Source organism: Carcharodon carcharias, chromosome 2 (assembly GCF_017639515.1).
Source record: "Carcharodon carcharias isolate sCarCar2 chromosome 2, sCarCar2.pri, whole genome shotgun sequence".
Lineage (NCBI taxonomy): Eukaryota > Metazoa > Chordata > Chondrichthyes > Lamniformes > Lamnidae > Carcharodon > Carcharodon carcharias.
In genome coordinates, this window is record NC_054468.1 from 203,392,248 (window position 1) to 203,536,426 (window position 144,179).

The 144,179-nt window shown below is 42.2% G+C and overlaps 1 protein-coding gene across 1 annotated transcript; it reads right to left on the reverse strand.

The window, feature by feature from the left end:
* Window positions 1-19,775: 19,775 nt before the first annotated feature.
* On the reverse strand, window positions 19,776-22,486 carry six3a (SIX homeobox 3a). Its single transcript, XM_041180092.1, has 2 exons — window positions 21,804-22,486; window positions 19,776-19,968 (listed from the first exon to the last, which is right to left on the reverse strand). Exons 1-2 carry the CDS (start codon window positions 22,484-22,486, stop codon window positions 19,776-19,778), a joined length of 876 nt encoding a protein of 291 aa, XP_041036026.1.
* Between the last annotated feature and the right edge of the window lie 121,693 nt (window positions 22,487-144,179).

Here is a 144,179-nt window from a genome sequence, read left to right on the forward strand (position 1 = left end):
CTCCGCTTCTGCCCTTGGGTGCTGGATTGGTGTCACCTTTTCAAAGGAAAGCCTTTGTCACCCAGGAGCCAGCCATCCAACCAAGCTGGAGCCACAAACAGCCTTGGCACCTGGGAGTGCCACAGGATGGTAGGCATTGTGGGTGCTGCCAGGGTACAGACTTGCAGAACCTCCATCTTGTGATCACCGACAATCTACACGTTCATGGAGTGGAAGCCCTTTCTGTTCATGAAGGCACCCGGCTCACTGCTGGCACATTGATGGCCATATGAGTACAGTCGATGACACCCTGGATGCAGGTAACCCTGCAATTGCTGTGAAGCCTCTGGCTCACTCAGTCTAGTTGGCCTTGTCCATCTGAAAGTGAATGAATATCACGACCATTCTGAAGAGAACGTCACTAACTAGCTTGACGCAGCTGTGAGCAGCTGATTGAGAAACACCACATAGATCCCCCAGTGACCCCTGGAAAGAGCCAAAGGCATCGAAGCTGAGGGCCACTGTGACCTTCAGAGCCACAGGCATAGAGTGGCCACACAGTTGGAGGCAATCTCTGGTCCAATCATCTGACATATAGAGGTTATATTCCGCCTAGAGAGGTGGGACCTCCTTCGTCACTGGACCTCAGACATGTTGAGGTAACTGGAGCGCTGCCTGTGGACTCTGGCTGAAGGATAGTGGTGTCTTCTGCGGACCCTTCCGCCTTGCACCTCCTGATGGCCCTGCACCCACCATGCCGGTGCCTCTCCTCCCACAGGTCTCTCCCTTCTGCTCCTCTCATCTTCTTCAGAAGAGGTCACATCAGCAGGACTCTGCTGTACCCATATGCAGCAATGAGAGTGGCACTGTCTCGTACACTGAAGTGTGCACTCGGTAGAAAGCCTACAAGGAAGTTTGTGTGACAAAAAAGTTCTCAAAAAAAAGCTAGCAATGCCAAGAATGTAGCAGGAAACAGAGGAAAAAGCTATGAACCATCAGAAACAAACCAGCAGCAAATCCTCACCTAAACTCCAAACTATTCACCCTGCCCAGGGCCCTGGTCCCCTTTAATCCCACCCTGGAATGAGAAATCCATCAAAGCAGTCTGATTTACACTGAGCTCTCTCACATACAAAATTACACTGACTTTGCACATTCAAACTCACAGTTACACTGAGCTCCCTCACACACTCAAAGTTGCACTGAGCTTACACACTCACACACATAGTTACACTGAGGTCACCCACGCACACTCACACTAGACCAAACTCACTCACCCACATTCAATCACACTGAAGTCATTCACTGATAGTGACTCTGAGCTTACTCTCAGTCGCAGTTACACTGAGTTTACACACCCACACATGGTTACAATGAGCTAACTCGCCACACTCACTGTTGCACTGAGGTCAAGCATCCTGAACCAGAATCGCGCGAGAAGTCATCGGGTGCGCATCCCGATATCATTCTGCTCACACACGACATTATGGTCAGCGGGTGCGCACAGGAGTCGGAAGCATGTCCACCGACAATCAAGCGGGCAGTTAATCCCATTAAATAACCACGTCAGCGATTTTACACAGCCCGTCCACTTTTACGATTGGTGGGATGGGCCAACAGCTAGCTAGCCTTCCTGTTTTCACTACAAACTGCATCCAGGCCAGGATGAAATGTCCGGGGTTAAATAAAGTAAAAGAAGATGTTTGAGGGATGATCTGCTATGTAATCTGCTGCCAGGCGTTTGCATTTACAGTATTGTCACAGTTTGCCGCAGTTTATTGATCTCATCTCATTTTTAAATTACTACAGCTCCCTGAGACAGCTTCAGAGCAGCCGTCAGCCTTCAGGGAAGGCGAGTCCACACCCTCCCTCCCCTCAGTGCCCGCTCTCTTCCTGCACACCGCCGGCAGAGCTGAGCCTTTCTCATTGTGTTCGGGGTCCAATTGCGGGAGTAAGCACATTTCGCGGCTGCTTCTGGGCATGCACACGACAAACGTAACATTCAGGCCATAGTGAAATTCAGCCCACTCACACTTTAAGCTCACTCCTTCACACACTTTCACAAAGCTCAGTTACTCACACTCAGTTACGCTGAGCTCACTCACACAATACACTGTGCTCACTCACACAATACACTGTGCTCACTCACTCACAGTCGCAGTAACACTGAGCTCACTCACTCACAGTCACAGTTACACTGAGCTCCCTCAATCACACTCAGTTACACTGAGCTCACTCACACAATACACTGTGCTCACTCACACAATACACTGTGCTCACTCACTCATAGTCGCAGTTACACTGAGCTCACTCACTCACAGTCACAGTTACACTGAGCTCCCTCAATCACACTCAGTTACACTGAGCTCACTCACACAATACACTGAGCTCACTCACTCACAGTCACAGTTACACTGAGCTCACTCACAGTCACAGTTACACTGAGCTCCCTCAATCACACTCAGTTACACTGAGCTCACTCACACAATACACTGTGGTCACTCACTCACACAATATATTGTGTTCACTCACTCACACAATACACTGTGCTCACTCACTCACACAATACACTGTGCTCACTCACTCACACAATACACTGTGCTCACTCATACACAATACACTGTGCTCACTCACTCACAGTCACAGTTACACTGAGCTCCCTCAATCACACTCAGTTATGCTGAGCTCACTCGCACAATACACTGCTCACTCACTCACAGTCGCAGTTACACTGAGCTCACTCAAACGCAGACACACTGAGCTCATTCACATTCATTGTTACCCTGAGCTTACTCACTCACAGTCAGTTAGACTACTCTGGTCACTCACACCCACAGTTACATTGAGCTCTCTCACATACACTCACATTATACTAAACACACTCACACAGTTACACTAAGCTCACTCACTCATACAGTTACCCTGACCTCATTCTGTCACACTCACAGTCACATTGAGCTCACTCACACAGACAGATATGCTAAGTTCATTCACATTCATCATTACACTGAGTTCACTCACACACAAATTTACACTGAGTTCACTCACTCACACTCAGCTACATGAGCTCGGTCACTGACACTCACAGTTATACTAACCTCACTCTCACACACACAATTAAGCTGAATTCACTCACTCACACACAGTTACACTGACCTCACTCACACACACAATTAAACTGAATTCAATCAGACTCACTGTTACACTGAGCTCACTGAAACTAAGTTACACTTTTCTCACTCACATTCAGTTATACTCAACTCGCTCGCTCACCCTATACTTACACTGAGATCACCCACACACACTCAGTTACATTGAGCTTATTCCCTCACATGTTTACAATGAGCTCACTCACTCACTTACACTGAACTCACTGACTCACACTTACAGTTACACTGAGCTCACACACTCACACCCTCAGCTGCATTTTGCTCACTCACACTCATGGTCAGACTCAGCTGAGTCACTCACCCTCACAGTTACATTTGAACTGACTCACTCACATCCGCAGTTACAATGAGCTCACTCGCTTACACTCACAGGTACATTGAGCTCACTCATACATTCACATTTACACTGAGCTCACTCAAACTCACAATGACATTGAACTTTCTCACACTCACAGTTACAATGAGCTCACTCACACACTCACAGTTACACCAAGCTCACTCAGACTCTGAGTTACACTGAGCTCGCTCATACTGAGTTAGACTGAAATCACTCACAGTCACAGTTACACTGGGCTCACTTATAATCACAGTTACACTGAACTCATTCAAACTCACAGTTACACTGAGGTCACTCGCTCACTCACAGGGCATAATTTTCCATGCCCACAGGCATCAGGCGTGTTTGGTGGCATGAGCGGACAATATGGTGAGGAGGCCAGAAATATATTTAACAACATCGTGAAACCAGTTTGCGATCATCCACTCAGCCCGTCGATGGCAGGCAGCATTTCCCGAAGGTGTGGGGGGGGTCCCGAGGTTGTGGGGGGGTGGGGTGGGGGTGGGGGGGCGCGGCTCAAAGGTGGCGGGGTGTGAGACTGGGCAGAGGAAATAAAGTGTCGGTGGGAGGTTGGGAGTGGGGAGGAAAGAAGATGTCGGGGGGATGTTGGGAGCAGGGAGGGAGTATGGGAGGAGGAGGGATGACGACAACTGGGGAAGTAGGTGTAAGAGGGTTGGAAGGTGTAAGGGAAGGAGCTCAGAGGGGGGAAGGAGTGCGGAGAGGGAAGGGAGTCTGGGGGAGGAAGGAGTGCGGTGAGAAGAGGGAGTCTAGGGGGAGGGGGGAGTGGAGAGAGGGGAGGGAGTAAGGTTTGAGGAATAAGTAAGGCTGGAGGAAGCAGTTGGGAGGGTGGAAGGATGAAGGGTGGTAAAAGAAGGAAGGGTGTGTGAAGTAGTTAGGAAGGGGGAAGGATTAAGTTGGGGGGGGTGGTGGTATGTCCAGGAGTGGTGGGGGGAAGGAGTTCTAGGTGGGAAGGAGTCCAAAAAGGGGGATGGTTAGGTGAATTTGGAAGGGAGGGCTCTGCTGAGTACATGGTTGCCTCCAGGGGAGGGAACTGAGGGTGGATGTAGGATGAAGGAAGGGTGAGAATGACTGAGGGCAGAGTGAGGCAGTAGGGTGGGAGGGTGAGTGTTCGATGATAACGGTAGTGGTGAGGGTGCACCTCCCTCCTCCTGCTGCAGACAAGTGTCTGTGCGGTGACCACCAGGTTGTGAACCCAAACCTGCTCTATATTTAGGTCTCCCCAAGGTGTTTGTCTCTGCGCTGGTGGAAGGTGTGGGTAAGCGTTGTGACGGGTCTTCCAGGCTGCTTATTTCCAGCTCTTCAATGGAGGAGGTCTCCTCTTGGCTGGAGGTGAGGACATGGATGGAGCTGTGGGACTGGTTGGCTGAAGGTGTCGGTTGCTTGGCAGAGCTCCCTGTGAACCAAAGTAGAGATAATTAATGCTTGGCAGCAGAGTCAAAAGCAGGAGAGAGAGCAATCACATTTGCTTTGAGAGAGGGTTGATGTAGTATGGGATCCTCATGTGGGTGTTCACCACTGACCTCACCGTCACCACAGACAGTGTTCATGTCCTCACCATTCACTGCAATAGCACACTCTTAAAAGCGAATGAGTGGCCTAATGTGGGCCAGTCCACCCCCGGTCTGGATCCTCTCCCTGCTGTTGTAAGCCAGCTTCTCTTGCATTAAACCAGATGGAGGGAGTGTGAGCAGGACACCTGGCACTGCTTGGAATGTTTGTGAGGTGAGCAGAACAATGGACAGGATGAGGACACAAGCTCGAGAGGATATGAGCCTGATGGAGATGTGAGGGTGTGTGTGAGAGTTAGTAATGTTGTCCCTTGAGGTGTGAGATCCCTTGAGGTGTGATGGGTTTGTGAGTGTGTGAGGTGAGAGTGATGAGAAGAGTGAGTTACCCTGGCAGAGTGGATAAGACCATTCATCCTGTAGCAGCACTGGGTGGCTGTCTGCTTTTGCAGAGCATTGTCACTTACCACTGTTGCCACTGCCTCCCAAGCTGGATTGGTGATGCAGCTGCCCATCCTGCGGCCAGAGCGGTGGTAGAGGACATCACGTTGGGCTGCCATGGCATCCAAAAGGCGCTTGAGGGACATGTCACTAAACCGGGGTGCAGGGGGTCGGTAGCAATCTTTTTGCCTTCCAGGACAATCCTGTCTTCTGTGCAGCTGTTGTGGGCTAGAAGCACTGAGAGGTGTGCGTGTGGGTGCACTTTAAATTTGGCATCCAGTGTGATGAAGCAGCGAGGTGATGGCCACCTGCACAGAGAGCACACCCACCATTGAAACGGCATGTCTCCCAGGAGTGCATAATTAATGCGGCGGGTTTGGGATGATACAGAGTGAAAAGCCACCATTGCAGCCGGAGGGTAAAACATTATTTCCCCGCGCACTATTGCACTTAGTGCAAATCTGGGATGATTCTATGCACAGGTACACTGTACTCACATGCTCACAGTTACAGTGACTCACTCACTCACACTCACAATTACACCGAGTTCAATCACTTGCACTCACAGTTACAGTGACTCACTCATTCACACTCACAATTACACTGATTTCAATCACTCACACTCACAGGTAAATTTTTCTCACACCCTTACACCCTCACAGTTACACCGAGCTCACTCACACTCACAGTTACACTAAGCTCACTCGCTCACACTGACAGTTACACTGAGCTCCCTCACTCACATTTACAGTTACACTAAGCTCATTCACTCACACACACAATAACACTGTGCTCACTCACACACTCACATTTCCACTGAGCATCCCCACACTCACAATTACACTGACTTTGCACACTCACACTCACAGTTACACTGAGCTCATTCACTCACATTCATAGTTACTCTGGGCTCACTCACACTCAGCTACACTGAGCTCAGTCACTCACAGTTAACTAAAAAAGTTAAAGGCAGTACCAAAGTTAAAAAAAGCATATAATTACACCAAGACGGGTGGCAGGTCAGAAGATTGTAAAGAATATAAAGAACAGCAAAGAATGACAAAATGATTAATAAGGAGAGAAAGATAGCTCATAATATAAAGACGGATAGTAAGAGTTTTTATAGATATTTAAATAAGAAAAGTTAAGTGTTGGTCCTATAAAGAATGCATCTGGGGAATTGAAAATGGAAAGTAGGGAGATGGCGGATGAAATTAAACAGGCATTTTGCTTTGATCTTCACTATAGAGGACACAAGTAACATCCTGGAAATAGCTGTAAATCAGGAAATGGAAGGGAGGGAGGAACTCAGGAAAATTACTATCACCAGGAAAGTGGTATTGAGCAAATTGTTGGGGCTGTGAGCTAACAAACCCTCAGATCCAGAGGGACTTCATCCTAAGGACTTGGAAGCAGTGGCTAGTGAGATAGTTGATGCACTGGTTTTAATTTTCCAAAATTCCATAGATTCGGGGAAGGTTCCATTAGATTGGAAAATAGCAAATATAACTCCTTTATTCAAAAAGGGAAGGAGACAGAAAGCAGGAAACTACAGGCCAGTTCACCTAACATCTGTCATACAGAAAATGTTAGAAGCTATTATGAAAGATGTTATAGCAGGGCACTTAGAAAAATTCAAGGCAATCAGGCAGAGTCAACATGCTTTTGTAAAAGGGAAATCATGTTTAAACAATTGGAGTTTTTTGAAGGAGTCACATGCTGTGGATAAAGGGGAACTGGTGTGTGCATTGTACTTCGTATAACTTAGATTTTCAGAAGGCATTTGATAAAGTGCCACATGAAAAGTTAGTAGGGGGTAACATATTGACATGGATAGAAGATTGGCTAGCTAACAGGAAGCAGAGAGTTGGCATAAATGGGTCTTTTTCTGTTTGGCAGGGTGTGATGAGTGTTGTGCCACAGGGATCAGTTCTGGGGCTTCAACTTCTTACAATTTACATAAATGACTTGGACGAAGCTATGATTGCTAAATTTGCTGGCAACACAAAGATAGGTAGGAAAGTAAATTGTGAAGAGGACGTAAGGAGGCTACAAAGTGACATAGATAGGTTAAACGAGTGGGCAAAGATCTGGCTAATGGAGTATAATGTGGGCAAATATGAAATCGTTAATTTTGTCAGGAAAAATAAAAAAGAAGCTTATTATCTAAATGGTGAGAGATTGAGAAGCTCTGAGATTCAGAGGGATCTGGATGTCTTAGTGCATAAATCACAAAAGGTTAGCATGCAGGTACAGAAGGTAATTAGGAAAGCTAATAGAATGTGATAATTTATTGTGAGGGGAATTGATTACAAAAGTAGGGAGGTACAGGGCATTGGTGAGACCACATCAGGAGCATTGTGTACAGTACTTATTTAAAGAAAGATGTAAATGTGTTAGAAGCAGTTCAGAGAAAGTTTACTGGACTAATACCAGGAATGGGCGGGTTGTCTTATGAGGAAAGGTTGGACAGGTTAGGCTTGTATCCATTGGAATTTAGAAGAGTAAGAGGTGACTTAATTGAAACCTTTAAGGTCCTGGGGGGTCGTGACAGGGTAAATGTGGAGAGGACACTTCCACTTGTGAGAGAACCTAGAACTAGGGGGTCACTGTTTAAAAATAAGGGGTCGCTCATTTAAGACAGGAACGAGGAGAAATTTCTCTCAGAGGTTGTGAGTTTTTGGAACTCTACCTTAAAAGGTGGTGGAAACAGAGTCTTTGGATATTTTTAAGGCAGAGCTAGATAGATCCTTTACTATTGGTGGTAGGCAGGAATGTAGGGTTAAGGTTACAGTCAGATCAGCCATGATCTTATTGAATAGTGGAGTGGCCTACTCCTGCTCCTAATTTGTATTTTTTAAAATTCATTCATGGGCATTGCTGGCTAGGCCTGCATTTATTGCCCTTGTTCAGAGGGCAGTTAAGAGTCAACTACATTGTTGTGGCTCTAGAGTCACATGTAGGATAGCAGATTCCCAGATGGGTTTATACAACAATCAACAATGGTTTCATGGTGATCATCAGACTTTTAATTCCAGATTTTTTATTGAATTCAAATTTCATCATCCGTGGTGGGATTCAAACCCGGGTTCCCAGAGCATTATCCTGGGTCTCTGGAATACCAGTTCAGTGGCAATACCACTATGCCACAGCCTCCCCGTGTACAGTTAAATTGAGCTCACTCACTCACACTCACAGTTATACTGAGCTTACTCACTCACAGGTAAAATACTCACACTCACCTTACACTGAGGTTACACATTCAAAGCACAGTTACACTGAGATCACTCATTCATGCTTACATTTGCACTGAGCTCACTCATACTCACAGTTATCCTGAACTCACTCACTCACAATCACAGTTATCCTGTGCTCATACACTCACATTCAGTTACACTGAGCTAACTCACTCACCCACAATTACATTAAGCTCACTCACTCACACTCACAGTGACATTGACCTCACTCAATCACACTCACAGTGGCACTGACCACACTCAATCACACTCACAGTGACACTGAGCTCACTCACTCACATTGACACAGAACTCACTCACTCACAGTCAGTTACACGGGGTGCTCACTCATTCATACTCATTGTTACAATGAGATCACTCACTCACACTCACAGTGACAATGAGCTCACTCACTCACTCCATTACACTGGGCTCACTCGCTCACACTCACTATTACAATGAGATCACTCTCACACTCAGTTACACTGAGCTCACTCATTCATAGACACAGTTATGCTGTGCTCACACACTCACAGTTACACTGAGCTAACTTACTCACCCACAATTACACTAAGCTCACTCACTCATTTACACTGGGCTCACTCACTCACATTCACTGTTACAATGAGATCACTCCATCACGCAGTTACACTGAGCATACTCAGTCACCTCACAGTTACACTGAGTTCAGACACCCAAACTCACAGTTACACTGAGCTCACTCTGTCAACTGACAGTTACACTGAGGTTATTCTCACTCACTGTCACACTGAGCTCACTCAGTCATACTCACAGTTATTCGGAGCTCACTCACACTCACAGTTAGTCTGAGCTCACTCACTCATACTCAGAGTTACGCTGAACTCAATCACTCGATTCACAGTGACACTGAGCTCACTCTGTCAACTGATGGTTACACCGAGGCTATTCTCACTCACCACACTGAGCTCACTCACACACTCAGTTACACTGTGCTCACACACCCAAACTGACAGTACACTGAGGTCACTCTCCTTGTCACACTACGCTCACTCACTCATATTCATAATTACAGTGCTGACTCACTCATTTTCACAGTTAGTCTGAGCTCAGTCATGCCCACAGTTACACTGAGCATGCACACTAACAATTACATTGAACTCACTCACACTTCATTACACTGAACTTGCACACTCACAGTTACACTCAGCTCACTCACACTTATAGTGACACTGAGCTCACTCCCTCTCACTCACAGTTACACTGAGCACACTTACCCTCACTCGCACTTACATTGACTCCACTCATACAGTTACACTGAGCTCACACACTCACAATTATACTGAGCTCGCTCACACACTTTCAGTGACACTGAACTCACTCACTCACTCACACACTCAGTTGCTCTGAGCTCACTGACATAGTTACACTGAGCTTACTCACTCAAGCTCAGTTACACTGAGCTGCCAAACATGCATTTACACTGAACTCATTGACAGTCACTCCGTTGCACTAAACACATTCACACACTCAATTAATCTGATACCATTCACTCAAATTCCACTGTACTGATTTATTTTCTACACATTCATAGCTAACTGAGTTAGTTCATATATATTTCTACTAAACTAATTTACTCTAAATTACACATAAATTTGCACCCAATTACTTCAACACTGAACTTGTTTGCACGCCAATATATTGAGTTTACTAACATATGTTCTGCTAACATAACACTCACAGCTACATTGATGTTAACGCGTTTGTAGTTATTCTTACCTTATACTTGCTGATCATATTGACCTATACATATAATGGTCACAAGTACACTGTGCTAATTCATACAAGCTTATCACTACATGGATGTGTCACATGCTTTCACAGTTAAAACCTAGTTTATTGTCATGAGCTTGACATTAGTGAAACTTCACAACACCACTAAAATTATAGTGTAACTGCAGCCATGGGGGAACTTACTTCCAGGATTAGTGGTTGAGGCAAAATCTATATCAGCATTCACGATTAGAATGGATGGGTGGGTGGAGAAATAGTTGATAGAGAGATATGAGAACAGGGCAGATGAGTGCATGCGTGGAGGGCAAATGTTGACGCTGACCGATTGTGGTGAACGGCCGTTTCCTCGTTGTAACTTTTCTGGGTTTCTATGAATCTAGAGTCAGGCCTGACCAGACAAAGCGAAGCGAAATTCTCTGGAGGAAATTTTCTGGCTTCGCCGTCAGGCGTTAGGTTGCGCCTTTGGCTTGATTTACACTCTGCAAGTTTAGTAGTCAAAACTACTTTGCAATAATGCTAAACTTGTTAAGATGCATAATGACACCGAGATGTGAACTGAGCTGCAGGTTTCTCACAGTTATAATCAGCTCACTGACAGTAACACAGATCTCCCTCACAACCTCTCAGTTAAGAACTAGCTTGTGTCAGTGAGATGTAAAGAGGCCCACAGGCTCACTGCAGCTGCATCCGTGGTCGGTTCAACGTCTGAGCCCCTTACATGACAAAGATTGGCGGCAGACGGATACCAGGATATCTTCTTTCACGCAGTCTAACCGGACCTATGGCGGCCGCGTCAAAAATGTAGGTCATCAAACTGGGAGATAATAAAACGCAAATGTTGCTGCTTAGTGACATGACAAATGTGCGAACAGGGGGAATATTGGGCGGTTGGACATTGCCCACCGGAGCCGTGGACTCCGGGGCGGGTGGTGCTTTCTGATGATTTCCGAAGCTGCTCAAGCTGCCGTTTCGGGTCAAGGCGGAGAACGGCCCACCGCAAAAGTCTTCCTGACCTCGGTGATGTGATCACTGACCCCCTGATTTGGGGTGAGTCAGAGCACTCTCGGTGTTTAATAGAACATGTGTGGGCGGGAGAAAGAGCTGGAGGGAACTTCTAAACGATGCTGGCCGGAAAGGAATGAGACTCGCAGGCACAGGCAGACAGCATAAACTGAAATACATCTCTCTCAGGCATATAACATAACGCACAAAATAGAGATCAAGCACGATATTCACAAAACATACGTGCCTTGCTGGCGGAAGCACTAGTAGTGTACATTTTGCATAAACACCCTAACAAAAAATCAGTGCTGCACAAAACTGACATTTGCCCAGCAAGTGGGCATATGCTTCTAGATAAATGAGCTGGTGCACACGATACACAAATACAGCTGGATCACTCTCCCAAACAACCTTATACTTGGAGTCAGAGGCAGGCCTTCCAGTTAAGTGATTAATCAGGTGGGGACATGCGGTGGTCGGATTGTCTAGAATATACGAGACATCCATGCAGCCAGATAGTGCAGTATTTAAACATAAGTCATAGAATTATAAGTTCACGCTGCATTAAAGACAGCCATTCGGCCCACCGTATCTATGAAAGAGCAATCCAAGTAGTTCCCCTCACCTGTTCTATTCCCACAGCTTTTGCAACGTTTTTCTCAGATAAAGACAAATAAAGAACACACACTGGTCCGTTCAGCGCACTCTGATAAACCCAGAAACAAATATGTGGTGTTACAACTCGAACACACGCATGTATATTATAAATATGTGTGTGTGTAATATGTACATTTATACACATACACACAGCCCACGCACATTCACACTCACACCTGATACACATGCTCGCTTACACCTGCAGGCAAATCTGGAGGAATCTAGGCAGCTGATCTTACAGCAGTGAATGAGACATTAGTATTTAGTTTGTAAATAACAGGAAATCGGAGAAGAAATAGGTGCAATCGTTAGAAATTCGCACGTTGAACCTTCCCAATTGTTTTGCCAAATGAACTGTATAAAGGCAAATAATGAGTGGCCCGGCCCAGCCGCCTTCATCCACAGGACAGAAAGTTCACGAACTGTGAATCTTCGCACATCCTTCTGCATCCCCAGCCACACACCGGCAGCTAACATGGAAAGAAGTTTGGTGTTGAGGCGCAAGAGCAGTTAAACAGTTAGGGCAAATGAATTCGAATTAGGACAGTGGAGATAACGAAATCACTTGTTCGTTATACGACAAACATTTGGAGCCTGTGCAGAGACTTTGCTAGATGTAAATAACTAGTTAAATGAATGACAAGTAGGGGGGTACACTTGTGGAGCTAAGAAGGCAAATTGACGAGGTTGTCCATACACTTAACAGACAGCGAGAGCACATAAATTGCACATACCTGCATACAGAAACATCCAAACATTTAATAGACGCGCACATTATTGGCAATCACAAGTGACTTGCCAAAATATGTACCATTTCAATAACGCTAAGGACATATATGTATGACATAATATGTACCTATCTGTCCACGTTATTATTCAGTAATGCATGTTTCTATTTACACATCCTAGTCGCTATCGAAATGACATACAGCTAATGTGTGCCTTAGACCTGCCTAAATAGGTACTATTTCAAAACACGACTACATAAAATGGAACTATTAGAGCCCTGAACCCAATGCACTGGCAGCGTAAGTGCTGAAATGTGCTGTAATGTTTAACACTTCAATTTGTTGATGTATTATGCATTATCTAACATGCCTTCTGCAATATGGACTTGGCCGTCACCGAACAGGCAGATCCGTGTTCCCATTTGAAAGCTGAATTAACTATCTAACTGATGTGAACTTGTTCTTCCAGTAAAGTGAAGCGCGTAACAGGACTAGAATTATTTCATTATTATTTTAAGGTCACTTACGGTCAGATCAGACGCGCCTTGTTGTTACATGTTGGACAATTGTCAGCACGTAGTTAAAACTCACCTAGGGAAACCGTTCACAATTTGTAATCGGGCCTATAGAAAATAGTCTGAACATATATTTATGCAGGCATGCCGACTGCATATCAAAGAAAATATTAAAGTTTTATTACTTAGCAATACATTGCATCAGGTTTTGTAAATATTTATAAAGTACTGTTCAGCTGGTAATGTGTAGACCTAGGCTAAAATTATGGAACACTGTTGTCTATATGTTAAGGTCACAAGAGGTCCTCATCCACGCCTCGCTACCTAACTAAGATCATATGGGGAATTTCAACAATCAAAGAATGTCTTACATTCGAAAACCCAGATACATTCACATTTTTTTACAAGCAACTTTGGTAGAAGTCCTATATAATTGTGTGCTCCTTCAGTTTAATTGATATCTTTGAGTTAATTATTATTTATGGAATTGAAATTAAAAATGGATAAATGGCACACGTTTCTTCTAATTATTTTTCTGCAACGGCCGATAGCTAATGTGTGTGTGATTCGCCTAAGATTACTACCAGGAGCCGAAGCTACAAGCAGCTAATCAAAACAATCAGGAAACTTGGCAATTAATGATGAACGAATGTACTAATCATTATATCACCCTGCTGAGAACCTCAATGTAATGATGATGATATATCGGTTATGACGGTAAATACGGATCTGACAATAACATTTATAGCCACCACTTGGAAATGGTCCAGTATTCACAAACTAATCTTCAATTACACACAAGCGAAATGAATTAAAAGAAAAACGGCCTGCCTTTGAGGAACAAGAGAAGTTACAGAAATATGAATCCCACAGTTTGAGCTACAATCTACAAAGACTTGTTTAATTCCATCTAATCCGCAAAAAGAATGGCAAGTTTAAAAACGTTCTGAGAATGTCTGGAAACTGAACGAATACTCTGTCAATGTTCTTCTTTTAAATGAAGATAAATTAATTAATCTGTTGTTGCAGCCTTTGCGTGTCTTGAACTCACAATCATCCCGGAAAGGCCATGATCCCATGTGCGTATGACAACAAATCAAAGTTCAAATGGGCGGCTTATGTGGCAGTTGATCCTGTATCATAGTCTTTCGTGATCCTTCAATTACTATTTAATAGAATTACAGTTTTAAATCCAAATAGTCTTAAAGAATGTTTTTTTATCAGGGAACAGTGAACATAAGAGCGAAACAAGAACCGAATACATCGTATAGTGCAGTCAGTGAAAGATATCTACTGATAGGCTTCTGACGTTCAATGCTCGAATTTATTACCACGCTTTGTTACACTAATTACTTACATTGAATCGACGCAAACTTTGCAAATATTCTAGATGTTTTTTCAAGACAGGTTGAATAGATATTTCTGCGATTTTCACAGAACAAGTGCAAGGCTGATATGCACGGAAGAAAAGTACGAGATTCCTTAAGTTGGATGTTTTTGGATGTCCTGTGTTTTCACTCAAAGAACCATGTCGTTCAAGAAATGTAACACTTTTCTAAAGCATTTGAAATGTGTAAGTATATATGAATATCCATTGAGGAATAGATCAGCCCCCTGGAAAGAACGGGATAAGATTGCAACATTACCCAAGTAAAAGTATACAGCGGCCTAGGCGCGAGAAGGAGGTGGGTTACATCTGCAAATGAGGAAGTGACATCTCTTTGAACAAGCTAAAGTTAATTTGATAACATTATATCACATCCTATTAAATAATATTTTCATTTTATTCAAAATCTGATATGGGGAAAGTTGCGGAGTCCTGATTTATTCATGAAATTTTATTATAATATAATACAGCATCAGCGTCCCACGGATTTTTAAATTAAATAACTGAAAGCCCAAAGTCACCGCGATGTAATGCAAATAGTAGATAAGATGGACAAATACCACCGATTATTGTGTTGTATGTAAAGCTATATTAAACATTTTGTGCTAATAACACATGGTAATCTATTTTTGAAGTGAAACAAATTAAATAAATAAAAACTCACTGGTAAATTAATTCCTTGGTCACTAAGGGAGATTCCATTCTCCATACCTGAATTCCTTAATGTGATGAACCCATATTTCAATTAAAAAAAAACCCAGACTATGTTGATTTCTGCCGAGGCACCCAGATAGATGCGCGACTTTCCTGGTCCCGTGTAATCCTCGCCTTTCAATAGCTGAGTGGTCTGACTCCCCTTACTGCTCTCGCCACAAACATATGCCAATGTTAACAAAACAATCGAATCCATGTACAGTCCCATTGTGACATTCTTTTATTAATTATTATTCATAAAAGAAAAAGCACCGATAATCATGTAAATATTACACTAGGGTGGGAAAAAATAGGTGGTTAATAGCAAGGTTGTTTGACTATATCCTACCTTTAGGATTCTCTCCGTTCTGCTAGGTTGGAGTGTCTCTGGCCGTCCCCCCCCCCCCCCCCCCCCCCCCCGCACACACACACACCCCCCACCCCCAAGTCTGTCCGAGTGCAGCACGGTACTGGCAAAAGAACTGCATGAATACACACGAATAATAAAAAAAAACTTCTGCTCTGCTAAACCGCCAAATTAGTGCAAGATCCGAACAGGCCACGTCCATAACTCAACTATTTTGTTTCTTTAAGAGCTTGCCTGAATTCCAGCTGAATTCATTTCAGTAAATAAATGATTCTCCCATTAATTGATGTGATCATGAAGGCCATTAGTTTCTGAACAGCGAAATAATGTGGGTGCGTATATCTGCTTGACATTAATTATGTTCCTATGTTGGTCTGTGTGCTTCTGTGTGTTACTTGGTGTGAACCAGAACTGGAGACGGTGCAAAGAGACCCAGAGTAAAGCGCACTCTCATCCACATAGAAAATGTCCACGTTGCAATCTTTATGAAACATACTTTTAATGGCATATCATATTTAACGATTTCATGGCCCAAACTATGTACTTGGATACAGATAGATAGCAGTTGTAAAACCCTCACTGTGCTTCTTGTGTGATTTGGTGCATTTGGCATATTAGCACCCGAGTGGAATATCAAAGTCAAATACAGCCCATGCCATCTGTTTGACTTGTATCTCACGCCGAAGGCTTGAGCATTGATGAATAAATGCTCACCGGCTTTAGATTAATTTCATCTTAATCAACAGCTAGGCTTGTCATGGATAATAAACTAATGGAGGTCTGAAGAAGACCCATCGATAATAATCGGGAATGGCGAACTAGAGGTAAGCTGCCTTGGCTTTTTGCTTGTGATAGGCCATATCTTTCCGGGGCAGAAGGATTTAGTGAGTCAGAAAGCTTCAATTCAGATTTTCATAGATTTGCGTCTCAATCCACTACCCAAGAACAAAACAATTCCCAAATCAGTAGTTTCCATCTATCAAAATGCCAATTTCTTTTTTTAAAAAAGCATCCTAAAATTCCTATTGAATTTTTTTTGTGTAAAAGACATATATTGCCAGCGCTGCCACTTTAAAGCTACAAACCATTATTTCAAGGAGATTTCACTAATAAGTGCATGTTATCTCTCCTTGCCTGACACGATTTGTTCTGGCAGCTGAGCTCAGCTCACTCTTTGAAAGTAACACGCTGAGAGCGCGCATGCTCGCGGCCTCTCCGCGGAGCCCCATCTTCCTTCCTTCCTGCAAAACCAGCTCCAGCAACTTTCCGGTTCCGCATTTACCTCCCTCTCCCTCTCTCTCTCTCTCTCAATCAACAAAATCTTTCGGCATTCGTGCAAACAGAAGATACAGTCATTTTTCTATGTCGTTTTTTCCCTGCCCCCACCTCCCCCCCCCCCCCCCACCCCCTCACCCACTTTCCCTCGGTGAGGTGCAGTGTATTGAATGTAAAAATAAAACTGCCGGCCGTTTAAACCTGAACCCATTGAAAACGTGTTTGTATAGATTTCTAAATCGCATTTGATCATGGATAGTGTCCCCATCCGCACATATGGAACAACTGCAACCTTTTCAAACATCAGTAGCTGACAATCGCAGTGGAACAACAGTTGAACTAATGCAGCTATCTAAACTCCTGCTATATCGCTTCGAGCTGTCAAAATGTGCTTAACTGGTTTGACTTAGAAATTAGTGGCTGCAACTCTTTGGTAATTACACCAAATTGTAAAACAATTCAGCCCACATAAGGAAGGTACAAGCTTTAAAAAAAACACAATGTAGCATTTTAATCATTTACTGGAAAATCGTTTCGCTTGTGAACTGTTTTGCTACTCAGGGAGGTTTCAATAGAAAATCCTGGAGAAATAGAAATGCGCTGTGGAAAGATTGTGTTCTTCGCACAAAAGCAACAGTTTAAAAAGATTCAATTATCACCAGGCAGCGCCGAGCGAAACACATTGCTGCCAAGTCTTTAAAAAAGGTTGGAGTGAACGCACTAACTTTACATGAAAAAGAAACAATCGCTTAGCAAGGCTAATAGCTCTTGTTTTCAGTCGCATTCATAATAGTAAAAGTAAATGTTAATTGCTATTATTGCAACATGAGAAAACAGGAATCTACTGCGGTCATGGTTTACGTAGCAAGAACATAAGAGCAGCGAGCTCGCCCCAAATAAAGGTTTATACCTTAGAAGTTTTGAAAGCATCTTGTAATACCTTCCATCTAAAATAGCTTTTATGTCTGTATTTTAATAAGATTTACTGAAATTTTGTCTATTTATAGAATGTAGATGCATGCATATATCTGTGTGTATAAAATATATATCAATGTCTAGACCCCAAAGAAAGTGCAAAACTTCCAATTGTGGTGTTTGTTGGTTTCTGCAGTTAGCGCTTGGGTCTCATTTAAATTTCGTTTTAGTTGCCAGAGAACCCGTCACGGATTTTCTCAAATCGTTATCCAAAGCACACAGGGATAGATTTCAAAAACTTCACAAGTGAAAACAAGTTCAGGGCTCAGTTCTATTTTTAATTCACGCCTGAATTAACAGCCCGGGGCAATGAACGACATTAGTGCAAAGGTGCTGGCGGTGGACTGTTAGTCATGCAAATAAAGGCTTCTTTCAACACTTCACAATGAACTTAAGATTCACGGGGAGGAGCTGTAATATGATTAGCTGATTAAATGGCGAGTCCTCGTATTTACTGTTTTCATTTGCCGCCATAAATAGGAGGAAGTTAGTGTCTCAAACCCAATTTCTTGTACAATTAGTCTATATCACTCACTGCAAACATATTCCTCGCAATGTGGTTACAGTGTGAAATAACCTGTTTAAGTAAAAGGCAAGTCACACTTTTTGTCTGATCATTGAATCCCCTTTCAAAATGTGTGATATATTTGGCTAACATTTTCAAATTATATTTTTTTCAAAATCCAGGATGAAAAGATAATAGACCTCAATACGTATTCCCTTTTTCACATGGGCATTTCCCGTGAACACCTCGTTTTATGGTTCCTGTGGACAAGTAGGTCGAACCATTCAAAGTAACTTTGCAGAGAAAGACACAGTAAGCCACCAGGTATAAGAAAACGGAATACTATATTTTGATTTAGAAAGGGTTTTTTTTTACATATAGATAAACACACAGTTGAAGAAACAGTGACTAGTAAGCGCCCTACATAAACTCGGGAGAAATAATAGAACTTCGTACTTGCTGAAGATACTCAAAATAGCACTTTGCATAAAATTACATCGCACTAGATTTACCTAGTTGGATATCACCCCCACCCTCCCCACTTTCTTAAGAACCTAGTACTTTCGTCAGACGTTTGACACAATATGCAAGAACACTGAGTCTGTGATCGAGATTGACAGAAAGAAAGAGAGAGAAAAAGAGCAAATATCATATACAGGCATTTCTACACATATATTACAAACTGGGAGAATGATCGCGTCATTAGATATACATAATTCATATAAAATTTTGAAATAAAAAATAAAAATCTGTTACAGTCATAACTATTCTTCCACATAACCAGTACCCACACAGGCAGTAACAGAAGTGTAGAAAAAGGTGCTTACGAAAAATGATTGTCTGCGGAACAGAAAAACGATTACAGCCTGGCTTCGGGGGTCTGACCAGCACTCGGACGAAAGAGAGCAACAAAGGCGACGAAGATTCATTCCCTCTTCATTGTAGTTCCTTGTAAAAAATATTAACGTAGATTATTATTTCCCCAGATATAAAATACATCATGCAAGTCGGGTGCCTCCATGGAAAGCGCTGGATCAGACGTGCTTGTCCTAGATTTTTTTTTGAATTGTCACTTTTTTTTTCCTTCTCGAATGTGTTGCTGTTTTTCTCCTTTTAAAAATTTTCATTAAATGTCTTTTTTGTTTTAAATCTCGGGTCCATATTCCTTTGTGAATGTATTAATAGTTTGTTTGTTTGTTTGTTTTTGTATCATACATCACATTCACTGTCGCTAGAGGTTACCGATAGGATGGATGTGGCCGTCTCGGCTCGCTCTGTCATGCTCGACACACTGGTAGTAGGGCTGGCGGCTGTGGACGGAGATTCCGCCGCGCTGTGAGCAGGGCAGCCCGGCTCCGATAGCGTACAAACCCCGCTCTGTCCCACTGCCTGATGTTGCAGCCTGTCCGTGACAAACAACAAGGAAGGGAGGGGGGAGGGGAGGGGAAGGGAGGGGGGTGGGGGTGCGGTGGTGGGTTGGAGGGCAAATATAAAGAACACAATCAGTATATATTCCTCATGGGTCCAAATTTTTGAAGAACAAGAAATCCAAAGCATAAAGTTATTGACAATCGCTTTAAACCTTGGGTTGTTAAAAAGCGACATATCTTTCAACACACGGTATCTCTGGAAAATGATATTGACTGGAAGTTCCACATGCTTGTTTGTTTTTGTTTTTGAAAACAAAATACAGTACACTAAAATGCAATTATTTTAAAGTTGGCAGAAGCTTTCAGATCAGATGCGACCATTGATTTGCTATGATGTTGCAATTTTTCAGTTTCCATTGGCATCATGTTCAAAAACTGACCAAAACGGAATTTATTTAGCTGAAAACAATTGCACTCCCGCGAGTGCTTAAGTTTAGCGTGTGCGTTTTATTATATTGCTGCTTGGGAAGGGGTTCCTCGAAAGATAAGTTTTAATGTGGCCTTATGGGTGTTTATTATTGCAAGTCGCTTTTTAAAATGTCGTTTCAAGTTATGCCCAAATTCTGTGTTTAAGCTGCACTCAGTCGATAATTAATATTTATAATGTCAACTTGAAATATTCAGAAGTACTTTGAATGTTAGCAAGTTAAACACAATGTGTTTATTTTGGATAAAGAGATATTGCTATAGCCTGAAAAGTAAATAACGTCCTGTATTGGTTTGAATGTCCGCCAAGTTCGCCTTCTTTGTCGCACTGGAAGAGTTAATATGTTTAAAATATTGAGGATGAGTTCCCAATAACTTCCCAAGAAGCAGAAAGTAGCATTAACGTCTCGTTGGCATGTATATTTCAGTCTAATTATCCAAAACAAGAACTCTCATTGTGCTGCATCGGGTTGGCAACATAGCTAGTATGGGGTTTCTCATTTCGCAGTGTCAAATGTATTGTGTTTTTATACTTTTCAACTAGTAAACGCCTGTTCATCCTTTCATTTATCCCAATTCAAATGTGTCTACTATAGTTTGGGAGTAAACAATCGTTGGTTTGTATATCTGTTTACTAAAGTTAGAAATTACCACATTCTCCCGAAAGTTACTATTCCACTTTCTTTGATAGTTTCATTTCTCCTGACTATAAATCCAACCACTTCATAAAACCATATGTAATGAGAGATTATTATCTGCCCATTGACATCAGTAAGAAACTTAAAACCTGTTTATGAATCAAAATAGCATTTAAATTATTTATGTTGAATTTTGTCCAAATATTTATACCATGTCATATTTCATTGTCAGAACATAAGCATCACTCGTTTTATTTGTTTACAGTAAATTTTACAATTAATTACGGACTGTTTTTAATAGCAGTCCTTAATCAAGTATCATTTTACAAAAGTTTTTAATTGATTTATTTTCATAAAATTGCAATTGCTCTTTTTTAAAATATTTTTGCTGTTAAACCGGGTCATCATTGCAGTTAGTTGTGACCCTGTTACACAACAGGTAAGAGCATTTTTTAAAACTAAAACCACCCAGAAACTTCTTCCCAATTCTGACGACTGCACTGTAATTTTGTTCATTGTTGGACTGCTTAAAAAGTTTGTCTCGAGATTTAATTTTGCTTCGGCTATTGCTCAGGATGAGCTGATGTTATTTTATTTATAAGAAAACAAATTCGCTGTGTGCTTTAAAATAAAACATTTCTCTGGTGACTTTATTTAATAAAGGCGCGGAGGGTCCCTGAAACGTTATTTAGTTGTTAATTTGGGTAGCTGGGGAAGCAGTAACCTGGGATAACACAACGAACCTGTTTTTGGCGGCTGCCGCTCTGTCTCTCTGCCTGCGGTTTTTAAACCAATTCCCCACTTGTGTCGGGGTCAGACCGGTTGCCTGGGCCAGTTCCCTTTTTTTGGAAGGGTTTGGGTATGGGTCCTGCAAGTACCACTCTCGCAACAAGCTGCGTGTCCTCTCCTTGAAACAGTGCGTTTTTTGCTCGCCGTCCCAGATGGTGCGGGGCAGGGGGAACTTCTTGCGGACGCGGTACTTATCGACCGGCCCCAGGGGGCGACCCCTTAACTTCTCGGCCTCCTGGTAGTGCGCTTCGAGCCACATCGCCTGCAGCTTGCCGTGGGACTCCTTGGTGAACTTGTGGTTCTCCAGGATGTGGTACAAGTCTCGGAAGTTGCCCGTGTGGAAGGCCACTACGGCCCGGGCTCTGAGGATCGACTCGTGCTTGTTGATCGCCTCGCATGCCCCCGGTGCCACAGGTAAAGACCAGAGAAAGCGTCCCAATCTCTCGATGTCGCCCGTCTCCTCCAGCGTCTCGCAAACGCTGGCTACTTGCTCCGGAGTGAAATTGATGGTCGGTAGCTGGAACATTGACAACTCTTCTTGGGGCCGGGAGTTGGCTAAGAGGAGAAAAGCGCGCTCGGCTGAGTTTGGCAGAAAGGGAAGGGCGCTGTACAGCTCTAACTGGGACCTGAACACCATGGACTGACTTGATAATTTTTTTTTCAAAAAAAAAACACAAAAACGTGTCAGATGCAACGAAATCGACTAATGTCACACTCCCTCATATTATATCCCCAAAATACTGTGTGGAGCGCTGATTTTTTTTTTTCGCTTTTTCTATTGGTCTTGGCGGTGTCGTTGTACCGTTGCCATGGCGCCGCTGTCAATCACTGTCAAGCGTGCCAATCAACCAGCAGAACGTAGAGGCTTTCACCACTTTTGGGCTGCATGGGGGTTATCTGAAATAAATCTCAGAATCGCCCACCTACCTCTCGAAAAGTTCAAATGTGAAAGCCTCGGCGCACATAGTTGCTGAATTGGATGAGTAATTAGAGGATGGGGATACTACCGCGATCTTAACGAACCTCGTTAAGGCTGGAAGATAGGGTGAAAGTAAATGGGACAGCCTATAATACACGTTGGAATCGAGGGCGCCTAACTGAGACAGTTTACACATGATTTGCACGTAGTTTCATTTCATTCTGCGGGTATGAGCATTAATAGGGCTGAGGAATAAAAGAAAAATGAGATCATTAGACCCATATTCATGTCATGGCTATGTTTGTATAAGGGGATTTTTAAATCTGCCTTCAGCACTGTGCTTTCTACGTGCTCATAACCCTTTTTAATTAATAGCATAATTGCCAACCCGAAGCCCGTTTTAAATGTAGCGTGCACCGATGAAACTGTACATTTTTATGGCACTGGGTGTAGATCATTACAGCTTGAGTCAAGGACTTCGCCCAGATAGGGCTATTTGGTAATCCATGGACCGGATGTGGTAGACTGCAGGTAGAAGTTATACACTGTATTAAAAAAAAAACTCTCATTTTGAATCATTGGCCTAAAGTTACTGGAATCTGCTTTGCGTTTTTAATGCTATTTATTCTATCGGTTCTGGTGCTAGGAGTTCTACTGGCCGTTGCTAACGTGCAATTATATTGTACGATTAGGTATGTTTGCCTTTAAGAAGGGTTTAATCAGCATCTTGAGCTGGTGGCTCTTTTGTTTGGCTTCTGTAACTATGGAAGTGTGATTTACAAAGATTTGTGCGGGTCATCGATGTCTTTCCAGCCTTACTGTGTATATTTAGACACGACTTTGCTTGGTGTTAAAAAGTGTATATTTTGAATGGGTTCACACACAGTAGCGAACAATACGGACATTGTACCGGATTGTACAACGCGTATTGAAACGCAGCATCCAGACTTCAACTAATCTGCCCTCAATAAAGCTGAAATAATTATCCTAAGCCGCACTTCTACGGGGGAAAAATCATTGAGGAATTCAAAACTTTTTTTTTGCTCTCTTTCACATTCCAATGCAGATTGAAAGAAACGCGAGGGGTACGGTTATGAGCCCAATCTGCTTTCCAAAGCCCGGTGAAAAAAGATATTGCAATTAAAAAGGGAAACAGAGAGCGAATTTGCCGTGCACAAAGATAATAACGCTAATGGGTGGTATGGGTTCTTTAGTGGACTGCAAACTGTTTGCGCTCCTGTCATAGCGCACTCCGCATGAAGTAATTCCAAGTGGCACATGAATAGGTCCAGTTGGGAAGGTTGTTCAACTGGAAACAGCGATGCTGTATTACACATTCGCTGTAGATTTCTATTAAAAAGTATCATCTACGCCCATTTAAAGACCCTAAATTGTTTCATTCAGGGAAAACACAAGAGAAGAGGCGAGCTTCTAGCAGCATAATCTCTACTTTTATAATCACTTTAATTTTCGTTCATTGCTTCACAAAACAAAGGGGAATAAAGAATGTTTAGGAAATGTTTCTAAAATGTTCAATTAATATCCCTATAGATTAACCCTGTGAGGTCCGCAGTAATCTGCATTTATCCATGCATTTGTATTTTCCAGGCATATGGGAAGCTTCAGATTTTCCACTCACTACAGAAGAACACCTTTAAAAAGAGGATTGGTTGTAAATTGTATTCTACAGTCTTACAGGCAACCATCATTGTATCTGAACAGAAATCGGTTTTAATGGTAGGTGGTTAAAATTTATTTTCTCTTCTGCGCAAAACCCGAAAAGGTGAAAATGTACCAATATAATTCGCTCTCTTTCTACATATATGTATATATATATGTCTGTGTGTATGTCTGTGTATGCATGTGATATATTTATTTGCCCGCATATGATGTACATATGCAGGTGCTAAGAATAAAAGCAACGATGTACGTGGTAGTCAGAGCCTATTCGAGCCACATTCACATAGTAAAGCTACAAGCACATAATTATTCGCCCAATCTTTGTGTGAAGAGTACAGGGTGTAAATGGCTTTTTAATGACGGCAGCTGGCCGCTGCTGTTTGCAGCAGTGACCGTCAATGAAACGGCTTAATTCAAAGCTCTGAGCCCTGTCCGGCTCACGTAACTGTATCCTCCCCCCCAAAAAAAGAAATCAACAACAACAAAAAAATCACAACTATTAAGAAATGCTGCCATTACACAAAAGTGACAAATCAGCATCCGGAAAGGTATACGGGCGGTTAGAAGGTCCAGCACTCTTTCCCCGGAGAAGCCTTTCATGCTCCTGTAAGTTTCAGTTTTATTGGAATTATTTCCGCTTTTGTTGCGGCCACTGTATCTTACTGCTTTGCACTTTGCATAACGTATGATTAACGTCCAATTGTTAAAACTCGCAAACCATTTTCAGAATTAACTGGTTTACGTGGAACGTTATCGTGCAGCGTTGCTTGATCCAGCGCGAAAGTTTACACAGCTAAAGGAACAGAAGTGTGGGTATTTCAACATAGTTTTGAACCCATATGTATAAAGTAAGAAGTTTACGAGTTAAATAGTTCAGTCGGGTGACATAATTTAGAATGTGGTGAATATTAATAAATCTGTGACAAAGATTGAACTTGTTCTATTTTGTTCTTTCTTTCTCTGATCCATTATACAACGTCTTGCCTTCGGGGACTTTTTAGTTACCTCTTGCAAGGTGGGGAATTGGCTTGTTCATTAGTTATTATTTTTGGTATTGTAACGTCGCCATTGTCGGTATTGATGTAGCAAATACGATTCGACCCTTTACTTTCGCCTTTGTTCAGTTTTGTTTGGCGTTACTTGTTAAATTTCCAATTTGTTTTGTATCCTCTGCTACTGTTTCCTCTACTCTTTCCTCCTGCGTTGACCTTGTCTCTTTAAGGTGCCTGGTTAAATGTGAGCTCCGCTGGGCCTCTGTTGCTTGACGCTATATTCATTGCCAAGACGGGGCGCAAACAGTTCAGATTTATCCATTGTCAGCACAGTGTGTCCTTCACCCTCAATGCTGAAGCGAATTACGTGTCTGGCTTTATTTAGTTTTGCTTGAAATATTAATTTTTATTGTACCTGTTCCATACGTATTAACGGCACGGCGGATTAACTGTTTGAATTAACTGAATGCGTAACATTTGGTTACAAGCAATAGTTTATATACGTTTACATTTAAAGCAATAGGGACCCGTTTAGTGCCATGGGTTTATGTATTTCACAGATAAATCAGAGTCGCTTTTGCACTTTAGATAGTTTAAAAACAAGCAGTCAAATACTAACTCGCTCAAAGACAATTACAATACTTGAAATGAAAATTGAAATATAAATGGAAAATTCTAATTCCTCTAAAAACCAATACTTGAAATATACTACATACAATTGTGCCTCAGCTTAAATATATGTTAAAGCTAAAAACTGGCCTTATTAAATATTTATTCGTAGAATATTCAAATATAGACTACTGCATTTTATTCATACTTGCTTTACGCAGCCAGAAAACATGTCATCTACCTGACAGTTGCTCTTTCATTCTGTGTTTCTTTCTATGCGTAAGATAGTAAACGTTAAACATTAGCCATGTCAATAGTACAGCGTTCAAAAGAGCGGGATCTATAAAATAGCGCAAGTTGCTTTAATGAAGCATAGGCAAATTCTCACCTCCCAACCCACTCTATACCAACATCACTGTGATTCCAGTAAGATTCAACAGATAATGGTTGAATATAACATTTAAGAGGCATTGACCTTAATTTATGACTCGAGTGCTTTAAGTTCCAAAGTGAAGTTGCGCTCGTCGATCTGGAGTGAGGGGAAAGGGTGCAAAGTTGTAACCCCAGAACTGCACAACTATTCAAACTTGACCAACCTTTTCCCTATCAACCCATCACAGTGAAGGACCTGGATGTGAACATCACAAATATTCTCTAAGTTTGTCATTGAAGAGTTTGGCAGAGTTGAAAAAATAATCGCGCCGATAAGCTAAGCGAACAGGTTGGAAAGGATAAGTCACTTGTTAGTAAAACGTAGAAAAAAAAAGAACATTTTATTGCGGAGACATTTAAGGCTTGAGTTTTAAATGGTGATAGTCGTTTCTTGACATTTAAGAATGTAAACAAGGAAATATTAGTTAGAAGGAACGATTTGCTCTTGCATTTTCAGCAATTTGTGTTTACAATAGACGAGTGGTTGCCCCATCTCAGCGTTGGATGTGGAACGTTTAGTGAGAAGACAGGTATCAGGCTGGATGTTGAAAAACTTCCTATTCTGTTAGTAGGGACATTTGGAATTTCTTGCCAGTCATTTTCCCTGTGGCCTTTATTCAGTGTACATCCTGCAAGGGACAGAGTGTTACAAGAGGACTGTCCAATCAGGAGATTTACACGCCTTGTTAGCGATATTTAATGAGGTCGCTCTATAGACAAGAAATAAAGGCGCTTTGCGTAGATTTACCTTATGTCAACTCGTTACTTCTAATGAATTGAACAAAGATGTGAGTTCAAGCCCAGCAAACCTAGCAGTTTTTGTTTTGTGCTGATGGTGGCGGGGTGGGGGGTGGGGGGTGGGGGGTGGGGGGGTGGGGGGGGGGGGTAGGGGGAGTGGGTGGGGGAGGCGGGGGTTGGGGGGTAGGGGTGGTGGCCGCAGTGATGGGGTGGGTGAAGTTGCTGGGAGGAGGAGGGGGTGAAAGGTGAATGCCGGGCTTCCTGCTACCGGGTTATGTGTGTATGTGTCAAAACGAATTAGTTACAGGAATAAAAGCACTGAATCCAGTTCAACACAATATAATATCATATGGTGCTATCATGGCTCATTGGTCAGTCGGCTTGACATTTCAATCTGCTTTAGTCAAAAAAAAGTTGACTTAACTGCCTCTATATAATCGGTCCCTCGAGCTGCCCAAAGCAGATGCCCATCGCCTTTCTCCCGAATAAAACGCTCGATTGCTATCAAATTCAGGTAACCTTTCGATTGCCAATTGCTTGCTTTTGGCGTATGGCATCGTGCCTTTACTCCTACTGGGTTAGCACTTAAAAATCAATTAGTCTTTTCAAATCTTAAAGTAAATTATTCGAAACAAATGTATAGTGCTCCCCCGAGGGAGAGCGGGACCAGGATAAAAGGTTTCTTTTTATGTTGTTTTATTCCAAAAGCCTCTGACAGATGATGAAAGAACAATTTGCCAAATCAGTTCCCGTTTCACTCGCTGAGCGCCTTCATTAATTGGTGCGTGTGAGAACTAGTTCCTTACAGTTAGAAAATAATGCTGCCGGAACTTTTCACACTGGCGATGATTACTTTATTTGGATTATGGACAGCTTGTTATAGATAAACGGGAGCTATACAAGCCCAGCTCAGCAATCACCATCCCCCATGCTATCGAACACTCTGCACTATAGACTAATTCTAATCCATTAGCCTGGCCTGCAGCAGATACATTGATTTCCATCGCCCGCATTGCACTCAATAGATGAATCAGTCAAGCGCAAGGTTTTAACGTTGGAGGATTATCACGCCACTTCAGTAAATACTAATACTAATAAACTAATGACAAAACAGGATCTCTTTACATGGAAGGCTTTTAATCTTATACTATTCTTCTCAAAAATAATCTTGTATTACTTTCAGAAGTTGTTCAAAGTAAATTCGCACGTTTTTGCTGAATTGGCATAATAATATATTTCATTTAACCATTAATTGACTTGAACCCTCAGCCAAACCCCTCCCACACTCAAGTGGTAAGGACATCCTATCACTTGAAAAATGCGAAGTTAACTTATTCAGTCGGAATACGCGGGCATTTATCTTACAATTTCCGATCACAGGCCCAAATCAGCTTGGTCACTAATTTTTTTTCATGATTTTTCCTTTACCAGTATTTATTATAACAGATATCTTCCTTAAAATTAAAGTGACTTATTTACTACAAAGAATTATTTGCGACTCTAATGGAAACCGTCTTTAACAAGAATGTAACTGTAGTTCTACATGCGTTTTTGAAAATATAAATTCCCTGGTAAACCAAACTTTTTGGCGCGCTCTTACTCTCGGTTCCACTTTAGAGGGAAAAGGCCTTTCTGAATAAAACTGAATCAGTTAGCTGTTGCTACTATTTGAACACGAGCAGATCGATGTCATAATGCTTTATTGTTATGGTTACAGCCATTGTTTAGTTACACATGCCATTTAGGAATCAAAAGTCTGGGTGACAGCATAGAATTAAAATCATAACAACACTCTTTTCCATTTCTTTTCCGATGCACGGACTGGATTACTTTCTCAAAGGGTAGTGGGACATGTCTGTAGCGTAAACGCGGGCGGAATGATTGGTTGGTTTTAACATAAAAGTCAAATAAAACATCTGTGAGGAGAGTTAGTTTCAGGAGTTTCCTCCAGTGGCTCTTGTTCACCTGAACTCAGGTAGAAGTGGTGTTAATCCATCGTAAATAATGCACGTGTGCAATTTGGAAAGAGTCATTAGGCCTGTAAAAAGTGACAGAAATTGAGAAAAATAGCCTCGCTTCTCATTGTTCTTTATGTCAATTTAAATGTGTTTTTTTTATAACACAACGGATTATTGAAACTGCGTGTTTCATTTACAATAGTTGGCAAGTATTTGTATGATGAATTATGACAAGTTTCGAGCTAATTACATTCTATTTTATACACCAACAGTATTTCAGCAAACTAATGTGCGTCACTTACCATTGCATTCTTGTGTAAATTAGTGCCTCTTATACCAATGTGCTAAAAGCTCAGGATAAACTGTTGATTTGTTCAACCGTCACTAAATACGCTGTATGATGGGGCAAACTGTTCCTGTCACACTGCAACCGTGATTTACCCACATATATGCGACATCGCCTGTGTTGCAATGGCCAAGCATAATCGTAGATGTGAATTGCAATCAGCTCAAACTGTTTACATGTTACTTGCAAAACAGCAATAGCTCCAGTCGCTATGTATAAATTCATGTCAAAAATATGTTGATGATTCTTTTTATCAGGTAATTGTTGGGATTGGGAAGGTTTGACTTTGAGAACTAATACGCAGTTGTGCACTCAGGATTCGGTGTGATTTCCATTTGTTTGGTTTGGTTTATTCAGTGAGCACACTCTGTCAACATGCTGCAGGAAAAAAAAATACTTTTCAAATCAGATAGAAACTACAGATGGCAGTGAAGCCATGTTTAGTAATCACCAACCTTAGCACTAGTGCTTGATAATGCTGATCCTGCATTCTGCTCTTCTTTCAGTTCAGGTTGTTTTCCATCGCCAGGGCACAAGCATAGACAATGGACTTGGGAGGGGGGAGGTGGGGGGGAGTTTGAGTGTGTACAGTTTTAGCGCAACCGCGAATATTTACTGAAAGCGCAACATTCTCAGTTACCTAACAACATGTGATGAGTATTATATACGAGTTTGGTGCCAAGTGCCTGTCGGACATGCTAAGTGTTGCGAGTTGCTACACGTTTGAAGTTTGAGTCTGTTCCATTAGAGTGAGAAACCATGCTTTGGCTAATTATTGGAGCAAGGAACCGGAATTTAGGAACCTCATCACCCGTTCCCCACTTTTCACACACAGGGAAATTGAATGTCAGCAACTCCTCTTGTTCATCTGTGTAGGGTCTACCGTTTAGGACTCTAATTTACAACAATTAAATAATAACTGAACATTTTGTTCATCTGCACAACGGGTGCACGACATTCTAACGGCCTTCAGCACGCCCACGCATTCGCCATGGATTTTATCTAAAGTCATTAGGATATAAAGTTAAATTTGTAACAAGAAGATAAATTAGCATAATGGTGAGGTGGGTAATCAACTTTCAGCTGAAATCAAATGGCGGAAACAGTTAATAGGCTAGTTTGTTCAAAAGTTGAGTGTACCCCTGCGACACCGAATGAACTTCATCCTGTTGCTGTTTAAATAAATTGCGTTTCTGCTCGTGTTTCCAGATTTATGCATACAATTATGCCACTCACTTGTCTTGCTATCTCTAACTTTCGACGACATGAACACAAATGATCTATTCTGTGCTAACGTGGATCGCAAAGTTATAATAAAGTATATTTAATAATGGTCACCATTTGCTGTATCATATTACGGAATTACAAAGCATGTAAAACACAGAAACCCCACCCACCTAATGTGCTGGTGTTTAAATTTCTGCTCTGTCGACCTCATCTCAGCCTTTCAGCATATTTTTCTATTGCTTTTTCTCTCTTGTACTCATCTAGTTTCATTTTGAAGGCATCTAAGCTATTTGCCTCGACCACTTGCTGTGGTAGTGAGATTCACATTCTAACCACCCAACGAACAAACAAATTTCTCTGTATTTCCCTACTGGAGTTTTGTACTAACTACTGTGTATTTGTGGTCCCTAGTTTTCAATTTTCCATAAGCAAAAACATTCCCCTGGTATCTATCCTGTCCATAATTTAAAATGCCTCTGTCAAGTCTCCTTTAAGTCTTTCCTGCAGAAAAAGCTCCGACCTGTTCAAGCTTCTCCAATAGTTGCAATCTCTGAGTTCTGGTACCATCCTTGTAAATCTTTTCTGCACTTTATCCAGTGCTTCTATGTCTTTTTTTTGGCATGGAGACCGGAACCGTACACGGTACTCTAAGTGTGGACTGGCAAGGGTTCGATACACGTTTGACACAATTTCAATATATTCGAATTCTATATCCCTAGAAATAAATCTCAATGCTCCTTTAGCATTTTTAATGATTTTTATCCCTCGATCCCATTGCTCTCCTCCCCCCCGCCCCCCGTTTCTTATTTTCTAAGGCGTAGGTGATATTTCCATTTACCTACCGAAGTGCATCACCTCACGTTTATCTATGTTAACGTTGATTTGCCACTTGTGGTATTGCATTATTCCCAGTTGCTACACTGCTCCCCCCACCCCCGACAATGTACTTTACAGAGCAAGGGGGCTCGCGGTAAGCCCAATTGCTTGCTGAGCAGTGAGGGACGAATTCAGTTACATTATTTGAAAATCCCAGATTTGCCCACAGACTATGATAAACTTAGTACTGGGCGCGTACTGGTGTCAGAACGTGTGCGTTAGTAAGAATTGTCCATTCTTTTGCATCGCCGACCTTATTGCTCAATACTGCAATCTGCACACTTATAGCATACGAGCATGTGTGAGTTTGTGAATGGTGAGTGTATGCGTGGGAGAGAGTTTGTGAGGGGGGGGGGGGGGGTGCTGTGTGTCAGTGAGTAAATGGGTGTGTTGTGATTGTGCGCGTAAGTGGGAATCTGTGCGCACCATTCCCAGCAATGGGATGCTGTGGTGCCCGTTGTCCTACTTTGATTTTTGGAATCGTATTTTGCTCCACTGGTAGCCTTACTGCTATTCTATACGTTACCCCCACATTCCCAATGGATTGTTTCCCGTTCACGTGTTTTGTGACAAAGGAGTAGCTATCCACTCTGTGATCCTGCGGTGAAATCTCCCTGTGTTTGCGTTTGTCCGTTTATCTATGCACCGTTCTTTATGACAAACTATCTTCGGACTATCTTTTTTTTAAAAGGGTGTATTTTTAATTAGATACGAAATCTCTAAATGTTAAGTCTTGTAAGCCCTATTCACGTTTAAAAATGCTTGTATGTATATAACCTCCAGGCGCCCCATAGGCTATACAGAGAAGTACATTGGAATCATAGAGACGGTTACAATGTAAGAAACGGGGCAGCAAACTCCCGCAGCAATGTAATAATGACCAGATCATCTGCTTTATGTATGGGTGACGCATATTGTCAGGAATAACTCTCCTGCTCTTTTCACGGGATCTTTTATGACCACCGCTTACCGTCTCATCCAAAAGATGGCACCTCCAACAGTGCGGCACTCCCTCAATACTGCACCGGAATGTCAGCCTTGTGTTCATAATGGAGTGGTACTTGAACCCACTACCTCTGATTGAGGGGAAAAGATGCTACCAACTGAGCCACGGCCAACCACTGAAAGTGGAATCATATTAAAAATGTTAACGCAAGGCATGGATAACGATTGGATAACTTCCAGTTATTTTATGTGGTGCCATAGAGTGCATTGTTCTGAAACTGGGCTTCGAAAAAATACGCTCTAATTGTAGTGGCACGCCAATGTTTAAGGCTGTTCAAAGTGAGTAATTCTAGGGACTAAGAATGACTCCCCAGATGTTTAAATTGTGAAGCAGTTTTATATGTTTGTTGCGTCACACGACTGGGCGAATCTTTTTAATCTCAGCATTAATTCACAAACATGCAATCTTTCAAAACATTTATCAACAAATGGAAATAAGAATTTGCACATGTTTAAACATCGCACCATCTGCTGATTATCATACAAAGTCGACCTTAAATGTGTACAAAACGTTAATTGCTGAAAGACAGGAAGGTTACCATAGATTTGCATGTGCGTTTACAATTGTAAGTGTGTCATTGATGCACATAATGGTTGGTTGGATACATTGGCCGGCAGATAAACAAAGAAGGATGGAGAGATAGATATTTAACTATATTTTGCGGTTTTTCATAGTTAGGCTATCTTGTCTTTTGCTCCAGCTATAGCTGTTGAGAAAGTGACATTTGGACAACCTTTGATTTGTCTTTCAGTTTGTTTGAATTGGCTGTGGGCAATGCACAGTAAGTGGGGGTCTTCTCTTCAGATATGTCTACAGCCATGATCCAAAACAACCACAGAAAACGTACAAAAACGTAGCAAACACAATACTTTGGGCTTTCCTGGTTAATTCGGAAGCGGGGTGAGGGGTGTGGGGTTGAAAGAGCTGGGATCGAGGGGTAGGGTTCTGTGATGGTGATAGGGTTGGGGAAGTTGCTGAAGGGCTGTGTTACAAATTCCTACCCTCATTGTTAATTCAAGACGTGTTGTATTGGTAATGCACGTGTATTGTATATTTATTGCGAAGACTTGTACTCCTTCAATAGAGCTTTGGTTCTCCTTTTACAACAGGAATCACTGAAGAAGGCATACGGCGCCTCCTTTCTTCCCTGCAAAGCGGAAAGCCTGGTATGAAGCAACACATATAATCATACATAAGCAGTCCATGTGACATTATTGTACAAATCAATCCAAATCCAGCATCTAGGCACAAAACAACACGTTTTGTTGAAACATTCGAATTATTTCTTGTGACTTAAAATATTTGTTGGGTGAATAGAAGTTGATTGTAATCCCTTATTATTTTGATTGTTCTTCCACAAAAAAACTGTTGGAACTAATTAAACATGGCTTCGTATGTTCACGTAAAAACGTCATATAAATACCCAATTTATGAACATTATTCTGTCATCCCCACAAGCTTGGCACTCCTGAAGCACAATGATAAAGCCGATAAGGATAAAGTACAAAACAGCACAAACAATATATAACATACAAATGCAATACTCAAATGCACAGAAACATGACGCATAAAACCTCCAAATATATATATAATACAAAGCAATAATGCACATTTACAAACAAAACATACACGTTGGCAAGAAGGATAATGCACACCCAAACAAAGCATGCAAACTGGAGACACAAGCATACAGTAATAGATAAACACCAAGAGAACAGAAACAGCAAAACATTCCACCATAAACATATACAAACGTACATGCATACACTCACAGCCCAAGCATATACAAAATTCATATATTCTCACAAAGCAGAATAAATGCAATGCACAAGCTTTCACAGGTAGACACAGAATACTCAAAAGGAACATGTAAACAGAATGCATGCCGGCACATATATGATGGACCGAGTGGTCTCTTTCCGTGTTGCATGATTCTGATTAACAATGCAACGTTCACAAATGCAACATACAAACTCATATAACCTATTAAAATATAAAACACGTAAATAGACTCAATGTCCGAGCATAATAAGCAGCTCTAAGTCACATTAACACAACGCTTAAATTCACAAATTCAAGTTGTACTCAAATACACAGAAATACACATAGACACAAAATATAGAGACGTTGGAAAGGAGATGCTAGGAGAAATGCTTTTATGCAGATGGTTGCTAGGGCATGTCTTACCAGAAACAGTGGCGGGAACAGTATCCATAATAGCTTTTAAAAGATAACTGGATAAATATTTAGAAAAGAAAGATGTGAACCGGTAAAGGGAGCGTATGAAGAAATGGGAGTAAATTGTTAGCTGCTTTAGAGAACTGGCGACAGCAAAGGGCCGAATGATCTCATTCTATGCTTAAAGTTCAGATCCTGTTAGACAACCATATTAGATACATAATACATGATCACAAATAATACAAACCCAGCATCAAACACTCAAATGCAAACACTGCATACAACAAACATGCACAACACATATAATGCACATGGAATACAAAGCACACAGGACGTACCAACGTAAACATACACATATCAAATATAAACAATGTCACCCTAAATACAACAACCATACACAGAAAATGTGATACTAACGTCATAATGACCCATAGCCACAGTGGATACAATTGGTCGGATAAATATAACACACACCCATAAATACAAGATATACAAATAAAACAAACATAACTCTTGACTGACTTACTGTGTCTCGCTAAATTGTTATCACTTTTGGAGCCAACGAAGCGTTAATAATACGATTTATTAGTCTTCCTAACAGCCTACTTTTTGTTTAATGCTGGTCTTGAAACAGTAGCGCATCTACTTACTGAATATCATCCAATAGCAATGCTCCACAAAAAGTAATTATGGGGAATATATTTTGCTTCCAAATCTTTATCCTAAAGTTATTTGTTAACGAATCATGTTAGCCAAACTATTAATGGTGTGGAAAACCTACACGGATATTTACTGGTGAGGTTATACTGGGCGATTTGTGTTACAGTTTCCCTCGCTACACCCATGTCAGAAGCTCAGCTCTGAATCTAAATAATGGTCAAAGATCGCGGAGAAGAATGCGAGCGACACTATTTGTTAGGCCAGCACAACAGCAGAGAATCCATCATTGGCTTTCAATCCAATCAAGGAGCTGCACCTGAGACAATTTCACCGAAGGATTTGAGGCATCAGATGGACGCAACTGAACGTCTTTTGGAGTTTAACAGAACAAGCTTTACTTTTCGTCCCTTCGCTCTCCTTTCTTAAAACACTCGTGGGTGAGAAGGGACGCAAGGGTGGGGGGTGGGAAAAGGGGCAAACACTTTTGTACAAAGTAATGTCTTACTGATTTCCATGATCGGTAGCCTTGCAATTTCCTTGTAGGGCTTCATCAGTAGCACTCGTGGATTAATTCATAAAATTCCCTGTCCAATTGACTCTGATTTTGATAATATTGACAATCTAGGCGTAAGCTAATACAGGAATTTGTAGTTTTATTTAAAGTGCTAACAATGATTGACAGGGACGGCCTATTTACAAGTCGCAGACTTTGCTACTTGACTGTTAGGACACTATTATTTCCATTTCCCTTGGTAGCGTTTGGGCGCAACGAGAGAGATATGTCATCAGTCCCCTGTAGAGGACGCTGTCCTTAGCTCAGGCATCCGACTCCGTAGCCAAAGCCGCCGTCCCCTCCCCCAACCCGGTCCGCCCCAGCCACTCCCTACCTTAGAATCTGAACACCTGTATACGCCACTCTTTAGTGTGATCCAGCCCAGGTTTCCGAGCTATTGTCTGCAATTTTTGGGAATATTATCTGGGGTCGATAATTATGATCAATGAAAAGTGACACATGTTCCAAACTAACTTAAACTTAAGGAGCTGAGTTTATCTTAGAAATTACACCCATCAAAAGGGTTGCATTTTTAATCAAAATGGGACATTGAAATGCCAGAGAATGACGCATGAATCGGCCTGAAGTTTGACCCCGTGCTTTTGAAGCCTTTAGCCACCGCTCGACATTAATGGAGGTAGAGAGGTGCAACAACACTAGGGAAATCTTATGCCGACATACATTCTTCCATCAATCACGTAAGACTATTCAAAACCGTAATCACATGTACGAACTTTTTGAGGCACACGGCACAGACATAGTCGCATGCCTAAATAGACATGCATAAGGAATGATCGGTGTAAATATTGTCGCAAAGTTGTAAGAAACAGATAGACTAGTGAGTTCAACTCTCCATAGCTCGCAGTGAAATGAACACGTCATTTATATTCTAATAACGCGATTAACTGCTCGTAGAGTGCTTCACATTCACCCATGATTTAGCGTTTTGGCATGGTATAAACTTATGGTGCTGAAATGAAGATCAGTTTAGGCAGTTGAGCCGATGCATGTTTTTCTTTCTAATGCTCTGTGTAGAATGGTCAATTGGTTCAGAAAGTAAAACATCCAATTGCATGTCAAATATTAAAGTCTTTCTCAAATTTACCTTCAAGTTAAGCAGTTCCGAACTATTGGGCTGATGCAACTTGAAGCTACCATTCAGAATGGAATCGAGTTATTGATCCCATCTCCCTGTACAAATGTTCAATTACTTTCTATCATTCAATATTTAAGTGATACCAGTTTTATTGTAAATGTATCATCTCAAGGCATTTAATCACACCGGCTCATTCCTTTCAACGTGCCTTATCCAGCAGCTTGACACACCAGCTGGATTGGGTGACAGCGTATTGTTCATACAGTTAACTTTATTTATTTCTCCCTTTCTGACTTGCTAACTTTTAAATAGTGTATGGGATACACGGAGTTAGAGTACATTTGAAACAATGTGAGGATTACAAAGCGCACAAGATTTCTCAAACAGTGGATCCCTCTCTCTGAACACCTATTACCTCAATATTTCATTTACTTTTCACGTAACTTCAATTGTGTTAGTTTTTTCAGAGTAACGCTGCACTATAAAGAATCTGCTATTGTTGTGAGTTACATTGTAGAGTCCATCCCTCATCCTTGCCCTACCCCCGAAACCACCCCCCCCCCCCCCCCCCCCCACACACACACACACACACATGTTATTAGTGTATTTTGGGAACCCCAGCCATGGAATTGATTGTTTCACTTCTTATAATGGATGGCTGCATTACGTTCGGCTGTAAGACAACCTTCGATATTTGCTAGGCATTTCTTTAATGGGTTTGTCAAAATGCTTTATGAACCCATTTGAAACATGGTTCACCTGTAGTTTCTTAATGAAAGATGACTGCTAGCTTTTGAAGCATTGCCAAGGGCACACTGATCGGTGGATACTATAACATTCCATGTTCAATTTGCGGCTGATCCGGTCTATAAACTTTACCCTGTTAACAGATCAACGATATGAGTTTATCTTTTGGAAAATCTTCTCATTGATGTTAGATATGACACAAACCGAGCAACGGGTAACCCATTTCCGAAACTGATGATAAGGATTCATACCAATTGGATTTTATTAAAAACTATGTTGATTGATCCTTTAAATCGAATAATCTGTCATTTGAGAACGTTGGACTACAAAAAAAAATGGTATACAAGGAGAGTAATGAGCAAGAATACGTTCTTCCATTGAATTTGTAAAATTAAGTCCACATCGATAAGCAAATAGCAATGCCACTCACTCACCAAATTGATAAGTTCAGCTATTTGTTATCATTTTCTCAAAAATATGCACTGATGTGATAAAAAAGATTATATTGTGTCCCCTTCTGCTGCAGATAGTCCAGGAAACATGTTTCCTTATAAGCTGCTGTTGAACGTGCTAGTGGCATAATAGTAGTTTAAACTGCGAGGTTATTTTTCCAGGAAGGGTTTAGGCGATTCCATGCAGTTGATTACTTAAATGCAATCTTTGTTTGGAACGGTGCTTTCCCTATTTAACTATATTCTTGAAAAAGTATAAACATATTCATTGATAATAGAAATGAAACACATAAACACATAAAACATGTCTAATGATCGTGGTTGCTATAATTGAAGGTCAGATGCACACATTGTGGCTAACTCCTATAAATAGGTTTTGATATTTGGAAAGATATATTTTACTCGATTAACTTACAGGATAATGGCACAAATACATCTTTCACTGAACTTGTTATTCACGAATGAGCAACGTCTGTCGAATATCATATTCATCTTTCTCCCGGTTTGTCTGCCACAATCAATACCGATAAGGACATCTGAAGACTGAAAAGAGAGACAGTCAATAACCTGTGAGCAGCAGCACCGTGACAGGTACAATATACAGTATTCCCCTGATCAGTGCTACTGGCAGCTTCATAACAACTGCATCTCTACCAACAACTCGCTGGCGATTGCAGTGTAGAGCTGTTATTGAAATGTGCCAGCTCAGATCAAATCACAGTTATCAGTGTATAGATAGGGAGCGGAAAGTGAGACTGCACGTTTTAAATGTATTTATTTACTTAGTTTCTCGACGTGATTGTTTCTCAAAAACATCCGCACTGTGTCGACCTCGCAAGGCCGCCAGAACATCAAAACAAACTGCCACAAACTCTGCCTCACTGCAGAATGGCATAATCCAAACTCATTCCACAGCAGCAGTTCCACTTGCGCTGGTTTTCAATCAAAAGATGCAAAAGAACGTGGGTACATTATAGTCAGAAAGCCAAGCAGTTTGGAAAACGTTTGATTGGCGGTCGTGATTTCTGTCCCTTTATCTCATTAGATTGATGGAAGAAAACTGCAGATAACCGTACTGGTCAAAAATATTGCATTTGAATGAACACACGACGTGCTGTTGGTATCACGGTTTTGTTCAAAGAAAGAAAATAATGGCAATGAATTCATTTCTGTAAAGTGTATTCCCCTCTCAAAGATGCTTTGCAACTGTAGTGAGGCATTTTCATTTCACAAAAATGTTTGACAACTGTAGCATTCATCAATGATATGAATACAGTTTATAAACGTAGTAGACATTGATCATTTTACAATTATACTTTCTCAGCTAAGGGTTGCATAAACCTACCCAACTGTTACTAGACTTGAATTCACAGCCAATGTAAGGGGAATATGATACCTTTGATTGGTTGAGTCAAATACTGTAACGTATTGTTATTCAATTGGTTATGTTTAATGTTTTCCCCCAGGACTTTTCTATCTTACTTATCCACAGTTATTACACTTGTCTGTTAACGTTTCATATGTAATATACTGTACTAGTACATAACTAAATTATAACTAAATTACTTTCGTAGGACCAAGACCAGTAACTCCGTGCCCTATTATCAGTGGCCTAAAATGTCTATTATGTTCCATGCTGAGCATCTAAAATATAGTTAATGTTCTACAACTAACATCAGTGTAATACAGACATTTTGCTCTACATTAGTATTCCAGACAATATTCATTAGATAATGACTGCTAGGTATAACCTATGTTAATATGTTATAGATCATGCTATAGGATGTGTTCAGACAAGGCACCCATGTTTCTAAATTGTGCTGGTTTATAATAGCCTGAAGGGACAGATTTGACATAGAAGTAAATTAAACAGTAGAGTTTTGATTACATTTATGGTCAAATTCCATAAGTACACAAAACATCCACGGGCCAATGACAGTGGGAAAACACAATAGTCCTACTAGTGCCATAACCAACGTCCTGGATCAGTCTCCAGCCCAGTTCATTGCACCAGCCTCTCAGCAAAGGTCACCGACTACAATGTACCTTGCAAATTATACCATACACTGTTTACTACGAAAGCAGCATATGTAAACACATTCTAACAACTTCAGTTAAAATAAGATAATCTTAAATATATATGTTTCCTGAACGTTGCATAGTTTTGCCGAATATTGTAATATGTTTACGAGACGTTGTAATATGATTAATGAATGTTGTAATATGTGTTTACTGGATGTCGCTCACAATGTTTTAATATATATATATCTGCTGAATATTATAATATGTTTGCTGATTACGGTAATATGTTACTATAAGTTATAATATGTTTGCTGACTGTTATATGTAGGTTTGCTGAACACTGTAACGTATACGTTTGCTGGACATTGTAATATCTATGTTTGTCGAATGCTGTTATGTATGTTTGCTGAACGTTTTAGTACATATGATTACCGAATGCTGTAATATACGTTAGCTAGATGTTGTAATATATACTTTTGCGAAATGTTGTACCAAGTATGTTTACTGAATGTTGTAATATAGGTTTGCTGGAATATTTGCTGCATATTGCAATATACATGTTTGCTGAATGGTGTAATACATGTTTACTGAGTGTCGTATATCTTTGCTGAATACTGTAATATATATCTGCACCATGGTTACAGCATTTAGTCACTGGACACAAGCTAATTTATGGGATAATTCAATTATCTGGATTGAATAATCACAGGTAGAGCTTTATGGTTAAAAAAACAGTTACTTATTTCTACTTAGGCTTGATAGCGAATATAAAAGCGTTACATGTGCGCATTTTGTACTTTAATGACCTGGTGACGTTTGTGTCTTATTATTTAGGTCCTCACCGTAACAGTTAAAAAATAAAACTTAATAAGAATTGCCACAAATAAAAAACAAGACTGCTGATTAATTATTCCCCCCACCCGCCCCTCCCTCCCGTGGAGTATCAATGAAGCAAGCTTTATACAGGGACCGTTACTTCATTGTTTTCTTACCATAGGTTTTTGGGGCAAGATTGTTTCTTTTTGAGTGAAAAAGGATTATTCTTTAAAGTTTTAGTTTGTTTTAATTTATGCGTTGCTTACAATCCGTTTTGCTCATCTTATAGCTTACTTGGTTATTTGCTTTCTTGCGGTTTGTAAAAAAATCTGAAATCTTTATTCAGTTTTGTTTTTAAGAATATAAATTTCACCTTAATAAAGAAAAGCGTAAGAAAAGAGGCGAAATTGTTTGGATTTTGCTTCCTGGCCGCAAGAGTCAAAGTAAAATAAAGTCAACAAAAACAAAGAAGGTCCTTGTATAAAAAAAGTCTTTTTCCTGAAGCGGATCAAAAGATTTTTTCTCATTATTTTTGATTCAGAAAAAGCTAATAAGGCACGCAATGCCTTTTCAATTGTCGAATGTCTTTATTTCAGAAAGGGGATTACCGCCAGGAAACAGGGGAACAAAAGAAAAAATGGCAGAAGTTTTGGTTCCAAACTCACGAAAGCCGGAAGGTCTCGACTTTTTGACGTTATTATCGCGTTTGCACAAGACTGACTTTATATTGTAGACTAACCCGGGGTCCCAGACTGATTCCTTGAGTGTCGCATTGGTCAGTAACTCCCACAACCCATCCCATACGGCAATGTTCTTATCTATATACATTATTTTCCTGCATCGTACATGAGGTCAAATTGCATTGCAGGGTTTGTATGACTTCATAGATTGCTAACAGAAAGCCAGATATATGCAGATATATTCAAGTAGTTTAGTTTAAAGAATATTCAGAATGCATAAATGAAATTTTCAGGGATTATAGACGGCTTAATTAATAGCCAGTGATATATTGGTTCCATAGTTACAAGCACGGACACCTGTTAAACTTTTTTTTCTCTATTTCAATAAGATGAAATAGAAAGTGGGAATACAATGAGACCGTTTTCACGGCTTCAGGTTGTTCTTAAAATCTACAATGATTAAATGTATTTCTATATAAAACTTTTGATTAATAGATATGTTTCTGAAAAAATATCGTAGTTTTAATTTGAAAAAGTTTGAAGTGATACAAGATATTAAATATTGTGTTATGCATGTATATCGTCAATTAATATTAATGTGAAGGCTTATTAAACAAATCAAAATATTCCTAGAAGTTACTACCGATTTCGATATGCATCGACCAATTACACATCCATCCATCTATCTATCTATCTATCTATCTATCCGAAATCTTTATAAGGTTCAGTTTGTTAAATTAAAAATTACTCAAGAGTTGCAAATAGGACGGGCAATGTATTTATGAGAATCGAAAACTTAAAAATTTGCCGTCTGTTCCATTACTATATTCCGTTGTCTTAAGTTGACATGTTTATTGAATCAATGCGTACACTAAAAGGTGCGCGGGAAAATATTTACGATTCGACCATTTCATTATTTTCTACTACAATCCAAAATATCGACATTGTTTGATGGAAATACAGTGTGCAGAAAACCCAAATACACACTAGAAGCATTTAGAGTACACGTAAACTCCTACACAAAAGCAACTAAGAAGCAAATACAAACTACTCGAAGGGGGAGCGGCATGTTTGGGCACAATGAGTTTCGAAATGAAGTGTAACCATGCATGTCAGCCTGAAAGTTTAATTTTGTGGATAACAGCCTAGGCTAATGCAAATATACGTTTAAGTGTTGAGCTTTCCAAACCAGCTACAGACAGTCATATAGATTTAGGCTGAAATGTTTCTTTTTAAATAATTAAAACGACGCAAAGACGCTTTATCTGATTGTAATATAAAATATGTATAAAGAACAGCTGTTTATTACAGTCCCGTTCAGGCTCAAGCGGGACTGCTTTATTAATTTTAATGAATTAATGAGCTCCTAATGTCTGATTGAAATAATAATTTATTGATGTCTTGCAGTGATGTTATATCAGAACAGAAGTATGGGGACGATTGATTTCGGTCCACACAACTTATTAGTTTAGGCCAGACTATAGGTTAGAATAATATATAGTCCGTAGTTCGCAGTTTAAACAACTTCTTAAAATTGGCTTTTAGTGAAACATTAAAGATCGGCAGCAAAATATGACGTTTTAGTTTTCTGGGATATAAAAAACAATGCATACATTTTCATAGGAAACAGGGGTTTAAAATTATTTTTACTGTCTTGTTACAAAGAAAAAAAATTCTCAAAGATAACAGTGTTAGTGCAATACATTTCACTTAGTTTAACAACTTACCCTTGATTATTTGGATCTTGTTTTATATGGTCAAGTGCAAACCGCAGCATCTGCTGGCTCTGATTTCCATGTATCGTGATATAATAAGCTTCAGAGAAACACAGCAAAGCCCTTGAATACCTCGGAAGAGCTTGAGAGCGCGGTGAGAACTTGACCAAGTTTGATCAGAGTAAACAGCAGAATAAGTTAGCCGAAGGCCGCCCATGAGCCGCACGGTATGTTGTGTTAACAAACCGAAGCTACAGTTTTAAATGTGTGGACAGGTCAGGAGTGGTGTTTGGTGTAAATTGCTTTGTCCACCGAGTAAGTCCGAAATGCAAGCTTTCATTCTCATTCTTATTAGCTCGAATATATTATCAATTTATTTCAGCAACCTGGATTGTGATGTTAAGATTGGTTTTCTTTACAATGTTTTCGATTTCTGTACAAAGCTAGTCCCTGCCTTCCCTGGAAATACAGTCTTCGTAAGGGTCGGAGAGGAAGTAAGAGAAACAAAGATGTTAATGCATCTACATAACGGGTCCGATCACTTTTGTATGAATGTGGGGTATGTTCGCTTATAAAACATTTGTGCTTAAGTTACACTCGGGTTGAGTCTGAGTTGTATGTGTCTAACTCTGTATTTACTTTTTCATTAAGGGAACAAATTGATGTCTACTATTGATAGAAGGGGGGGTGAAGTGTCATGTAAAGGTAATGGGAAGTTACTGGGAAGCAGCTGGGTGGCGATGGGGTCTGGTTCAAGCTGCGGTCAGAGCGGCTGCCATCTTTTGTTTTCCTCCTCCAGAATCCACTTCCTTCCTGCAGGGGATGTGCTTAGCCTCTTCGCAGCAGCTTTCTCCCCACTATGTCATCGGCCAAGCCTGGATGTTTGTTTTCTTTGCGTGAGCTCTTGCCAAACAGGAAAACCACCGATATTATTGCGTCATCGAGCAAAATACAACTTAACTCCAATGTAATTCTTTCTTTCGCTCAGTTTCATTATCTGGCATTGTCAAGCTTGATGGAATAGAAGTAAATCTACATTTAGTTTTTACAAAGTTGGGAAGTTCATGTAATTACCCTCCAACTAGAGCTTCCATATAAACCGACATCACCGCGAGACACAAATAAACTGTTGCTTCCTGCCTACGATAAAGGTCAGCCGCCGAGCGCGCACACCCACACACTGTGCAACTGTCTCACCTGAAAAAGCGTGCCTTTAAAACAAAATCAATAAAGCAGAATACTTAATTGTTGACACCTCTGCGTGGAATGACTACTTCGTTAGTTTGGCATGTGCTTTTTTATTCCGCCAGAGAACGATATTAGTCAGTGACAGGTCATCAAACTCTGACAGGGCCTGTGTTATTACCTGCAAATATGTCACCAAGGTGAAACATGCAGTACATACCAATCATTACTTAGCAATATATAGTCGAACTGCAGCAAGGTATCATTGTTTTGACAACAAACTATGACAAGATATACTGGCATGAGTGCTAAGCAGTATATTATCAAAAGTGACATTGAAACGCGGTATCGGTGAGCTTTTGGTCATGTTCTATCAAGCAGTGTAATAAAGTACGTATAAGATTGCAAAGTAATATAGCTAGCAACAAATAATGACAGTGCCCAAATAACTGAAAGACGTCGTTATTTAATGGTGACAGGCCATACATGTAAAACCTACAGTAACATATCTTTAACGTGTGATAAATATATTGTTCAGTTACATTGCATCAAAGTTTGACACTATTACCTAGTTGTAATATGTTAAAGTCTGGCAGGTACCATGGCAGAATTTCTAGCAGAATGTCATCAAAGCATGACAAGAGTATGTGTGTATATTACCCAATAATGTCATAAAAATCTGACAAGATACATTTTATTACCTAATGTTGCAGAATGTGTGTATTACCCAGCAGTATATTGCCGAGCTGTGACAGGGCATAAGTATGCATTCTGTGGCAATGTCATAAGTGTAATACAGTACACAAGTTATTATCATGAATGCAAAAAGCATGGCACAATATATATGTTATCCTCAGTAACATGTCAACAAACTATGATAAAGAATTATGCCATCATCAGTAATGTGTCATTAAAGTGTGATAGAACACAACATTATTATCCAAAAATCAATAAGAGTTAGTGTTTTTCTAGTAATGCACTATTGCAATCTGACAGAATATATACATTATTCTCTGATGGTATGTCACAAAGTATGACAGGCTTTAATTGTCACTATAAATGAATATACTTTTATAATAATATACCATGAAAATATATGAAGTCATGTGCTAGTTTCCAGTAATGTGTGACAGAGATTTTAATTTCTGTCCACTACTATAGTGCTTCAAAGGTAAGAGTTAGCCTTTGGTTTATTTGTCATATCCAGCAGGGTACTTGCATTCAGATGGAGTGCCATTGGCTCAGTGATCATTTTCCTGAGGCAGAAAGTAGGTGATGAATTTGAGTTACATTCCATGAAGCCCTGGTAAGTGGAGACAGAAAATGGTCTCTAATTATTAGGTTGACATCCTATCAGATGCTTGTATCTAGATGGAAGTCATTGTATTCCTACCTATCAATCAGAAGGGTTTGAATTGGGTCCTTCTCTAGTCAGGACCAGTAAATATAAACTGGAGCACCGGGTTTGAGTATTGGGCCATTGACCAATGGGAATACCTGCATTCATTTGGTGTGTGGGCTTCCCCAGCATCAAGGGTAGATGAAGCTCTTTAGGCTTGTTGCCGCCTATCAGGGAGAAATTACATTGAAGCTAAAACCATTAAGGAAGGCAATGAGAAGCCACCTCAGCTATTCATTCCCAGCAAATAGCTCAAGAATCCTTTGTGTGAGATTTGAGTTAGGACCTGCCCTAGAGCAGAACACAATGAACAGATGGAATGTATCATAAATTATAACCCAGTAATATGTATATATTTTTATATGTATATATGTATATGTTTATCACTAAAATGTTGAAGTTTATTACCTGGTAATATATAAAAATGTGACAGGGTGTGTTAGCACCCTGATATACCAACATGCTGTTACTATGAAGTTGTCATATTGAAATATGAGAGAATATAGTGTTTTGGGGTCATTAATATCTTTATTGATTTTTGACTCACAACAGACTATAGAAAACACCCAGTAACAGAGAAAAACACCTTTAAAATATCAGTATTTTGAATATGAATATAAGATCAGGAATAGGCTATTCATCCCTTGAAGCTGTTCCACCATTCAATGAGATAATGTCTAATTTGTCTTTTAACCCAAATCACCTGTCTTAGGTCCATATTATCTTTTTATATGGCTGTCCAGAAAAAATCTATTGATCTTTGATTTAAAATGATTAATTGAGCTATCATCTACTGTTCTTTTTGGGACAGTGTTCCATGTGCCTGCCACCCCCCAGCCCCCACCACCCCTTTTGCATGAAGGAGTGTTTCCTAACTAGTCTCTTGAGTGACCTGGCTCTGATTTTATGGTTATGCCCCTGGCCTCGACTCCCCCACCAGCAGAAAAGGGTTACTCTTATTATAGCCTATCAATCCTTTTCAAAATACAAAAACCTCAATCAAATCACCCCCTATCCTTCTGTATTCTATGGAATACAAGCTTGGTTTATGTATTCCTTCTTTATAATCTAAATCTTTGATCCCTGGTAGCATTCTGATGAATTTGCACTGCAATCCTTTCAAGGCCAATATATCATTTCTAAGGCATGGTGCCCAGAACTGTGCACAGTCATCCAAATGTGAAGTAACTAGGGCTTTATATAGCTTTAGGAAAACATCTTCCCCATTATGTCCTAACACTCTCATTATGAAGGCTAACATTCCATTAGCCTTTTTGATTATTTCTGTACCAGACTACTGCATTTTACTGATCTGTTTACATGGACCCCCATATCTCTTTGGACCTCCACTGTTCCTAGTTTTTCATCACTGAAATAATAATTTGGTTTATTCTTTTCTGGTCCAAAATGAATGACCTCATTCTTAGTTGTGCTGAAATACATTCACCACAATGTTTTCCACTCACATAACCTACCAGTGTTTCTTTACAATTTTATGCTTCCAAAAACATTACTTACCATATCACTATTCTTGTGCCATCACCAAACTTGCATATATGGTGAAAAACAGATGTAGGGGTCATCATCAAATCGAAACGTTAACTCTGTTTCTCTCCACAGATTCTGCTTAAGCTGTGGAGTATTCCTAGCATTTTCTATCTTTATTTTAGATTTCCAGCATCTGCAGCATTTTGCTTTTGGATATATGACTCTCTATTATGTTATCAAAGCCATTAATAAATATAGTGAACAGCTGAGGCCCTAGCACAGATCCTTGTAAGAGGCCACAAATCACAATATCACTGGAGAATAATATACTTTGTTGCATTTTGATTGCATTATGTGATAATATACTTCATTGCACTTTCCTTCTTCTACTATTGCCTATCCAATCTCCTAATCAAATCAATAATTTGCCTTCAATTCCTTGAGCTTTAGTTCCAACTAACAATCTCTTGCTTGGAACTAGTTAAAATGTACAATATTTCACCAAGACCACCTAGAATTTCCTTTTAAGAAAGCAGTAGACAGTGCACCAGGTGGGTAGAATGGAGTGGGATTTGTGACCAACACCATGCATTTGTCTGGCCTCAGGCCCATGTAGTATTTGAATTAATTCAATCCCTTTACTGTGTCCAAGGGATTGCGTATGATGTCAAGATGGCTTAGACTTTAGAATTATCATCCACCCCATCCCCAAGTATGCAAAATTTAATGTCATCCTTCGCTTAGTGGTAGCAGTCTCACCGCTGTGTTTGAAGGTTGTTAATTCAAACCCCACTCCAGAGACTGGAGCACATAACCCAAGCTGGCATCTCAATGCTTGTACTGAGGGAGTGCTCAACTGTAGGAAGTGCCATCTTTCTGATGAGATTAAACAGAGGCACAGTCTTACCTTCTCGGGTGGAAGTAAAAGACCCAAAGGGCACTGGCACTAGAAGTGCTGGGGAATTCTGCTGTTGCCTGGCCAACATTTAACCCTCAACCAACACCTAAAAACAAATAGTTTGATCATTTATTTAACTGCCCTTTCGGAAACCTTGCTATCCACAAATTGGTTGTGTTTTTCCTACCTTAAAGCAATGGCTAAACTTCAAACGTATTTAATTGACTGTAAAGGCTTCGGGAGATCTGTGCTGACGATATAAATGCAAGCGTTTTCTTTTAATGGAAGTTCACCAAGTAGCTCACTGCCTAATGCGGTGTAACATGTCATGGAGCGTGATGTGGAATAAATATTATCACGTAATGCGATCAAAATGCAACGAAGTATATTATTCTCCAGTGATATTTAAGGGAAGGATGATAAAATACAGATGTTATCCTGTAAACGCCATCAAAATATGACAAACCATGGGTTATTGCTTAATAACATGCATTCAAATTAGGATAGGGTTTAATTCCTCCATGTTTCCAGAAGAATATGCCTCAGAGCTATCAAGTTTACCCGCTACAAGGATTATAACTGCTCAAAATGGAACAAATGGAAGGCACCAACATGACATAATTGCTCGATAGAAAAATACAATTAAGACCATCTCCCTTGAGAATAGACGTGGACATTTGGAGCCAATATTTCTCACTGTAAAATTGCCCATTTAGCAAACTAAAGCTACTGTACGGTTCAGTTGCAAATATCGGTTTCCAAACACCCATGCAACAGTCCTAACTTTTGTTCATGTCATTCCTGGAATTTAAAACATCGCTTTTTCAGCTCTGTCGTGAAAGCATGAATCCCGCTTTACCCGAACAAGACTAGGCTCTATAGTGCATCTGAATTTACAGACAGCGCTATGTAGCCAGTGCCTGAAAGAAACAATCACTGGACAATGAAATACTCCCGCCCTTAATATGCTTACTGTCGCAGTCAGGAGCCCTCGCGTCACTTCAGATCCGTAACTTTTAATGTGACCGTTAGGCAGAGGGAAGCGAAACCATCAGACCGCGGCATTAATGCCTGCGAAGAGTCGGACATGCAGAGGTGTGAAGAACAAATGGAGACAAATGGAGCTTTTTCCAGCGCATTTACATGAAGCACTTGACAGCACAAAAATACAAAGCACCCTGATCTAGAGAAGAAGAGAACAGTTTCTGACAGCGAACTTGATTCATTCCTAAATTACAACACAACTTAAAGCAACGTTTATGTAACATTGGGGTCGAAAACGGAAAGTGATTTTGTTTCTGGCAATAAAAGTGAACTTATCCAGGTTCGAGATAAATATAATAGACCAAAATGATACAATAAAACTATCTGCTTTAGAAGAACGGCCGCTTCACAGGACCTCCAGGAGTGAATGGAGCGGCATCATTCACTTCAGCACCTGTACCGTGTAACTACTCAGAGACTGGACTGCTGACCCGTTAAAAATATGAAAAATGTACATGTTCTTATACATTGTTCCTAAACATTGTTCCAAACGAATGCAAGAAGATTACATTATAAAAGAGAGAAAGTGACCAACACAAGGACAAACCCAGAAACGGTCAGCTCAGTAAACTAACAAAATAAACACAAAACGAGTTAGAAATCCTTCGATGTTCTGCTGATGATGTCTAAGTAATCAGGCGGCATCGTTCAGTAAAGGAAACCAAACTGGAACCCAGTCCGGCTTTTATCATCTCAAGATCATCAACCCCAAATCATCAAGTGGGTTTGAGCTACCCGGAGGGATCCATTCTCAGAATGAATCTCTTTGATGGGGTTTTGTACGAGCACTTGGTTGGAAGGTCCGAGAGCTCAGTATGCAGATATCTGTAGAAGAGAAATTGGTACCGTTTCTCCCTGCGCTTACACAGGGGAGGGGGAGGATACACTAGCTCCCGAGGCAGTGGTTTGCTCACTCTATGGAGGTCAGTGGGCCGCATTAGCTTATTTAAGCATCTCTGCACTGCTCGTATCCGGGGTCTTGCCATTGTATCGAGCGGGGAAATATAATTTACTGTTTCCTTTAGGGAGTAGCAACCCGAGCTGTTCCCTTTAAGTTCAAATGCGATAGCTAGTTGTCAGAAGGTAGGGCCGTTCAGTGTCAAAACAATGAATAGAAATAGAGGAGAAAACAACAAAGAGAAAGACAATGGGTAGAGAAGAGAAACAGACAGAGGGAAAAGACACAGCGGTGAGCGGGGTGGGGTGGAGAGGAATTGGAGGCAGGGTAAAACTGAGTGAGTGAACAAAAAAGAGGAGACAGAATAAGAGAAATGGAAGAGAAGGCTGGGGCAGGCATGCAAAAACTAATGGAAGAGAGACAGAATGGAAGAAAGAGGAAGTGAAGGCGCGGGATAGTGAAAGAGACAAAAATGAGCGAGCTATATGGGGGACATGAAGAATACCGAGATAGAGGAAATGATGTGAGAGATATGAATGAATGTGCGACAAGCAAAAAGAAAAAAAAACTTGAAGAAGTAACCGGAAAGACATAAACAATTAGAGGTATTTTCGGTTAATTAACTGTGCAGCCGTTTAAAACAGCGAAGCAAAATATCTGTAAATTGAAGTAATATTTTTAAATAGACATATGTGTTTGTGGGGTGGTAAATATGAGCATTTTTGCATTTCAGTTACAGGGGAGATCTGGGTTCAAGTGCACTGATTACTGATTGTCACGTGTTAAGGAAAACAAAAGTGCCAAGGTGATGTACAGCTGCCCTCTTCCAGCACAATCACTTTGGAGCATTTCAAAAGCTCTTTGAAAGACTCCAATGTGAGCATGTACAGGGCAGAATAGACCTAGCTGTCAAGTCCTTCACATTTGATCAAATAGGAATGTTGAAAGGGTTGGATATAATATACGAGGGGAACAAGGTTGCAGACTCGTCCCTTGACTAGCAATACCACACACAGTTATGTACCTAATACAGTCGCGCGGTTTGTATGAACATATCACGGCAAAAGCATGTTTGTTATTTTTGCCTTGAACTGCAGTGGCTCTAGGTGACTTATGAAGCCATTTTCACTGGCTAGGAGCATGAGCTAAAGAAACTATCAAGAGTTCTTACCAATTTCAGATATGCTAACATGCTAACATGGAAAAAACTGTTCTAAAGGCATCGACTGCATAGGCACTTATTCTTTGCGATTAAGTAATGTGTGGCAGCTATTTGATCATGTGAGGCAACACATGCCAGACTGATCCCTTTCATCCTGACGTTTACACAGACATACACATTCACACGCACAAACATACACTACAGCATGATTCCCTGGAGAGTGGCCAAGAGTTGGAACCCTGGACATGTTGCTCTTTCTTGGTCCAGAGATGCAGATGCTATATGAAATGCCCTAGCTGAGATCAGATAACTCAATAGAAAAGAAACAAGAAACATACCTAAAATCTCTGAATCTGTACGTCTTACAACTTACAACAGCCAGTGCTATGCCTTTCCTCCATTGAGCTTCTGATCTCAAGCCCATCATTGTGAGGAGGTGAAGGCTGAGAAAATCAGAAAGGGGGCGGTACATCAATGAGAGTGACTATTCAAAACAGCACAGTTGGAAACATTTACAGCAAATCATCTTCCTGCAGACTTACCCAAATTAATCCCACTGTCCAGTAACACCAGGATGGGAATAGAAAACATCAATAAGCAAAACAAAGATGATATTATTACAATGCCATGTTAGTTGACCTTAACAAAAGTTCTTTCCAATCCCATCTCTTACATAACTATTTAAGTTTTTGCACCAGTGATATAACTCCATTATAAATCTGCCTCCAGTATGAAAAATATCCATTAACCACTACACTGTTTGCTGTTGCTTAGCCAATTTTGTATCCATGTTGTTACTGTTCCTTTTATTCCATGAGCTATAACTTTGCCCACAAGTCTGTTGTGTGGCACTTTATCTAATGCCTTTTGGAAATCCATGTACACCATATCAACAGCATTACCCTCATCAATCTCCTCTGTAATGTCATCAAATACCTCCAGCAAGTTAGTTCAACAAAATTTGCCCTTTCTTGAATATAAAAATATATTTATTTTACAATTAACTACAAATTACAATAAGAAACATTTAAGTGAAGGACTATAAACTGACATCCAGTTCAACATCTAAAACATTAACATAATAAAATATGATGTAAATATTCCCATGGGTGCCTATTATATCACCCTTTCCAATTAAATCAGTAAACAGAAACTAATTTTTTTTAGAAAAAGCAAATACGCAGTGATAACTTCAGTCATGCACTATCTGTTTATTTGTGCTCCTGATAGTCACTCCTGTGTCCTCCATTCCTGTGAATCACAGAACCAGAATGCATTGCTGAAGGTCAACTATCAGTTACATAGGTATGCAACTTAACATTGACATGCTGTTAAAATCTGAACATCTTCCTAACAACACACATCAGACCATTTCTTTAGCAGGATAGTTTCTTTAGCAACTACATATACACTTGAAAATGTACCTGTAGCAGAATTGTTGATTACAGTGAAATTCACTTGTCTTCATGCAGCATTCAAAGGAGCCATCTATGCATCCTCACTTGGTGAATATAGCCCTGAAGAACATAGATCTGGAGAGACTGGCATTTTATTATTGAAGATAGAACTGGACCAACAGGTTTAGGGAGAATGAGAACTGTCCTTTCAGTAGAAAGTTAAGAAGAGATATTAGGCTTCTTGGGTGATATTGTCCAGGACTCAACTTTTTTCTGGATTCAAGGAGCAAGAAAGGACAATAATTGGAATACTGGAACTATTTTTGGGCTAAAGCTGAATGCCTGTTGTTTCTTTCATTTGCTTTATCTGAAAAAAAATCCAGTTTCTGTTTACTGATCTAATTGGAAAGGGAATAATAGACATGCATAGGAATATTTATATCATATTTTATGATGTTAATGTTTTAGATGTTGAACTGGATGTCAGTCTATTGTCCTTTTCTTAAATGTTTCTTATTGTAATTTGTAGTTAATTGTAAAATAAATATATTCTTATATTCAAGAAAAGTACATGTAATTGACATGCAATAGTCACCAGTGCACATTCTGCTTTGGAAATACATGTAGCACTAAATTGGGTTTCCTCTTTTAAACTCTGTTCACAGTTCATTAAGTAGATTGGCGTACTAACTATTAATACCATAATGTGGAATGGATTCCAGATAAAAGAAATATATAATGATATGTTGATTAAAACATTTAATGGAAAAAAGGTGGAGAAAATTCTCGTTAGGAAGAGGATTGGGGGTTATCACTAGTGTAAAATTAATTAAATAGTGTGTGGGGTATGATAGTTCCTGATGGAAATGTGATGGTAAAAAGACAACAGGCCTTGGATGTGTAATGAGGCTGCAAAGTTACATAAATATTCTGAAGTTTTCATTGAATTTTATTTAGAAGCAAGAAGATTTTACATAAACTTACCTCAGGAAATTAGATGGATTGTATAGTCTCCATGTTAAAGTAAACTCTATGCAGAAGAAATTGGTTGAAAGACAACATGAAAAATATCTATAGGATTGCACTTCTCAAAACATCCTAAAGGTACACATCATATAATGATCCTCTTGTAAATACATTTCATTATTATAGGGCATAATTATAGGACAAATTTTGCAAAAAGAAAGACTCCACAAAGAAGATCATCATGAAATAGGAGGTAATTCAGGCACTTGAAGGGTTTAAAATTAAGGAGGAGGAGGTATTGGATAGGCTGACTGAATTTAGAGTTAATGGACTGGATGGGAAGTATCCAAGAATGTTGTGGAAAGTGAGAATGGAAATAGCAGAGGTGCTTGCCACAATTTTACAGTCTCCCTTAGAATCAGGTGTGGTACCAGAGGATTAGAGAATTGCAAATATTGCATCTTTGTTCAAAAAATGATCTAAAGATAAGCCCAGCAACTACAGATGAGCCAATATAACGTAATGGTCAGGAAGCATCTTGAAATGATAATTCAGGACAAAATGAATAGTCACTTGGGTAGATTTAACTAAGGAAAGCCAGCACAGATTTATTAAGGGCAAATTTTGTTGAACTAACTTGCTGGAGGTATTTGATGAGGATATGGAGAAGATTGACGAGGGTAATGCTGTTGATATGGTGCATATGGACTTCCAAAAGGCATTTGATAAAGTGCCACACAACAGACTTGTGGGCAAAGTTATAGCGCATGGAATAAAAGGAACAGTAGCAACATGGATACAAAATTGGCTAAGCAACAGCTTAGTTAATAGATATTTTTCATACTTGAGGCAGATTATAATGGAGTTCCCAAGGGGTCAGTGTTGGGACCCTTGCTGTTCCTGATATAAATGAACTAGACCTTGGTGTACAGACCACAAATGCAAAATTTGAAGTGATTCATTTTGGCAGGACGAACACAGAGACAATATGAAATAGGGTACAATTCTAAAGACAGTGCAGGAACACAGTGACCTGGGTGTATATATGCATAAATCATTGAAAGTGACAGTAGAAGTTGAGGGAGGGTTAATAAAGCATACAGCATCCTAGGCTTTATTAATAGGGCCATTTCCTATGATCATATGATCATGTGATCTTATATAGATTATAAAAGCAAAGAAGTTATGTTAAACATGTATAGAGCACAGGTTCATCCTCAACTGGAGTATTGCATCCACTTCTCAGTGCCACACTTTAGGAAATATGTGAAGGCATTAGAAAGAGCGTTGAAGAGATTCACGAGAATGGTGCCAGAGAAGAGGAACTTCAAATAAGTAGATAGATGCTCCTTGGAGAAGAGAAGGTTGAGAGGAGATTTGATAGAGGCATTGAAAATCATGAAGGGTCTGGTCAGAGTAGGTAGCGAGAAATGGTTCCCATTTGTGAACGGATTGAGAACAAGGCGGCATAGATTTAAGGAACTTGGCAAAAGAAGCAATGGTGACATGTAGAAAGAAACTTTCATACAGCAAGTGGTTAGGATCTGGAATGCACTGCCTGAGAGTGTGGTGGAAGTTGGTTCAATCAAGGCAATCAAAGAGGGAATCAGATTGTTATCTGAAAAGGCAGAATGTGCAGGGCTATGGGGAGAAGGCAGGGTAGTGGCACCAGGTAAAATGCTCTTACTGAGAGCTACGCAAACATGATGGAATGAGTGGCCTCTTTTGTGCTATAGCAATTCTGCGAAGAAGAGCCTGTTAATTATTTTTGATGGCACTAGTTGAACAAATTACCCTGGTTGGGACTCATGAAGAATTCTCTATTTTTCTCCAATAGTGCTATTGGATCTTTAACGTACATCTGAACCTCTGGGATAAGCAGACAGGGACTTAATTTTACATCTCATTGGATTCACAGTGATTCTAATAATGCAACACTTCCTTTGCATGGCACTGGTGATAATAGAGATTAGTTGAACTTGAACCCACAACCTACTGACTCAGAGATGAAAGTGCTACAAACTGACATAAGCTTGGTAAGTCAAATAGCCTTCCCTCATTCCATGTTTTCTCAAATTCGTAGTGTAAATTCTACATAATTAATAATATCAATCAAGATGCATTGGTGGTCATCTTCCAAGATTCTATTGACTCTGGAACAGTTCCCACAGATTGGAGGGTAACTAATGTAACCCCACTATTTAAAAAGGGAGGCAGAGAGAAAACAGGGAATTATAGGCCAGTCAGCCTGATGTCGGTAGTGGGGAAAATTCTAGAGTCCATTATAAAAGATTTAATAGCTGAGCACATGGAAAACAGTGGCAGAATTGGACAGAGTCAGCATAGATTTATGAAAGGGAAATCATGCTTGACCAATCTACTAGAATTTTTCAAGGATGTAACGAGTAGAGTTGATGAGGGGGAGCCAAAGTCCCACATAAGAGATTGGCATGTAAAATTAAAGCACATGGGATTGGGGGTAGTGTATTGAGATGGATAGAAAAATGGTTGGGAGACAGGAAAGAAAGATTAGGAATAAACGGGTCTTTTTCCAAATGGCAGGCAGTGACTAGTGGGGTACCGTAGAGATTGGTGCCGGACCCCAGTTATTCACAATATATATTAATGATTTAAATGAGGGAATTAAATGTAATGTCTCCAAATTTGCAGATGACACAAAGCTGAGTAGGAGGGTGAGCTGTGAGGAGGATGCAGAGAAGCTTCAGTGTGATTTGGACAAGCTGAGTGAGTGGGCAAATGCATGGCAGATGCAGTATAATGTGGATAAATGTGAGGTAGCATTTTAGTAGCAAAAACAGGAAGGCAGATTATTATCTGAATGGCTATAAATTGAGAGAGGGGAATGTGCAACGAGACCTGGGTGTCCTTGTACACCAGTCACTGTAGGTAAGCATGCAGATGCAGCAGGCGGTAAAGAAGGCAAATGATATGGTGGCCTTTATAGTCAGAGGATTCGAGTACAGGAACAGGGATGTCTTGCTGCAATTGTACAGGGCCTTGGTGTGACCACACCTGGAATATTGTGTGCAGTTTTGGTCTCCTTATCTGAGGAAGGATGTACTTACTATAGAGGGAGTGCAGCAAAGGTTTACCCGACTGATTCCTGGTATGGCAGGACTGACATATGAGGAGAGATTGAGCAGATTAGGATTACATTTGCTGGAATTCAGAAGAATGAGGGGGGATCTCATAGGAAACTATAAAATTTTAACAGGACTAGACAGGGTAGATGCAGGAAGGATGTTCCTGATGGTGGGGGAGTCCAGAACCAGGGGTCACAGTCTGAGGATATGGGGTAGACCATTTAGGACTGAGATGAGGAGAAATTTCTTCACCCAGAGAGTGGTGAGCCTGTGGAATTCATTACCACAGAAAGTAGTTGAGACCAAAACATTGAATGCTTTCAAGAAGGAGGTAGATATAGCTCTCGGGGCTAAAGGGATCAAAGGGTATGGGGAGAAAGCGGCAGCAGGCTATTGAGTTGGATGATCAGCCACGACCATAATGAATGGTGGAGCAGGCTCGTAGGGCCGAATGGCCTACTCCTGCTCCTAGTTTCTATGTTTCTAAGAAACATCCAGGATGAATCCCATCCAAAATGATATCAATGGTACATCACATTAGCCAAACAGTTTTGCAATTTCTTATTGACTTCTAGGTACACTTGATCAATGAAATCGTTACTTCCACACCACCCCCACCCACCACCCCGCCCAAAAAAAACAGGTCAAGGTATGAGAATGGAAAATATGTCCACGTGACTAAACTCTTTGGGAAATAAACAGGCTCACAGCATTTATGGTTCAACGCAGATAGCTGTGATTTTTGGGGTGTCTGGGAAAAAAAGGTTAAAGGTTAAAGGTTCCAGTTTCCACAGCTCACAGCTTGAGTTCTAGCAAGGTCTTCCTACAAATAGTTCTAAAGGTTTGTCAGTAGTAGACAGATCTTTATCATATTCTGCAGTTACTGATACCAGCATTGAATGGTGATTTGGAAATAAAAAAAATTCACTAAAAGACATCAAAAATATTCTTTTGGACAATTCAACTGATGTTTCAGAAGGGTTCTTCCATGTACGGCTAAGGTGCTGATATTCAGAATCTCTTAATAGACTATTGTGGTTCAATAATGTCTGATTTTCTGCTGTGGTTCAATACTGTCAGGTTCCTTGGAGGAAGGAGTTACCTATGTAGTTCAACTATTTCACCAAAAAACTGAAGAATCAGAAAATAATCTAACAGTGACTCTCTAATATCAATGGTCTCAGACCATTATTTCTAAGTGCTTTGACACTAATGAAGTGCATTCAATGACAGATGTGTAGTTTATCCTCTGTTAACTGCAGAACATATAACACAGAAGCAAGAAAGATATGTTCAATCTACTGGGATATTCTGTAGGCCTCCAAACAGTGAAAGAGAGATAGAGGTGCAAATCTCCAGGGAAATCACAGAGGTCTGCAAGAACTAGAGTGGTGATATTAAGACACTTTAATTACCCAAATATCAATTGGGATAATATTAAAGTAAAGAAAACAGAAGGGGAGGAATTTCTGAAATGTTTTCAGGAAAACTTCCTTGACCAGTATATTTTCACTTCAATTAGGAAGGAGGCATTGATAGATCTGGTTCTGAGGGATAAGATGGGACAACTGGACCAAGTGTCTGTGGGCGCGCACTTGGATAAGCGTGATCATCGTATCATAAAGTTTAGGTTATTAATGGAAAAGACCAAGAAGTAACCTAAAGCAGAACTTTTAAATTGGAAGAGGAGTAACTTCAATGGAATGAAAGGCACTCTATCCATGGCAAATGGAACCAAAGACCAAAAGGAAGAATTGTAATGGACAATAACATAGGATTAGATAAGATAAACAGCACAGAAACATTCTATTCACTCCAACCAGTACATGACAGTGTTAATGCTCCATACAAGCCATCACCCATCTTTCCTCATCTAAATCTATCATCATAACTCTCCATTTCTTTCTCCCTCATATGCATGCCTAGCTTTCCCTTAAAGACATCTAAACAATTCACTTCCAATTCCCACCACTCGTTGGGTAAAGAAGTTTCTTTTGAATTTCCTGCTGGATTTCTTGGAAACTATCTTATGTTGATGGCCTCTAGTTAAGCTCTTCTTTAGGGAGAAGATACTTCATTACAGGCTAGGTCCATTCCAATAAGAGAAGAAGGTACTGGAACCAAAGCAGGTGCTCCTATGATAACAAAGGTGCCAGCAACTATGATGAAGCAACAGAAGAGAGTGAATGATGCACGTCAGGTGAATTAATCAAGTTAGAACCAGGCCAAATAGAAGAAATTGAGAGGGGAAGTGAAGAAGAAAATAAAACTGGCAAAAGAGTATATGAGAATAGATTGGCAGTTAATGTAAAAAGACCCAAAAATCTTCTACCAGCAAGGAAATAGTAAGTAGGTAGCAAGAGGCAGGGTCGGACCTCTTAGGGCCAAATAGGGTGGCATATGCTTAGAGGCGGGGGCAAGACCAGAGTACTGAATGAGTGTTTTTGTATCGATGTTTAATAAGGAAGGGGATGTTGACAAAATATTGATAGAAACAGGTATGATTGAGGTACTGGAGGAGGTGAAAATTGATGGGCAGGATGTAATGGAGTCACCCGGTCCAGATGACTTGCACCCCAGTTGCTAAAGGAAGTGAACATGGAGATAGCAGAAGGGCTGACCATAATCTTCTAATCTTCCCTAGATATGGGAGAGATGCTAGAGGATTGGAGAAGGTGGCAAGCTTGATACTCTTATTTGAGAATGGCTGTAAAGGTATCCCTCGTAACTACACTCTGGTCAGTTTAACATCTGTGGTGGGTTACATTTTAGAAACAATAATCAGGGGAACAAATGAACAGAAACTTGAAGAGGTTTGAGTTAATTAAAGAGAGTCAGAACAGATTTGTAAAAGGCAGATTGCGCTTGACCAATCTAATTGAATTTTTGATGAAGTAACAGAGAACCTATCCATATGGATTTCAAGAAAGTGTTGACAAGGTACCGCTTAAAAGGTTGGTTAACAAAATTGAAGCTCATGGAATAGTAGGGTCAGTGTCAGGTTGGATAAAAAAATTGGCTTAAGTGGAAAGACAGAGTTGTAGTAAATGGTTGCTTTTCAGACCAGAGGATGGTAGTCAGTTTTTTTCATTTGTTCATGGGATGTGGATGTCGCTGGCTGGGCCAGCATTTATTGCTCATCCCTAACTGACATCAAGAAGGTGGTGGTGGGCTGCCTTCTTGAACCGCTGCAGTCCATGTGGTGTAGGTACACCCACAGTGCTGTTAGGAAGGGAGTTCCAGGATTTTGGCCCAGCTCAGTGAAGGAACAGTGATATATTTCCAAGTCAGGATGGTGAGTGACTTGGAGGGGAACTTCCAGGTGATGGTGTTCTCATGTGTCTGCTGCCCCAGTCCTTCTAGATGGTAGCAGTCATGGGCTTGGAAGTTGCTATCTAAGGAGCCTTGGTGAATTCCTGCAGTGCATTTTGTAGATGGTACACACTGCTGCTACTGTGCATCAGTGGTTGAGGGAGCGAGTGTTTGTGAATGGGGTGCTAATCAAGTGGGCTGCTTGTCCTGGATAGTGGCCAGCTTCTTGAGTGTTGGAGTGGTACTCATTCAGGCAAGTGGAAAATTTTCCATTACACTCCCAACTTGTGACTTGTAGATGGTGGACAGGCTTTGGGGAGTTAGGAGGTGAGTCATCCATCACAAGATTCTTAGCCTCTGACTTGCTCTTGTAGCCACAGTATTTAAATGGCTACTCCTTTTCAGTTTCTGGTCAATGGTAACCCCCAGGATGTTGATAGTAGGGATTCAGTAATGGCAATGCCATTGAATGTCAAGGGGTGATGGTTAGATTCTCTCTTTTGGAGATAGTATTTGCCTGGCATTTGTGTGGGGTGAATGTTACTTGCCACTTGTCAGTCCAAGCCAGAATATTTTCCAGGTCTTGCTGCATTTGGACATGGACTGCTTCAGTATCTGAGGAGTCACGAATGATGCTGAACATTATGCAATCATTAGTGAACATCCCCACTTCTGACCTTATGATGAAAGCAAGGTCATTGATGAAGCAACTGAAGATGGTTGGGCCGAGGACACTACCCTAAGGAACTCCTGCAGTGCTGTCCTGGAAATGAGTTGACTGACCTCCAACAATCACAACCATCTTCCATTGTGTTAGGAATCATTCAAACCAGTGGAGTTTTCCCCCTGATTCCCATTGACTTGCTAGGACTACTTGATGCCACACTTGGTCAAATGCAGCCTTGATGTCAAGAGTAATAACTTCCACCCCACTTCGGGTGTTCAGCTCTTTTGTCCATGTTTGAACCAAGACTGTAATGAGGTCAGGAGCTTACTGGCCCTGGAGGAACCAAACTGAGCATCAGTGAACAGTGTTCTTGTGAACAAGTGCTGCTTGATAGCACTGTTGATGACCCCTTCCCTCACTTTACTGATGATCTAGAGTAGACTGATGGGGTAGAGTTTGGCTGGGTTGGATTTGTCCTGCTTTTTGTGTACAGGACATATGTGGGCAATTTTCCACATTGCCAGGTAGATGCCAGTATTGTAGCTGCAATGGCACTTGGCTAGGGGCACGACAAGTTCTGGAGCACAAGTATTCATTAGTATTGCCAGAATATTATCAGAGCCCATAGCCTTTGCATATCCAGTGCCTTTATCTATTTTTTTGATATCATGTGGGGTGAATTTAATTGGCTGAAGACTGGCATCTGTGGTGCTGGAGACCTCCGGCAAGGCTATTATTGGTTGACCATCACTGATTGCGCTCAGACTGAATGACTTGCTAGGCCACTTCATAAAGCAATTAAAAGTGAACCACATTGCTCTGGGTCTGGAGTCACACGTAGACCAAACCAGGCAAGAATGACGGATTTTGTTCCTAAAGGGTATTCATGAACCAGGTTGGTTTTTATGTCAATCAATGATTGACGTAAATTTCATGGTTACCATTACTGAGACTAACTTTATATTCCAGACTTAATAATTGAATTTAAATTCCACCAAGGTGGGGTTTGAATCCATGGGGAGAATTTTCTCCCTGTTAGGCGGGCTGGTCGGGTGCGGGTGCAGGCGGGCATGGAGCCAATCCCCGCCCGCGATGGGCTGCGTGCCACCATTCTATGTGGGCCGGCCAATTAGGGCCCGCCCAGCGTGACACACGCCCGGAAGCACTCAGCGCTACCTGTGCAGGCAGAGACAGTAGGGAGAGTTGGGGCCTGCGCTCTTACGTGTATGCGCGAAACTTAATTTTTAAACTTGGAAATGGTAAAAAAAATAAAATTATTCAGTCAATGACAATGTGCTGGGACATGATTATGAATTTTCATAAAAATTTTCATTTAATTAATGAAACCTCCATGAAACCTCATCCCGCCCATGCATGAGGTTTCATGAAAAATGCGAAGGCCGCCTGGGCTCTTTGCCTGCCCACCAACCTTAAGGTTGGACGGGCAGCTTTCTCAATAGCCTTAATTAGTTTATTAACGGCCTCAACAGGCCTTTGACAGTTCAGTGGATGCGCAGCTGACTCCACTGTGCACCCGCCGAATGGAAGGTCAGAGGGACATGCGGTGACGTTGGGGTGTATGCCTGATGTCACCGCACTTCATTTTACGCGATGGCATGCGGGACCCACCCCCGTACACTGAATCGAAGATTCTGGCTCATGTTTGCAGAACATTAGCATGGGTTTCTGGATTACTCATCCAGTGACATTACCACTAACCCACCAGCTCCCCACAATGAATGGTAATGACCTGGACCTCACCCACAAAGGTTGCAGAAGTTCAGACAACTCACGATTTCAAAAGGAAATTGCAAGGGCACGTAAGGGAAATAAACTTACAGGGATAGAGCGAGAGAGAGAGGAGGATGGGGGGAAATGACACTGGCCCCATGTGGGCTGAATGGCTACCTTCTATGCTGTAAAGCCACTATGACGCAATAACATATGGGTCCACGAATGTGCACTCACATTACAATCATTTATTTAATTAAAGTAAAAGCAGGTAGCTGGTTCTGTGCATTCAAACTTTGGGTCACCATATTATCAGCAGTGCCTGACTGGATTACATAAGATTGACTCACTGATATGAGTGCAAAATGGGAGTGTGATTCACAACGGTTGATATAAATAGGCCTTATATCATGCAGTGGGCAAATGGCAGACCAGGTTATGCAGTGGGCTGCAATTTGCATTTAACTTCAGCAACAAAAAAAAACACACATGTTGGGCAGGCAGAGAGCTCCATTCCCAGGTGAACAATTTTTAGTGTAAAGAGAATGCAGGCAACAACATTGCTTCTCTTAGAACATTAAAGTGATTTCATAATGTGTGAAAAGTTCCCAGGGGATCCATGGATTATCTGGGCACTGTTAAAATATGGCTTTTACTATACCATTGCAAAACCTAAGCAATATGATACTATCTATTAGAGGTGTTCTCACTTTAGTATGCTCAGGAGTGAGGATGTCAACCTGACTCCAAAATTAACAAACACTTTTGTTTTGGTGCACATCCAAAAATGACTTTCATCAAGACAGAAACTGTCATGTAATGACACTGCTGGTGAATAAATGGGAAGTAAACATTTTTTAATGGATTTTTAAAAATTATGATTGATTGCTTTTATAACCATATGTAATTATAAGACGGCATGCAAATTATAATTATCAGAACTGAATATATTTCTCAATTTTTATTTGTAGTGAGCAGGTGTGTATAATGCAACAACTTTTTGTGTGTAGAGTCCCTTGCTTCAGTGGTCCTATTCTAAATGATATATTATTTTTGAAAAATAAAAGCCATTATTTGTTTTAATCACAATATCACAAAATTAATGCAGGCAGGCCACTCATGTCATATTAGATCATTTTCTAGACATCTGTGTAGAATGACTCCCAGACCCATCACAGCACATCACAAGGCATCTGAAATGTTTCTTACCCAGCTTTTTGCCTCCATTGTTCTATCTGAGAGTCTATTACATGAGATGACTATTTTACTTTTGAAGAACATTATAGCCTTTTGCTAGTTCAAGCCCACATACTGCCCTTGCTTTACAGCACAATTGATAACCCTTTGCCTGTGTGATTTCCTTTAACTATTATATATTAAATATGCTGAATGGATTTCAACAGTCAATCTCAAAAGACACTGTCAGGATTTATCAATAAGAAACCCCATTTTAAAATTGTCAATATTTATTAGCCAGTTATAGTATACAGTCCCAGTTACGCCTGTAAATGGGAATACGTTTGACCTGTCACTTGACATTAGCTTTAACACCAGTGTAGTATTTTAGTTGTTTGAGAGCATTTTTCCAGTCCAGGGGAGCAAATCACACCTCTACTACCCCTATTCACTGACAGTGATTCACTCCTGATCAAGAATCTCATCAGATGCTCCCATTCTATTTGAAAACCAACATTTAGGCAGCTTATAAGGCTAATGCTTGGCCTCTGCCTTGACTGCAATTTTGCCCAATCGGCCGACCAACATTTTCATTCTTCAGCCCAACTGGTCGGTCAATTGCTGGCCACACTATCCCATCGTTGCTCTGTCCCATAACCAAACCAATCTACAATCTGCAGTCCCATCTTACTTTGACCTGACTGACCTGCTGCCTGGTCCCATGGCTTCTCCCCGACATTTACCTAAAATATAAAACACTGCTCCACTGAACCCTTTACCAACCCCCAGCACCCATTCTGCCCACTCCTAATAGCATGTCCAATTTTCTCCTCCTTCCTCTTCCTCCTCCACCTGCTCCTTTCTTTCTCCCTCTCCATCCTCTACCTCCTCCTATCTTGCCTCTAGTTCCCCAGCCCCAGCTTTCTGCTAAATATCTCCTTTTCCCCCATTGCCTCCATTCTCTGCCATGGGTGCAACATCCTCTTTTGAAGAGGTGGGTTTTTAGAGGGGTTTCGATGGTGGCAAGTGGGATAGCAAACAAAGTGGTTTTGGAAGGAAGTTCCAGATGTCAGGAACTTAGTGACTCACTCCAATAATGATGCTGAGGGGCTGCGAATAAGCAAGGAACCTGAAATCAGGCAAAAGGAAGGTATGAGTTGGGACTTGGGAACATAGGAGATTGCCTAAATAAGATTGCTGTAAATGCTGTAAATGAATTTCAAAACAAGAGTGAAGATCTTGAAGTCAATTCATTGAGGTGCTGTGAGTCAGGGATGTAGGGTGAATATAATGGCGATGAATAGGCAAATTATATGAAGGAGAAAAAATCAGGCTGTGGAGATTTGAATGAGTTTCCAAAATTTCCAAAGGGTAAAGGCTGGTGAAGAGAGCAGTAGAGAAACTAACCATTGAGGTGCTGAAAGCAGGTTTAAGGGGTTTGAAGCAGATTGATTGAGGCAGGGACATAAGCAGGAATGTTGAGAATCTTTGGGGGGGATTTTCCAGCTGAGCCCACTGCCAGGATCATCTGGTCCCATCAAAAGTCAATGGACTTTTGGCTGGTCTGCCGCATGCCCTGCAGTAGATCCTGCCACGGCGAGACCGGAAATTCCCGGCCATTGTCTTGGAAGCAGGTCATATGAGGGGTACTTGCTCAATTCACAGAATTACAGAATCACAGAATCACACAGTGCAGAAAAGGCCCTTCGGCCCATCGAGTCTGCACCGACACATGAAAAACACCTGACCTACCTACCTAATCCCGTTTACCAGCATTTGGCCCATAGCCTTGAATGCTATGATGTGCCAAGTGCTCAGTCAGGCACGTTTTAAAGGATGTGAGGCAACCCACCTCCACCACCCTCCCAGGCAGTGCATTCCAGACCGTCACCACCTTCTGGGTAAAAAAGTTTTTCCTCACATCCCCCCTGAACCTCCTGCCCCTCATCTTGAACTTATGTCCCCTTGTGACTGACCCTTCAACTAAGGGGAACAGCTGCTCCCTATCCACCCTGTCCATGCCCCTCATAATCTTGTACACCTTGATCAGGTCGCCCCTCAGTCTCCTCTGCTTCAACGAAAACAACCCAAGTCTATCCAACCTCTCTTCATAACTTAAATGTTTCAACCCAGGCAACATCCTGGTGAATCTCCTCTGCACCCCCTCCAGTACAATCACATCCTTCCTATAATGTGGCGACCAGAACTGCACACAGTACTCTAGCTGTGGCCTCAACAAGGTTCTACACAACTCCAACATGACCTCCCCACTATTGTAATCTATGCCTCGATTGATAAAGGCAAGTGTCCCATATGCCTTTTACACCACCCCAATAACATGCCCCTCCACCTTCAGAGATCTATGGACACCACATGCCAAGGTCCCTTTGTTCCTCAGAACTTCCTAGTGTCATGCCATTCATTGAATACTACCTTATCAAATTACTCCTTCCAAAGTGTATCACTTCACACTTTTCAGGAATAAATTCCATCTGCCACTTATCTGCCCACTTGACCATCCCGTCTATATCTTCCTGTAGCCCAAGACACTCAACCTCACTGTTAACCACCCAGCCAATCATTGTGTCATCTGCAAACTTACTAATCCTACCCCCCACATAGTAATTTATGTCATTTATATAAATGACAAATAATAGGGGACCCAGCACAGATCCCTGTGGTACGCCACTGGACACTGGCTTCCAGTCACTAAAGCATCCTTCTGTCATCACCCTCTGTCTCCTACAACTAAGCCAATTTTTAATCCACCTTATCAAATTACTCTGTATCCCATGTGCATTTGCCTTCTTTATAAATCTCCCATGTGGGACCTTGTCAAAGGCTTTGCTGAAATCCATATAAAATTCAGATTTGGGTAGAACGTTGAGGCTGTTGATAATTGCCTGAACCTAAATGCATACCTACAGGGATAAAAACAAAAAAACTGCGGATGCTGGAAATCCAAAACAAAAACAGAATTACCTGGAAAAACTCAGCAGGTCTGGTAGCATCGGCGGAGAAGAAAAGAGTTGACGTTTCGAGTCCTCATGACCCTTCGACAGAACTTGAGTTCGAGTCCAGGAAAGAGCTGAAATATAAGCTGGTTTAAGGTGTGTGTGTGGGGGGCGGAGAGATAGAGAGACAGAGAGGTGGAGGGGGTTGGTGTGGTTGTAGCGACAAACAAGCAGTGATAGAAGCAGATCATCAAAAGATGTCAACAACAATAGTACAATAGAACACATAGGTGTTAAAGTTAAAGTTGGTGATATTATCTAAACGAATGTGCTAATTAAGAATGGATGGTAGGGCACTCAAGGTATAGCTCTAGTGGGTTTTTTTTTATTTTATATAATGGAAATAGGTGGGAAAAGGAAAATCTTTGTAATTTATTGGGAAAAAAAAAGAAGGGGGAAACAGAAAGGGGGTGGGGATGGGGCAGGGGACTCACGACCTAACCCCCTTTCTGTTTCCCCCTTCTTTTTTTTTTCCCAATAAATTATAAAGATTTTCCTTTTCCCACCTATTTCCATTATATAAAATAAAAAAAAACCCACTAGAGCTATACCTTGAGTGCCCTACCATCCATTCTTAATTAGCACATTCGTTTAGATAATATCACCAACTTTAACTTTAACACCTATGTGTTCTATTGTACTATTGTTGTTGACATCTTTTGATGATCTGCTTCTATCACTGCTTGTTTGTCGCTACAACCACACCAACCCCCTCCACCTCTCTGTCTCTCTATCTCTCCGCCCCCCACACACACACCTTAAACCAGCTTATATTTCAGCTCTTTCCTGGACTCGAACTCAAGTTCTGTCGAAGGGTCATGAGGACTCGAAACGTCAACTCTTTTCTTCTCCGCCGATGCTGCCAGACCTGCTGAGTTTTTCCAGGTAATTCTGTTTTTGTTTTGCATACCTACAGGGTTGATGGAATCAGCAGCAGAGCACATACATTGCAACTGTGACTACACTTCAAAAGTACTTAATTAGCTATAAAGCACTTTGAGATGTCAAGTGGTCATGAAAGGCACTATATAAGTGTAAGTCTTCTTCTTCAGGCAAAAGATTAGGTTGGTTTCAATTGGTCAATGAGTTGTAGGAAGTTGCAAGTCATCAGGACAACACCTCTGGAATAAACAAAATCGATCAAGTCATGGATTTGAGTTTCATCTGTATATGTGTGGAAGTTGCTTTACTAAAATAATTACATAATACTAGCTTTGCCCAGATATAATTTGGAAAATATCCTATTATCTATTTGAAATAGAACAAAAGACAACCCTAATTTGGAAAGGAAGAAATAAATGAGAAAAAAATGATCATGTGCACATAGTCAGCCTGTATTTGTGGAGGGCTGCTTTTCCAATTTGAAGAAAGTGTGATAGGCAGTCCATACACCTCTGCCCATTCAACACCCGAATTAGCCCAGATGCAGTGTTGTTTGATAGCATGAAATCATACATTAATTATATTCTGGAGCAGTTTACGTGCTTACGGTGATGCGTACTTGCCCATTCCACAATCTGTTGTATTGCTAGGTCAATTCAAATGGTAATACTGTAACAAGAGTAGGTCACAGATGTCCCTGACAAATAATGAATAGTTAACGAGAAATCACAAGCTTTTCAGGCAGGAAACAGTCACAGCTTTCAAGGTTAAGTAACTAGTATTCATTGTTATTTTCTGTTTTCCTCAATATACCACTCTAACAGTTTCAGTAAATGTTGATGTTTGCCTTTAATCTCAAAATTGTCAGTGATAAACTTTAAAGTGAGTTGGAAATTAAAGAGGCATATTTCTCAAGTAAAGGTTCTCCAGTCCGTTAAATAACAGGGTTGGGGGAAGGGATCAGTAATTAGGCTTATTATTATTCAAAAAGAAACAAAGGTGCTGGAACCAATTCATTTAGAGGTGTTAATGTGTAAATAAAGTTGAGATTCTTTTAGGCTCACATATATTGGCATTTATTTAAATAGATTATTCTGTGCTGCTTTATTAGGCTTTAGTAACCAATTACTGTGGGGCTGATGGGACCAAAATAAGGTTAGGAATAGGGAGAATGAAAGGGAGAGGAAGCTGATTTCCCACATAGTTATATTTATAGATGTTGTTGACTTGGAGTTGCCAACAGTCTGATGTAAGAGCGTGTGTCTGAAAATCTATAAAGTGAAACTAAATATCCAATTTGAAATATTAAAATACAAGTCAATTTTCTCCTCTTACTTCTAATATAGAGGTATTATTTTTAAAAATATTTTTCCCCTTCTGTCTTGAAGTCATTGGGGGTGAAAGTGGTCTTTGGCAGTATAACAGAAACATCTGATAGTGATTTGGTAGCCAGTTTTACTACCCGATTGATTGATTTCAATGGAAAACAAAATTGGCCAGATTGTAAAACAGACTGCTGATTCACTATTGTCTGTTTAGTACTCTTGTAAAAAATCAATTTCATTCCTGTTGACTCTCTGTTCTCTGGACTTTAGGCACCTTTTCGTACTTCACCCAAATGGCCATTATTCAGCATGGGCCTTGATAGTGAGTTGGCGATATCCAATAAGGAGAAGCTTGTCTGTTCTTTTCCTCTCCCTACATCTATCTGAGCTGAGGCCAATTTTTGTACCCCTATCAGCATCTTACTTAAGATAAACTAAATTACACAGATCGTGGATTTAGCCTGAGATGGTCCTAATCCGAATGGGTCAGCTAATCGCAGGGTAAACTTGCAGACCTATGGGGTAGCACCATTAGCTATTAGGAACATAGGAGCAGGAATAAGGCAAACAACCCATCGAGCCTGCTCCACCATTCAATTAGATCATGGCTAATCATCTAAGTCAACTCCACTGACCAGTTCCCTAGACATGTTCAGACTTCAGTGACACTAGTTCTCGGTCATCTGCAGGAATGAAAGGCGGCGTCTAAAGACCCTGGGTGTCACTAGGCGCCAACCAGTGATGGTTCGCTGTGGCACTTCGGCCACATGTGCGGGAGCCCCAGCTGCCCCTTCTTCCTAAGGGCGCTGCTCCTGTCCCTGCGCAGCCAGGAGCATCAGTCACTCTCTCCTCCATCTGTGTAGGCCATTAGGCCTACAGCTGGTTCAAAGGATCATCCTCCACCATTTCCGCCAACTCCAGCATGATGCCACCACCAAACACATCTTCTCTTCATCCCCTTGACGGCTTTCCGCAGGGATCGTTCCCTCCGGGACACCCTGGTCCACTCCTCCATCACCCCCTACACCTCAATCCCCTCCCATGGCACCTTCCCATGCAACTGCAGAAGGTACAACACCTGCCCCTTTACTTCCCCCCTCCTCACTGTCCAAGGGCCCAAACACTCCTTTCAAGTGAAGCAGCGCTTCACTTGCACTTCCCTCAATTTAGTCTACAGCATTCACTGCTCCCAATGCGGTCTCCTCTACATTGGAGAGACCAAACGCAGACTGAGTGACCGCTTTGTAGAACACCTTTGGTCTGTCCGCAAGCACGACCCAGACCTCCCTGTCGCTTGCTATTTCAACACATCACCCTGCTCTCATGCCCACATGTCCGTCCTTGGCCTGCTGCAATGTTCCAGTGAAACTCAACGCAAACTGGAGGAACAGCACCTCATCTTCCGACTAGGCACTTTACAGCCTTCTGGACTTAATATTGAGTTCAACAATTTCAGATTATGAACTCTCTCCTCCATCCCCGCCCCCTTTCCGATCCCCCTTTTTCCAATAATTTATAATTGAAAAAATTATATATTTTCCTTTTCCCACCTATTTTTACATTTATTTCGATCTATTGTTTTATCTCCACCTTTTAGCCCATTTCGATCCCTTCCCCCCACCCCACCCCCACTAGGGCCACCTGCCACTAGCTTGTCCTGCTTGCTACCCTTAATGTCCCCATTAGCACATTCCTTAGATAATATCACCACCGTCAACACCCCTTTGTCCTTTTGTCTATGACACCTTTGGCAATCTCTTCTTTGCCTCCACCTATCACTGGCTCCATCCAGTTCTACCTGTCCCAACCCCCTCTACCAGCTTATATTTCACCTCATTTCTCTATTTCCTTAGTTCTGATGAAGAGTCATACGGACTCGAAACGTCAACTGTATTCCTCTCTGCAGATGCTGTCAGACCTGCTGAGTTTTTCCAGGTTTTTTTGTTTTTGTTTCAAATTTCCAGCATCTGCTGTATTTTGCTTTTGACAAAATAATTGTTTAGTTTCTCTGCCATTTCCCGATTCTCCAATATAAACTCTCCTGTCTCTGCTTGTAATAGCATTTGTCCTTGCTAATCTTTTCCTTTTCACATTCCTAAAGAAGCTTTTACTTTCCACCTTTATGTTTCTCACTAGCTTGCATTCATATTCTCTTTTCCCTTTCTTTATCAGTTTCTTGGTTCTCCTTTGCTGGATTCTAAATTGCTCCCAACTGTCAGGTTTACCATGTTTTCTGGCAACCTTGTAAGCCACTTACTTTGATCTAATAAAATCTTTTGTTAGCCACAGTTGATTCATCTTTCCTGTTGGGTTTTTGTATCTTAGAGGAATGTATTTATTGTAGACCATGTAATACTTCTTTAATTATTAGCCATTGCCTGTCTACTGTCAATTTTTTAGTGTATTTTCCCAATCCACCATAGCTAACTTGCTTCTCATGCCTTCATAGTTTCCTTTGTTCAGATTTAAGACCTTAGTTTCAGAATGAACTATATCACTTTCAAACTTAATGTAAAAGTCTATCCTATTATGGTTTCTACTTCCTTAAGGCTCCTTTACAGCAAGGTTATTAATTAGCCCTTTATATTGGAAGTGTCATCAGCTGCAGAAACTTGAGCTCTGGGCTTCAGAGCTTAAGCAACAGCTGGAGTCATTGTGGTGCATCCATGAGGTTGAGAGCTATGTGGATAGCACATTCCGAGAGGTGGTCACATCGCAGCTTGGGAGCTTGGAGGCAGAAAGGGAATGGGTGACCACCAGGCAGTCCAAGAGAATAAGGCAGGTAGTGCAGGAGTCCCATAGGATCCTGTTCGTCAGTCAGTTTTCCATTTTGGATACTGGTGATGCATTGGTTCCTCGGCGGAGTGCAGTCAGAGCCCAGTTTGTGGCACCACAGACAGCTCTGCTGTACAGGAGGGGAGTAAGAAGAAAGGAAGAGCAGTAGTGAAAGGGGATTCATTAGTTGGGAGAACTTGCATTTCTGTGGCTGTAGACATGACTCCAGGGTGGTATGTCGCCTTCCTGCTGCCAGGGTCAAGATGTCACTGAACAGTTTCAGGACATTCTTCTGGGGTATGGTGATCAGCCAGAGGTTGTGGTCCAGGTTGGTACCAATGACTTAGGTAGGAAAGGGGATGAGGTCCTGAAAGCAGACTTTAGGGAGCTAGGAAGGAGGTTGAAAAGCAGGACCTCTAAAGCAGTAATCTCAGGATTACTCCCAGTTCCATGTGCAAGTGAGTATGGAAACAGAAGAATTGAGTGATTAAACATATGGCTGGAAAACTGGTGTAGGAGGGAGGACAAGAAATTTCTGAGGCATTGGGGGCAGTTCTGGGGAAGGTGGGATCTGTACAAGCCGGATGGTCTACACCTGAACAGGACTAGGATGAAAATCCTCACAGGGAGATTTGCTAGTGCTGTTGGGGATTTTAAAACTAGATTAGCAGGGGGATGGGAACCTGAGGGCATATTCAGAGCAGGGAACGGGAGATAGAAAATTAGTGAGTGACTCTGAAAAATAGAAGAAGCACAGGTTAAAAAATGTACAGCACAGGAACTTGACAGTGTTAAAAGGTATATATGTATATGTAAGGAGTATAGCAAATAAAGCCAATGAGCTGAGGACACAGATAAAAACATGGCAACTTGATAGCATTGCTATAACAGAAACTTGGCTTACAGAGGGTCAAAAATGGCAGCTCAGCAACCCTGAATATAGAGTTTTCAGGCAGGATAGGGAGGGGAATTAAAAAGGTGGGCATGTAGCATTATTGGTTAATGAATCAATTATAGTTGGGAGGAGAGATGATATGTTAAATGAAGCATCAAAAGAAGCCATTTGGGTTGAGCTCCAAAATAAAAATGGGGCAGCCACACTGCTGGGAGTGTACAAGAGCCCCCAAATAGTGGAAGGGAGGCAGAAGAGCAAATATATAGGCACATTTCTGAGTACCAAAACAATAGGGCTGTAATCGTTGGAGTCTTCAACTACCCTAATATCAATTGGAATACAAACAGTGTGAAGGGCACAGAAGGCACAAAATTCTTGAACTGCATTCAAGAGAGCTTTTTTAGCCAGCACATAACAAGCCCAATGAGAAGGGCTTCAATTCTCGATTTGGTCATCAGAAATGAAGCTGGGCAAATGGGCAAAGGAGCATTTTGGAGATAGTGACCATAATACAGTTAGATTTAGCATCATGAAGGAAAAGGACAAGGATAGAACAGGTGTAAACATTCTAAATTCGGGGAAGACAAATTTTCAAAGCTGAGAGGTGAACTGGCAAAAGTGGACTGGATGCAGCTGTTAGAAGGGAAACAGTGTCAAATCAGTGAAAGGCATTTAAAAGTGAGATTCCATGGGCAGGGCAAATTTATAATGAAACACACTGTGCATGGCAGGGGATCCCCAAATGACAGGGGGCCCCACGATACAGGATGCATTATAAACCCGAGAGCTTTGTAAGATAATACAGCCTAATGACCGCTACTTTTTTACTTTCAATGTAGATGTAAGATTAGTATGAGATAATATAGAACAGGCTTGTCCAATTTGTCCCATGGGCAAAAACCCCAGGTGTGGTTTTCTTGAGGTAAGAGCAGTGGAAGATTCTTAAAGAAAGTGCTCCTCCAATTACAGGCTGATGCTCTCCCGCATTTGCTGCTGATGGGGTCACTCATGAGCCTATGTCGAGAGTTAGAATCAGAATCACAGAATCTTTACAGTGCAGAAGGAGGCCATTCAGCCCATCGAGTCTGCATTGGCTCTCTGAAAGTCCTGCCTGCAATTTTCTTTTCCAAAGACCAAGTGTTGTGGCAACGATTCCCACTGGGTAGTGGAGTGGGAAATTGCACCCGCTTTCACGCATGAAAGTACATTAATTATGCATCAGTGAGTAGCGCTCCAAATCATATGGGAGGACGGTACTGATTCGTCTGTCCGCCATCACCTAATGAGGTCGAAGGTCCAGGCGCCATATTTAAACGCCACCCGAACACACACACATTACTCTCAGCAGGCCAGCTGGTTGTCAGGAAATCTGTTGACATGCTTCTACCAAGGTAAAAATCTGCTCCCTAGTTTAGCAATGACACCCTTGAAGCCTTTATCTGTGGAGTCCGCCAGCAGCAGGATGTCCTCTACCTGAGGGATACCTCCAGGAGGCCCACTAGCCTCACCTCGCTGGCCTGCTGTTGCAAGGGAGGTCAGCTTGTTGTGCACCCGCCCGAGAAACACAATCCACTGCAGGAAGAGGATGAATGATAGAAACATAGAAACATAGAAACTAGGAGCAGGAGTAGGCCATTCAGCCCTTTGAGCCTGCTCTGCCATTCATTATAATTATGGCTGATCATCCAACTCAATAGCCTGCTCTCGCTTTCTCCCCATACCCTTTGATCCCTTTCACCCCAAGAGCTATATCTAACTCCTTCTTGAAAGCATACAATGTTTTGATCTCAACTACTTTCTGTGGTAATGAATTCCACAGGCTCACCACTCTCTGGGTGAAGAAATTTCTCCTTCTAGACAGTCCTCAATGGTCTACCCCATATCCTCAGACTGTGACCCCTGGTTCTAGACTCCCCCACCATCGGGAACATCCTTCCTGCATTTACCCTGTCTAGTCCTGTTAGAATTTTATAGGTTTCTATGAGATCCCCCCTCATTCTTCTGAACTCCAGCGAATATAACCCTAATCGATTCAATCTCTCCTCATATGTCCGTCCCACCATCCCAGGAATCAGTCGGGTAAACCTTTGCTGCAGTCCCTCTATAGCAAGTACATCCTTCCTCAGATAAGGAGACCAAAACTGCACACGATATTCCAGGTGTGGTCTCACCAAGGCCCTGTACAATTGCAGCAAGACATCCCTGTTCCTGTACTCGAATCCTTTGGCTATGAAGGCCAACATACCATTTGCCTTTTTACCGCCTGCTGCACCTGCATGCTTACCTTCAGTGACTGGTGTACAAGGACACCCAGGTCTCATTGCACATTCCCCTCTCTCAATTTATAGCCATTCAGATAATAATCTGCCTTCCTGTTTTTGCTACCAAAATGGATAGCCTCACATTTATCCACATTATACTGCATCTGCCATGCATTTGCCCACTCACTCAGCTTGTCGAAATCACACTGAAGCATCTCTGCATCCTCCTCACAGCTCACCCTCCCACCCAGCTTTGTGTCATCTGCAAATTTGGAGATATTACATTTAATTCCCTCATCTAAATCATTAATATTAATATATATTGTGAATAATATGATCTCATCCACTCCACCAGAGTAAGTCAACCTTCAGTTCACTCCAATCTCACACTCTCATGGCATCATGCACCCAAAGAGTTAGGTAGGGGACCTCAAGTTTATGGAAGGCAGACTGTGGGAGATCAGCCATGAGCGCATTGGAATAATCAAGTCTAGTGGTAACGAAGGCAGCATTGGATGAACTAGAAAAGGGTGAAGTTGAAAATGAAATGAGTTCTATAATGGGCAGGTGATCCATGCCATTGGGTATACTACCCAAGCAGTAAAGGTGTGAAGGGATCTTGGTACATTTATGTGTTGAGGACTGTGAGATGAAGCATAGGTCCTCTGTGGATTCCTGGAAAGATCTGCATGAAAAAAAATTGAGCGCAGTGGTGACCTTCAGGGCCTCTGGCAGGGGATGTTCTGCTTGTCCATGCCACATTAGATCCTTCCGCAGAATGTGGAAGATATGATCCACCACATCTCTTGAGAAGCATAGATGGGAGCAGCAATGTATTTCTCTCATCTCCAGATAGGAAAGCCTTCTTCAGTGGGCCCTTTGTCGTGTGAGTCACTTCTGTGGGATGGGTCTAACCGTCTTATCCTCTGGGTGTTGCTGGGGCTCCCCTGGAGCATGGACCTCAGACTGAGCCTCCTCTCGAAACTGTGCTAGGCTGCGCTGCCCTTCTCCTCCTCAATCGGATCACTACCATCAAAAAGGCAGCATTGAGTGTAGGTTTCATTATGCAGTCCTCCTCCCCGTGGACTGACAGATGCAACAGATTAATGAATACTGGGCAAATATAGTACACCTCCCACTCATGAACAGAAAGCCAATGTCATGCTGTAGGGCTGTGTCTATGCTATTAGCTTTTCGCTCATACAGCCTTGTGGCTGAGGCGCAAACTCACAGATCTAGGTGACCATGATGCCAACCCTGATACTTGACATCTCAATCCCACAGAGGCTGGAAGAGATTTGGATGCATTCATGAAACGTGCCACCTTACCAAAGGCCCTCCTGCAATCTCTGATCTGGTATGGTGATCAAGCTCAACTTGCAGTGGCTGAATGCCCTTTGGCCCGTGATCCATGTCAACTGGAGAAAGCACATTAGAGGCTTTCATTGATGACCTGGCAGATACACAGCAGCTGTGCTTCCTTCTGGTTGCCTGAATTTTCCATTCTCACATACTTCTCTATTAATGCTCAAATGGAGCAACTGTATTGTCAGGCCAATGACTCCTGCAATCTCTTGTTAGAGTGCACCAAAAGGCATTGGCTCCAAAGGCACCTTCTCAAGGGAGTCTTCCTCTTTTCTCTTAGCTCTGACTCCATTTCAATGTTGTACCTCTAAGAAGTTTGAGGATGCACCTGAAAGGACCCCTTAGTCCAGCTGTGCGCTCCTCCCACACTGCCCCAGATCCCTCCTGTCCAGATTATTTTCCAGTTTTGATGTTAAACTGTGCAAAATCTTCGGGGTTTTAAGATGGCAGTACTGCATTTTTATTTCGAGACCAACTTTTATCCTTCCCCTGTTGGTGTTTTAGTCTCTCCAATCTTCCTGGAACCTCATGATGTGCAGGTAGACCTCCCTCCAGTTAGACTCCACCTCCTTTAGCAACTCTGGATCCCACTGTCATTGTGATGGACATGCCAGCCCTCTCCCACTGACCCCATCACTGTCCCATGCCCCATGTGGACCTCACTCCTGTGTGTCAGAAATAAACAGTCACATACACAGGAGAAGCCCCTAGGAGAGCTTTGAATACCCCTCTTTATTACATTTTTCCCATTTACAGGCTGCAGATGCCCCCCACTAACCATGACCATTCCATCTGCAGCCCAGTAACGAGCTAGACAAGCCCATTGCCATTGACTGTAAGACAATGAACAGGTCCTGCACACCAAGCTGTGCCTTGTCCCAGTTGAGCACATAGGCCTTGCCACTCCTTGGAGCAGGACTATGAAGTGCGTGCCATGCATATCCCTGTAGTATGGCCTACAAAGTCCTAGGAGTGCCTTAAATCTCTCACCCTGACGATGAGGTCCACAAAGCCCCAGGACTGCCATTAATATCTCACCTTCACCTCTTGGCCCCAAACCAGGGACTACGACTGTCTTTCAATGAGCTCTCCTGTTCCTTCATGACAGATCACAACACAATGTCCCTTCCCCCCACCTCCCCCATGAGTCTCTGTGCAACCCGTTCCTCATGTGAAAGCTTTTGCCCTCCCCCACCTCCATGTGTCTCTGTGTAACTCATCTCTCTTCTGCTACACTAACACAACCCTTCCCCCTTGTACTCTGGGATCTACATGCATCTCTCCCATTCATAGAATTCAATTCCCATCCACCACCTTCTGTGGCTATATTCTAGTCTTCCACGTCAGGATCCAGCTTCCCCACCCTCAGTCTTCTGTCTGCCTGTTCCCCTCCCCATAGCCCACTGTATCCCATGTCTCTTTCATCCTTCCCCCACTCCAACCTCACCACAGCCCATTGACCCCCATGTTTTGGATGTTTCGGTCACCCTTCCCCCCTCCAACCCCACTGTAGTCCATTGACACCCATGTCTCCGTCATCCTTCCCCCGCACCCTTGAGTCACAATATTGGTCTCTGCTTCAGAGTGCAGCCCTGCCTGACACCTGCAGCACACACTGAGCGCTGTCTTCCAGGAGTGCAGAGGCACCCAACGTGAGCAGACCAACCCTACACTCCCACCGGTGTGGGGTCTCACTGGCATTGCTGAGAAACCAGAGCAGCACTGTTGCAAGCAGGCTTTGAATGTTGCACTCACCAAGCAAAGTGAGGGTGGACAGCTGTATGCCACTTGTGTGATTTAGATCAGTCTAATTTCCTGCTGGCATGGCATGTAATTGGGAGGGGGAACATGATTCAGGCAAGGAGTGTTTTTAATGAGTGTTCATGACATAGTAATGCATGCAAATGGAATTCCCGACTTGGGTCAGCGGGAGACCCACCCTGTCATCAGCCGCCATGAAAGAAGTGAGGGGAAAGTTCCAAACTGATTTCCCGCTGGTGGAATTCCAACTTTTGGCCTCTGTCTGAATATTCCATTCCGGCCCATCAAGAAACCTGCCGCTGGCAGGACCGGAAAATTCCACCCCTGGTTTCTCATGGTAAGTCACTAACAAGTACCTTGTGACAATCCCATCTGTCAAGTGGCAGGCTTTGAGCTACCACAGCGAGAGTGGTCCTTGCTAAATAGGGTCCTTGCTAAATAGGTTCAGGACAGGCCAGGCCCCTGTGCAGGCAATCTCCACCAGTGGGGCCTTGTGCGCTTTAGGAAAGACACAAAAAATGCTGCACATTACCGAGGAGTGTCCCCTCTACGAACTAAGTGGCTTTGGAGATTTACATTCGCTAAATGAGTTTGGATTGTCATATTCTACACAAATGCTCACTGGGCGACTCCACAACCCCCAGCCCAATTGCAAAAAGTGCTTAAGATACTTAATCAATTAATGCCATCCACCTGTACATCCTTAACTTTAATAACACAATTAACATACAATTAATAGGCGCTGAGGTGAAGACAGAGAAAATCATGTCAAGCAAGCGGCCGGTGGCCAGTTACTGAATAGTGCCAGATATCTGAAACGTTAACTGGGTTTCTCTCTCCGTAGATGCTGTCTGATATGCTGAATATTTACAGCATTTTCTTTATTGTGCTAGAGCAGATCTTTCTTCTTGGCCAATTAGGTTTATGAAATGATTTTGCAGGGGGGAAAAAGCATAAGTTGAAAGATGGAGAAAATATCTCAGAAATAAAATGATATAAAAGTATTATGATCGCGATCATTGGTGTGTGATAACTGAATCGGTCAAATTTTATTTTTATACCTTGAAATTCTGCATTTTTTACTCATGTTTGGGGATTAACTAATCACCAAATAAGGCAAATTATATTTCTTCTTCCATAGTTTTACATGTTTTGAGCATTGTTATCAACGGTTTGGTGATCACATTCCATGATTCTTTCCATATTTTTTGTGAAAACAATAAAAAGTTCACATGATTCTAATTACAATAAAATAATTTTTTGTATTTATTTCTGTAAATTTGTAAATTTTTGCATCTTCATCGCCCCATTCACCAGATGTGGAGACACTTTGGTATAAAGTTGGGCAGGAGCAAACCTGGGGGTTCTGAGCATTGACTCCAGACCCCATGAAATCTCATGCATCAGGCAAAAGTCAAGGCAATGTCCTGCTTATCACCACCTACCACTACTCCTCAACTGATAAATCAGCATTTCTCCATGTTGAACATCAATTGGAGAAATTCTGAGGAGAGCAAAAGCACAGAATATACTTTGGATGAGGGCTTCATTGGCCACCACCCACAGTGGCTGAGTAACACCAGCACTGATCAAGCTGGCCAAGTCCTGAAGGGCATAGCTGCCAGACTAAGCCTGCATTAGATGGTGGTGAGGAAACCAACACAAGGAAGCACCTTTTTTATCCCCATCTTGCGGACCTATATATCAAGGCATACCTGTTTACAATAAAACTCACATGAATAACCAGCACACAGTGTTTGTGGAGATAAAGTAACATCGTAATAATAAAAAAAAACCTCCATAGCATAGTGTGGTACTACTACTGTGCTACATGGGACATGCTGGGAACAGATCTAACAGGTCAACACCATGAGGTGGTGTGAGCCATCAGTAGCAGTAGAAGTGTATCACACAATATGTAACTTCATTTCACATACCTCTGTCCTTGACCACTATTAAGCCTGGAGACCAAATTTAGTTCAATGCAGAGTGCAGAATGCAGAATGATGTGCCTGGAGCAGGAACAAGTATACCAACCTCGTGAAGTGACTTTAAATGGCTACCTGTAAAGACAGAGAACATAAGCAGCAAGCTATAGATAGAGTTAAATAGTTTCACAACTAATAGCTCTTAGCAACGCTCTCTTATCCTACCAAATCCAGTTGAGAATAGCAGATCAGGTGACCATTTTGCAGAACATCTCCATTCAGTCCTGAGATTTCAATTGCTCCCACTCTGACCTTTCTGTAATTGGCCTGCTACAGTGTCCCACTGAAGTAAAATGCAAGCTTGAGAAATAGCACCTTGCCTTTCAACTGGGCACTTTACAGCTTTCTGGACTCAACACTAAGTGAAGTAATTTTAGACTGTAAGCTCTACTCCTAATTTGTTTTGTTTTTCTTTGCTGGTTTGTTTTTTTCTCTTGTTTCTCTCATATTTCCTTTACCTCCTCTTGACGCATCTTTTGTTTCTTCATTTGTCACATTACCATTCCCTTTAACCTTGCAACATGAAACATTTTGTCAATTAATCTCTCCTGCCCTCCATCGCATCACAGATTTCCCCTTTCTTTCTTCCCAGCCTTTTCCTTTACACTTGCTCAAAACAGATTACATTTCTAACTTTTTCTAGTTCTGAAACCAGGCCACAGATTTGAAATATTAACTCTGCTTCTCTCTCCACAGATGCTGCCAAAGCTGCTGAGTAGTTACAGCTTTTTCTGTTTCTATTCCAGTTGAAAATAGCGTTGGATAATCAGACAACTACAACAGGAGGAGGCACCATGACCCCCTCCATAGTCAAATATGGCTGAAATGACAGCAAGCATCTTCCATCAAAATAGTGCAAGGCAACCTTCCGTGGAGCTTCCACACAAAGTCATAGTTCCCAGAATGCAGCCAATTCAGTTCACTGAATGACATTAAAAAGTGGCAGAATACACTGGCCTCAGCAAAAATAAAGGGTCCTGATAAAAACCCAGCTGGAATACTGAAGACCAGCATATCAGAGCTATCTGGTCCCCGAGCCGAACTGCCCCAGTACAGCTATGAATGACATTGCAATCTACCAATCTGTTAGGATGCCAAGGTTTGTTCTACATAGAAGAAAGCACAATAAACTTAAGTGAACCAATTACCAGCCTATCAGGCTCTGCCCATTCTCAGTGAAGTAATGGAGGAAGTCATCAAGCAACATCTAATCATCATCAATCTGGTCACAGATCTTTCCATGATTTACTTCAGAACCATTAAATTCCAAACCTCATCACAGCCTTCATCAAGGTATAGGTGCAAGAGCTGAATTCAAGCTGAGAGCAACAGCCCTTGGCTTCAAGCAGCATTACGCCAAGTACTGCATCTAGTAGCCCTAGCAAAATCAAGGCCCATTAGAGTTAAAAGGCTATTCATCAATGCCTGGAGTCATACCTAACTCTACGGATGATCATTGCGGATGTTAGGGATTAGTTACTACAGTCCCAGGGCATTGATCCAGGAAATTCTCAAGGAAGCATCTTTAGCATTAATGGCTTACATTGCATCATTAGGTCAAGAGTGGGGTAGTTTATGATGATTATAATAGTCAACTCAATTAACAACTCATTTATTAATACAGCTGTATATGCCAACCCATAACAGGACCTGGATCACATTCCAGCTTGAGCTGAGAAGTGGGAGGTAGCAGTAATATCTAACAAGTTACAGATAAAGATCTCTTTGAAGAAGGCAAAACCAAAATATTTCCCTTTGACCTCCAATAGCACAAATATTGTTGTCTCCCCACTATCAATATCTTGGAGTCACCATTGTCCAGAAGCTTAACTGGGGCAGCTATAACAATATTGCATATATAAGGGCAGGGCAGAGTGTGGGTATTCATCAAGGAGTAGCTCACCTCCCTACCCCTCAATGCCTCCTCACCATTACAAGACTTGTCAGGAGTGCGATGGAATTCTCACCATTCATCTGGATAATTAAACTATCCATGACTCAGCAGGTCACCTAATGGGCCAGTTCTTTAATTTGCTTTGGCTCAATATCCACTACTTACCTTTGCTGATCTTGTAAGGTAAATGGCTCCTTAACAATGGCAGCATTGCAAATGAGGCGACACTTCTGCTAACATTAAACTAAAGAGGCAGTATTGTTGCTGAATATAAACATCAGCGTTAGACATTTACTTTGAGTGCAGCACAGGCCACCATGTGCTTTTATGATCAAGAACTTGTGTAGGATGATCCCAAATATAACCAACAATCTGGTTAGCATAAACTTAGTTTCAAATAGTGCTTTGCTACCAGGCGCAGAGGCACAACTACATTAGACCGCATTGTTGTGGAATCCACCCCACAACTTTAAATGAGGTAGAATCCACAGCACCAGCAGCTTCAACATTTTGCTGAAGCACTTCTGCTATACAACAAACAGCACGATCAAAAGAACTGCTCCAAGATATTGGTGGCATCGATGATATTAATTCACACTCTATCACTTTACCAGGCACACAGACTGCTCCCAGCTAATTTTACCAGTAATGCCAACACAATATATTCTGAACAAAAATAATTCTAAAGGATTAGAAAAACACAGATTAAAAATTAATTTGCACTACTTAATTTTTAAAGAGACACTGATGGGCCAATCCTCTCGCTAAACATTGTCTCTGCAAAATTTTACTCTGGTGTTTTGTTTCTACTAAGATTAAACTGTAAATTAGAAATTAATATTTCTGAAGATACCAAATCATATGCTATGAATTACATTGTAGCTTAATTGTATGGCAGAGGTTTTGAATTACATAATCTCCAAATATTATTTCTTATCAGTAAAATCATGCACTATTACACATTTTGCTCAGCTTGACACATTTAATCAGTCATAAATGTTATTCCTCTTTCCTTGGATTAAACTCACAATCTAAGTGGCATGCAATGCAGCACCTTGCTCACCGAGCTATCTAGTTTAATGTGCAAGTGTCATATTAAAGAGACAAACTGTCCTTTTACTCTCTGCATCAGATCAAATTTCATTAAAATGAGATGCTATCTATAATTTACCTTTGTTGCAACAAAATAATCTTTAATCTATCTCAACTGGGCATTTAACATTTCTCAGAAATACCAGTCAAATAAAACATATGTCATTTATTTTTTTGATTTCCTCATTGACTTCTTTTGTCTGCTGCTATTATCACTGTTGCAAATTAGCAATCTCCTGTTCCCTACCTAAGCACTTCACAGCCTTAAGGGTCTTAGTTCTGAAGCATGGATTCAATGTTTTCTATTTTTTCCACTAAAGCCGCCTGACCTGCTAATTTTCCCTGGGTTTATTTTCAGAACTCCAGCATCTGCAGGAATGCTTTTCTGGTCCAACGAAACAATTGTGAAATGGCAACAATATATCATAGAAAGCAAAACAATATGTTAAGATGCACTTAAGTTGCATTTTAAATGCTATTTGTTTGTAAAACAATCAAATTAAAGCGACAGCACTTAATAACGTGAAATATTAAGAGCAAAAGGTTCATTCATGACCATAGTTGCCGTCAGAGATACATTAGCAGAGAATGCAAAACTTTAATGACAAATACCAAGCTACCTAACTAGGTCTTTTTTAAAAAAAAGAACCAGCCTAAAATGAACAAACACATAAAATAATCCAGAAATTATTTTTGTTCGTAACAAAAACCCAGTAGTTCAAGCTGAGGTGACGTGTCTTTCAGAATCATTATTACCAAATCCAAATCAATTCGAGTGAGGGAGTCTTCGTTGTAGTGGACAGTGCAGTTAAACATTTTGAGGAAGAGGAATAAAGAAAATCAAAAAAGGTGAACCCACTGCACACCTCATGAGTGGTTGACTTCATAATTCTCACAAGTAACAGAATCTAACCACCCTGATTGGGACACATGCCTCAACATGCCAGATTTTACAAGATTTTATGATGTATTGTGTTTATGCTATTCTTAAAAACATTAGTTACATGAAGACTTTAAATCGATTTATTACATGTATTTAACTACATGGTATTGCAGATTGTGTTCAAGTTGCCAGTCTAATATTTTGCAATATGCATTGGAGGGTATAAGAAGAAACATAAGTCTGTGGGAGAAAATTACACTCAGCCCATCGGAGCTGGCCTTTCCAATACAGTAACTCTCCCATGATTTTATATATATATATATATATATATATAGTACATTATATATTGTTCTCCATTGAACTATTTTGGAATTTTCTGTTAAAATTGTTGTAATGTTTTGAATTCTCAAATTAAAATGTTCTTCCATTAATAACAAGCAAAAAACGATACAAATTTCTTGATTGATGATAGTCGAATCCGATGACCAGTCCAAAAGCAAAGCATTAGGACATTAAACTCGTTTACGCCATAAGTTGGTTCTCTCTCAGCTGTCGCTTTAGTAAATTAAAACCATACATCAAACTGTAAGGGGGAGTTGTGAGACCTATGGTGACAGTGTGCAATCTGTCCTGTTTTACTCCTCAACACTTCAGATGGAAAACAATGGCCCTGGAGGCTGTTGTCTGGGCTAAACTTCATAACCCATAAGGGGCATGTTTCAGGATCTTGACAGTGCCTTTGACAATGGTCGTTCTGAATCATGGTGGTAACTCCTATTGGAATAACATTTGGAGTCTTATTACCCATGGCATTTGAGTATTGCAGCAGATTTAGAATACCATTCCCTTTATTTAACAAAGAACTTTAATTTGTAGGATTTGTGCTGCAGCTACTTTCAATCTTTTCTTCCATGGGAGACATACTGTCGGCATGTCATCCACCCTAGGTCTCAGATTGTCCCTGGGTCCCAAGACTCAAGTGAGTGTGGTGGGACGGGTATCATGGGGGAGGGATGGGGAGGGTGGTTGGCAGCAAAGGCATGGGGTTGGCTCTCAGTGGGGCTGAGTGCCTTTGAACAAGGGCAACCCCAGTAGCATGCAAGCAACTCGCACAGGTTCACTTGTCACGACCCCCGCATGGCAAGTCCCCCACCAACAGCAGCGGAGGCAGGATGAGGCCCTTAAGTGGGCATTAATTGCTGACTTAAGGGCCTCAGTTCGCAGTGGGCTGGGAAGGTTGCCCATGAGTTTTACTTCCAGGGACTTAGCCGGGTTGGAGATGGGAAGGCGGCAGTGTCTCCACCTGCCATCCTTCCGCATGATTAAATGCCTCCGGATGCCAAACTCGTCACAGGTAAGGCCACAAGATTCTGCCTAGTGTCATAGAGCTTTTTACAGCACAGAAGGAGGCCATTCATCAAGTTCAGGTTGACTCGCTGCAGAGCAATCCAGTCATTTCCACTCCCTTGCTCAGTCCCGTAGTCCTTCAAGTTTATTTCCTTCAAGTGCCCGCCCAATTTCATTATGAAATCATTGATTGTTTCCACTTCCACCACCCTCGGGCGCAGCGAGTTGCACATTACCACTTACTGCATAAAATAGCTCTTCCTCACAACGCCCCTGTATCTCTTGCCCAAAATCTTAAATCTGCGTCCCCTAGCCATTGTACAACTAGCTAATGGAAATAGTTTTTCCTTGTCTACCTATCCAAACCTGTATCATCTTGTACACCTCCATAAAAACTCCCCTCAATCTCCTTTGCTCCAAGGAGAATGGGCATTGCCATTGGCTAGAAACCGAACTGGTCCAGCCATATAATTTTTAAAAAATTCATTCATGGGATGTGGGCATCGCTGGTTAGGCCAGCATTTATTGCCCATTTCTAATTGCCCTTGGGAAGGTGGTGGTGAACTGCCTCTTTGAGCTGCTGCAAACCATGTCTTGTAGGTACACCCACAGTGCTGTTAGGAAGGGAGTTCCAAGGTTTTGACCCAGCAACAGTGAAGGAATGGTGATACATTTCCAAGTCAGGATGGTGAGTGGCTCGGAGGGCAACTTCCAGCTGGTGGTGTTCCCATGTGTCCCTTATTGTGGCAATAAGAGCAGGTCAGGGTCTGGGAAATCTGTGCAGAGTGATTCACCTCCTGACTCCCCAAAGCCTATCCACCATCTACAAGCCACAAATCAGGAATGTAATGGAACACTCTCCAGGTGTCTGGTTGAGCGCAGCTCCAACAACACTCAAGAAGTTCGGCACAATCCAAGATAGAGCAGCCCACTTGATCGGCACCCCATCCACCACCTTCAACATTCAGTCCCTCTAACATTGACGCACAGTGGCATCGTGTACACCATCAACAAAATGCACTGCAACAACTCCTCAAGGCTACTTAGACAACACCTTGCAAACCCACAACCTCTACCATCTAGAAAGACAAGGGCTTAGGTTGAGGATCGAAATTTTAAATGTTAGAAAAATGAAAACACCTCGTTTTAGAAGCTGGTAAACAAATCTAATGTTCCTGGAAATCAAAGGCCTCTTATGTTTGTTTAATAAGTTCATAGTGAGACATATTGGAAACTAAACAATGGGCTACCTCTCTGAGTTCATTGGTGGAGACAAGATGACCTGTGCATGTTCCTTCAACGACGTGCAGCACCACCCATCCCCCACTCCGTATCCAGATTTAGAGGGAGCCCTCAAGGCGACTGTGGTCCTAAATTAGACATGCCAGGGCTGTCAAAGATAACCAAATCTTCAATCGTTTTGCCCAGGAATGAGGCACCCACATGACCATCAATATCTCAATTCCAAACATTTGCCTGCTCTGAATATGCACCACCTCTGCCAGCCTCCACCCAGAGCTACTTCACCATCCACGTCTTGTACACCTTAGAAGGCCAAAGGAAGCGAACCTTTATCACACAGGATAAAAAAAGAGATGACTGCCCCAAGATTATAGACAAGGGGCCTGTCATCAGCCTGGGATATGTTTGTGAAGTGATCACCAAAATGTACCCTCTGATTCTATACACAAACCCTCCAAAACCCATATGAGTGTAACTGAGTTGGTAGAGGATGAGGGAGAGGTGGATGATGGTGCATCGTCTGGGTGTTGGGCTTCATCAGAGGTGAAGTCATCCGTTTATATTATGGGCTTTGGCTTCATTTGCCAATGGCAACGACCTGCATTAGAGAAGAAGGAGAAAGACATTAAGGAGAAGCTCAGTGTCTCAGGAAACCACAGTTCCACACATGTCTCTACTGCGCTGATGTCCCAACGCCAGGTTGGAGGCATTCTCGCTCTGCTGGTTGGCTAGCCCAGCATCACTGGTCTTCTACAGACCGGCAAGCCCGCTTGCCCACAACCTCCAAGGCTTCCTCCTCACATGGCATTATAACTTGCAGTTTGGGTACTCCTCCTCCTGACCTGGCCCCCTCCTTGGTATTATATGTTTTCTTATCCTGCACGACAAAATGGAGACTTGCACGTCAAGAGACTTGTACATCACCTCCCTTGTCCCCATTCATCCCCATGCCACACACTGGCTATGCATTCTACCTGGAACCCAATCATCTTACCTTGCATAACTGTCACATGGTCTGGCCTCTTTTACCATGTGGTTGGTACTGATGTTGACCACAGATTTCCCAGCCTGGCTTCTCTCCTCACTTGCAAAGTTCCTTTGCTTGATGCCCTCAACAGAGGTCCTTTGATGCAATGTGTTATGAATTCAATTCATTGTGTCTGTGTGTGCTATGTTAAAGTTGTTGTCTATGGACATTGTAACATTTAGGTACAGGATGTTACAGTGGTTCCTGCCTAGCAACAACTCTGGGAGTATTTTGATAGGTTCCCCAGATTAGTTCAAGAGTCAGTGAACAATTCGTCTTCAGGGAGTCAGTTTTATTGGAAGACTGTGGCTCCTGACAGCGGGTCTGGAAGTGGGCCCTACTTCCATTCACATGTCAGGAGCTGTAACACATGCAATTATGATTGAAATGGTAAATACACCCAGTGAGCAGGTGCCCCACATGGAATTACACGGCAAGGTGGGCAAGGTGTCTGCCCCGGCTATCAGGTGATTCAATTTCAGGTTAGGGGCGGGCTACAAAAGGCCTTTGAGCTGCTAGATCTGTTCAAAATCTATCCCATTTAGCATGGTGGTAGTGCCACACAACAAGATGGAGGGCACCCTTGATGTGAAGACGGACTTTATCCCCACGAAGACTGGGTGGCGGTACTCCTACCAATACTGTCATGCAGACAAATTGGTTAAAATGATATTAAGTATGTTTTTCCCTCTTGTTGGTTCTCTCATCACCTGCCACAGACCCGTCGAGCAGTTATGTCCTTTAGAACTTGGCCAGCTCAGTCAGTAGTGGTGCTACTGAGCCAGTAATTAGTGATGGACGCTGAAGTACATTCTGTGCTCTTGTCACCCTCAGTGCTTCCTCCAAGTGGTATTCAACATGGAGCAACACTGATTCGTCAGCAGAGGAAGAGGGTGGGGGCGGTATGTGGTAATCAGTAGGAGGCTTCTATGCCCATGTTTGACCTGATGCCATGCAACTTCATGGGGTCTGAAGTCGATGTTGAGGACTCCCAGGACAATTCCCTCCTGACTGTATGCCACATCTGCTGGATCTGTCCTGCCGGTGGGACAGAACATACCCAGGGATGGTGATGGTTGTGTCTGGGACATTATCTGTAAGATATGATTCCATGAAGGTGATTATGTCAGGTTGTTGCTTGACTAGTCTGTTTCACGGCTCTCCCAATTTTGGCGCTAGCCCCCAGATGTTAGTAAGGAGGACTTTGCAGTGTTGACAGAACTGAGTTTGCTGTTGTGGTTTCTGGTGCCTAGGTCGATGCCTGATGGATGGTCCATCCAGTTTCATTCCTTATTGACTTGTTTTTAATGGTTTGATACAATTGGGTGGCCACTAGGTCATTTCAGAGAGCATTTAAGAGTCAACCAAATTGCTGTAGGTCTGGAGTCACATGTAGGCCAGACCAGCTAAGAACAGCAGATTTCCTTCCCTAAAGGGCATTCATGAACCAAATGGTTTTTTTTTTACAACAATTGACAATGCTTTCATGGATGTCATTAGACTTAAAATTCCAGATTTTTTGAAATCAAATTCCACCATCTGCTGTGGTGGGATTCGAACCCCGGTACCCAGAGCATCACCCTGGGTCTCTGGATGACTAGTCCAGTTTCATAGACATTACAGCACAAAAGGAGGCCATTTGGCCAATTGAGTCATGGTGGCTCTCTGTACAGCAATCCAACAGTCCTGTTCTCCCATTCGATCCTTGTAGCCCTGCAAGTTTATTTCCCTCAGATTGAGGAATCGATAGAAATATTACATAAAAAAGGCATATCTAATGACAAGCACACCAAAATGATATCCATCTAGATATCCTTCTTCAATTCCTAGACCAGAGTTGATTACAATGACTGACTGTGCTTCCTCTTCATGATGAGTTAATGTGTGGATGTTTGTCTTTCCCCTTGGTGGTTTGCCATTAACTGACATTGTATGCAGTCTTCTTCTGCAAGAGGAATGTATTTTGTCAATTGGCTGTAGCAGTCATCAGATCCTGCAGTCACAGCCTGCCAAGATCCATGGAACGAATGATAATAACCTTAGATAGAAGGGAACAAGTACCTAGGATGTGAGAATTCAATATGCTGGAATATTTTTCTTTGAATTTTCTGGGGTAGGGAAGAAAATGCTGTATGATGCCTTAAAGGAATAATGAATAGTGAAGCAAGCAGCTTCCATTTCTCATGTGTTTCAGTAAGTTTTCCTGCTACTTACTTAAATCACTTAACTTTGTTGATCTTTTGAAGTCATTAGACTGGTACTGACACTGTAGGCAGTCCTAGGGGTAATGGGGTACCACTCACAATCACAGTCACCTCCTTCCAGATGGGATTATATATAATGTATAACTAAATTGAACTTCAAATCACTATGTAGCCAGATTAATTCCCGACTGTTGGCTCATTGTGGAGGAAAAAGCGTTGTTTGCAGCCTGATGGTTAACCCCTTATGTACATTGTAGAAATATTTTAAAATTTCAATTTAGGCAACGCAGACAAAAATCCAATTTGTTAAGGTTACTTTCTGATTTGGTGAAAAAATGGGTATAAGTAAATGGAAGCAAACTTGGCAGAAGCTGGTGATGGCCTTTTGTCCATTTCAGCTTGACTCTGAATCTTGCTTTAATGCTGAAATGCATTAAATGTGGTCATCTTTGGGTACATCGAATTGACTAGTTGATTCTCCTTGTTCTGTAGAGAGCAGGTGGATCATTATTAATACATACATACACATCCATTTAGTTTCTGTATTGTTATTACATGCACTATTATGCACTCGTGCAAAGATTGTATTATCTGCAACTCACTGAATTTTAATTAATGCAGCATTTAATAGCAATTCTGAACACTTCACCAATCCCCACAGCCTCAATGCCTTTCAAAGTCTTCTACATTGAATTAGTTAACAATAGCATGCTCACATAAGATCTCTGTCTCGCCATGATCTCCAGTTGTGTGCAAGTCTTGACTTTAAACATTGGAGCATTAGAGATCAAGAAATGGTAATTGAAATAAATCCCTTCCAACTATATATTTATCAATGATGTGAAGAAGAGTCAGATATCATTCAAGCAGGTCACAACCCACCAGATATTACTACTCCCACAAAGGATATATGGGCATCTCCAGTCAGATCACTATTTTGCTGAGTGGAATGTGTTTCACCATAAAGAAACAATTCTGTGATTTGATAGAGGAAGACTTGCAGCCACACTCAACTGCCTGCACTGTTCTTTCAGTAGTTATGAAAGTGATGAGTGCCCTCAACTGCTGGGTAATTTAACACAACCGCCAGGATCTCTGCAATATCAATAAGGAAGCAGTAGAACTGCAATCGTTTGATAATTTATGGCCTTTACAGCAGAACAACCTAATTCAGAAATGTTGGTGTCGCAGCAAGAGAAAAGAGAGAAATGACCATATAGTTTTGTTGAGTTTCTGGCTTCGCAGGGTGCAATCAACGACAGCAATAGTGCATTGAAAGCAACATTGAACACCTGCTCAACTATAAGAACAGGAGCAATTTTACTCCCTTGATATTCTGATAATGTGTGACAACAACCAGAGGATCCTTCATATTCCAGTTGCCACAATACCTTCACCTTGCAACTCTCAGTCCACCCTGATGACTTCAGAGAAGACAATCAGGTCCCCAAACTGCTTCAGAGTGAAAAAGCCTTCTCCTGTGCCTGATCGCTCTGATCAGAGTACCCTGAAGAGCAGCAGAGAAGCACCGCACTGAGGCAAATACTGCCTCTAGTTGGTGATTGAGAGGACCATTGTGTTGTTGAAAACGTGCACTCTCTGCCTGGGAGAGGATCTATAGCTTGCTGCAGATTGGGTGATCTGCATTGTGGTAGCCTGCTGTGATCTTCATAATATAAGGAGTTATGAAGAGCTGTAGTTTAGATGAAGTTGAGGAGCAGTTTCTGACTCCAGTGAATCCAGAATTACATGGAGCAGACTGTTAGGATGATGTGCTCAGAGGAGTCCTGTTGACTACTTCAAAGACCATTAGAGGACAGATCCTCCCAAAAATCTTCCATCTTGGACAAGAAATATACAGTGACAAAAAGATGCAAATCACACAATACTAAATGACACATTGTTAGTCATTGGACATAAGCCAATTGTATTTCCCTTGAGTATTATTCCCAGAAAGATTCTTTCAAACACTTCAAAACCCAAATTCACACACAGACATTCCAAGGACCATGGCAACAAGCTACTGGAAATGTACTTGAGCCTTTAAGATATGGTTATATTTAACACACTGTATATCTTTTTCATCACCAATATCCAACCAGTTTATTTTAATTAAAATGTCAACATTTTTGAATAAAGACAACTAATCAAACAAGAACACCTCAAGGATATAATTATATTATTCTGCAGGAGGTGTTGGGGGAGGGTCAGAGTGGGTTTGTTGATTCCCTGCCAGAGCCTGCATTAAATGCTGTTGTTTCATCTCATCAATATGAATGAGAGATGCATAAAAGAAACCCTAGGAAGGTAATAATTGCTCCAGTTTCACTGTGCACTCCTTTTAGGTGTGTAACCCATTTATCCTCAATCCTTTATATACTCAGAAGAAGAACACATATCCACTGTAATGCAATGACTTATTTATCTGGAAGCATGCTGTTTTACATTTACATATAATCAGATAGTTTTGATTATTTGAAGAGATTCAAGAATGATGTTTATTCTGGTTTAATAGATGAAGGATTAGCAGGCTAAATGATTTTACCAGTTCAATAGATGAATGATTAGAAGGTTTGCAATGGGTGCCCAATAGCTTATCCACTTAGCAGCAAACAATTCATTATTATACACCAAGTATGTATGGGCTGTCATAGAAAGGAACAGGATGAATTTGGCTTTCAAGATTTTCTTTCCCACTTTCAATTTTGTTTCTCCTGAAGGCACTAAATGTGGGTGAAGTATAGCTTTGTGGGTGTCAGCAACACTCTGAGGCCTCACTCATGTAAATTAACTTTCAAAATACTTCCCACTAAACAGCATCAGGGAGATGGGTGCACTGTCACTTTTGTACAAGATCACAACAGGCAGCATCATAAAAACTATTCATATTTAAGCCACACCTCCATTTATAAACCAGGAATTTAATAACAGAAACAATTTTTATATTTATATATTAACATAACAAATTGTCCCAAAGAACTTCACAGGAACATTATAAAACAAACTATTACACCGAGCCACATAAGATAGACAATGAGGTAGAGAGGTGGAGAGGTGTACGTGAGGGTATTCCAGAGCTTAGGTGATGATCAAGGGGACAGGACAGATATCTCATAGGGTTATGGGGCTGAAGGAGCTTACAGAGAGAGGAGGGGCATATCATACTGTATCATAAATGCAGAAATATGTTTGGAACTTCATCAGTTCCAAGCAGGAGTTCATCAACACAAGATCACAGAACTTCTGCAGGAAAGTATAAAAAACTAAAACTGGTTCTTTCTCCAGGATTACCACTGGTCTTCTATCAAGGTAATGATGGAAGATTGGGAGATCTCCAAGGAAATTCTATGTCAAAGTATGTAACCATTGTGGTTGTGAAATAAGATTCAGAACGGTTGTTCCCTTAACACACATCTTCATTCCTCCTCCTCTTCCATACCTTTTAGTTTCTCTGTCTGCTTTTTCTACTGTTCATCTCATTGCCTCGTGTTTTAGTCTTTCTATTCTCTTTATTGCTCCCACTCTCAGTCCATCTCTCTAGGACTTTGAAGTTTCCATTTATTTTCTTTCTCTTTGGTGTCTTTTCTTCACTTTATCACTTCCTTTATATAATTTAAATAGTTAACTATTCCTTGTGAAAATTCTATCCTTCTATTATTTTCTCCCCTTTTCCCAATTAGATCTTCCTGCAGTATATGCTATCCATCATGAAAGAAGAAATGGATGTGCTTCCAGTTCCCAGGAATACATACAGTTTACACCATGGAAACAGACCACTTGTCCTAACCTGCCCATGTCTGGGGAGGCGGTGGTATAGCGGTATTGTCACTGGACTGGTAACCAGAGACCTAGAGTAATGCTCTGGGGGCTTGGGTATGACCCACCATGGCAGATGGTGGATTTTGAATTCAATAAAAATATCTGGAATTAAAAAAACGTTGAATGATGACCATGAAACTATTGTTAATTGTCATAAAAACCCATCTGGTTCATTGATGTCCTTTAGGGAAGGAAATCTGCTATGCTCACCTGGTCTGGGCTACGTGTGACTCCAGACCAACAGCAATGTGGTTGACTCTTAAAAATCCCCTCTGAACAAGGGCAATTAGGGATGGGCAATAAATGCTGACCACATCCCACGAATGAATTAAAAAAAACCACAAGCAGATATTTCTAACCACACTTATCTACCATGTTCCCATATCCCTTCCACTACTTCCCCTTCATCCACTTAGCCAGTTGAACCTTGGCTACTGACATAATTTCTGTCACAATTTTGGATGTGAATTCCACAGTCTCACAACTCTTTGTCTGAAAACGCTTCTCTTGCCCTCTGCTCCAAATCATTTAACCCTCATCTGTTTTTGTTTTTGCCCATTGTTTTTGACCCCTCAACCAATGCTCTCCTGAATTTAGATGGTTCATGAGAGCAACCTAGTGTGCATGCATGAGGATGGCAACATCCTAATTTTATCCCATTCAAAACCCACCCAGTCGCAAGAGTTAAAATTCAGCCCACACCCTCTGATATCCTTTCTCCCTGCAGAAGATCCTGACTGGCCTGATTGATAAAGGTGAGGCAGATAACAGGATTGGTGAGGGAGTTTGGAGTCTTGGATCTTCATGACATCATGTTCATTGTCACCGTCAGCTGTCTGTTGATTCTGCTCAGGGTCACAAGTTTCTGCCCTGGGTTTTCCTGTGACTGAACCACCTGATTCTTGACCCACAGATCTTTGGGAACATGAGGTAGTGGGATCCAGAGTAAAAGATCTGCTTCCTCTTCTTCTCTGCCAGGACTCAGTTTCATTTTTGTGACTCAAAGTGTGATGCAGCTTGATGACTTAAGTTGTTGCAATTCTGAACAATTTGTAGGAATCTCCTCCCAGTTATAAATGTCAATGCTGTCACACATCAAGGAGAGCTTCAGAGTGCCTTTGAATTGCTTACTTTGTCCTCCCCTTGAAAGTTTACCACTTGGGAGTTAGGAAAACAGGGCCTGGTGGATGTTATGGCATAGCCAATGGTAAATGCTGAGAAGCTCAAAGCCCAAAGGGAAACTTGAAACAACTGCTGCAGCTGTTTTGCAATTTGTATATATTTCGAGATGCATGCCTTAAGTTCAGCAGTAATAAAACCACCGAGTTTTATAGGTTTCTTACCGAACTAAATTAAAATTTTATTAAATAGAAAAAGATTTTAAGCACATACATAGGTTTACAAATTACTACTATGATAACCCCTAGCTCCCCTAGTTAATCTAATTCCCAGTTATACCTCCATTAAGGCAACAGTAAAACACATAGATTTAAACAGACCCAGACAAAGCACATACCCTGGACAGTCGAATTCAGAGTTTTCTCAGCTTCAGTTCCTTGTAGACAGCAGCTTGAGGCTTAGATGCTGGAAGCTTTTCAAACTTGTGTTAGATCTTAAAATGCCTTCCTTACACACAGCCTTCTCTCCTTTATACATATTTTCCCCTATGAATGCAAATTCCCATTGTTTCACTATGTCTTTGGACTTTATCTCTCTAATAATAAAAATCTATCATAGCACCAATTTTACCCGTAATCTTTGGGAAAAGTAAACACATTGTTTCTTAACTTCTCCTGGCTAGATGAAACATTTCACCCCTTCTTTTGAACTCAAGCTAGTCTGGTCTATTTAAAAATGCAAATATTCTCTTCACACTTCACATTCTAAAACTTCCCCCATGTTTATCTATTTAATATTTCAAACCTAGCTTAACTTCTGATACATCAAAGACTTTAGATCAGCTGCCTTTAATTCAATTAAGTCACACACACACACAAACAGACCCCACTATTACTGCACTGTACAATGAATTCCAATAACATTATGAAAATTATTATAACTTCCTGACAATGAGGCAGACAGTTTCGGCCATCTGGACACAGTGTTCAATCCATTGAAGTTGATTGTACGGGAGTTTTGCTTGCATGCTTGTGGAGCCGACTTCAAGAAGGACACACATGTTTGTTGGACAGTTCTCTCAATGAATCCGAAGGATTTTTAAAAAATCATTCATGGGATGATGGCATCTCGGCCTAGGCCAGCATTTTATTGCACATCCCTAATTGCCCTTGAGAAGGCGGTGGTGAGCTGCCTTCTTGAACTGCTGCAGTCCATGTGGTGTAAGAACACCCACAGTGCTGTTAGGGAAGGATTTCCAGGATTTTGATCCAGTGACAATGAAGGAACAGTGATATATTTCCAACTCAGGATGGTGAGTGGTTCGGAGGGGAACTTCCAGGTGGTGGTGTTCCCATGTGTCTGCTGCCCTTGTCCTTCTAGATGGCAGTGGTTGTGGGTTTGGAAGGTGCTGTCTAAGAAGGCTTGATGAGTTGCTGCAGTGCATCTTGTAGATGGTACAAATTGCTGCCATCATGCGTCAGTAGTGGACGGAGTGAATGTTTATGGATAGGGTGCCAATCAAGCTGGCTGCTTTGTCCTGGATAGTGTGAAGCTTCTTGAGTGGCAGCAGCAGAAGCATTCCTGATGGAATTTCTCTAGCGCTCTTATGTGTTGCTGATGCACAGTCCAAATCTCTGCAGTACAGGAGTGTGGTGAGTCAAAGACTTCATTGACTTCTGGAGGTCTTTTCAATTCTCCATACAAGAAACTCGGCCTGTCCTTGAAAATTGCCAAAACAAAGCTCGTATATCAACCCACATCTGGTTAGCCAAATATTCCATCTCCCACATATTTTTAAAGTGAGACTGTAATATGCTGAGTGCTTCGCACATATTGGCAGCCACCTCTCTCAAAAAGTCACCATTGATGAGGAGATCCAAGACCGGATCAGCTGCCCCAGCTCTGTTTTCTACAAACATCACACATTGATCATTGCTAACCAGCGAGATATGTCACCATGCATGCTTTGGAGTAGCTTCTTGCACAGGGTTAATAGTTAACAGTAGGCAGATAATACTTATAGCTATACCAGTTGGTTTACTCATATATGTAAATACATTCTCCTTAAATTAGGTTGAGTTAACATGGTTCTTTTAGCATTTCCAACAGTTTTGTAAAGGCAGTTCTTAATTGTTTTTGAGTTACTGGAAGAATAATCTTTAAGTAACCTTAATCACACACTTTAAACCTAATTAGAATAATTAATTATTACCTTGTCACTGATAGCATAATTGTCATTCTCTCCTAATTTAATTAGGACATGGCTTATATTCTTTATTTTAGGAAAAAAGCCTATTTTCTGATCTGTAAAATTTACATATCTAAATTAAGTGTGGTTTGTATAATTTATTAATGTATTAGCCCTCACAGCATGCTAATTATAGCCATCAAAGTTTCCCAAAAATAGGACATAAAATGTTCAACTTACAGTAAGACATCTGTTTGCTAACATACCTAATTTGCAGAGATGCATTAGGTTAAATAGTTTAATCTGTGAACACGTTGAGGGTCTGATACCTTTCACAGCATAATAATGTTGACAAGCAATTTAGCCACAGTGACATCAAATTCCATCATCACCCAATCTCCAGGTCTGCACATGTCCAATAGAAGTTACTGGTGGGATCCCCAGACTGTTTTCTTATGTATGGGTCCAAAGACCAGTTGTTGCACCCTACTGCCAGGCTTGCTATGATCAGCTAACTGAGCATGGGAAGCAAATCAAAGCCAGGATTTTCCTGATCTAGAATAAATCATCCTCCACTGGCACACCATGGCTGCAATGAGTAGCATCTACAAGCTGCATTTCTGCAACTCACCAAGGCTTTTTTGACAGCATCACACAAACAGTGACGTCTACCACCTAGGAGGGGAAAGGCTTAGCAAAGGACTTAGTTTCATACCCTTACGCCCTCATCTCAATGAATTTCGAGCTCGGCATAATGCTGAACTCTTCTTCCGCCGTCTTCGTTTCCGTGCTCACTTCTTTGGGCAGGAGTCCTCTCCCCGTTCAAAGGATCATTTTACCCACCTCCAATATTCTCCCTCCACCTGGACCCGTCCCTCTGGATTCTTACCTTCTCTTGATCTTTTCATTGAGAACTGTCGGCGTGACATTAGTTGTCTCAATTTCTCTGCTCCTCTCACCCATTCTAACCTGTTTCTCTCTGAACTTACTGCACTCCGTTCTCTCAGGTCCAACCCTAACATTGTCATCAAACCCGCTGACAAGGGTGGTGCTGTTGTTGTCTGGTGCACTGACCTCTACCTCATGGAGGTTGAGCATCAACTCTTCCTTCTACAGCTTCCAACCTGATAGTTGCTCAAACTCGAACGGCCCGCTTCTACCTCCTACCCAAAATCCACAAACAGGACTGTCCCGGCAGACCAATCGTGTCAGCCTGTTCCTGGCCCATGGAACTCATTTCTCACTATCTTGACTCCCTTCTCTCTCCCCTTGTCCAGTCCCTTCCCACCTACATCCGTGATTCCTCTGACACTATATGACATCAACAATTTCCAGTTCCCTGGCTCCAACCGCCTCCTCTTCACCATGGACGTCCAATCCCTCTACACCTCCATCCCCCACCCGGATGGTCTGAGGGCTCTCAGCTTCTTCCTCAAATAGAGGCCCGAACAATCCCCATCCATGACTACTCTCCTCTGTCTGGCTGAACTTGTTCTCACACTAAACAATTTCTCCTTTAAATCCTCTCACTTCCTCCAAATAAAAGGTGTGGCTATGGGTACCCGCATGGGCCCCAGCTATGCCTGTCTCTTTATGGGGTATGTGGAACATTCCTTGTTCCAGACCTACGCTGGCCCCCTCCCACAACTCTTTCTCCAGTACATCGATGATTACTTCGGTGCTGCTTCATGCTCTTGTTGGGACCTGGAAAAGTTTATTAAGTTTGCTTCCAATCTCCACCCCTCCATCATTTTCACATCTCTGACACTTCCCTTCCCTTCCTTGACCTATCTCAATCTCTGGTGATAGACTGTCCACCAATATCCATTACAAGCCTACCGACTCCCACAGCTACCTCGACTACAGCTCCTCACACCCCGCTTCCTGTAAGGACTCCATCCCATTCTCTCAGTTCCTTCGCCTCCATCGCATCTGTTCTGATGATGCTACCTTCAAAAACAGTTCCTCTGACATGTTCTCCTTCTTCCTTAACCGAGGTTTTCCACTCACGGTAATTGACAGGGCCCTCAACCGTGTCCGGCCCATCTCCAGCGCATCCGCCTTCACGTCTTCCCCTCCCTCCCAGAAACATGATAGGGTCCTCCTTGTCCTCACTTATCACCCCACCAGCCTCCGCATTCAAAGGATCATCCACCGCCATTTCCGCCAACTCCAGCATGATGCCACCACCAAACACATCTTCCCTTCACCCCCCCGGCGGCATTCTGTAGGGATTGTTCCCTCCGTGGCACCCTGATCCACTCCTCCATCACCCCATACTCCTCAACCCCTCCTATGGCACCTCCCCATGCAAACCCAGAATATGCAACACCTGCCTTTTCACTTTCTCTCTCTCCTCACTGTCCAAGGGCCCAAACACTCCTTTCAAGTGAAGCAGCATTTCACTTGCACTTCCCTCAATTTAGTCTACTGCACTCGCTGCTCCCAATGCGGTTTCCTCTACATTGGAGAGACCAAATGCAGACTGGGTGACCGCTTTGCAGAACACCTTCGGTCTGTCTGCAAGCATTACCCAGACCTCCCTGTCGCTTGCCATTTCAACACTCCACCCTGCTCTCTTGCCCACATGTCTGTCCTTGGCTTGCTGCATTGTTCCAGAAGCTCAACGCAAACTGAAGGAACAACACCTCATCTTCCGACTAGGCACTTTACAGCCTTCCAGACTGAATATTGAATTCAACAACTTTTGGTCTTGAACTCTCTCCTCCATCCCCACCCCCTTTCCATTTCTTCCCCCTCCTTTTTGTTTTTTCCAATAATTTATATAGATTTTTCTTTTCCCACCTACTTCCATTATTTTTAAATATATTCCACCCATCATTTATTTCACCCTATCCCCATTAGAGCTACCTTGCTTGTCCTGCTCTCCACTCTTAATTAGCACATTCTTTTAGATAATATCACCACCTTCAAAACCTCTTTGTTCTTTTGTCTGTGACATCTTTTGGTTATCCCCTCCTATCATTGCTTGCTTGTCCCAACAACACCCCCCCTCCCCCCACCCCCTTAAACCAGCTTATATATCACCCCCTTCCCTATTTTTACTTAGTTCTGTTGAAGGGTCATGAGGACTCAAAATATTAACTTTGCTTTTCTCTGCCAATGCTGCCAGACCTGCTGAGTTTTTCCAGGTATTTCTGTTTTTGTTTTAGCCATATTAGGTGTGGCAGATATGGTAGCAAACCATGACCCGGTTCATTTTGGATGACTCCTGCACTCCCACCTCTGAGTGGCTGCATGCAGAAGGCATACCCATGGGGCCATTATGGAGGGTCAGGCGTTGCCTCCTCTCCTGCTGTCTCTCACCACCCCCCCCACCCCCACTGGGTCTCTCCCTCTACTGCATGCATCTCCGCACCCTCCGCCTTTCAGTACTCTCTCTCCAAACAGGTGCCATCTCTCCTTCCCTCAAACGGTGCTGTATCTCCCAAACCCCATTGCTGCTGTCCCTCCTCCATTGTCCTATCTCCTGCTACCCACCACCACCCCCTCTCCCACCTCCCCCCCACCCCCCCTCCTCCGCACCAACGCCCCCCCCCCACCCCCCCCGCCTCCCCCTCCTCCCCCTCCCCCCACCAGTGCCTTCTCTCCAGACCTCTTCCGGTGCCACTTCTGCTGCTCCTCTCCATTGCCAACTCTCCTGCACTCCCCCCAACTCTTCTGGTGCCATCTCTCCCTCCCCCCACTCTAGTGTCTTCTCTCTGGACATCAACCAGTGCCGTCTCTCCAACCAACCCCCAGCCCATCCCCCATGCCGTCTCTCCTATTCCCTTCCCGTGCTGTCTTTGCCACTCCCCTTTGGTGCCATCGTCCCAGCCCACCTCCAGTGCAATCTCTCCATTCCCCCATCCCCCCAAACCTGATGCTGTTCCTCCTGCTCTCTCAGATGCTGCCTCCCCACTCCCTGTTGTTGCAGTTCTATTCCTCTCTGCTACACCTCCTCTCTGGAGGAGCTGAAGATTGAGTGAATGAGGGTCATGGCCTTTGGACTCACTCAATGTCCAGGGCTTCACTGTATCCCTTCGTGCCTCTGGAGCTTTGGCACCTTTTCCCCTTCACCCCATTGCCTGTGCCAGTGTCCACACTTTGCCAATCTTCCTGGCAAGGCTTTCCAGTGCTCACGATGGCTGCCATTTGCAGCCAGAACTGAACTGCTTGCTCACCACCTCCTTATACCTGACAAGGTTCTGAAGCCCCATCATTTACTTATAGGCTAGAAAAATCAGGAATCCCCAGACAATCTAAGTTAGTTGGCTTTTCAATAAGTTTAATTACCTGCCCACCTCACAGAAGAGTGACATCCTACTGCCATGCCAGCCACCCTTCACAACATTCGGATCAGTCGTGAAGACATCGGGCTTTTGTCTCGACATTTTCTCACCCGATCTTCTAGCTCACCCTGCCTCCCAGCCCATCTCCAGTGGGCCCGGAAAGTTCAGCCCAACATTTCAGCCTGTGTCCTTTCATCAAAATTGAAAAGCGTTGCAACGATAACAGATTTTAAGCAAGCACTGAAGCTGGGAAAGGGGAGGAGGGAAGTAAAGACAAAAGGGAAAGTCTGTGTGATAAGGCAGGAGTCGGGAGAGATTAAATGACTAACGGGATAATGATGCAAGGCAAAGGGAGTGATTATGGAACAAATAATGAAATAAATACAAGGCCTAGAGAAGCTGTTAATGACTACAGTAGAATCAGTACAAGCACCTGCTTTCAGAATAAATGGTCTGAAACCTTTGAATTCACTGTTGATTCCAGAAGGTTGTGAAGTGCCTAATCAAAAGATGATGTGTCATTCCTTAAGCTTACATTGAACTTCATTAGGACAATGTAGGAGACCAAGGACAGAGCAGTCTGAGTGGAGAAGAGAATTGAACTGGCAGAAGCTCAGGGTCATGTTTGCTGATCGAACAGATGTGTTCAATAAAGTGATCACCCAATCTGAGTTTGGTCTCCCCAGTGTTGAGGAGATCGCAGCATAAGCAGCAAATACAGTATATTAAATTGAAACAAGTACAAGTAAATTGCTGTTTCACCTTGAAGGAATGCTCTTGGTCCTGAATATTGGAAAGGGAGGAGTGAAAAGATAGTAGGAGTGAAAAGGTAGGAGTATCATCTCTTATACTTACTTGAGAAAGTGCCATGCAAAAAGGAGCAGGTCTTGGGACTGGCGGAAGAGTGAAGCAGATTATTGTGGATGGAACAATCCCTTTGAAATGCAAACAGAGAGTGCTGGAAAAACTCAGCAGGTCTGCCAGCGTCTGTGGAGGGAGAAACAGAGTTAATGTTTCGAGTCCAATATGACTTCTTCTTAACTGAATAGAGGCAGGAATGTGATGGGTTTTATGCTATTGAAAAAGATGGGAGGGGCAGGTGGAGTGAAAGACAAGGCCAAGGATAGGTTGGAGGACAAGGGAGATTAAAAAAGAATGATGCCGTGGAACAAAAGGCAAAGGGAGTGACAATGGCAGTAGTAAAGTAACAAAGTCCAGCGTAGATGTTATAGCAGAATAAAGGTCAGCGCTGTCTGAAAGCAAAACATGAGAACAAGATACAGACTGGCACTAGGGGAAAACAAGTACAACATGGAGGACAGAGTTCATGGTCTGAAGTTGTTGAATTCAATGTTGAGTGCAGAAAGCTGTAAAGTGCCTAATTGGAAGATGAGGTGCTGCTCCTTGAGCTTGCATCAGGCTTCACTGGAATGTTACGGCAAACCATGGAAATAAATTATGAGTATGAGAACAAGATGCTGAGTTGAAATGGCAAGCAACTGGAATGTTGGGATCATGCTTGTGGGCTGAGTGAAAGTGTTCTACAAAATGGTCTCCCATTCTGCATTGGTCCCCCCAATGTAGAGGAGACTGCATTGTGAGCAGTAAATACAGTAGACTAAATTGAAAGAAGTATAAATAAACTGCTGCTTCACTTGGATAGAGTATTGGGGCCTTGGACAGTGAGGAGGGAGGAGGTAACTAACTTGATGGAGTTTTTTGAAGAGATAACAGAAAAGGTCGAAGAGGGTAATGCTGTTGATGTGGTGTACATGGACTTTGAAAAGACATTTGACACAGTACCACACAGCCGACTTGTGAGATAAGTTATTGCTCATGGAATAACAGGAACAGTAGCAACGTGGATACAAAATTGGTTGAAAAATAGGAATCAGAGAATAATGGTCAATGGATATTTTTCAAACTGGAGGAAGGTTTGTAGTGGAGTTACCCAGGGGTTGGTATTGGGACACTTGCTGTTCGTGATATATATTAATGATGTAGATCTTGATGTGCAAGAGACAATTTCAAAGTTTGCAGGTGATACGAAGCTTGGGAGTGTTGTGAACTGCGAAGAGGATGGTGTGGAACTTCAAGAGGACACAGACAAGTTGGTCGAGTGGGCAGATAGGTGGCAGAAGAAGTTCAATGTGGAGAAGTGTGAGGTGTTGTATTTTGGTAGGAAGGACATTGACAGACAATATAAAATAAGAGGTGACATTTTGAAAGGGGTGCAGGAGCAGAAGACTTGGGTGTATATGTGCATAGATTGTTGAAGGTGGCAGGACAGGTGGAAAGAATAGTTAATAAAGCATGTAATATGTTGGGCTTTATTAATAGGGGCATATAGTAAAAGAGCAAGGAGGTTATGCTGAATTTATATAAGACACTCGCTAGACCTCAGCTGGAATATTGTGTACAGTTCTGGGCACCATATTATGTGAAGGATGTGAACACATTGGAGAGAGTGCAGAAGAGGTTTACAAGAATGGTTTTAGGGATGAGAAACTTCAGCAATGAGGGTAGATTGGAAAGGTTGGGACTGTTCTCCTTGGAGAGAAGAAGGCTGAGAGGAGATTTGATGGAGATGCTCAAAATCATGAGGGGCTGGACAGAATAGATAGGGAGGTGCTGTTCCCACTCGTAGAAGGATCGAGAACAAGAGGGCACAAATTTAAAGTGCTTTGCAAAAGAAGCAAGTGTGACATGAGAAAAAACTTTTTCATACAACGAGTGGTTCGGATCTGGAATGCACTGCCTGGAACTGTGGTGGAGGCAGGTTCAATTCAGGCATTCAAGAGGAAATTCGATGATCATTTGAATAGAAACAATGTGCAAGGGTACAGGGAAAAGGCAGGGCAATGGCACTAGGTCATAATGCCCACTTGGACATGATGGGCCAAATGGTCTCCTGTGCCGTTAAGATTCTGTAATTCTGTGATTCTGTATAGTGGCAGCTGTTACACTTCCCGCAATTGCATGGGAAGGTGCTGTGGATGAGGTGCTGGGGCTGATAGAGGAGTGGACCAGGATATTGCAGAGGGAACAGTCCCTTCAGAGTGCTCAAGGGGGCAGTGAGGAGAAGATGTGTTTGGTGGTGGCATCATGCTGGAGTTGGTGGAAATGACAGGGGATAATCCTTTGAATGCGGGTTCTGGTGGAGTGGAAAATGAGGACATGGTACTGGGAGGGAGGAGAAGGGGTGAGGGTAGACATGCGGGAAATGGGTCGGACATGCGTAAGGGCCCCATCAACTACAATTGGGGTGAACCCTCGGCGGAGGGAAAAGGAAGACATGGTGGAAGCACCATTGTGGAAGGCAATTTCATCAGAAAGATGCAGCAGAGATGGAGAAACTGGGAGAATGGAATGGAGTCCTTACAGGAAGCAGGGTGCGAGGAGGTGTAGTTGAGGAAGCTGTGGGAGTTGGTGGGCTTGTAATGAATTTTAGTTGACAGTCTATCCTGCAGAAATGGAGACAGAGAAGTTGAGTGGGAAGAGAAATGTTGGAGATGGATCATGTGAAGGTGAGAGAAGGAAGGAAATTGGAAGAAAAATTGACGATGTTTTCCAGTTCCGGATGAGAGCAGGAAGCAGCACCGATACAGTCATCGATTTACTGGACAAAGATGTGTGGGAGGTGCCTGAGTGGGACTGGAACAGTGAATGTTCCACATACCCTACACATCAAAAAAAATGCTTAACTAGCAGCCATGCAGGTGCCCTTAGCCCTTTGAGTTGGAGGAAGTGAGACAAGTTGGAGAAAAAAATTGTTCAATGAAGAACAAGTTCAGCCAGGCGGAGGAGGGCAGTGATGGATGGGGACTTTTGGGGCCTTCATTCAAGGAAGAAATGGAGAGCTCTCAGACCATCCTGGTGGGTGATGGAGGTGTAGAGGGATTGGGCATCCATAGCGGAGAGGAGATAGTTAGGGCCAGGGAACTGGAAATTGTTGATATGACGTAGGGTGTCAAAAGAATTGCAAATGAAGGTGGGAAGAGACTGGACAAGAGGAGAAAAAATAGACACAAGATAGAAAGAAATAAGTTCAATGGGGCAGGAACAGGCTAAAACAATGAGTCTACCAGGATGGCCCTGTTTTTTTGATTTTGGGAAGGAGGCAGAAGTGGACTGTATGGCGTTGAAGGACTATGAGATTGGAGGCTGTGGAGAGAAGGTCTCCAGAGGAGATTAGGTTAGTGATGGTCCTGGAACCAATAGTTTGATATTTGGTGGTGGGGCCATGGTCCAGGGGGAAGTAAGAAGAAGTGTCTGAGAGTTTGGTGCTCAGCCTCTGCAAGGTAGAGTCAGTATGCCAGACAACAATAGCACCACCCTTGTCAGCAGATTTGATGACAATGTCAGGGTTAGACCTGAGAGAACAGAGTGCAGCAAGTTTGGAGGGAGACAATTTGAAGGAGGGGAGTATGAAAATTAAGATGTCCGATGTCTTTGAAATGCTGGGATGGGGGTGGGTTGGGAGGGCCAGATGTATTTGGTGGTGGCATTGTGCTGGAAGTGACAGAAATGGTGGAGGATGACCCATTGAATATGGAAGCTAGTGAGGTGGAAGGAGAAGGTACAGGAAAGCCTATAGATTTTCATTATCTGTAGGGGTTGGCTCCTTACTGGATAAGTTCACTAAATTATTGGAGGGGACCTCACTGAATGCCACTTTCAGGCAGCATTCTGAAACATGCCAGGGGAGCCCAGGGTAACTTTTTGAATGGTCAATTAGGAATTTATGCAGGGTGTGTAGAATTTTTAAAACACAAACTGGATAACAAAAGCTATCACTAAAATCACAGATTTATTTTCCTGCTTATCACTGTCTTGAGATATATAATTGAGGTTAGTAAGATTTTCATTGAATTCTCATTGTCAGTAAAGCAAACTATGATCCCACCCTGTCCTGCCCTATCCTGATGCTGCCTGCTTTTCAACTTGACTAAAGATGGCAACTGTTTATTTGAGTTATTAATTAAGACATGGCACAGGCCTGTTCCAGCATAGCTCTCCTTGCCCTGCTTCTTACACAAAGTGCCAGGAAATGAGAGTACTGCATTCTCCCACGAACATGGGTGTTACTAAGTTGTACTGAGTTACACAAACAAAGGGATTTCAAATACTCTGGTGTCTGTGTCTTGATCACACTATAATTACAGCCAAGGAAAGTTAAAGTTAAGTAAATTTTTCTGTATTATACGATGTCAGGTTACATGTCAAGCTCTGTCATTACTCACTGCCTGTAATAAAATGGTGAGAACTATTCAAATGATTGTTGCAGAAATTGTTATGTTTGTTACCACAGATGAATCAGACCAAAGAGAACAAAGCCTATTGGTTACCTATTATATTTTCTTCCATTGGCTTTTTAGGTTGTTATGATTGAGTTAGATTACCGGACAAGGTGGTACTGTTGCACCAGGCACCACCAATAATTGCAGTATCTTAAAAACATTTTTTCTGTTAATTTTCATATAGTAATGAATAATCCACCCTGCTGATGAAAATTGTTAAACACTGTGTGGAGGGGGTCTAATTTGAAAAGTGGGCTTCTGTCCTAACAGTTTGGTTTCTTTAGCTCCTGTATGTATCCTTAACCTTTGCCATATATAGGAAGCTGAGATCATCAATACATGAAACAACTTTAGACTTAGTCGAGAAACGGCTCAGTGATAATACAATTATATCTATTTTTACATAGCAGTACATGGATTTACAGTACAGAAACAGGCCATTTGACCCAACCTCTCTATGCCAGTGCTTATGCTTCACATGAGCTTCCTCCCACCCTACTTTATCTAACCCTGCATCATCTAACCCTATCAACTATTCCTTTTCTCCACCTGTATTTATGAAACTTCCCTTTAAATGCACCTCTGCTATTTGCCTCAAATATTCCACATGGCAGCAAGTTCCACATTCTAACTATTCCCTGAGCAAAGAAGTTTCCTCTGATTTATTTATTAGGTCTATTAGTGACTATCTCATATCTGTGTTTGATAGAGATTAACAGAGTTTGCCATTAAGGTATGAATTTGTAATCAAGCTCCATTAAGAAAGCAATTGCAAATTCCAAATCAGGGTGTGGATAATCAATCTGTCTGCACACATCATATCTGGCATATTCCAAGTCACTGACTGTATAGTGATAAGATCAAATGTCACCAATATGAATATCTCATTGCCAGATGAGTGCACTGTAAACCAGACTTGCTGGTCATGGTGTTTATTCAATCACAGAAACACTGAAGCATGTGCTGTCAAACCAAAAAATGAAACAAAAGCAACAAAACTCTGAAGAAGCAGTTGAGGTGATAGCTCTTCATCTTGTGACAGTCATCCATTACCTCACGATGGAACCCTTTGAGAGTGCTACAGGATGGCTGCAAAGGTTTAAGGACTACCCTTTGTACACATGACTGATGGCACCCCTCTGTAACTCCAATATGGCCAAACAGCCCAGGTACAATTTTGGTCATGGGAACACCAAGACTATCATTGAGTACATTACTGGACTACTGAACTAAGGTTCAGGTGCTGAATAAGTCTAGGCAGTGCAGAAAGGCTTAGAGGTGGCAGAGCAACAGAAGAATCATCATCTAATTAGGAAGAGTTGGATGAAGGTGAAAGGGAATTGAAGAAGCAGGGCATGGGGATACAATTTCCAGATGACCTCACTATGATTTCCCGGCTGAATTCCAAAAATGACTAATGGATTCAGCCCTGTGGGGGGCTGCTTACACAACTTGAAAGGGGCTAATAGCTTTGCTTGACAGTTTTATTAGTTTATAATAAGTTTATATTTCTTTTAAATAGTTTTTCAATGCTTGTTTGTTTATTTGGACAAGATTAAAAGGGTTAAATGTTTTTCCAAATCTTCAATGGGACTTTCACAGCTTGGCTTTTGTTGACAGTTTTATGGGAATGTGAAAGAGAATGTCTTTGAAAGGGATTTTTGAATGGCTGATTTTTTTTTTCATGAGCATTTCAAAGACCTGCCAGTGTTATTATATAGTTCTTGGCTCTATAACAGTTCATAACTCCTCTGAAAATCTATGAACTATGTCTCCTGCAAAAGCAGCCTGATTCCATTTGAATTACAAGGTGTCTGAAATGCCCACCACCGCATATAGCCAGCAAGGTAGGGAGTGCTGTGTGCAGACTCGCTACCTGCATTCATATCCCATGCCGGTAAAAATTGCTGGGAATGGGAATGGGGAAGGGAATCCCAGAATCTGGCCCTGCCTCTTATTTTTAAAGTCCTTCTTGCTCCCTTTCAACATAGCTGGAAGCATAAAATCCAGCCTCAAGATGCCTTTCCCATGAAGTTAACAGCAAATTTTCGAATTCCGTTTTTAATCACACCTTTTGCCCTAGACCTTGCTAATGTCATTAGCTTCACTGTTACTTTGACAGCAATTTTGGGCCATTAATTGCCTTGAATTCATCTTTCACCAAGAGTCAAAAGAAACTCTGTTGCTCCTCAGAATTTCAGACTGCACCCCGCCCCCACAATTGCCTCAGAAAAACTGATAGAAGACCACTGTTTCTCTGAAGGAGAGTCATGCTGACTTGAAACGTTAACTCTGTTTATTTCTCTCCCCAGATGCTGTTAGACCTGCCTAGTTTTTCCAACATTTCCTGTTTTTGCTACTGTTTGTCATATGGGGATCATTGAGTTGCACATGGCTGGTAACTTTTGGGAGCTTGAACTTGTGATACCTGGCCACAGAACTTTGACTGCTGCCAGTTCAGACTGGCCCAGCTGGGTTTCTACCACCCTAGTAGGTATTGATTGAGGGAGTAGGCACGTTGACATCCTAAATAGAACATGTGCCACTCTCATGGTGTCCTGCTACTCCTGTGGGGCTGAGGCTCATCAGTCCCACTGATCTGTGGGAGGTCAGACTGTAACAGATGAGTGATTCCTTGAAAGCCTCTACTTGTTCCATGCAACAGCCTTTCCAAGGTAACAAAGGCTCCTGTTGTAAGAGTCTGGCTGCTAGATTTGGCCATATGCTCCAAGGTAGATTGCAGAGCAGTGATGCTTTGCAAAATAACACCATGCAAGCAAATGGGAGCAGATGTGATTGCTGGGACTACAACCAGTCTCACTAGTCTAAATGCTGGAGCCACAGGGTGGAGATATGTGCAGGGTCTTGCCCAGGGACGGAGTCGGGAAGAGGAGTGGATAGAGGTGTTGGGGAGAGAGAGGCTGGAGGGGGAAAGGGAGAAATGAGGGTGGAGGTGTAGGAGAGGGGTGAGAGGGGGTAGGGGATAGGGGAGGGCAGCAGGTTCTTTGAGGGGGAAATGGGGGTGGGCAATATGGGCGGGGGAGACGAGGGGTGCGGGACAGGGTGGGGGGTGAGGGGTGGTGGGGGGAAGCAGATAGAGGAAGATGAGGTTGGGGAGTCATGCTTTGAAGGCCAACTGGAAAGGGAACATCCATGATTCCAGATCTTGATGATGTGGTGGTAGGGGGTGGGAGAAGGGGGTGGAGGTGGGGGCGGTGGTTGCACTCAATTTTGAAAGGGAGCCAGAAATGGAGGCACCCCACCTCCTTCTGCCTTAAATGGCCATTCTTTTGGCCAGTTAGGGGCCTTAATTAGGGTAAGGCCAAGCGGCCACCTAAGGCTTTGCTGGCTTCTCGTAAAATTACAGACAGGTCGGGGCAAGTGGGCAGGAGAATGGTGGCAAGGCCACCCTGGGGATTTTACAGGCCTCAACCCACCGGGCCCCAAAGTGTTCTGTCCTGGGCTAAAATCAATCTTTTGTTTTACCTGGTTAGTGAATATCTCGAGACAAAAAAGTTTAATTTAGCTGATCACAATTTGCATAGGAGTTAGGGCACTTAAATGGTTCTAGCCCCCCTGAATTAAATAGAAGAAAAGTCATCTTACTTATGATCATTATCTAGTCAGCCCTGCTAAAAATGTGCAGACATTAGGCAGCATTTAAATTAGGCGACAAGGGTCTCGCCCATCAACTGGACAGCCAGCTATATTCTTGCATCACCTCTTTTGGGAAAGGATCACTGTATTAAGTGTCAGTCAGGAATGTAAATGGCTAGTGACAGGCGTTCCCTGGGAACCCAGGGGTAGTAGTTCCACTGCCTGAGAGCTGCCGGCCAATCAGAGGCGGACAGCTGTCCATTGCAGACGATGGCATTGGTAGCGGCGGCAGCTGCCTGCATTGCATTCATCAGAGGCCCAGGATCACCAAGGGGCCCAGGCCAGAGGTTAGTGATGGCCAATGGCGTCGCGGGATAGGAGTCATGGGAGGTGGGGGTGGAGAGTTGGCAGCAAGGGTAGGGGGAGTGGCTCCTTGCTTGCCCCACCCCTTCCTGATGATGGGTCCCTCTATCAGGCAGTGAACGTCTTTGAATGAAGACCCCACTGAAAGCTCACAAGCAACCCTGGGTTTCCCACATGGCGAGTCTCCTGCCTGTCCCTGGGTAAATACCATTGGTGGTAGATTGAGGCCCTTAAGTGGGCATTAATTACCCACTTAAAGGCTTCAATTTGCAGTGGGGCAGGAAGACCATCAAGGAGGACTTAATTGGGGCAGTCACGGGAAGGTGGGCTCCCACCACCACCCTCTCACCTGATTAAATGCCCCCTCTGCCACCAAACTCGTAATGGGAGAGGGTATTAAATTCCATCTATTAGGTTTGATTGAACAGGGAATTGAGAAGTAGCAGGTTAGGGTTAAGGGCAAAGAATTCCTAGATGCAGGCTTGAGTCTGCAGATAAGTGACAAGTAATGACGCAGCCAAGTATCCAACTTCTTTGGTGGCTGTTGAAGTCCAGGTCATGCTGATTGAGATACCTGTATAGAAAGGTGCCCACTGTGCCCCTCCACAGCACCAAGCCAATGGTACAAAGCACCTCTAGGACAGCCTGATGTGCCTGGTATCTCTCTGCAGCTCCCCAGACCTCCTTCCATGGATACATAATGACAAAACATCTTTGCCAAAATAGGGAGACTAGAGCAACAAAAAAAGAATGATACTTGGCACAATCACTCATGGAAGCCCAAGTGCCAACTGAAACATGAATTAAAAGAGCAGATCCCCTGAGCTTTAAAATCTGTGGGCCTTACAAATACTTTTCCTCCTCCAAGATCAATGGAGAGTAACAATGTTCAGGGTGTGAAACCAGCATTCCATCTGATCAGGTCAACTTCCTGACTGGAGGATTTGGATAAAAGTTCTCCATTGTTTCATCTGTTGGACCTGAATTAAGGGTAAACCATCTAGGAAAATGTTGGCTTATTTGTTGCTTCACCAAAGTAATAAATAAATCAGCCTCCAATATCTTGAAAAGGAATTGTAACTGGTAATTGATTTTGGGGCATGGAACCTTGGGAAAATTACTGTTCATAGCTACTCTACCAAGGAACCTTCAAATGCCTATTGCTAGCAGATTTTTAAATAGAACACACTAGAGTTGTGCATTGCTGATTGATAGTTATTTCATGACAAAACTCTCATAACACATCCTTGCATATTGCCAATGAAAGGGTCAGATGATACTATACTAACATACTGCCATAGTAAAATATTAGCTATCATGCTGGCATCATTCTTAGCCATGAAATATGTGGCTTTTCATTTCTCCTTTTTTTTCTTGCATGCCGAGCTGCTGTGAAGTGTCTATATTGTAATAAGTGAACTGCATGTTCACAAACTCAAAACCATGTTGTTGATCAGAATAGCTATCACTTGACAGTATAAACCATGTCATATCACTGTTGTGTAATATATTGTAAAAAATGTGAACAAACAAAAAGCTAACAGCAGCAAAAACCAAAAAAACGAGCATAATGAACAGAATGTCAAGTGGCTGGCACAGTCAGCAAATGACATTAACTGCCTCTCTGAACCCAGAACTAAATGAATTAATGGGGCACATAAGCACAAAAATAATTATGATAGCAGCCCATTAGAATTCAACATCAACATGTGAAAAGAACAAGGCAATGGGTATGTGGAAGTAAATTGACAATTATAGGTGCAACTTATAAAAATTAATCATCTATCCATAGATTAATAGTAAGCCGTTTTTTCTACTATAAGAATTGCAAACAAAACTATAATGTTAGGTAAATGTTATGTAAAGTAACCGCACTCTCTCCAATCCCTCCTAAACTACCTTGTATTAAATATTGTGCCTGCCAATCCACTTTAGCTAGAAGGTTATCAATTTGAAATAAGTACCTTTGGAGTATTTTATTTGTCATCACCGATTCCTGTTGTTTTCTGATGATTAATGAAGTTTGAAGGAAAACAATGAGAGAATATTTTTAAATGGGAAATTTGACTGTGCAACAGTTTGGCATAATAATTTAACCCAATCCAAATTGGTGGGATAACAGTGACCTCTATCCAATATGATTATAAGCTGAACTCTCTCTTCTTTTCTTTCATTTTCATTACTCCCCCATCTCTCCTGAAGGCACTGACAAGGTATGGTTTTAAGGTTGCTGGCAATCCTGGTTATCCCACCCATGTGGCCATTTTTTTTATTGTGAGCCTCGACATTGAGTATTGTCTGGGGAGACAGCTTTAGCTCATTGGTAGCTCTCTGACCTTGGAGTCAGTGTGTTCAAGCCCCTCTCCAGGGACTTGAATCCAGATTGACACTCCCAGTGCAGTACTGAGGGATTACTTCACTGTCAGAGGTGCCATCTTTTGGATGAGATGTTAAAGGAGGCTCTGTCCGCTCTCTCAAGTGGTTGTCTAAGACCCAGTGGCACTATTTCAAAGAAGAGCTGGGGGATTTACCCAGTCTCTTGGCCAATATCCATGTCTTAACCAACATCACTAAACAGATTATCTTGTCGTATAGCTCATTGCAGTGTGTGGGAACTTGCTGAGTGAAAATTGATTGCCGCACTTCTCTACATTACAACATTGACCACAGCTCATAGTGCTTCATTGTTTGTAAAGGGATTGGGACATCATGGGGTGGAATTAATGCAGCCCATCGCAGCAGGAAACATGGCCGTCGGTCCCACTTAATTGCATAAGAAGCCACACATCAGTCTCCAGCAGGAAAACCTCTCGCGATTCAGTTGGAGGCAGGAACAGGCTCATGGGGGAAACTCATTCACTCGTGGTGGGTTGTCAGTTAGGCTTATTATTGAGACAATAGATGCCAATTATCCTTGATCCACCAGAATTTAATGATGACTCAGGGATTATACGTGAATGGCATAGCTTTCCCGTGCCTCCAGATGGCCGCCAGCCTGTGGCTTTCTGGAGGGATGATCCCTCTTTCAAAGGCATTTAGTGCCCAGTCAAAGGACCTGACATGGTGGTGGTGGGTGGGTGGGTGGGTGGGGTGGGGGGGGGGGGGGGGGGGGGGGGGAGGGAGGCGGGGGGTGTGCTGCAGGGGGTGGTCACTGAAAGACACCTCCTGCCTTTGCCTCCAAACGCCTGCCTCTTCATCTCCCCCGTCCCGCTCCTCATGACCCATCCCGCCTTCACTCACCTGTGGCCTGGGACCCTCAGCAATCCTGTGCCTCTCCCTGGGTGCGTTATCGGCTGCAGCCAGAACTCCCAGTGGCACTGGTTGTAATGGTGACTTTATGGCCTCTGACTGACTGTGGGATTTCTGACCCCAGGATCTTGGATCCTAGGGAAGACCGAACACTGGCCAATAATCTGGTTGGGCCTCCACCTCACAAGTGACATTCTCCAACCAGTGGGCTGAGCGTTAATTACATTAAATTCCACCCCCCATGACTGTAAAAGATGTCACAAAAGTGCAAGCTCATTTCTTTTTGTTCAGCACTGTGGGCATCACAGTCAAGTCTGATCTAGTCCTTACTTGAAACCCACATGTCCATTTTGCATAGGAGCCACTTGATAACAATGAAAAATTAGCCCCTTATAATAAGAAAATCAGGAGCAAAACTTTCCTTTCGTCTACTTGAGCCCACATAGCATTGCACCCAGGGAAGCAGAGCCATGCGGCTGAATTTTTCCAGAATTTCTCCCACTGCGTTGTGGCTCCTGCTGAACTTTCCCTGAAGTTATAGCACTCCAGCATGAAAAGCTGATTTAATGGCAATAAAATATCAGATACATGATCATACAAAGTTGTGATCTACTGCATTGATTCTATTCTATTTAAAACAATGTGGTTCCATATTATAGTCAAATATGATTGAAACAAATCTTTGAATTCTTATTATCTGTTGTTACCATAATTTCAGCAGAGAATTGATGAAAACTCAGAATACATCATATAAACGTATATCCAATGATTTTGCACTGTATTTACAACAGCCAATTGGAAGAAACATCCAAGGAAATTCCTGGCAAATGCCTTTGCTTAAAAAATATGGTCTGAATGTGACTTGAGAAAGAGGAATATTGTAGGGGATGGAAAGCAAGCAGGAGAGTATGATTAGATTCATATGGATGAAATCATGGGTGATGGTGTAGTGCTATTGCTGGACTAGTAACCCAGAGACCCAATACCCTGGGGACCTAGGTTCAAATCCTGTCACGGCAGATGGTGGAACTTGAATTGAATAAAAATCTGGAATTAAAAGTCTAATGATGACCACGAAGCCATTGTGGATTGTTGTAAAAACCCATCTGGTTCACTAATGTCCTTTAGGGAAAGAAATATGCTGTCCTTACCTGGTCTGACCTACATGTGACTCCAGATCCACAGCAATGTGGTTGACTTTAGATGCCCTCTGAACAAGGGCATTTAGGGATGGGCAATAAATGCTGGCCTAGCCAGCAACACCCACATCCCATGAATGAATTAAAAAAAAGAGACTTGTTTCCCAAATGATCTGTTTCAATGATGTAAAATTGTATGTTTCCAAAACATCACTGTCATCATTGTTGGATCTCCCTCAATTCGAGACAACATCTACTCAGGGCTGCATATTTCTACCCTGGGTCTACATGGGACAGAACAAGCTGATTCTTGGCCTGTGTATTTCTGGACACAAAGGGGAGGATGTCCCACAAGGTAGTAGGATCTAGAGTGCAGGATTGATTCCTTTTCTTTTCTTCTCTGCCACCACTCACCATCTAAGCGTGATGCAGTTTGATGGACAAGTTGTTGCCATTCTGAACGATTGGTAGCAATTTGTTGCCATAGTTTATAGAAGGCTGAGCTGGCAGAGCTGATCTGTGTTGGATCTCCTTGTCAATGGTGATCTTTTGAGAGAGGTGGCTGCCATGATACGCCATTAGAAAAGCCTTAACAAGCAGATTTTTTGTGAATCTTTTCACCGTCCAGCACTTTACCTATGGCAGAAATATAAATAGCACTAACAACAGATTGTGTAAATTTTTTTGATGAAGACCTGCGTTGCACACTGATTGTCCTGTGTTGTTACACTTTACACCCAGTAGAAACTACAGCCCTAGATTATAAACTAGTGGCTCCTGCTGGAAAGCGCATTGGTATGAATGTCAGGTATAACAGTATCACACTTAAACCGTCCTTCATATTCAAATTGCTTGCTGGCATTCACTGTCTAAACTCCAAAATTGAGAAAGGCACTTCAGTAACATATTAGAGCAGTGCAAATATAGAAACTTAGGCCAGAATCTTCCAGCCCCTCACTCTGGCGAGATCTTATGGATCAATGGCTCACCAGCCCCACTGCGGAGGTTGGGTGGGGGGGGGGGGGGCTTGAAAATTCCAGCCTTAGAAGTAAACAACATAGAAGGAGGCCATTCAGCCCATCTTCAACAGCCCTTTCGAAGAACAATTCAGTTAGCCCCACTCTTTCCCCATAACACTGCATTTTTTTTCTCCTACAAGTATTATTGAATTTTCCTTTGAAGACCACTAGTGAATTGGTATCCACTATCCTATCAGACAGTGCATTTCAAATCCTAACCACTTGTGTAAGAAAGTTTTTCTTCATGTCGCCTCTTGTTCTTTTGCCAAACACCTTAAATCTGGTTATTTGCCTTTCAGCCATTAGAAATCATTCTGTTTTGTTTACCCAGCTAAATCCTTCATGATCTTAATGATCTCCATCAAATATCTGCTTAATCTCCTCTGCTGCAAAGAGAACAAAACCAGCTTCTCTAGTCTATCCAAGGAAATGTAAATCCCTGGAACCATTTCTGTAAATCTGTTCTGTACCTTCTCCAAAGCCTCATGTCCTTTCCAACATGTGGCGTCCAAAATGTAAAACAAAGAAAGACTTCCATTTATATAGTGCTATTCATGACCACTAGATGTCTCAAAGTGCTTTACAGCCGTTGAAGTGTAGTCACTACTGCTTTTCTTCAAAACAGTGCCATGGGATCTTTTAAATCCACCCAAGCTGGTAGATGGGGCCTCATCTCATCCAAAAGACAGCACGTCCAACAGTGCTATGCTGCTTCAGTACTGCACTGGTGTGTCAGCCTTAGATTTTGTGCTCAAATCCCTAGATGGGATTTGAACCCAAAACCTTACAATTCAGAGGTGAGTACCCTACCAACTAAGCCACAGTTAGCACCTAGCAAATGTGCACAATATTGCAGCTGGGGCTGAACTAGTGTTAATATAGGTTTGATGTAACTTCCTGGTTTTTGTACTCTATGCCTCTATTTATAAAGCCCAGGAAAAGCCAAACTGTTTTTTTTAACTGCTTTGTTGACCTACCCCACCACTTTCAAAGATTTGTGCATGAGCACCTCCAAGTCTCTCTCATCTTGTGTTCCCTTTAAAATCATACCACTTACCATGTGTTGTTTCTCCTCCTTCTTCCTAGCAAAATGTATCACTTCACACTTCTTTGCATTGAATTTCAACTGCGCTGCATCCACCCATTCACCAGTTTGTCTATGCCCTCTCAAAGTCCATTACTGTCTTCCTCACTGTTTACTACATTTCCAAGTTGCATGTCCTCAGTAAATTTTTAGATTGTGTCCTGTACTCCCAAGTTAACGTCAGTAATATATATCAAAAACAGCAGTTAGCCGTGTCCTGCACCTTGGGGAACTCCACTGCATTCCTCTCCCCAGTATGTTCTTCCAGAAAAACAGACATTCATCATAACTCTCTGTTTACTATCATTTGTTGGTCCCATCCCTTGTATCCCATGGGTTTCAATTTTGCTCACAAGCCTAGTATGAGGTACTTTCTCAAAAGTTTTTTGAAAGTCCATATAGACAATATCAACTACACCGCCTTCATCCACCCTCTCTGTTAGCTCATCAAAAAATAAACTCAAGATTTGCCCTTAATAAATCTGTTCTGGCACCCCATTATTAGTCCCTGCTTGTTGAAGTTGCTGTTAAATTTTCCACCGGATTATTGTTTCTGAAACCTTCTCTAACACTAACATTAAATTGATGTGCCTGTAATTACCAGATGGATCCTTTATTTTTGAACAAGGGTGTAACATCTGGAATCCTCCAGTTCTTTGGCACCATCCTTGCATGCGAGAAGGATGGGAAGATTGTAGCCAGCACCTGTACAATTTCTGCTCTTACTTCCCTTAGCAACCTATTCCATATGGACTAGGTGACTTACCTACTTTAAGTACTACCAATCCCTCTAGGATTTCCTCTTTTTCTATTTTTAACTCATCCAGTATCCCAACAACCTCCTTGTTTGCCTTAGTTTTGGCAAAGCCATTTTTCTTGGTAAACATCAATGCACTCTGGTTTCACCAATAAATCTCATTTCTGGTCACTAATCAACCCCACTACCCATCTGACAACCCTTTTATTATAAGTGGAACCTTAGCCAACTGTTGGAAAACCACAGAAATTCTGTTAGCATTTGCAAGAGAGAGGTATTTTGGGTAGGATTCTTTCTGCCCAAAACACTTTTCCCTTTCAGATGCTGTCTATTTCCAGTATCACGTGTCTCTATTTTGAAGATTTTGGGGTCTTCCTTTTATCCCAACAACAATAATATACCCCCTTTTTTTCAGTGTTCATCTGCTGAAAGATGTTAGAATTAGAGATGATTTCAGAAACATGACCCTTTTCTAACCTTAATAATTTATATCTTGACCATTAAAATCCAATAAAGCTAGTTTGAGTGTTTTAATGTTTTATAAGTCATTTGTGAAATATTTTATTAATATATGCATTCAGGATAAAGTAAACTGATTTCCTGCTATTTTGCTTTCAAAAAGAATTTGTTTAATTTTTGTCAGTTTCAATTTAGCACAAATGATGTTGAAAGAATAAGAAGGATTATTTGAATTAATTTGTAAATGAGTTCCTACAAACACCACAATGAATCAGGAAAAGTTCCCTAATTAGTTTAACTTTTAGCACAAAGTTTAATGTGTTATAATTAATTTCATCAAAGTTATCGCTTAAATTCTGCAGCTTCATACTAACATTTCTGTAAAATTTCTGTAATTTCAGCAACAGACCATAGAGAGGCTGAAAAATGTGGCTACATAGTGCTCAGTTTTCCAGTTGTTGGCTTCAAAAAAGGAGGTTGTCTAGCACCTGCTCCAAGCACAACTGCAGCCTCAGAGCAGAGTGAGATTAAGGTGAACGTGGCCACAAACCTTTGTCCTCCTTCCAAGCTGGGGCAGGCAGCATTTGCAACATCTTGCAGCTTTCCATTCACTGTTTCATAAGGGACGTCCTGAGGCTCTGTATTCAAAAACAGCTTAATACATTTCATTCTTTCTTTCCAGAGAGAAGCAGGTAGAGTGAGCATGCAGCTTCATGAGGATTGCAGGCTTCCTTATGGTGAATGGCTCATTTGACTGCATGCCTGCTGCTTTTTTTGGGCACTACATGTCAACTTTGAGATGTATGGCAACCAAAAAGGATTCCACTTCCTCAATGTACAGTTGGTTTACGTGTCAATGCCCAGTGTTTTGGCATGGCGCCTTTATTTTGTGAGAGTTCACTGTACTATCTGCATTTAAACCACAATGACAAACCAGAGGGTGACTACTGGGCAACAAGGAGTATCTTTTGATGACATGATTCATGACTCCAGTGCACAACCCACGCACAGGTGGGCATTATGCATGCAATGAAAATTATACTGCCACATGGAATGTGATAGAGCAGGCCATTGGGGTACTGAAACAATACTTTCACTGTCTGGTCTGCTCTGGAAGAGTCCTGCGGCCCTTGACAAAGAGGGTGTGAAAACTTTTGATGGTCTGCTCCATGCTCCCCACCATGTGGGCACAAGCCTTGCTACTGGGTATGCACTGACCAGAAGAGGAGGAGGAGGACGAGGAGGAAGGAAGGAGGCAACTAACTCTGGCTGGGCTGTCTGTGATTGACTCACCCAACTGTGATACCAGTAACTGCAATCCCAATTCCCAATTCGCCAACAGTCCGAGGCCTTATCTCCCCTTTGTCACTGACCTTCACAGTGTCTGCTTGGTCACAATACAAAAGTAAAAGCCATCACAAAATAAACATTCCCAACTAAATTTATAAATGAAATCATGCCATGATTGCATACAAATGCCAACTAACCATCTTTGTGCATTCTCTTAGTGCCTGTTTTCTAGGTGCCTTTGTCTCTGTAGTCGCCTATATAGTTTTAGGCCAGTGGCTGTAGCATGGCTGGTGAAAGATTGTTGACTTTCAGTGAGATAGACTCCAGACAGCCTTGGCAAGACAATCTTGACGAGTTCTGGCCCTAGAAGGCCTGGTTTCAGACTCCCAACTTGCCACAGTCAAAAGCAGTCTGACCGGCTGGCTGACAGGCAACAGCAAAGGCACCGCTGCAGTGGCAGTGATGAGAGGATGAATGTTGTCAACCTGAGACAGCACTGCAGGTTCATGCTCCGCTTTGCCGCTGCCACTGCACCAGTGCACATGTCAACGATTGTACCAATCTGTTAGAGGATCGATTGCTAGACTCCTGTGACACCTTGCGAGTTCCTTTGAACACTGGTACCCACTGCTATGGTGGCAGCAGTCTGAATCTGGGTGGAAGCAAGCTAAATTTTACTTCAGTCTCAGCTTGTACTGCAGCACCCAGACATTGGCTGGCTTCTGCTTGCACTGCAGTGGAAGCTGAGGCAAGGCCTATCAGGCACTGCATCACGGTTGGGGCTGCATATATTCTCCTGCATTTGGCCACCACTTCCATGCTGGAGAGGATGGACTCCAAGATCTGCACCAAACCCTGCGTCAAGTTGGGGTTCCACTCCTCCGTGCTCCATGACATTGACAGCATGCTTTCTGGCAGGCCTACCAAATGAGCAAATCATTTCATTGTACGTAGCCATCAGCCTCCTTCTGTAGGCCAACCCATTGGAGGGCTCATCTGAGTCTTATGCAGCAGAACTTATGTGTGACCTTACCCTCTGTCAATCTGCACCTGTGATATCCTTGTCCCCTGCCCTGGCTGCAGGCCACTCATGCCTGATGTCTCATCAGGTGCAGATCCCACTTCCAAACTCTAAAGCAATGGTATTCACTAGAAAAAAGTGAGGCCCAATTGGGACATAAGAAAATCTTAATCAGACTGCAAGTAGAATTTTAAAAATACCTACAGATTCATTATCATTTATTTCTTCAGAAAACTAACCTGGTACTTAAAGCACAAAAAATGATTGTAAAAGATAAACACATTCATAACTGTACATAGTATGCCAAGTGTACAGTTATTAAAACATTTAATAGCTTGCGAACTCTTAATAACTTATTAATTTTTCCTACTAATCCCCTGCTCACCAACCCTCCTGCTCACTGCTACTATCTCCAACCCTCCCACTCGCCAACCCTCCTACTCACTGACCCTCCTACTCGCCGACCCTCCCTCTTGCTCGCTGCTTCTGTATCTTGAACTCATGCTATGAGCGAGGGCTCAGGAGAGGGGCAGTGAGAGGGTGGAAGCAAGCAAGAGGAAGGGAGCAAGTGGGTCAGCGATGAGGAGGGCCGGTGAACAGGAGGGTCAGCAAGTGGGAGAAAGGCGGTGAGCGGGATGGTCTGCAAACGGGAGAAGCAGTGAGAGGGAGGGTCAGTGAGCTGGTGAGGGGGTGAATAGAAGGGTCAGCATGCAGGAGAAGGGGTGAGCGAAAGAGTCAGCAAGCGGGAGCGAGGTGGCAAGGGGGAGGTGGGTGAGCTAGCACGAGAGAGGCGGCAATCAGGACGGGGTTGGTAAGCCATGCCATGCAGGCTACAGGAAAGACAAGTGAAGGCTTCAAGTGACGATCACTGTTCTAAAGTATGTGCAGTGTTAGTATCTGAGTTGATGACTATGAGTGTGAGAGCAAGTGATGGCATTACTCTCTTCCTGGGATTCAACCACTGCCTGACTAAGGTATTTGAAAAGGAGAAAGGCACAAGTCCTTTTATATTCCTTCACAGAATTTGGACACCACTGGAAAGGCCAGTATTTTTGCCAATCCCTAAGTTCCCTTAACTGTGTAACTTGCTAAGCCATTTCTGAAGGCATCTAAGAGTCAAGCATATTGCTGTGGACCTGGAGTCGCATGTAGTTAGACCGAGTAAGGGCAGCAGATTTACTTCGCTGAAGGACGTTAGTGAGTCAGATGGCTTTTCACCACAATCCAGCAGTTATTCTCTTCATTCAAGATTTATGTATTAACTGAATTTTAAATTCCTCAGCTACCATGTAGTTCAAGTTGCAAAGTTCCTGAAGTTAATTTTGGTGAGATTAGCAGAGAAAGTAGATCGGACCTTAACTCCAGGCATTCATTCTCATCCTCCCCGCTCTCCCCACGAAAAGCTTAGTGATCAGGAGTAAAGAAGTAATGTTTGTTCTAATACCTAGATTCATTTATGATGTTTGTTGTGATATAAAAAGCGTTGAAGTAACTAATATCTTAAAGCTGTATTTTGAAGTATAAAATTCAATACCATTTATTGATTTAAATAAAATAGAAAAGTAAGATTTGACATATGATGAGATGCTGAGACAGAATTAAAAAGAAATGAAATTGTATAATTCGGCAGCCATGGAATCTTTCACCCCTGTTGTTTTAAACATAGGTTGCCACCACTTCTTAAAACATTACCTAATTAATCATTTCTTTACTGATTTTTTTGGGTAGTGAGGTGTGTGTCAGTGTAGCATAAACAGCTCTATCTGACAATAATCAAGTTTAACAACTTTCTTGAATACTGTCTACAGCTACTGATTGCTTATTCATGTGGAAGAGTGTACACCCAGTCTCTTTTCTCAGATTTCCTTCTCTTTGTGGGTTATTGGAGCTATTATGGCAGCTGCAAATGGCTTCTCAAATGACATTTGCTGACATTCAAGGAACTGCATTTATCAGCAATGGATGCGCCAAGCTGAGCTCACCTCCATGAATGAAATTCATTTTTATTTTTTTCCCTTCTTCAGAACAGCCGCCCTTCACTAAATTGATGCCTTACAAATGGTAAATGGCAAGGTGATGCACATTGCTGCAGCTGCATTGAAATGTCACTCTGCAAATCTTTAATGGGCTAAGTGTAGCCTTTCGGGTTGCAACTTGTCAGGATATGAGAGATTCAGAAGCGCCTCTATCTGTCTCCTCCATTCCACACTAACGTGTAACCCCAGGCTGTGACTTTGCTTTAAAACAACCCATCAGCCATATATTAACAAACCAGCTTCTTCTATCACTGAATTTATTGTGGCTTCTATCAAATGAAATGAATCGATAACTTTGCTAGCATTCAGAATGGCAGAATCCAGTTTAAAACAAATACAGATGGATACATGTATAGATCTAGATACAGATATATTGGCCTTTAGTTTTTTCTGCAGTCAAACTAGGACACTGCTAGTTGATGATGTGCTGACTTATGATAGTTGATCCTTTCTGATATATTTTTATTTAGTGCCTTTCACTTCCCATCTGGTATAGAACTGTCAAATGAATAATGGGTGGAAAAGTGGCGGGTGAATACTGATTGACACAATAAGACAAAAGAACAAATTGAGAGCACCTTCTGCGAGAAAGCAAAGACAACTTTCAGACTGGCTGAAGGAGCTTCTAGAAACACACCTGCACCTCATCCTTCAGTTCCTCCAGTTCTGGAAAAGAGTCATATTGAACTCGAAACATTAACTCTTTCATCTCCACAGATGCTGCCAAACCTGCTGAGTTTTTCCAGCACTCTCTGCTTATATTTCAGATCTCCAGTAGCCGCAGCATTTTACCTTCATCCCATCCTTCAGCACCTCTGATCACAGTACAACAAAAGCAAGATAGCACCTGAACAGGGAAGAATCTGAAAAGGCCCACATCACATCAAGATGGCACATAGGTTTGTGGTTTTCATCAAATTTTCTTAGTTCCAAGTTATGGGTGCAGTCATGGGTAGCTGGGAGTAACAACATTGCATTTGATTGAGGTGGTTCTCATGCTCACAAGCTACAAGGGCAGGAATAACAAGTATGCTCTGGTACTATCAAGGTCATGGTACACTCCGTTTGCATTCAGTGAGCAAGCTGTTTTCCACTGCATTTTACAAACTTATTATTTGGAGTTCACAGCAAATTGTTAGTCAAGTTGTAAAGCTCTTGAAATTAAATTTTGCAGAGATAATTCTGCAATACAATCGAACCCAGGGTTGCCAATGCTGAACACCCACTTTTAGCTCAAGCCCAGAATTTCCAGCTTTCACCTGGCAACAGATCCAGCAATCAAGCTTCCAGAGTTGGCAAAAAGGCAGGAAAGAGTGGTGATAAGACCACCAGGAGTGATGACAAAAGATCACCAACCAGGACTGCTTATTGCTACAAAGGCAACAAAGTGAGAGGGAGAAGCAACAAGGTCAGTCAGAACAAGCAGATACCTGGTGATCAATCAAAAATGTAAACGCACCTTACAAGTAAAGGCCGGGATGAGGAGCATTTGGTGGAAAGTTTGAAGGTCAAGATGCGAAGAAGTGTTCCTAACTTTACAAAATCCAACAACCAAAATGCAATTTTGGAAACCTTGTGAAGCAATAAAAACTGATGCTATTCAGTCAGACGAAAATGAGAACAGTGTCCTGAGGCCAACCGTATACATTATAATTCTCAAAATTGAATGCAGCATTTGTTCAGAGACTCCCACTTGTACTTTAGTTGCTCAGTTACAAAAGGCGGAATTTAATGTAGATGAAACGGAACTCATCTGCAGGCTGATGAGCTGGTGAGGGCCCTGCTGCTGTTAATTTAAGGGAGATCCATTGTTTAAAGGGCCAATAAGGCATTTAACTGGGCAGTGACTGGCCTTCCCCAGGATCAAGGACCCAGAGGCTGGCAACTGTGCATTAATCAGCAGTGCCATTTGCAAGACAGAGGCTGTTTGCTGGTGATGAACCCACCCAAAATCCAGGACCGCCGAGGGGCCCAGGTCACAGGTGACTGATGGCAGGAGACAGGATCGCAGCGTGGGGGTTGTGAGGGATGGGGTATTGGCAGCAAGGGCAAGAGGGTGGTTCTCAGCCACAGCGTTTATATGGCTTGCCCATTAAATTTCTGGTCAAAGGTAAAACCCCAGGATTTTGGTGATGGGGAATTCAGCGATGGCAAATCCATTGGACTTCAAGTGGAAATGGTTAGATTTCCTTTCTTGTTGGAGATGGTCATTGCCTGGTATTTGTGTTACTTGCCACCTATAAGCACTAGCTTGAATGCCGTCCAGGTCTGCTGCATGGTGTCAGGAAAATATTATAATTTTCATAATGCTCTTGGAATTTATTATAAGGTAGGAATAATGTTTGTCTGCGTGTGTGTGTATGTGTGCATAGGGTGGGGGGAACTTAATTGAATTAAAGCTAACTGGTCTGAAGGCTTTGATGTATCAGATGAGAAATTAGGTTTGAAATGTTAAGTAGGGAAACAATGAAGTTTTAGAATATGAGATATAAAGGGAAAATTAGCATTTTTAGATAAACCAAAGTAATTTGAATTTCAAGAGGTGGTGAAATGGTACACTTAGCCAGAAGAAGGCAAACAGGGTGTTTATTTTTCCCAAAGCTTACTGATAAAATTGGTATTATGAAAGATTTTTATTATTAGAAAAGTAGAGTTGAAAAGACATATTGAGACAATGGGATTTATATTAAAAGGGGAGAAACCTTTATAAAGGAGAAGAAGTTATGTGTAAGAGGAAAGCATTCTAAGATCTAACAAGTGTGAAAAGCCTCCAGCCTCTAAGCCTCAATTTGCTGTCTACATGAACTGAAGTGAAGAAAACTCACTTTGAATACAACTGTTTGGGGCATCGTGTTACTTTGCCTGAGTCTTTTAAAATCTATGTGTTTTAATGTTGCCTTAACAGAGATGTATCTGGGAGTTAGAATAACTAGGGTTGCTAGGGGTTATCATAGTATTAATTTGTAAACCTATGTATGTGCTTAAATCATTTTTAAAATTAATCAATGTTTAATTTAGTTTTGTAAGAAACCTATAAGACTCAGTGGTTTTATTATTACTGAATTCAAGGCATGCATCTCAAAATAAATACAAATTGTAAAATAGTTGTGGCAGTTGTTTCATGTTCCCTTTTGGGACTTGAACAGCTCAGCATTTGCCACCCGCTGTGCCATAACAATAGGTACTCAGACCGTGTCTGCATCTGAAGAGTCATGAATGGTATTGAGCATTGGGCAATCATCAGCAAACATCCCCACTTCTGACCTTATGATGGGCAAGGCTTTTGATAGAGCAGCTGAAGATATTTGAGCCTAGAACACTATCCTGAGAACTCCTGCAGCGATGTCCTGCGGCTGATATGATTGGCCTCCAACAACTACAAATATCTTTCTTTGTGCTAGGTATAACTCCAACCGGTGAAGAGTTTTCTCCTTGAGTCCCACTGACTTCAATGTTGCTGTGATTCCTTGATGCCACAATCATTCAAATACTGCCTTAATGTCAAGGGCCATCACTCTCCCCTCATCTCTGGAATTCAACTCTTTGGTCCATGTTTGGGCCAAGATGGTAATGTGGTCAGGGGCTGTATGGCCCTGGCAGATCCCAAGCTAAGCATCAACAAGCTGGTTGTTGCTGAACATTTGCCACTTGATAGAACTGTCAAGGACAGGTGCGCTGACAGTTGAGAGTAGACTGTTGGGATGGCAATTGGCCAGACCGGATTTGTCCTATTTTTTGTGGTCAAGACACACCTGGCCATTGGCTAGTTTTCCCTTTCATTCCCATTGACTTCAGTTTTGCAAGGACTTCTTGATGACATTGTTGATTGAATGCTGACTTGATATTAAGGGTAGCTAGTCCCGTCTTTTCTCTGTGTGGGTCAAGGCTGTGATGAGGTCAGGAGCTGAGTGGTTATGTTCAAACCTGAATTGATCTTTGGTGAACAGGTGATCAATGAGTAGATGTCATTTGATGGTATTATTGATGACTCCTTCCATCACTTTATTAATAGTTGGGATGAGACTGATCAGACTGTTATTGACCAGGTTAAACCTATTGGCCTGAATTTTTGTAAAGACAGAGAGCCTTTCTGTCTCCTGAACATGGTACCTGCCATTTTTACCAGCGGGGAGTTGTGGAGTGGTGGTTGGTTGGGGGCAATGGGGACAGATTCTAATTTGCACATCCATGCTTCACGGAGGCCACTGTGCATGTTAAATTGCAGCTGTCTCAGTCCGTTCAGATTTTGGCTAGTGATATATCTAAAGCATGGTGTGTGCAACTTAGACTAGGTAGGAGAAGATCTAAAGACGCTGGAGTTCTTTGGAGATGTAGGATACCCTTTTGGAAAAGGTCTGGGGACACATTTGGGAGAGGTAAGGTGCCCTTTTGGAGTCATAAAGTGTCCTTTCAGAGTGGTAAGGAGCCCTTTTGGATTGTTACAAATAGGCATGAAAGTACATCAAAAGTGCATAAACTCATTGGAACTGTCAAACCCATTGGAACTGTCAATAGAACTGTCAAGAGAAATGTCAAGGAAGCTGTGAAGATAGCTGTCAAGAGAACTATCAAGAAAACTGTCAAGATAGCTGTAAATAGAACTGTCAAGAGAACTGCCAAGAGAACCATCAAGAGGGCTGTCAAGGGAACTATCAAGAAAACTGTCAAATAGCTGTCAAGAGAGCTGTCAAGATAGCTGTAAATAGAACTGTCAAGAGAACTGCCAAGAGAACTGTCAAGAGAACTGTCAAGAAAAACTATCAAGATAGCTGCAAAGATAGCTGTCAATAGAGCTGTCAAGCAAACACTTGAGATCTGTCAAGCTAGCTGTAAATAGGGCTGTCAAGTGAGTTGTCATAATAGCTGTCAAGGGAACTGTAAATATATTTGTCAAGGCAACTGTCAACAGGACTGTCAAGAGATCTGTCAAGGGAACTGTCAAGATAGCTGCAAAGATTGCTGTCAATAGAACTATCAAGAAAACACTCAATAACTGTCAGGATAGCTGTAAATAGAGCTGTCAAGCGAACTGTCAAGAGAGCTATCAAGATAGCTGCCAACATAGCTGTGAAGAGAACTGTCAAGGAAACTGCCAAGAGAGGTATCAAGGTAGCTGTCAAGATAGCTGTGACGAGAACTGTCAAGAGAACTGTCAAGATAGCTGGACAAAGAACTGCCAAGAAAACTGTCAAGAGAACTGTAAGATAGTTGTCAAGAGAACAGTCCAGATGGCTGTAAATAGAACTGCCAAGAGACATATCAGGATAGTTGTCAAGAGAACTGTCAAGGGAACTGTCAAGATACATGTTAACAGAACTGTCAAGAGATCTGTCAAAGGAACTGTCAAGATAGCTGTCAAGCTGGCAATGAATTTAAATTTCCTGCCCTTTACTTTTTAAAAAAAAGTAGTCTGCCGTGTTAAAAAAATCAGTGCTTGCTATTTCACTCTGTCTGATGACATAAGCCTGAGGATTATTATTATAGGATTAGTGCTTCACGATTGATTTCACAAACTTTCATTATCACAGTGGCATGCCTGTTTTATTGACAGCTCCAAGAGGTTAAAATCTCTTTGTGGTGGGACTATGAATACAAATGCTTATTTTCATAAGGGATTAAAGGCATATAACTGTAGTGAATGGGTTTTTTTTATCAATGAGAGTGTTTTCTTTGAAATAGTGAATTGATCAATAGACACTTAAGAACTTTATTTAATCTCAACATGGGTCCTGAGATCTGCCCATGGTGGATACTGAGTGAGTTGGCAGAGTAGGTGCAAGGGCAATGGGTGACATGTGGGGGGATGGGTCCCCATGGCAGCTATGAGGGGTTATGGGAGGTGGGTGGAAGGGTATAGGGTGGCACAGGAGCTAAAAAGGGATGTGGGAGTGTGTGGAGGGGCATAGGTTTGCATGGAGGTTATGGGGAGCTGTGGGGGTGGGTAAAGAGGCATAGGTTGGCATGGAGGGTCCATGGAGGGTGGGAGTTGGCATGGATAGGGCATCGTGAGTGTGTGGCGGTTGTTGAGGGGTGTGGGGCGTGAGGGCTGGAGAGCTGTCTTTTATTTTATAGGCCAGAATATTCTCTGATTTGCACTAAGTGCGGTGGCGAGCATGGAAAAAGACATTTTTCCCACCAGGCCCAAGGGCAGGTTTTTGTGTCATATCGTCCGCTTCCCACCTCATTAATTATGCAGCCACAGGAAACACGCTGTACTGATGGTGGGCAGCCATTGAATCACCCACCACACCATTACCTCACTGTTTCCTCACTCTGGGCACCATATCTAAACTGCAGCTGCGCACACAGTTCTCTTGCAACCGCTCCAGTGAAGGAATGACCCCGAAAGCCAAGGATAGTTCAATGACCCGTCCCTGGAATACCTTTTGGAGGCCTGGCATGGTGTCCTCTACCGATGCTCTGGCCACAGGAGGTCCAGCAATCTTACCACTCTGGCTTGGGAGGCAGTGGCAGTGGTGGTCAACACCAACACTGCACAGATAAGGTTGGTCATCCAGTGCAGAAATAGGATGAATAATCTCATCCATGCCACTAGGGTAAAGTAACCATCTCATCACTCTGAACTCACACACCCAGTAAAGAGGTCATCAATAGTGCTATCAAGCGGCATGTGCTTAGCAAGAGCCTGCTCACTGACGCTCAGTTTGGGTTCCACCAGAGCTCCTCAGGTCCTGACTTCATTGCGGCCTTGGTTCAAACATGGACAAAAGAACTGAGCTCCAGAGGTGAGGTGAGAGTGACTGCCCTTCACATCAATGCAGCATTTGACAAGTGTGCCATCAAGGAACCCTAGCAAAACTGGAGTCAATGGGAATCAGGGGGAAAACTCTCTGCTGGTTGAAGTCATACCTAGCACAAAGAAAGATGCTGTGGTTGTTGGAGGCCAAGCATCTGAGTAATAGATCATCACTGCAAGAGTTCCTTAGGGTAGTGGCCCTGAACCATCTTCAGCTGCTTCATCAATGACCTTCCTTCCATCATTAGGTCAGAAGTGGGGATGTTTGCTGATGCACAATGTTCAGCACCATTCGCGACTCCTCAGACACTGAAACAGTCCATGTCCAAATGCAGCAAGACCTGGACAATATCCAGACTTGGGTTACCAAGTGGTAAGTAACATTCGTGCCACACAAGTACCAGGCAATGACCATCTCCAACAAGAGAGAATCTAACCATCGCCCCTCAAAATTCAGTAGCATTACCATTGCTAAGTCAACATCCTGAGGATTGCCGTTGACCAGAAACTGAATTGGACTAGCCATATAAATACTGTGGCTACAAAAGCAGGACAGAGGCTAGGAATCCTGTGGCGAGTAACTGATCTCCTGACTCCCCAATGCCTGTCCACCATCTACAAGTCACAAGCCACAAGTGTGATGGAATACTCCCCACTTGCCTGGATGAGTGCAGCTCCAACAAGATTCAAGAAGCTTGACACCATTCAGGACAAAGCAGCCCTCTTGATTGGCATCCCATTGACAAACATTCACTCCCTCTACCACCGACACACAAGTAACTGCAGTGTGTACCATCTACAAGACACACTGCAGGAACTCACCAAGACTCCTTAGACAGCTCCTTCCAAACCCACGACCACTACCATCTAGAAGGACAAGGGCAGCAGACACATGGGAACCACCAGCTTGAAGTTCCCCTCCAAGACACTCACCATCCTGACTTGGAAATATATTGCCATTCCTTCACTGTCGCTGGTTCAAAACAGTGGAACTCCCTCCCTAACAGCACTGTGGGTGTACCTACACCACATGGACTGCAGTAGTTCAAGAAGGCAGCTGATCACCACCACCTTTTCAAGGGCAACTAGGTATGGGCAATAAATGCTGGCTTATCCAGCAAAGCCCACATCCCCTGAATGAATAAAAAAACTCACAAGGCCATCACACATTCACTGGCATCTCACTCACTGCCAGCTCAAGGGACATCATCTTACATACACCTTCACATCTTCATCTGGCCTCATCTCCTCTGGGCCCTGACTCCTCAGCCCTCACCATCTTGAGGCCACTTGCATAGGTCAACATGTGCCCCCAAACACACCCTGGGATGCCCTCCTTCCCCAAGCAAGACCTATCCCTGCACCCGTTGAAAAGCCACCCCCGTCTTACCGCTGGTCTGATAGGTAGAGACGTGCCCATGAGCCCCCTAAATGTGATGTGGTGCTGCCCGCAATGCCTGCCGCTGATGACCGTGGGTGTTGCCCTAAGCAAGGTAAGCAAACAAACCTCAAAGTCCTCAGTGAAGTGCAGCTTGCCAGTTGCGTGTCGCTTACGTACTGTTGTGAAACATAAGCTCACGATCCAGCATTGGGTGACGATTCCGGCAAGCAGGACTTATAATGAGGTGCTAAAGTATTGAAATTAGGTTCCAGTGGGAAACGCAGCCCGCCATCGACTTGCGGAGCGGACGATTGCAAATTGGTTTTCTGACAACGTGAAACCGATTTTTGTGATCTCCCGATATTTTCCGTTCCCGTCCACTATGACACCTGCCACAAACAGGAGTGGAAACTCCTAGCTATAGTTTATTTTCATGGCCTTGACAAAGTGCCAGTGTGCTGAGCCTTTTGCCCAGACCGCTTCTGCACTCGGCAGCTTCCGACCTCTTTCTGCTTTCGCCCACCTTTGATCTGCAACCCCCACCCCAGACCGAAAATTCAAATCTCTGGATCATTTTTTTTCCAGTTGGGTTTGCAAAACCAAGAATTGTCTGAAAATTCATGCCATCATATTTCTTGTGAAATAAGTATACCTGGAAATTGTTCCATATTTCTGAGTAGATTCCAGTATCACAGCTGTACTGGAACAGCTTGACTATGTATTTAAATCTTGTTCCTGCACAAATATTTTGTTAAATGCACGGTTGCACATAAAGTAATGCCAAATTTTGGTTTTCCATTTAAAATATGCATTTGGGAGCCATGGTTCCAATCCTTTGCACACAGCCTGGTCATTCCTTCCTGCATTGTACCTTAAACAACAAGTATTACACATTCCAAAATAAAATGATAGAATTTAGCCAAATATACACACTGACAGACTTATATCCAGTCCACTTTGACAACTAAAGGAAAGCAATAGCATGATCTTTGATGAACAGTCCCATCAGAAACATTAATCTGTCTTTGTATGTCAGGAGATGATTGACTTCTGGTGCTTTCTGCTTTTATCTTCACCATTGTCATGTTAAAGGTGTGGTTATAACTACAAAAATAAATACTGTGGACATTAAAGTAGAAAGGAAAATTGTCAAGGCCATTTCCTCTTGGTTTAAAGTATGCAACTATTTTATACTGGAGGAAAAAGCACCTAACTTTTTAAATTTCACATCTCTCAAACTGGGATTTGTGCATTGTTTGTACATTCAAATGAGACTAAATGGGTGAGAAATTGGACCTTGCTGAGCCTGCTTAATGGCTGTAAATTGGGGCCAATTTTGGGACCAACATCCCTTCCCCCAACCCCAAGCTAGATGCATCACTATCAGCACACTGGGCAGCCAATCAAAAAATCCTGCAGTAATGGTGCTGATTCATCCATTAATTTCTTATTGGCGCATAAGCGTTATTTAGAATCATACTGTTCAAGATGGGACCATTCAGTCCATTGAGTTGGCTCCATTGAATAACAATCTAGTTGGTCCCACTCCCCCCATATAGTTCTCATATCGCTGCAAATTTTTTCTCCTTCAAGTATTTAATCAATTCCATTGCATGCTATCATTGAATCCATATCCACCACCCCATCAGCAGTGCATTTCAAATCCGAGCTATGCTTTGCTTAAAGTAGTTTTTCCTGGTGTCTGCTCTGGTTCTTTTGCCAATTACTTTAAATCCGCACCCTTCAGCCATTGGAAACAGTTTAGGCAGAATACGCCTGATGCGCTCAAGTGTAAAATAGCGTGTGATGACGTCAAGCAAGCGTCCCAATGTCATCCCACATTTGCGCAATATTTCAGTCAGTGGGCACACGTGAAATTCGGAAGCATGCCCACCAACAGTTAAGAGAGCAATTAAGCCCATTAAAGTTCCAATTGCCCCAATTTTTTCAGGTCCGTCCAACAATTACAGTTGGCTAATGAACAAGTCTGCCAGGCAGACTTTGCATTTTTGATGAAATCTCATCCAAGGGAAGGACAGGCAAGAGAAAGCTCTGGCTGATAAAAGTAGGGAAAATCCCAAGATATTCTATAAGTATATCAATGGGAAGAGGATAACCAGGGAAAGAGTTGGGCCCATTAGGGACCAAGGGGGCAATCTATGGGTGGAGCCAGAGGACATCGGTAGAGTGTTGAATAAATACTTCACATCCGGCTTCAACCAAAAGAATGAGGATGAAGGTATGGAACTCGGGGAGAGGGACTGTGAGGGTCTTGAGCAAATTGATATTGGGAGTGACAAGGTATTGGAGGTGTTGGCAGGCTTAAAAATGGACAAATCTCCAGGTCTAGATGATTGTGTCCCAGACTGCTGAAGGAAGCAAAGGAGGAGATTGCAGGGGCTCTGACCCAAATTTTTAATTCCTCTCTGGCCACAGTGGTGGTGGTTGGGGGGGTGGGGGCGGGGGTGTCAGAGGACTGGAGAACAGCTAATGTGGTTCCGCTATTTAAGAAGGGTTGTAGAGATAAGCCAGAGAACTACAGACCAGTGAGTCTCACGTCAGTGGTAGGGAAACTATTGGAGAAAATTCTGATGGAGAGAATCTATCTCCACTTGGAGAGGCAAGGTTTGATCAGGGATAGTCAGCATGGCCTTGTCAGAGGGAGGTCATGCCTAACAAATTTGACTGAATTTTTTGAGGAGACCAGGCATGTAGATGAGGGTAGTGCAATTGATGTAATTTATATGGATTTCAGCAAAGCCTTTGACAAGGTCCCACATGAGAGACTTATAAAGAAGGCAAGTGCACATGGGATACATGGTAATTTGATAAGGTGGATTCAAAATTGGCTTAGTTGTAGGAGGCAGAGGGTGATGACAGAAGGCTGCTTTAGTAACTGGAAGCTCTTGTTCAGTGGCGTACCACAGGAATCTGTGCTATTATTTGTGCTATCGGGATCTATTATTCGTCATTTATATAAACGACATAGATGACTATGTGGGGGGTAGGATTAGTAAGTTTGCGGATGACACAAAGATTGGCCGGGTGGTTAACAGTGAAGTTGAGTGTCTTGGGCTACAGGAAGATATAGACGGGATGGTCAACTGGGCAGATAAGTAGCAGATGAAAAGTGTGAGGTGATACACTTTGGAAGCAGTAATTTGACAAGGAAGTATTCAATGAACGGCATGATACCAGGAAATTCTGAGGATCAAAGGGACCTTGACCTGCGTGTCCATAGATCTCTGAAGGTAGAGGGGCATGTTAGTGGGGTGGTGAAAAAGGCATTTGGGACACTTGCCTTTATCAGTCGAGGCATGGATTACAAAAGTAGGGAGGTCATGTTGGAGTTGTATAGAATCTTGGTGAGGCCACAGCTGGAGTGTGCAGTTCTGGTTGCCAAATTATAGGAAGGATGTGATTGCACTGGAGGGGTTGCAGAGGAGATTCACCAGGATGTTGCCTGGGATGAAACATTTAAGTTATGAAGAGAGGTTGGCTAGACTTGGGTTGTTTTCGTTGGAGCAGAAAAGATTGAGGGGTGACCTGATGGAGGTGTAGAAGATTATGAGGGGCATGGACAGGGTGGATAGGGAGCAGCTGTTCCCCTTAGTTGAAGGGCAGTCACGAGGGGACTCAAGTTCAAGGTGAAGGGCAGGAGGTTCAGGGGGGATGTGAGAAAAAACTTTTTTACCCAGAGGGTGGTGACAGTTTGGAATGCGCTGCCTGGGAGGGTGATGGAGGTGGTTTGTCTCACATCCTTTAAAAAGTACTTGGATGAGCACTTGGCTGCCATAACATTCAAGGCTTTGGGCCAAATGGGATTAGGTAGGTAGGATAGGTGTTTCTCACGTGTCGGTGCAGACTCGATGGGCCAAAGGGCCTCTTCTGCACTGTGTGATTCTGTGTTTCTCTGTGAAGGCCAGGATAAGGTTTATAAACCTTATATTAAATAAAATAAAAATAAAAATGTATGGACAGTATTTTCATCATGTATATGTTCAGGTGACCAATTCTGATGTGTGGACATTTTTTTCTGGAGTTTAAAATCTTTCTTTACTGCTTTTAAAATTCTTCAGCTCCCCAAGGCAGCTCTCTGCCTTCAGGGAGCTTTCATTCCATGCTCCTCCGCGCCCGGGCTTACATCAGCACCTGCCACCCTCCCGCCCCCACCCCGGCAGTGCTGAGCATTTCAGCGTGCGTTTCACGTTGGCTGGTTGGTAATTGGCCAGCCAGCGTGAAATCACAGTCGGGGCAGATCGTGGGCAGTGGTCTTTTCCCTGGCCGTTCCCAGGCCCACCGACCTAAAAATCCTGCCCTTTGTCTTTTTACACCCTAAGCCCTTTTGGATTTTAAACACCTCTATTAAATCTCCTCTTGGCTTTCCGTACTGTAAGGAGAAGAACCCTAGCTTCTCTGGGCTAACCATGCAGTTGCAACCCTTCAGTTGTGTAAATCTCTTTTGCACCATCTCCATTTTACATCCTTCCTAAAGTGTAGTCCCCTCAGAACTGGAATCAATACTTCAGCTGGGACCGAGTTCATGTTTTATATAGGTTCAGCATAACTTCCTGGTGTTTGTACTTCTGCTACTATTTATACAGCCATGGATCCCATATGCTTTATTAAAACTTTAACAGCCTGCCATTTGAACGATCAGTGTGCAAATTGACATGTTGTTGAAGGGCTATGAGGCATGGAAGAATACACACTATGGGTTAGAAGGGAAAACACCTCTATACAAAAGGACCAACAGGTATCAGAGGCGATTGCTTGGAGATCAATTATGTCACATTGCTACTTGGATAGTAATGTCGTTACTTTGGATTGCTGCATGTGGTTTGAGTGCCAATTACATCACACTGATAAACATGTCTAGCCAGGAAAGTTGGAGATGTATGCCTGAATAGTTTTCCACAAAAGTTTAGTTGACCCTAATTTCATCATTATTACTCTACAAAAGATATTTTTAAAAAGGGCAATGATGATATTTCTGAACTGCTAGAACAGGCCAGCACGAGTAGATTTGCTTCATAGCAGCTGCAAAAGACTTTTTTTCTACAGCAATTTGAATTTGTAAAGGATCCCTTGAATGCAGGAACATTTCATAAAATTTAAGGAGCACAAAGCAATGGCCTGTAATTTGTAGTCAGACACAATCTTGCAGCAAGCTTTGCTGAAAGATACAGTGATTTCTGAGGCAAAAACCTTACCTCTCTCAACGTGTAATTGATTGTAGCATTGTTTCATGGAGATTCCCTCCATCGAGCTGCAATGATGTCATCCAACTAAACAACCAATAGCATTAAAAGATTTTCACAGACAGCAAACCAGGAAATGAAAATCACTAATAATCAAGCCCAGAGATAAAAACAAAAAAACTGCGGATGCTGGAAATCCAAAACAAAAACAGAATTACCTGGAAAAACTCAGCAGGTCTGGCAGCATCGGCGGAGAAGAAAAGAGTTGACGTTTCGAGTCCTCATGACCCTTCGGCAGAACTTGAGTTCAAGTCCAGGAAAGAGCTGAAATATTCAGCTCTTTCCTGGACTCGAACTCAAGTTCTGTCGAAGGGTCATGAGGACTCGAAACGTCAACTCTTTTCTTCTCCGCCGATGCTGCCAGACCTGCTGAGTTTTTCCAGGTAATTCTGTTTTTGTGTTGTTAATAATCAAGCCACTCTTTAAAAATTTTATGGAGAGCAAATTAAAGATTGGGAGTCATATAGGATGAAGGTAGAAGCTGAAATATCATGAATGAACATTAAGAAAATTAATTATTTAAAAAAGTCTTGTTTAAAAATCTATTAATTATTCATAATGGAGACATTTAACAGCACTCCATTATTTTTTCAGAGACAGATCAGGTTGTTCAGCAATAGTTATTACTCAGATTGTCATTAAAAGCCCAGTTACACCTCATGGAACAAGACTTAATTCATTTTTGGGTTTCTAAGAGTATATTAGAACAGAAGGAGGGATGTTCTTGCCAAATCAATTGAGTTGACTGATCACTAGTGCTGGAGATGAAGAAAGAGGCAGGAAGTGGGTGCCACAGCCAGTGGTGGAGCAGTGAATGACAGGCTGCAATTTCAGAATCCTGTGTTAAACTGCTCTTGTGCTAAATCCCAAAGTTGTAGTCAGATTCAGAGAGATAACAAAGCCCAAATTCTGGCCCAAAGAATGTTGAGCAAAGGGGGAAATGATACAACTGGAGAGGATTAGCATGGCAGATCAAAGACAAAATTGAAGAAGAAAGTTTTGAAAAAGCTCTTGAGAGCAGAGAGAAAGGGAGATATGTATTTATATAGCATCTTTCACGACTACCAGATATCCCAAAGAGCTTTACAGCCAATGAACTACTCTTGAAATGTAGCCATTGTTGTAATGTAGCAAAAGCAGTACCCAATCTGAATACAGCAAACTTCTACAAAGAGGAATGTGATAATAGCCAGTTAATCAGTTTTATATGTTGCTGATTGAGGGATAAATATTGGTCAGGACACCGGAGATCATTCCCCTGCTCTTCTTCGAAATAGTGTCATGGGATCTTTTACATCCATCTGAGAGAGCAGATGGAGCCTTGGTTTAATGTCTCATCTGAAATACGGCACATCTGGCAGTGCAGCACTCCCTTAGTACTGCATTGGCATGTCAGCCTTTATTTTTGTGCTCAAGTCTTGGATTGTGATTTTTGACCCCTTAGAGGCAAATGTGCTACCAACTGAGTCAAGCCTCAGAGGGAAAAAATGTCAATATCGAGGGCCTGAGCAGGGAGTTCCAGAGGGTCAAATGGTACTAGTTGAAAGTGTACCTGCCAATAATGGAGTGGACAGAATGGAGGACAAGGAGAATCCTGGGGCAGCATTTTTCGCATGTCGTGCAGGCGTGCACCCAACACACCCGAGCGTGAAATAAAGCACATTGACGTCGGCTGAGCGTATTGATGTCAACGTGCACTCTCGCGATATTTCACTAGGTGGGCACACAATGGAGATGGAGGCGCACCCACCATTAATTAAGTGGCCACTTAGGCTCTTGAGAGACCAATTGTCTCTGACTTTACGTAGCACAGGCGATTTTCAGGCTGTCGCATGGGCAAAACGGACAGGCGGGCAGGCCACAATTTGCAAAACCTCATCCACAGGGCGGGATGAGGGGGGCCAGTGGCCTTGTCAAAACGATTAGTGCGGAGTTCTGGATATCACTTGCTGCGGCTTGCTTCTGTGAGCAGGACAGCTTCATTTTGCTTCAGAGCTGTATTCAGAGAATTTAGAGGCTTCAGTCAGGACTCATTGTTGTTGCCCAGGCCACCGGAGGATTCTCACCGCGAGGGGCCTTCCAGGTATCAGACAGCCTTCCCTTACCCCGGTAATGCCAATTCTGGTCGCCGCTGGAGGCACCTCCTCTAACAAGGAAGAGGGGGCCAGAAGAGGGAGGAGGCCAAGTGTCTCTATTCAGCTTCCAGTGGGAGGAGAGGAGCAGGCACAAGGGGCAGAGGGTCATCAGGAAGGTCAAGGTGGAAGGGGCCACAGAAGGTGCCAATATCCTGCTGCCAGGGTTTACAGGTGGCGATGCAGTTACCTCAATATGTCTTAGGTGCAATACCAAAGGAGGCTCTGTCTCTCAAGGGAGACAATGACCTCCATCTGTCAGAGGATCAGCCCTGAGAGCAGCTCTGACTGTATGGGTGGACACCCCATGCCATTGGCGCTGAAGGTCACAGTAGGCCTCAACTTCTATGTCTCCGGCTCCTTCTAAGGATCACTGGGGGGTCAATGTGGAGTCTCCCAATCACAGTCCACAGTCCACAATGACCCTGGATGCCACCTCCTCCCAGACCTTTTCGGTGGGGTGGTGGGGGGTGGGGGGCGGTGGGGGGGGCTTCCTCTTCCGGTCCATGAGGACAAGTGTTTCTCTGCTCACCGCCACCTCCTCCAGGAGGGTGGCGAGACACTCATCTGAGAAACGCACAGCCGGGTGGCCCGCCAACCTGCTCTCCCGCTGGCCATGTCCACTTGCTACAGTTTCCATTCACAGGACTGCCGCATCCTTCAATGGCAGCCTTCCAGGGGCTGCCAAGGCTGCATCTGAATCGGCTGCCAGCTCGCTATTGGACCTGGCAGACATTAAGCCCCCGCCCCCATCCACCTCTTCGCGCTCATTCACAGGCTGCGTCTCACGCTGGGCAGGCCTTAATTGGCCCGCCCGTGTAAAACCGCGGTGCGCTAACGATCATGGGTGCCGTCGGCTTCCTGACCGCCCCTGCCCACCCCTGTTGATCCCGCACACCAAGGGCAAAATTCTGTCCCTGGTATTCAAGATGCGGGATTGCAAAGTGGACATGTGAGTCAAGAGGTGACTATTAAGGGAGGGTGGGATAAAAGCAGGTAAATATTTGAAAGTGATACAGAATTCTTGAAGTCAGTTTGCTGGAGTGCAGTCAGCCAGTGGAGCTTGGAAGTTATGGGGTCAAGGAAATGTGGAATTAGTATTGATGAAAATGCGAAGTGTAGTATTTTGGATGGGCTTTGGCTTGTTCAGAAATAGAGACCAACAAGGAGAGCATTGAACAGCACAAGTCTTAAGGTAGTGAAGATATGGTTCAGTGACAGAGGGGAACAGGTGAGGCAAGGAAGTAAGAAAGTGGTCTTGGTCACAGGGCAGATGTGAAGTAGAAAACAGAACCCAGTGTTGAGCAGAACACCAATCTTCAACATCTCCTGATTCAGAATATTTGCGTGTTTGCAGAAGCCAAAAGCTTTTTAGTTTTGCTGACAAAGTTTTGGTTGATTCTAGTCATGAAGTTAGATAGGTATTTAGACAATGGAAGAAATAGAAATAACCATCTATAAAAATTACAATTCTGACCCTGTGCTTCTATGCTGTGACATGGAGATTATAAAGAGAAAGAGAATGGATGGACTCTTGGACCAGGGGTATCCTTATAGATAAAGAGAACCTTTTGAAGGTGCCAGCATTTCAATAGGTATGGGTAGAATTTGTAGATAGAAATGGAAAACGACTACTCAGGAAATACACTGCAGGGCGTTGAACTTGACAATGGTGACAAAGACATGGAGAGGTTGAACATGATCAAGAAAGATAGAAAATGATAGTCGCATGGAATATCATTTGTCATTTGGCCAGTACAATCTCAGTGTTGTGCTTATGGTAGAAATCAGATTGGGGCATATTAGCAAGTTAATAAAACAATGAATGACTCTAGAAATAAAAGAAAGATTAGGAATTACCTAGAAGTTGGAGAGGATTGGGGGAGAGAGGGCAGTGAGTGTAAAAGGATCCAACTTCACAGCTGTTCATCATAGGCATGTCTGATCGTATCTTCATCTAATGTTCATATACACACATTTTTAGCATGGGTGCTGAATATCAATCAGCAGTGTACACCATGTCCAAACTCCCCTCCCTAATGTAGGAGCGCTCAAGCTAATTATAGCTTTGGCTGAGTTTTGTATATACTGGGGATCGGTGTGATCAACTCTTGTTGATCCATCAGAGGAATATAAAATATATTTTAGAATACACTTGAAACAGTTGTAACTCAATCTATGTATAAAATGCATCAATCAATAAAAGGAACCAAACTTAAAATGAAGCATGACTTTATAATGTCCAGAATGTGCAGAAGCGAGCCAGGACAATTCCTGGCACAACAGGATACTTGTTCAAATGTTCACAATAAGATCAGGTGCACTGCAAAAACATTCAAAAACCAATACTACACTTCAAGTATGTGTGGAACAGTGCACTCAGGGGGCTACACAATAATATTCTTCTATCTTCGTATAATTCTACCTCAATGCAATTGTTTCCCATGGGGAGAGTGGATAGTGTGACTGTGCACTAGCCTCATAACTTAGTGCCTGGATAGCCAGGAGCACTCATACCCATTACTAAGTTCACAGTCTGACATGGGAGAACCCAAAAGGGAAATGTAGCAGCAGTGACTATAGCGTTCAGCCACCCTCAGTGGAGCCACCAGTATTCTACCTGACAGCTCAGCAGGGCACAAGCAATGGATGACAGGGAGAGTAGTCACTCGTTCCTTGCTTATTCTACAATATTCAGTCCCTAGAGATGTAAAGTAAACAAACATCAGATAAATCAATTTCCTTCACTTCTACTTCCTCCCAAATCATGTGTTGATCCTTTCCCTGTACTAGCCACACTCTTAACTGAATCCAACTGATCTTGTAATTTTGTTGACAAGCCAAGAACACCTGTCCTGACATGGTTAGATTTGTTACCACAATATGAAACACCCAAATGCCTGCTTATTAATATGACTAAATTATTTTTATTTTACATGAACTTGCAATCAATAGTTGTTAAATATTTACTTTTCACTCCTGCTTCAAATGAGAAAGACTAATTTGTATCTGGCAGAGCCCTGTTGAAATGAGATTAGCAGGATCGAAAGCCCAGGCACCGTAACTTATGTAAAATGCAAACAAATTAGTTGAAAAAATGCTGTAATTAGGAGAGGAAATGTACTCAGCGCTACATAGGAGTTACTGCATGTAAGTGAATTTTGATAGGAGGGTTTTAAACATAATTTTGCACAGTAATACTTATAGATTAGAACAATGCAAAATGGGTTTCATTTCACTTTCCTGTCCTCTGTTATGGAGGTCATGGTTCCCATGTGTGTGAAGTGAGGAGATGTGACTTCTTAATATGAAACAAAGAGGTGTTGAGTACTACATCTGGTAAACCATTTACCTCTGCATATGGATATTAGCATCTGAAATTTGTGTATGAAGTGGAAGCATCTCATTTCTTCAATTCTATTATCACCATGCAAACTGCAATAGCAAAAAAAAGAAATCCATAAATTAAACACAAAGTTCTGGGAAGTGCATCCTCAAATCACTTTGAGACACTAATGCATCTCATTTACTTTGTTGTTATTCCCCCGAGTTATCTGTGTCATGCAGACTAGTCTTGTATGTCATGTTAACTGTCTATTGAAAAACTTGGAGTGTGTTGGCAACAGTGCCCTAAGGTAGGACACACAAGCTAGGTAGGAAGAACATGAAAAATTCATAATTCTTACATTTTTTTTGTCTCCTGGATATTTTAATTCCAGTAGGAAAGAAACCTATGTCAGGCAAAAGCTGCAGCAATAATTAAACTGATACGGTATTTGAAATCGCCTGAAACCTGCTGCAGTTGTCATACACTTCTTTCTCCATGCTTTAAACTATTTGAAAATCAATTATCTCAACAAACCAGCTGTAAGGACCATGTGCCAGCCACTTACTCCTGAAGTGAATAAGTTATTTGAAATTCATTATTAGAGTGAACAACTCTCAAAGATTTGAAGCAATATGCAAAGGGCCCCAAGTCTATTTTCCGTACTCATTTTTGCGTGTGATTTTTTTTTGACAGGCACTGCTGTCCTTCATCGTCAGTTCAAATTGCAAGTTTTTATGCAAATAGCAGAGGATCTTCAGATTTTCGAGTAATTGGACCTAAAGAAAATCATCCTGCAACTGTCAGAATGCTGTGTATTAATGGTGCTTTGCATCTAATGACAAATTTGCCTCCTGATTTACCCAGAGTGACAGGCATAGGGTAAAAAGGGGGGATATTCAAGACTGAAAATACTGTTTGTGTGTCAAGGATGTTAGCGACCTGGAGTGGTGATAGGCACTGGTGTGTGCAGGATCTGAAATTGAGTTGATGTGATGTCATTCTGACTCTGCTATAACCTGGTAATCTCTTGCCAAGACTTCATGTGTGATCAGTCAGCTTGGAGAGGACGGAAAGCCTTATCAGCCACACTTCCTGTCATCCCTGTCAACTTAAGCAACATGGGGAAGGAATTTAAGATGAGGTGTCACATCTTCATATCAAATCCTATTGTGCCATCACCTCCAACTCTGAAGAGTCTTTCCAGAAAAATATATAGGAGGAAAAATATCAGCCTCCTAATGTATTTGACATTTTCCTGTGTAATACCAGCTTGAAGCAAGGACTTTTCTGTTTAAGGATTTCCTCTAATTATGCTGCTTCTGCATTCTCCAGTCAGGCTAAATTGATAAAATTGGCAATAAAAGGTTGCAGACTCCATATATTGGCACTGTCTTTGAAAGAAAACAGCTATTGTTTTTGCTTCCAATTTTCTCCCATTCTTTCTTGATTCATGCTGAAGTGCGGTTCTATGGATGTGGGCAAACCTTTGGTATTTCATCCAAGTGACCATTCTTCATGCATGACCAGACACAATGAGTATTGGCATGCTAGTTAACTGCAGAGAGCATCACACAAAAGCCCAATGTCCATACTCATACATCCGTACTTTCCAATGGAAGACACTGAGTAGCTATTAGAGATAGGAATTCTGACATGTTAACCCCCTCCATCCACTCACCATCACATCCCCCCCCCCACCCCCTCACACCCCACAGCCCACCCCCCCAATTCATCTAGCCCAGTGGCATTGGAGCCTTGCTGAAACTGGACAGCTCTGTTCCACTCTAAACATGCCCTTACACAGGGGTGAGTGGCTAACATCAGGAGAATCTCTAATAGAACCTTATGGGGAGATTTACGCTATCACTTTAGGAACCACTGAGTCAGTTTTCATTTTTATTTTTTTAAAGAGACTTACTGGAGCATTCTACTCAATTTTTTTTTTGTTTGACTTTTATATCATTGCAGACGACATTAGAAAATGTTGGCATTGAAAATAGACAGCAATCTCTCAACAAGACCCTCTTTGGGAAGCATTTCTAATCACTGTGTTAGAGTGAAGGGATGGTTTATTAGTGAGGAAGCCATCAGCAATCCATTTTATATCAAAGGTCATGATGTACCAAGAAATGTCATAGTCATAGTAGCATTTGGCTATTATCCTCGAGATTCAGCTAGTAAAGTATTTGCTTAAAATAGGCAACCTATAAGCTAACAATATCACAGCTTTCAACCCTGTCAGTGTTATAAATTAACACTTTGAGAACCACATTAACATTTTGCTGTTTGCCAAAATAACCCAAGATAAGGATTGCCCATGTTCTACAAATATGCTGAATGAATAAGGGTATATGCTGCGTTTACATGCATGAGATTAAAGTTGACTTGAAATAACATCAATTTAATTTAAAAGCAGCATACCTTAATGCAAACATATTCCAACTGAAAATTAATCCTAGAAGATAAGATGCTAATTTTGGTGCTTGTTTTTTCAGGTCAGCTTTATCTCACACATACAAATGGGTTAATGCAAACTTGGAAAATCACTTCTGCTCAGAATTTAGATTGGATGTTCTCAAATGTATATTTTATTTTATAAACTTGCATTTATACAGTGCCTTTCATGACCTCAGGACATGCCGACAAAGCATTTTG

Bases quoted from the DNA above. Each gene is read 5' to 3' on its own strand.
- six3a (XM_041180092.1), bottom strand. From the start codon at position 22,486: ATGGTGTTCAGGTCCCAGTTAGAGCTGTACAGCGCCCTTCCCTTTCTG. The intron at 19,969-21,803 runs GTTCGTTGTGTT...TGTCACGGACAG, and splicing joins GCGGCAGCCGCCAAAAACAG to GCTGCAACATCAGGCAGTGG.